The 144179-nt window shown below is 42.5% G+C and overlaps 2 protein-coding genes and 1 long non-coding RNA gene across 7 annotated transcripts; 2 read left to right on the top strand and 1 right to left on the bottom strand.

Moving 5' to 3' along the window:
- Positions 1 to 6223: 6223 nt before the first annotated feature.
- Positions 6224 to 15040, top strand: TTR (transthyretin). The gene is made up of 4 exons (XM_061399675.1): positions 6224 to 6330; positions 7626 to 7756; positions 10973 to 11108; positions 14790 to 15040. The coding sequence occupies exons 1-4, from the start codon at positions 6262 to 6264 to the stop codon at positions 14895 to 14897; spliced, it is 444 nt and encodes a 147-aa protein (XP_061255659.1). The 5' UTR covers positions 6224 to 6261; the 3' UTR covers positions 14898 to 15040.
- Positions 15041 to 30173: 15133 nt separating this feature from the next.
- On the bottom strand, positions 30174 to 99288 carry B4GALT6 (beta-1,4-galactosyltransferase 6). 5 transcript variants are annotated; one of them, XM_061399670.1, is made up of 10 exons: positions 98856 to 98945; positions 97331 to 97810; positions 77433 to 77549; positions 66867 to 66980; positions 50946 to 51070; positions 45353 to 45469; positions 37806 to 37993; positions 35037 to 35159; positions 34694 to 34795; positions 30174 to 33864 (listed from the first exon to the last, which is right to left on the bottom strand). In XM_061399670.1, the coding sequence occupies exons 3-10, from the start codon at positions 77530 to 77532 to the stop codon at positions 33717 to 33719; spliced, it is 1017 nt and encodes a 338-aa protein (XP_061255654.1). In that variant the 5' UTR covers positions 77533 to 77549; positions 97331 to 97810; positions 98856 to 98945; the 3' UTR covers positions 30174 to 33716. The 5 variants fall into 5 exon arrangements, with proteins under 5 accessions (XP_061255654.1, XP_061255653.1, XP_061255657.1 ...); XM_061399669.1 differs by lacking the exon at positions 97331 to 97810 and having other exon boundaries at positions 98856 to 99288; XM_061399673.1 differs by lacking the exons at positions 77433 to 77549; positions 97331 to 97810; positions 98856 to 98945 and adding exons at positions 59879 to 59978; positions 68568 to 68756.
- On the top strand, positions 57701 to 59816 carry LOC133237532 (uncharacterized). The gene is made up of 2 exons (XR_009733234.1): positions 57701 to 57772; positions 58759 to 59816. It is a non-coding gene; the product is annotated as an uncharacterized LOC133237532 (long non-coding RNA).
- Positions 99289 to 144179: the final 44891 nt, after the last annotated feature.

The raw sequence follows: 144179 nt of genomic DNA, 5'->3' as shown, positions 1-144179 counted from the left end.
TTAAATTGGTATTATGGTTTTAAAATGAGTCTTTTATAATTTTCTTACCATTAATGAAATCCTCAGGGTTTAGTCACCTCAAGGGGAGCTGACAAAATTGAATTCTTTAGCCTGCAGCGATCCAGGGCCTCATGTCATTCCCTTCCAGCTCCCTTCCCCTGTGAGATCCAGTCCAAATACCTGGCCAACCAACTCTCGAGCTAATCAGCTTACTCCCAAGAATATTAGTGGGCATTTCAGGTCAACAGATCACTGAAATGCAGTTGCCAGGCACCCTCAGAAAACAAATGAAGAAAGAATTTGTGATTTTTAAAAAATTAATAAATAAGCTTGTCCATTAGAAGGGAGAGGGTAGAAGAATCGTAAACAGAGAGCAGTCCCGACTTGTTCACTAACTATCACATATGTCTGTAGTAAAAGGAGGAATAGGGTCATCAAATTGGTCTTTTCTACCTCAACTAAACATCTAGGTGAAGAGCTGACTCATTGGAAAAGGCCCGATGCTGGGAAAGCTGGGGGCAAGAGGAGAAGTAAGCGACAGAAGACGAGATGGTTGCATGGCATCACTGACTCAATGGACATGAGTTTGAGCAAACTCCAGGAGATAGGGAAGGACAGGGAAGCCGGGTATGCTGCAGTCCATGAGGTCGCGAAGGGTCGGGCATGATTTAGTGACTGAACAACAAACATCTAGGCATCAGCCCCATGCTCAGAATGTGAAGAAAAACAGTACATGGCTAAGACAGGACATATATTTATGGTGGAAATGTTTCACTAATGCACCTTTGTTTTCTGGCACTGGCTCCTATGGCTGCTAATATTCCCTCTAGAAAGCACAGTTGCTACAGCAACCACTTAGGACTCCAGGAACATGGTGACCCTTGACCTTAATTCTTCTCTCCTGTTGGACCCCATGTAACCATCTTTCTAAAAGAGCTTTCACAAACTCAAATAAACACGGAAAGGCAGGCCCTCTTATCTTTGGGAGTTTGTGTTTATCCTTATAACCCTCTTTCATCACAAATTGCCTCTTAGGCAAGAAACACTGGAGTTCTTTTATTTGGCACTGCCATTTGCTCTGTACAAACTTGAGCAAGAATGTACCTCCACTCGCTTCATTTCCTCCTTCCTACTCGGCCTTGCTCTTCTCTCACCAAAAACGCTGTTAGCATCTTCTCCTGGGACTCTCTTTCTTTTAATTCACATTATTTACATTTGCTCTTTAGGTATCTGCCAGAATTTTCCCCTCTTTTTATGTTAAAAATCATCTCCATCTCTGCAAGTTTATGGGTGATTCCACAATCAGATGCAAGATGCTCCCTGTGGTTTCAGTTTCCCTCTATCTCCTTGTGTTGTTCAAACTCAAAACTTATTAATGATTTCCAGGTCAGTGGTGGTTTAGAAGGCAAGCAAGCCAAAGCAGCCAAGAGCATGAGACTTGGAGGGTGTGCTGCTACAACAAATGATGGAATCAATTAGCAGGTGATGAACTAACACGAGGAGATAGATCAGACGTGAACATAGGTTCCTATATTTAGGTTACAGTTCATAAATGGTAACCACAGCAAGATATTGCCTCATGCCTGACAGAATGGCTATCATAAAGAAGATGTGGGTGCGTGCTCAGTCATTCAGTGATGTTTGACTCTTTGAGACCCCATGGACTGTAGCCTGTCAGGCTCTTGTGTCCATGGAATTTTCAGGTGAGAATACTGGAGTGTGTTGTCATTTCCTTCTCCCGGGGATCTTCCCAGGGATCAAACCCATGTCTCCTGCGTCTCTTGCCTTGGCAGGTGGATTCTTTACCACTGAGCCACCCGAGAAGCCCCATAAGGAAGACAGGAGATAATTAGTGCTGGCCAGGATGTAAAGAAAAGGAAAGCACCATAATTCAGTACCATAATTCAAAAGCACACTTTGTGTGCTGCTGATGGAATGTAAATTGGTACAGCAACTATTGAAAACAGTATGGAGGTTCCTCAAAAAATTAAAAATAGAACTAGCATAAAGTCCAGCAACCCCACTTCTCAGTATATATCCAAAGGACACGGAAAAAGGATCTTGAAGAGATAAGTATACTCCCATGTTCATTGCAGCATTATTCACAACAGCCAAGATATGGAAACAACTCAATATCTGTCTATGAATGGATGGATAAATAAGGTGTGGTATGTATACATACAATGAAATATAATCCAGCCATGAGAAAGAAGGGAAAAAATGCCATTTATAACAACATGGATAAACCTTGCGGGCATTATGTTAAGGAAGATAAGCCAGACAGAGAAAGACAAACGTATGATCTCACCCATGTGTAGAGTATAAAAAAATTGAACTCAGAAACAGAGAGTAGAAAAGTGGTTGCCAGGAGCTGGAGGGGTGGAAGAAATAGAAAGGGTTTGGTTAAAGGGTACAAGCTTCCAGCCATAAGATAAATAAAGTCTGAAGATCTAATGTAAAACATGGTGACTGAAGTTTATAATGAGCTTCCCAGGTGGCACTAGCCGTAAAGAATCTGCCCACCAATTCAAGAGATGCAGCAGACCTGGGTGCAATCCCTGGGGCTGGGAAGATCCCCTGGAGTAGGAAATGGCAAACCGCTCCAGTATTTTTGCCTGGAAAATTCCATAGACAGAGGAGCCTGGCTGGCTACAGTCCATGGGGTCACAAAGTCAGACGACTGAGTACTGAGCACACAGGGCTAAGTTGGTAACATTGTTATTATATAATTAAAATTTGCTAAGAGAGTAGAACATAAATGCTCTCACTAAAAAGAAAAAAATACATAAATACATGAGGAGATGGATGTTCATTAATTAGATGGTGGGAATCCTTTCACAATGTATACATGTACAAAACCACCACAATATGCACGTTAAATGTCTTACAACTTCATTTGTCCAATACACCTCAATAAAGGTAAAAACCAAATAAGATTCATAAATGACAAAAGCACAGATGATGGATGATACGTGGTGATTTTAGACCACTGTGACCAAGCAGTCAAATGGGTAGTGTTAGGATGGGGAGATGTGGTCACAGCTGCCACAGTTAAGGATGCGCTCAGGAGGCATCATTCATAGTAGTTGTTGTGGAAGTCATATCCAACTCTTTGCAACCCCATGGACTGCAGCACACCAGGCTTCCTTGTCCCTCAGTATCTCCTGGAGTTTGCTCAAACTCATGTCCATTCAGTCAGTGATGCCATCCAACCATCTCATCCTCTGTTACCCACTTCTCCTCCTGCCTTCAATCTTTCCCAGCATCAGGGTCTTTTCCAATGAGTTGGCTCTTCGCATCAGGTGTCCAAAGTACTGGACCTTCAGCTTCAGCTTCAGCCCTTCCAATGAATATTCAGAGTTGATTTTCTTTAGCGTTGACTGGTTTGATCTCCTTGCAGTCCAAGGGAGTCTCAGGAGTCTTCTTCAGTACCATAACTCAAAAGCATCAATTCTTTGGTGCTCAGCCTTCTTTATGGTCCAACTCTCACATCCATACATGACTAACTGGAAAAACCATGGGACTGACCAAAAGAAGGTTACAGTCTCAAAGTCCTGCACAGTGTCCTGATTCCAGCTGAAGCATGTATCCAGTTCAGAGGGCCCCATTTGAAAAGAAGCCCTGGCCACCAATTGGAATGTATCAGATGAGGAAGTTCTGGGTGGTGAGGATTCTGGGAAGTATGTCTGAAAAGAAATTGTTCAGAGAAGTGGGACTATTTGGCAAATTGAAAACAAGCTGTCACTCGGCTCTCAAGTGGCTGTTAGAAGACCAGCAGTTTCAAACTCAAATTTTCAAGAGGCCAGGCGGGACACATAGATGAGAGAAACAGAACATGTGTAAGGAGAGAAAAATGCTCAAGTGTGAGAGTGGCACTAGAGATGTTACCTAGGCTTGGGGTGGAAGGAGAGGCCTGGGCATTGTAGAATGAAAGCCAGGTGATTATCATCACATGTGCAAACAGACCTAATGCTACATTCTTTTCTGATTTCCCAAGAGAAGCCAGAAATCCACATTTTTAGGCAATGTCTCAATTTTAACAACTGTTTCAAAATTTTTTAAAGACACATTCCTCAGGCCAAACATAATGTGTCAATGGGCTGCAGGCAGCCCAGGGTTGCCAGTTCACAATGTCTAGGTTTTAATTTAGACATTTCTAGGAGATATTTCTAGGCTTTAACAGAAGCAGCACTAAGATGCATTGAAGGAAGATTAACTTGGGATATGAGAGCATATTCAAATGTTTAAGATCCATAGTCAAAAAACAGACTCCCCATCCAAGTTATGAGCACTGAGAAATAGTCCAGAGAATATTAGGTGACAATATATGAAAGATATGAGAAAGGATTTTCTCCTTAGCAGAGATGTTGAACTCTTTTTGTAAACTATACTTTATAACAGAATGAGGCTAACAGTTTACTAGGAGCTTTTGTATTATCTCATGTAAAAAGTTACTAGAATAGTTCTTTGAAGTAGAAAAGTGGGTATTTCAGGGAATCCCCTGGCTGCCCGGTGGTTAGGGCTTAGCATTTTCACTGCCAAGACCCGGGTTCAGTCCCTGATCGGGGAACTAAGATTCCACAAGCTGTGAGAAGCGGCCAAAAAAAAGTAGGTATTTCTGTTTTACAAATGTGTAAGCTTAGTATCTGAGATATTAAATAATTCAAAGAAGGTAATCCTGGGAACTGGACTGAGATTTAGGACTCAGGTCATCGAACTTCAAATTCAACACTCTTTCCTTTGCTACTTCAGAGTCAGATTCTAAGCCTGTGAGATTCCATTTCTAGCTATGCTCTAAACTGGATTTGCTTATTGGTGTTTTCCTGAGGTCAACCAACTCCCCTGCACATTTCCATATTCCTGGAATGCCTTCCTGTCCCTTCTACCACTTTCTAAAAAGCTCTTCATGATCTTTTGTGTAGTTTCTTCCAAGCTGTCAACTAGGGGAATCCTCCCCCAGCTCTCAAGCTTGAAACTGAACTAGCCCTTGACATGTGGTTGTCCAAAATGGTTGTCCATCTTCTCTGCATCTTCTCCATATATGTCTCTATCAGGACAAAACCTGTCTTAATCCATGAACAAAGCCACATCCATATAGATGCACACACATGCACACAAGAGCCGGTACTTGATCAATGAATCATCAAATGAATATAAATGCTGGACTTGGAAGTTGGTCAAGAGAAAGAGAATCTGTTGTCAGCGATGGCTTCTAGCTCTCATGGTCATTTCTATTGCCATCCAGAAATTTTGATTCTGACAAAAGTCAGCTGGGGAAACTTGTTTCTGCACATACAGTGCAGGAGAGGCCATAAAAAAATCTCTGGCTCTCTGTATTTCAGGCTCATGGATGACAGTTTTAAATGTGTCATTATTCCTTGGGTCGAGAATCTTTTCTCAAAAGAATACAACAATTGTGGAGAAATTGCTGACTAAGCCAAACTTCCAAATGACTTTCAGTTTGGCTGAAACATGGGTTTTTAAAATGTAAGCACTGCCAAAGGTTTTTCCCTTGTCGACTCATAGACATAGCTCAAGTGTAATGATGTTTTCTGGTGCACTGTACTTAAGTCTGTGCAGCCAAATGTCATTGGGCTTCCCAGGTGGCTCAGTGGTAAAGAATCCACCTGCCAAAGAGGAGGTACGGGTTCGATCCCTAGGTGGGGAAGATCCCCTGGAGGAGGAAATGGCAACCTACTCCAGTATTCTTGCCTGGAAAATTCCATGGACAGAGGAGGCTGGTGGGCTACAGTCCATGGGGTCACAAGGAGTCAGACACAACTGAGCATAGCCAAATGTCATTCCATGTGAAATAAATCACAACTTGAATCGATCATTTAAAACAAATGATAAAATGTGCAGAAAGTGGAAAAACATGCATAGAAATGTTATGGGATAAAAAAACATTCCAAGAATGTTACTGCATCCAGCCGAGCACAGAGAAGAGTATTTTTGTTTTGTTTTGGTGGTTTTGTTTTGGTGATTTAGCTGGTCAAATGACCTGTTAAGAATATGTCCATAAAGGCTTTTTTTTTTTTAAAGGAATATTTCATAGAGCTAATGTTCTGATGCTCTAATCTCTCTAGGCAAGGTTCATATTTGTGTGGGTTACTTATTCTCCCTTTGTTGACTAAGTCAATAATCAGAATCAGCAGGTTTGGAGTCCGGTTGGCAGGGATCAGCAGCTTGGCTGGGGTGAAGTGAGTATAAAAGCCTGGAGCTGGGGGCAGTCTGCTCAGGGACCCAGCAGTTCTTGGCAGGATGGCTTCCTTCCGTCTGTTCCTCCTTTGTCTCGCTGGACTGGTGTTTGTGTCTGAGGCTGTCTCTGTGGTGAGTGTCTGACTCTCTGATGTTCTTTCATCTGTCTCCTATGGATGAAGTATAAGTGACTTCTTCCTGCTTTGCCAACCCACTTTTGTTACTGGGGCCAGGGCAGCCGGCATCTATTTTTAAATGTCATTGATCCAAACTTCAAAAAGAATGAAGTTCTGCAGATCTTACTAAACTGGGGCTCAGATCCTGGGCGCCCTCCTCTATGACTTTGCAGTGGTGCCTCAGTTCCCTCAGATGAATGGTAGAAATAAAGATCTGATATTCTGGAAGCTGTGACTACTCAATTTTCAGAAGCCTGACCTTTGATAAAGCTAATTTCCCTTTAGCTAATCAAAAAGTATGTACCGATTAATTCTTCAAAGGCTTGGTGCACAACCTTCTAGTCCAATATCTAATTCTTAAATCCCCTAGGACAGTGGACCCCAACCTTTTTGGCACCAGGAACTGGTTTCATGGAAGACAATTTTTCCACAGACTGGAAGATGGGGGTTGGGGGATGGTTGGGGGATGATTTAAGAGTATTATATTTATCGTGCACTTTATTTCTATCATTATAACATCAGCTCCACCTCAGATCATCAGGCATTAGATCCCAGAAGTTGGGGATGCTTGGCTTAGAAGAATAAAACTGTGAAAAGGATCATGAAATCATCTGGCTTTATTTTACAGCAACTAGCAAGAAGGAACTGCTGCAGCAACAGCTGAGTAAAATGTTCTCAGGAAAAGCTATTTGGTCCTGTGCTATACTTAGTCACTCAGTTGTGTCCGACTCTTTGGGACCCCATGGACCATAGCCCACCAGACTCCTCTGTCCATGGGATTCTCCTAGCAAGAATATTGGAGTGGGTTGCCATGCCCTCCTCCAGGGGATCTTCCCGACTCAGGGATCGAACCCAGGTCTCCTGTGCTGCAGGTGGCTTCTTTACCAGTTGAGCTACCAGGGAAGCTCCTATTTGGTCCTGTGGCATATTATATCTTTGCAGTAACTCCACTCAGATGAGGAGGCTTAACAAAACCATTCTTTTCAGAGGGACCATTATCTCCCTTCAAGTTCATAATACACAACCCCAGTAGAGTACAGCATGTCCGGAGGCAGAAACTATTCTTTCTTTGGAGACAATTGTGTCTGTGTTACACTGAGTAAGGGAAGTTCATTAACCGTCAACCCATCTGTCGCTGAAAATGGGATTCTTGCGTCCCTGCTGCCGTGTTCCTGGTCTTACACCACAAAGGATGCAGCCTGTGGCTCTGACCAACTTTATTGACTTGTCACTTGTCTTCTCTCCACCCAGGGCGCTGGTGAACCCAAGTGTCCTCTGATGGTCAAGGTCCTGGATGCTGTCCGGGGCAGTCCTGCTGCAAACGTGGGTGTGAAGGTGTTCAAGAAGGCTGCTGACGAGACCTGGGAGCCATTTGCTTCGGGGTGAGCTGCCTGGGGCTCCCAGACGTGGGGCTTGGTTATATCTTTTCATTCCCCCATCACTGGTTGGTATGCCTTCACATAACCACTCAAGCTGAGAGTCCTTGTCTTGCGATGTTAGCAAACATGAAGCATTTGTGTTAATATATTAATGGAAGGAAAGGAATTGAGGGACAGCATGGACTAGGCAGATGACCATAGTTTATCTGGATCACACTGTTACCTAAAGGGGGACCCCGTCTAGGGCCCGAGAGTGGGCTCTTGTCTAACCCTTGGAAATGAATTGTCAGAGGAGACACATGTGCTGATAAAGCAAAAGACTTTATTGGGAAGGGACACCCGAGTGGAGAGCAGCAGGGGGAGAGAGCCCAGGAGGACCACTCTTACTCCTGGCTCGCAGTCTCAGGGTTTACGGAGGTGGGCTTGGCTTTCTCGGTTGTCTCTGGCCAATCATTTCGCTTGTGCCCATAGATGGTCTGACTCAGGGTCCCAGCTGGTGGCAAGCACACCTCTCAGCCAAGATGGATTCCAGCCCAAGGGTTTCTGGGAGGTTGGCAGGACACATGGTCTGGCATCTCCTCCCTCCTTTTGACCCCTCCTGAATTCCCCTGGTTAGTTTTTGGCAGCAACTCCAGGTTACTTATCAGGACCTCCTATTGTGAGATGGCTCAGGCAAGAAGTTATTATTGTGCCCTGGCCAATGCAGGTGGGTTCAGCCAAAGTGTCCCTCATAACATCATTCACTAAGGAGACCAGCAAGTAGATTGAAAATGTGGGCAGAGGGAACGAGGGCCCTGAGAAGGATGCCCTCTTGCCCGGCCCAGCTGGGAGTGACCAGAACCATGAACAGCTTCCCATTCCCCCACTCCAGTTCACCACCTTCTGAAGTCACAAACCACTCAAAAAGGGTGATGAAAACTGTGAATTCCATGCCAAGAAAATGCACATATACACGCCTACAAAAATGTGTATTAAATTTCAGGAGCTCTAGGTTCCTAGATGCCTTCACATATTACTCAAGCTGACAGTCCTTGATTTGTGCTATTAGGAAAGATGTAGAATTTATGTTAATATATTAATGAAAGAAAAGGAATTGAGGGATAGCATGGACTAGGCAGCTGTCCGTAGTTTATCTGGATCATCCCGAGTCCAGGGCTGTTGTCCAGCAAAGCCTAGTGGAGCATCTGCTCTGTGAGGCTGGGTTGTCAAGCTCCATAAGAAAGGACACAGAAGAGAAAGATACACGACATCAAGCACAGACCCAGACCAGCCTTGCATTCCCCCCGACCAGGAGCCCAAATGATTTCTCCCCTTCACTGGCTGCCTTAGAACTTTCATAGAGTTTCTCCACCTCTACTAGTAACCATTCCAAAGAAAATCCATATTAGTAAATCTAAACCAACCAACTAAAAGAATGAACAATTAAGAAACCCTCAGTAGCAAGCAACACTGCTAAGTGTTTATGTCTCCCAGCAAGAGAGTGTCTGTGGGTTCTAACTGAATCCCAAGAATCACACAATGACGCTTCATCCATCATTGCATGCTAAGTGTCTGACTCTTCATGACCCTGTGGGCCATAGCCCACCAGGCTGCTCAGTCCATGGGATTCTCCAGGCAAGAATACTGGAGTGGGTTGCCATGCCCTCCTCCAGGGGATCTTCCCAACCCAGGGATCAAACCCATGTCTCTTATGTCTTCTGTATTGGCAGGCTGAAGAATGAACAACCAAGAAATCCTCAGTACCAAGCAATACTTCTAAGTGTTTATGTTTCTCAGGAAGAGATTTTCTGTGGGTTTTAGTTGAACCCCAAGAATCACATGATGACTCTTCATCCATCACTGGAAAGACCATTTCCTTTGGTGTGGTTTCAACTGAGTTTCTATTTGTTAATTCATTTATGTTTCTATAAAATGCCAAGCACACCATGGAAAGTAGTTAAGAGAATATTTTAAGCATGAGATAAAATGGATGCCATAAGCATTCAGATGTTTGTGGGAATTTTTTTTTTCTGATGACAAAAAATGGAAAAATCAATGTTTTCTTCCTAGCAAAGAAGAAAGGTGGGAGAGTAATGAACAGAGCCATTCTGTTTTAGTCTGTCCTAGTTTTTGCTGTCTAATTGAGAACGATTTCTAACACCAGCCATCAAGCAGGTTGTCATTTTAGTTGCTAAGTCAGGTCTGACTCTTTGCCACCCCCTGGACTGTGTAGCCCACCAGGCTCTTCTGTCCATGGGACTTCCAAGGAAAGAATACTGGAGTGAGTATTTTCTTTTCTAGGGGATCTTTCCAACCCAGGGGTAGAACCCATGCCTCCTGCGTTGGCAGGTAGATTCTTCACCACTGAGCCATCAAGGAAGCCTATCAAGTGGGCACTTACATGGAAATAGAAGTTGCTTAGTTTAAAAAGAAAAATGAATTGCCTAGTATTTGTTGATGGCACAGAGCTGCCAAGGAGCTTAATTATATAAACAATGAAAGAGTCAGATACAGGTTTCTCCTTGCATTGGGAGTCCCCACCATGTGTACAGATGATACCACCTCTGGAAGACACTCTCACACCACAGGGGAGAGGAGTGAGGCCCTGGGGTCAAAGGAACCACAGTCAGAGCTGCTCGCGGCCACTTCCAGGGTAGTTATGAAACTTCACCCAGACACCAACGGTTAGTTGCAAAGTCTCTTTTGAAGTGAAACCTCATAAGAGAAAAAAAATCTACAATGAGCTTTTGGAAACATTCCTGACAAGTTTTCTGTTAGTTAATTTTAGACAGTCACTAAAATTTTCCCTATCCTGACCTAATTGAGGAAAAATATATATACATATATCTTCACATGGGTTGGTAAGATCCCCTGGAGAAGGGAATGGTTACCTTCTGCAGTATTCTTGGGCTTCCCTGGTGGCTCAGATGGTCAAGAATTTGCCTGCAATGCAGGAGACTCAGGATCAATCCCTGGGTCAGGAAGATCCCCTGGAGAAGGGAATGGTTACACACTCCAGTATTCTGGCCTGGAGAATTCCATGAACAGAGGAGCCTAGTGGGCTACAATTCATGGGGTCACAAAGACTCAGACAAGACTAAGTGACTAATACACACACTCCCATACACAAACTGTTTATAGGAGTGTGTGTGCACATTTGTGTGTCTGTGTGTGGTGTCACCTTGCCATGGCATTTATTCCCTCAATGCCTAACTTAACCTGGGCTTTTGTACCTTTTAGGAAAACCAGTGAATCTGGAGAGCTCCATGGGCTCACCACAGAGGACAAATTTGTAGAGGGACTATACAAAGTGGAATTAGACACCAAATCCTACTGGAAGTCACTTGGCATCTCCCCGTTCCATGAATTTGCAGAGGTGAGTGTAAGGAGGCCAGCATTGTTTTTTATTTTTTGTCGGTTTGTTTGCAATCCCAGGAAATGCGCTGCTTGCACTTTGCACACCACAGAAAAGTCAGAAAGAAAATGTCAGTCTAGTACAGCGGCTTTCCCATTTCTCCAGAAATCCACAAAACTCTGAAAAGCAAACTTTTCCTCTGTTTGACGATAATTCATTCAGTAACAGGACCTGAACTTATGAAATGCTCCTGAGAGATTTCATTTCCTTCCCCTGAATGTGATTATTTGTCTGCTGAAAAAATACTAATAGATTGGATTATTAGGCAATGCTCCAGACCCCAACTTAGGGTGTCCCACAACAAAAATTAGATGCATCATTTTACTTCTCTAAAATCTGACAACTTTTTCATTCTAGAACTCATCTGGCTTCCAGAGGTTTGGATAATTGAATTCGGACAGTACATACAGAAACAGTAAATTCAAAATAATAATAGCCACACAACAGATGAAACTTATCAAGCATAGACTACTCCCATTTTCTATATTTAACCTACTTGATCTTTGTAAACAACGCCTTGCAGTCATTCCTATTATCCCCATTTTACGGGTGAAGAAAGTGAGGCACAGGGAAGTTAAGTAACTTGTCAAGGTCATAGGGCCAGTAACAGAAGAAACAGTAGTATTTGCCACCAGGGCCAAGGCTGGGTTTAGCCTTAGTGTGCTTCAGCTTTCTTCCTGTGAGAAAAGCTAATAATAATAATAAAGACACAATTGTAGCCCCTGGTTCACACTCTGTTCCTCTGCTGATGAGGCAGTGGGAACCTCAAAGTTATCCCTATGTCTTCCTTGTCTGTAATTCCTCAAGTCATGTAAAACAGATGGCTGCCATGGAAATAGAATCCAGACATGCTGGTCAGAGTTAAAGATCAACTAATTGCATCAAAAATAGCTCAGCATGAAAGGGAACCATTCTCTCTGGCTTAGTCATGGATGAGACTTTTCATTGACATAAAACGTTTCTTTTAGTAGACAGTGTTGCCAGGGAAACCTTAGGCCTGTTTGATTTCTGGGGCCCACAGGTCACCGAGGAAGCCCTATCTACCCAGACGCATGTCTCTGGCTACTTCTCAGCCAGGCAACAAGATGCGGAGCTCCTGTCTTGGGTGGTTTCAGGCTTTAGATGTTGCCCAGAACAAGACTTTTGCCCCTAGAGTCCTAGGCCCCACCCTGGAGCACTAGACCAACCCCCTGTAATCCTTATGCCCCCTGATCTCAGCCTGATGAGACCATCTGAGAAGACGCAGCACTGTCCTGCCCATGATCTGCTATTCCTGCCCATCAGATGTTAGCTTCCCAGCCTGCTCTTCACTCTTTCAGTATTCATTAAACAAACATTTGAAAAATGAAAACCTGCTATTGCTAAGAAGGCTGCTAGAAGCTAGAGATTCAGAAGTGAAAACACATCCCTGCCCTTGGGATGGAGGGAAAGTGACTGATGTAAGACATTGCAGGCAGGACCATGAGCCCAACTTGGAGCCTGAATGGATAACAGGGAAGGAGAGAGAGTGTGAGGAGTCATACCTAAGTCCCAGTGCCTCACTTGGGTGACTGGTGGGTGCGTGGTGGGTTCAACTATAAGTTCCTTTTCTGTCAGCTTCTTCTGAGGACCTTCCAAAACACTGCCATCCTTCAGCACTAGTCACCTCTGCCTTGGCCAACGACCCAGGCAGCCATATTAGATTTAACAAGACAAGACATTTCCGTTGGAACTATTAGTCCTCTCGACCTCATGGATTTCTGAATGCAGATCATGCCATTTACAATTTTTAGGGAGAATTAAATGAGTCTGGAAGCCAATGTCATTACAAGAGATCAGCAATACTCCTAACCTGCTCCCAGAAACGTGGCCCTTAAGGAATGCCCTTTCTCCTGCAGAGAGATTCTTTTTTTGGTTTCAGACTTTAAACTTTCTATTTTGTATTGGGGTACAGCCAATTAACAATGTTGTGATAGTTTCAGATAATAGCGAAGGGACTCAGCCACACATATACATGTATCCACTCTCCCTCAACCCCTTTCCCACCCAGGCTGGCACGTGACATTGAATAGAGTTCCATGTGCTACACAGTAGGTCCTTGTTGGTTACCCATTTTCAATACAGTAGTGTGTACACGACCTTCCCAAACTCCCTAACTATCCCTCCCCGCAAGTTTTCTAATTCTGTGGGTCTGTTTTGTACCTTAGTTCACTTGTATCATTTCTTTTTAGGTTCCACATTTAAGGGATGTCATACTATATTTCTCCTTCTTGCACAGAGACTCTTAAGTGATTCTCACCTCCTCCTGCTCTGATATTTTTGTTTTCAGTACAGTTTAATTGGATCTTTTTTTCTCCCATCCCCAAGTCATCAAGGTTTCCTTTGTCCATATTTAAAATAAAAGGTGCTTATATAGGGTGTTGGAGAAAGCGATGGCACCCCACTCCAGTACTCTTGCCTGGAAAATCCCATGGATGGAGGAGCCTGGTAGGCTGCAGTCCATGGGGTCGCTAAGAGTTGGACACGACTGAGCGACTTCACTTTCACTTTTCACTTTCATGCATTGGAGAAGGAAATGGCAACTCACTCCAGTGTTCTTGCCTGGAGAATCCCAGGGACGGGGGAGCCTGCTGGGCTGCCGTCTATGGGGTCGCACAGAGTCTGACACGACTGAAGCGACTTAGCAGCAGCAGCAGCATATAGGGTGTATTCAAAGTTCAATCCATGACCTCTGTATAAAATAAGTAAAACTAAATATCTGCTTGCTGCCCTCCATCTCCCTCCTGAACCAAGTTGTCTCAACTTGCCTCACTCTGGGCACCTAGACTATCCCAGCACTTGGAGTCTCAGCTCTATGAAATTTGCCTGAAGTATATAACTAATGGGAACCATGCTCTCATAGACAATTTGCCCAGTTCCAAAGCTTAGAAGAGCCCCAACATGTGTGCATTGCAGAATTCCAACATGATCTTCCATACTCTGCTTGCACTGTAAATAGAACCCTCCGATGCTTTGACTCCGTATTTCATTGCATGTTATATACACAAAATACACTTATTCTTTTGCATGTTAGGAGATGCAAAGGAATAGTAGGGGAAAAAAATGTCTCGGGTTTGGAGACAGGTGGCTCAACATCTAGCCTGGCTCTGTCACTTCATGAACGTGGGCCAAACACCCTAAGTTGGAGGTCTGGTTCACTCATCTGTGAAATGGGAAGAATGCTATCTTCCGGCTTCAAAATTCTAGGGTCTCTAAGTCTGCGGTGAGCTTGCAACCATCATTCTTAGGCTTTTGGGTCACTAATGGCAGTTTCTACATTCTCTCTTCCTTTTTCCAAAACCAAGAACATGAGACACAAGCAATAAGGAGTTCTGTGATTTCTCTCGGTCAGGTTAGAGCCACCTTGATTATCAGTGTGAATTTGCCCCCCTAAAGAGAGATCTAATTATATGGGTGGGGGTGGGGAGTGAAGAATCTTATTGAAAGGGCTGTGCAAGGTTCCGACAGCTTAGTTGGCCAGTATATTTGGAATTTTGCCTTTTGCACCATTTCAGAAAACAAGAAAATAAAAACAATTTCTTTGGCACTGGACTTCCCTTAGTCTCTGAATGATTTCCGGTTGGGGGCTGTGCTGGAAAGCAATCCTGTCTGTGTTCCCTGCAGGTGGTGTTCACAGCCAACGACTCTGGGCCCCGCCACTACACCATCGCCGCCCTGCTCAGCCCCTACTCCTACTCTACCACCGCCCTGGTCAGCAGTCCCAAGGCGTGAGGGTGCCTGCCTCGGCGGACCTGAAGGATGAAGGACAGGATTTGGTGTAACCGAGAGTATTCCATTTTTATTAAAGCAGTGTTTTCACTTTATAAGCTATGTTAGAAAATAGGCAGAAACAATAAAACATGCCTATTAAAGCACTTCCCATTTCATTTGTCCTTGCTTTTTTTGATTCCCTTGTCATCCTCTCTCTCAAAAAAAAAAAAAAAAAAGAATCTAAATTTGACAGAAATGCAAAGAACTAAAAGACACATCTCTAGAGGCACTCTGGGGAACTCCAAATTTCCATTGTTTTCCAAGCTAAGCACATATTCGTTCTGGTCAGCGGCTATTAAAAACACACATTCTGAAAATGAGAAAGCTATCTTTGCCTCTCACCTTCGGTGAATAGCAAAAGGCAAATTCTAAAGTCCTCTTCTTTATTCTGTGCATTTAAGTGCTTTACTGATTTCAAGAGTAGCCCAGCTCCACTGGGACAGACTAAGAGTGACTCGAGCCCTGTAATCCGACTCAGACTAGGAGATGTAATCAGTGGACCCTCGCACCCCTAATTCACCTGCTGCTGCTGCTAAGTCACTTCAGTCGTGTCCGACTCTGTGCGACAGCAGGCGACCAGTCTCCCCCGTCCCTGGGATTCTCCAGGCAAGAACACTGGAGTGGGTTGCCATTTCCTTCTCCAATGCATGAAAGTGAAAAGTGAAAGTGAAGTCGCTCAGTCATGTCCGACTCTTAGCAACCCCATGGACTGCAGCCTACCAGGCTCCTCCATCCATGGGATTTTCCAGGCAAGAGTACTGGAGTGGAGTACTAGCCATTGCTAATTCACCTAGACTAACCCAAACTTCAGGTACTGAGAGACTGCTGTATGCCAAGCATTACTTTAGATGCTGTGAACCTAAGGATAGATAGAGTGCCTGCAAATGAAGAGCTCACAGCCTTTTAAGAAGATAACTGTGTCATCATGACTTGACAAGGGCTATGGTATGGTCCAAGGCAGGCTTCCCCGATGGCTCAGTGGTAAAGAATCCACCTGCCAGTGCAGCAGACGTGTGTTCAATCCTTGGGTCAGAAGATTCCCACAGAGAAGGAAACGGCAGCCCACTCCAGTATTCTTGCCTGGAGAATCCCATGGACAGAGGAGTTTGGCAGGCTATACAGTCCACAGTGTCTCAAAGAGTTGGACACAACTGAAGCGACTTAGCACACATGCAGGATGATAACACGATTCACCAAATGGAGAGAAGACAGTGTGTCGCTGGACTTACTACTCATCTCAGCAAGAAAGAACATACAATACTCTCACTACGAAAGTATTAGATCCTACAGAAGGATTTTATGCATTGGCCGGGTGACTTGGGGGAGTCTAAGAAAGTGGAACTTCACTCTAGATTGGATGTCATCAGAAAGTGGGGGCAATTCTATGACGGTCTCTGTTTATCTGTAGGGCAGACAGACCAGTGCAGACACAAAGCTGTACTTGGAAAAGAAGACATAGTTAGTCCTTTTAGTGAGAAGGGAGGTTTGAGATCTTGTGAGTTCCACAGTGATTTTTTTTCTGGCTTTATCATGGTCTTAGACCGACACTGTCTGATGTTCCGTGAGATTGTCACACCCAACAGAGCAACAATGGCCCCAACCAGCATGTAATAACTTTGAGGCCAGTTCCCGGAGGTCAGGAGCTGCCTCCCTACCCTCTCCCTCAATGTCTATAGAGCTGCTGATCTGCAAAATATCAGCAAATAGCTGAGATGGCTTTGTTGTGAAAGGGGGAAAGAAAGAGAAATCCATGAAGTCTTGGTGCTAGTGGTAAAGAACCCACCTGCCAATGCAGAAGACTTAAGAAATGCAGGTTTGATCCCTGGGATGGGAAGATCCCCTGGAGGAGAGCATGGCAACCCACTCTAGTTTCTTGCCTGGAGAATCCCCTGGATAGAGGAGCCTGGTGGGCTACAGTCAATGAGGCTGTAAAGAGTTGGACACGACTGAAGTGACTGAGCATGCGTGTACACATGAAAACTTAGGCATCAGTGCTGGCCAGTGGCTTGAATGGACCAGCCAGTAAGTGAGCTTGGAAATAGGGGCAAAGGGCAGATTTGTAGTCAGCAATGGTGAGCTCAATTTTAGTCACACCGAGCTTGAAGTGATCAAGCCAGTTTTCAATCTCACACCTTGGAAATCAGCAGTGAGTATACACATACAGCCAGAAAACAAAACTAATATTAAAATACCTCCTGAAACATTTGGATAGCACCTGCTGAACAAGGAAATTTAGGATACTTATGCTTTATAACCCATATTTTGTTCACAAAGGTGACCCTTCTAAGAACTTTTATTTCTCACCCAAACCCTCAGTATTATAACCAATCCTTTCTTTTAAGTCTTGGTTCACAGAACACCCCACCCCCCTTAGCCCCATGACTACTACTTCCTGCCTTTCAAAATGGAAATGAGCTCAGAATCAATTCCATTTTCCTCATGCTCCATTCTCTGTGGGTTAGAACTGCCCCAGTTAATTTAAAGCCGAGGCAGATGGTAATTCATCTCTGGCAATCAAGGCAAACGCTGAGGTCTGTTCCGGAACCACTGTTGTCATCAGGGAGAGTGGGGTTATATGTAGCTGCTTAAATAAGCCCTGAGATGTGAAGCTGCTTCCGGGGCTCGGCAGTCACCCACTTTCTGCTGCTGCCATTAATGTCGCTCCTGGGGAGGCTGAAGGTTGGGAGACTGGGTCTAAGGCGGGAATGCAGTGGTGGGCTTGGGAGAGGGCACTGGATTGTTGTGTAAGTCCTGGCAGCTGCCCAGATGAAGACTTGCGCTGAGCTGAAAGCACACGACTCAACTGCCTTCCTCAGGAAAGTGTATTTGGAGAATACACAGGAGTGTATTTCCAAGCACATGGAAGACAGTTCCTAGTACATAGTCAGGGCTCGATAATTATTTGCTGAAGGAATGAACAGAAAATTAGCTCCAGGTAGGCAAATAGTTCTCCTCTGAGCCTTTACAAGTCCCTTGGGTTTTACCAGGGCATGTTCCCCTCTCACATAGACAAGTGAGAAATGGCACCATGAAATGGACCGGTTTGTTGGGAAACACTAAAAGGCTATCAGCTCCTGGGAGTAATCTCAAATATTCAGAGCCAAGTTCCGCATCCTTGGATTGACTTCAAGAACGTAAGTCACTGAGAATGTCTACTGTAAAATCAGTTGACTTAAAATGTCCCATTGGGTGCCTGGCTAGCTCAGTCAATAGAGCATGAGACTCTTACAATGTTCCACTGCCTAGGCCCAGAACCAAAAGAAAAAGGACCTTCAATCAAAACCACAACTAAAGCCCACTGGGTGGGTTTTGCCTCATTGTCTTGAAAAGGCAGAGATTCTCTGCCATTCCAGGTCTCCCCAAAGAGAAGCAGGATGGGATGGGGGGCCTGCCTGGGAGCATTGCAGAGGGTCTGAGCCCTGCAAGGAAGATGGGGCTTTGCCAGAGGCAAGAGCCTGTTTGTCTGGGCATCCTCTGTGTGGAGGCAAATACCCAGCAAATTTTGCAAATGCTCTATAATGAATTTGTTGTTGTTCAGTCGCTCTGTCATGTCTGACTTTGCGATCCCATGGACTGCAGCATGCCAGGCTTCCTTGTCCTTCACCGTTTCCTGGAGTTTGCTCAAACTTAGGTCCATTGAGTCGATGATGCCATCCAACCATCTCATCCTGTCATCCCCTTCTCCTCCTGTCTTCAATCTTTCCCAGCAACAGGGTCTTTTCCAATATGTAGGCTCTTCCCATCAAGTGGCCAAAGTATTGGAGCTTCAGCTTCAACATTGAGTCCTTCCAACGAATATTCAGGGTTGATTTCCTTTGACTGGTTTGATCTCCTTGCAGTTCAAGGGACTCTCAAGAATCTTCTCCAGCACCACAGTTTGAAAGCATCAATTCAATTCTATAACGAACATTACAGCTCTATCGCCAGCATCCGTTCCATCCATCTCTTTTCCACTGAGTAACAATGAAAATGCTCTTAGCTCCCAGAGGAGGGGAATGGAAGCTTCTCCGTCTAAGTCAACCAGTGAAATCTCACCATCTTTGCCCTGGTGTTTAGCTTAGGGGCACTTGAGGTCTAAAACGGCCCCATCAGAAGGAAACTCAGGGCTTCTCTTTCCTGATGAGATCAAACGGGATGTTTCCTGGAAGAACACAGCTCTGGGAGGTACTGGCAACCATCTTATGATCACGAAGTGAGTGATCCTCAGGAGAGAGCCAGTTCCAAAAGGTGGCAAGTCAGTCTTGATGACAAGGCAGAGCAGCTGAAGCACTGAATATTTCTCAAATTTTCAGTGGCATTAACCAATAATATCCTTATTTTTCAAGAGCATTTGATTCAGTTTCTGTAAATCAACTTTATTAAAAAACATGACTTTTTAAAATGTTTTATGCTTTTAAAAAAGTTTTTAAGGTAATTTAGAACAGCTTTCAGTTCAGTTCAGTTCAGTCGCTCAGTCGTGTCCAACTCTTTGCGACCCCATGAATTGCAGCACACCAGGCCTCCCTGTCCATCACCATCTCCCAGAGTTCACTCATGTCCATCGAATCCGTGATGCCATCCAGCCATCTCATCCTCTGTCGTCCCCTTCTCCTCCTACCCCCAATCCCTCCCAGTATCAGAATCTTTTCCAATGAGTCAACTCTTCGCATGAGGTGGCCAAAGTACTGGAGTTTCAGCTTTAGCATCATTCCTTCCAAAGAAATCCCAGGGCTGATCTCCTTCAGAATGGACTGGTTGGATCTCCTTGCAGTCCAAGGGACTCTCAAGAATCTTCTCCAACACCACAGTTCAAAAGCATCAATTCTTTGGCACTCAGCTTTCAGATTTACTAATTTAGTTATTTTGTCACTTGTGACTGAAACATCTCAGTTGATATTCACCTTCTCTTGATTAAAAAAAAGTACAAAAAAATCAGGAAGGGTTTGAAAATTGGCTTTCACATGTATATTATTAAATTGAAAGAATTTATCCTTTGTTAAGAATAAAATTGGCAGTTTTCCCAAAGATACTATAATAATGTCCAATAAACTAAAATTATAGTAAACCCTTATTAATAGAATAACCACCATAAAATGTAGCACCATAGAATGTTATTAATAGAATGAGATAAACATATTTAAAGTTGAAACCATAATGTAAATTTTCATGCTCTAATTTCCCATGAACAATTTCTGATATTTCTGTGATCTTTACAATTATAACTTTTAATTTTTGAAAAATGTATCTTATATATTACAGTTTAATTACACCCTGCTCATAATGTGATATAATTAGTCTCAACTTTTTGCACTTGTAGCTAGTGCTGTAATGAACATTTTTAGGAAGCATATAGATTTTTGCTTCTGTTGAATTAAGTGAATGACCTAACATTTCTAGAACTCAGGCTGATGCCTTGGACATCAAGCTGCCTGGAAATGAGTCTTGTCTCCACCATTACAAGCTCTTTGATTTTGGTCAGACTACATAAACTTACTTGCCTTGGTCTCATTTGTAAAATGGGAATAATCATAGCACCACCTCGAGAGTTATTTAAGACCAATTGTCATAAGACACATAAAGGGGTTTAAAGCAATGGACGTGTGTGCTAAGTCAATTCAATCGTGTCCCACTCTTTGCGACTCCATAGACTGTAGCCCACCAGGTTCCTCTGTTCACAGGATTCTCCAGGCAAGAATACTGGAGTGGGTTGCCATGCCCTCCTACAGGGAATCTACCTGACCCAGGGATCAAACCCAAGTCTCTTTACATCTTCTGCATTGGTAGGCAGGTTCTTTACCACCAGCACCACCCGGAAAGCCCAAAACATGCACCATATACATTAAGTTACCAGGGACTGTAACTACAAGTATTATTATTTGGAATACTGTTAGAATATGAACACATTTATGTCATAAGTTCTATGACACTGAAGACTTACAAGTTCTTATTAAAGTTTTTTGCCACTTTAATAGATATATCATTATATCTCACAATTGCTTCACTTTTTACTTGATTTCTAAACATTTCTCCTGTATTTATTTTCCCTGTATTGTTTATTCCCTTTACTAGACATGTTTTTCAAGTGTGTCTAACAATCTAAAATGTATGTGACTTATTAATTCACAGGGCATGTACATCAGTTTCCTCCTGATGATGTAACAAACACCACAAATTCAGTGGGTTAAAACAACCCCAAGTTATTCTCTTACACTTCTAGAGGCCAGAAGTCCAAAATCAAGGTGTTGGCAGAGGTGTGTTCCCTCTGGATACTTGGCCTCACAAAATAGTTCTCCTGGCCTTTTTAAATTTCCGGAGGCCACTTGCCTCCTTGACTCATCACCCCTCCTTATAAGGACACTTGCAATTACACTGGATCTCTCAAATAATCCAGAAAATTTATCCCTCTCAAGAGCCTAATTTAAACACACCTGCAAGGGACTTTGCTGGTGGTCCAGTGGCTAAGACTCCGAGCTCCCAATGCAGGGGGCCCAGGTTCAATCCCTGGTGGGGGAACTAGATCCCACATGCTGTAACTAAAGATCCTGCATGCCACACGAAGATGGACGATCCTGCGTGGACGATCCTGCGTGTTGCAACTAAGACCTGTGCAGCCAAATAAATAAAGCATTGCACCTGCGAAGTTCCTGGCACAGGTTCTGGGAATTAGCATGCGAGTGGCCATTATTCCGTCTATGACATCGTACAGGTATTGATTTATCCAACACACTGATTGAGACCTGGGGCTGGAGCTGTAAGGATGCGTTAAGACAGAGGGTTTGCCTGCAAGGAATTCATGTCTGTTCTTAGCAATGGAGACAGACATGAAAGGGAAAGACAGAGGGAGAGAGGGAGGGAGGAGAAAAGGCAGGAAAGGAAACCAGGAAGGGAAGTCAGCACTGCCACAGAAGAGTAAAATGCTACAGTAACAGAACAGAAAAACTTGTTTTCATTCCTGGGATCCTGGAGGCCTCAACAGAGGAAAGGACAACTAAGCTTGTCCTCCCAAGCTAAGTAGGAGGCAGGCACACAAGTAGGAAAAAGCCATTTCTGGAGAGGAGACTGAATTGCAGAGGGCCAAAGATTTGAGAGTACATTAAATATGCAGAGAAAGGCAAGCAATTTGGTTTAGTTAGTTAGAAGCTAGGAGATTGCAGATCAAAGCAGCAAGAAGAATGAAGGGCTGTGCTACCAGGTTGAAGCCCTGTGGGAAACAGGTAAGTTCAGTTCAGTTCAGTCGCTCAGTAGTGTCCGACTCTTTGCGACGCCATGAATCGAAGCATGCCAGGCCTCCCTGTCCATCACCAACTCCCGGAGTTTACCCAGACTCACATCCATCGAGTCAGTGATGCCATCCAGCCATCTCATCCTCTGTCGTCCCCTTCTCTTCCTGCCCCAATCCCTCCCAGAATCAGTCTTTTCCAATGAGTCAACTCTTCGCATGAGGTGGCCAAAGGACTGGAGTTTCAGCTCTAGCATCAGTCCTTCCAAAGAAATCCCAGGACTGATCTCCTTTAGAATGGACTGGTTGGATCTCCTTGCAGTCCAAGGGACTCTCAAGAGTCTTCTCCAACACCACAGTTCAAAAGCATCAATTCTTCAGTACTCAGCTTTCTTCAGAGTCCAACTCTCACATCCATACATGACCACTGGAAAAACCATAGCTTGACTAGACAGACCTTTGTTGGCAAAGTAATGTCTCTGCTTTTCAATATGCTATCTAGGTTGGTCATAACTTTCCTTCCAAGGAGTAAGCGTCTTTTAATTTCATGGCTACAATCATCATCTGCAGTGATTTTGGAGCCCCAAAAAATAGAGTCTGACTGTTTCCCTATCTATTTGCTATGAAGACATGGGACCAGATGCCATGATCTTAGTTTTCTGAATGTTGAGCTTTAAGCCAACTTTTTCACTCTCCTCTTTCACTTTCATCAAGAGTCCTGTGGGAAACGGGGAAGTTAGTGAAGGTAAATAAATGAGCTGATTTGACCCAGGTTTTCGAGATCCCAGTCTTGAGTCTAGGGTGGACTGACTGAGGGATGCCTGAAGACTGTCACAACTGTCCAGGGGAGGGTAGTAAATTCCATTTATACATATTTTAAATTGATATGTAATAAAAGAAATGGAAACGAAAGAAATAAACTAGTTGATTTCAAAGTTACCTTCCTGATCTAAAGCTCTGTGGTTTCATGATTCCATTTGTTCTCCCAATGGGATTGGGAATTATACTTTAGCTACTAGGCCTAGAATAAAAAATTGTATTTGCTGTACTCCCAGTAAATGACTAAATTCTAATTTCCCCTACAGGAGTCCCAGAGAAGGAAATGGTAACCTTCACCAGTATTCTTGCCTGGAGAATTTCATGGGCAGAGGAGCCGGGCGGGCTACAGTCCACGGGATAGCAGAGAGTTGGACACGACTGAGCAACTAACACTTACTTACAGTAAATGACTCATAAAAGAAGTATTTAGATAAACAGCTACTAAAATTTTTATTACTCCTATTTCCTCCAACATATACTAATAAACCTAGTGTTTTCCCTTACAAAAGCAGACTATAAAAGCAATGCCATACTTTTTTGTAACCTAGAAGCAGCAAAACTCCTCAGAGTGCAGACTTAGAAGAACAAGCAATACTTGCTGTTAAGCTTTTCTTTTTTTTTTTAACTTTAATAAATTATTGGACTTTGAAGTTAAAGTCTATAGAGTCAGGCATTCATTTCTAGAAAGGTTTTTATACGATCTTAACAATGCAAAGTAAATTGTACAAAAAAAGAAAAACGCTCAGTAAAACATAGGAAGAAAACAAGACCCTGCAAAATGCATTGGGGACATTTATATAATGTAGCAAGAACAGTGATCGAACAGGAATCATCATCTTTCTACTTGTTAAGGCTGATCACCAGCTACCGAAAGACAAACTCATTAAACATTTGTTCTGCTTTGTTCTAATAATTTTTAAAATTTGTTTCTGTTGAAGATCTATTTTAGGGTTTGCTTTTTAAACTGGATTTTTTTGATTATATGAAAAACACTGACACAGTTCCAGTTCCTAACTATTTAAAAATGTATTAAAGGCTCAGTCTCACTGCCGGTCCTGTGCCCTCCACCCCCTGCCACTCTCTCCCCACAGGCCATTTTTATTAGTTTCTGGTTTTTTCTGCTAGGTTTTGTAGGAAAAAAACAACACAAACAAGAATGCATATATTTTTATTTCCCCTTCTTTTATACACAAAAAGTAGCATTTTAGATAGTGTGTGAGCTTTATTTTTTCCCACAGGACACTACTAGTCTGGAAATCAGTACATATCAGAATGAAGAGTTTGTGGCTCCTCTCTCATATGGCTAGAGAGGAGCCCACGGAGTGGGTGACCGGTGCCATTCATCCAGCTGTCCCCCTGCAGACATTCGGGTGCTCCCAAACCTTTGCTACTCTCATGCCTCCATGAATAAACTTGTATGTATGTTGTTTCATATCTGTAGAGGTGTGTCTTTAGCAAAGATGCCTAAAGAAGTATTTCTGGGACAAATAGTAAATTCTTTCGTTATTTTGCTGGTTATGGCTAAATTCCCCTCCAGAGGTTGTGAAATTTTGTATATCATGTATGAGAGTCCTTGATTCTCCACAGTCTCACCAACAGTGTTGGTGAAACTTCTGGATTTTTGCCAATCTGATAGGTTAGAATTGATACCTTGATGTGACCTGAATCTGCATCTCTCTTATTGTGAGTGGAGTTGATTATCTTTCATATAGGTAGTGTTAGTTGCTCAGTCGTGTTCGACTTTTTGCGACACCATGGACTGTAGCCTTAGAGGCTCCTCTGTCCGTGGAATTCTCCAGGCAAGAATACTGGAGTGGGTTGCCATTAAAAAAAATTTTTTTTAATTGAAGGATAATTGCTTTACAATATTTTGTTGGTTTCTACCAAAAAACATGATAATTTTTAAATTCTGAAGTCACTGTAGACACTCATGCAGTTCTAAGAAATAATACAGAGAGATCCCTGGACCCGTTACCCAGCTCTCCTCCCTGCGCCCACATGGTGCAAAATTATAGTGCAATGTCACAGCCACCAAACTGACATCCACACCATCAAGTACAGAAGAGTTTCCGATCTTCCTTTTTACATGACGTTTTTTTGTGAGTTGGACAAATTGAGGTAAATACATCCCATTCACTCCTCCCACCAATGACCAAACAACAACAATGAAAGCCTATCGAAAGATTCTGAAAGGTGCGGTAAGGAAGACCAACTCCCCGGGGATCCAGAGAATCAAGTAACTCAGCCATGAATCCTGGGAGTTCTTTACTTGCCTCTTCATTAGATATCCCAGCCTGGGTGCTAAAAAGGTCAGCAACATAACTGACCCATGTATAAAAAGCCCCACAGGAAAAGCTTGCTGTCCTCAGCCTGAGAATCTAGAAGGGTGCAGACCAGCAGGCACCATTCAACCATACTGTCTATTCTTCAGAACAGCACCCCAAGAACAGCCAGGGCACTCCCCAACCCCACTGGGGAGCAGTGGTGGCCAAACCTGTTCCCCACCAGCACCCACCCCCATGCCCTCTGTGGTGAGGAGCCTGTGGGGGGAACTCTGGGGACTCCCCTCCTGTATGTAGCCTAAGACTTCTGCCCCCTTTTCTACTGGGTTTCCAGGTAGGTTATAAAATACACAGGGCTTCCCTGGTGGCTCAGTGGTAAGGAATCCGCCTGCCAATGCAGGAGACACGGGTTCAATCCCTGGTCCAAGGAAGATGCCACATGTGAAGAACAACTAAGCCTGTGTGCCCATAACTATTGAGCCTGTGCTCCAGAGCCTGGGAGCCAAGACGACAGCCCTTGCACGGAAGCTACTGAAGGCCACGCACCCTAGAACCCATGCTCTGCAAAAACAGAAGCCATCGCAATGAGAAGCCCATGCACCGCAACGAGAGAGTAGCCTCCACTCGCTGCAACTAGAGGAAAAGCCTGCACAGCAACAAAGACCCAGCACCGCCAAAAATAAATAAAATGATATAAAGAATAAAGGGATAAGGGGTTGGCCCCTATGAGAAGCCCTTGGCAAGCATCTCCCCTACTTGGCTGTAGTCCCCTCAGGGGAAGGAACCTGGTTTTATTCACTCTCACGCCACCAGCACAGCCCGGTGCCTGGGACAGAGCAGGTGCTTAATAAATGGCCTAAAATATTGGGATCAGAGAGACTAGAGACTAGGCTGCCAGAAGCTGCTACACAGACTGAAAGACTGCAGTTACCCTATGCCAAATGACATTTATACAAGGTCAAGGGATACAGGAATAAAGGGGCGGTCTGGTTACCATAGCAACCCTGTTCTGCCTGAACAAAAGTACTCGGGGGATTTCGTTAAGACTTCAGAGAAACTAACAGCCGCCATCCACAATGATGTTTCCTGATTCTAACAACGATGGTGATGGTGGAAGAAGAGAGAAGAGCAGGTAAAGGAAGGGAAGAAGGGGAGGAAAGACTGTGTAAATGAAGCAAATCCTTGGAAATGAACTAAGTAAACTGGGAATAATGTTCCAGACATATATTAACACCTTCTCTTTGATAAATCAAGCAGGTGTTTTCAGCATCTGCCCTCAAACTCTTTCATCACCATATCTGTGCCTTGAGACATTTATTTTGCAGTGCGGATGACTGTCACTTTCCTTGTTAGATTTTTTAATTTAGCAAAATTATCTTGGCGGTAAATTCTTTGCTGTTTTTTTGGTTTTATAAACTAATCCATTTTAATTTTTTAAAACTTAGTAAATTTTTTTTTAATTTACAAATATATTGGATAAAAAGATGAGCCTCTCTATTCAGGTAAATCTGTAGGTGGAACAAAACACATTCTGACAATGACTTTTACTAATAAGGTACCGATCCTACTTAACAAAGTTCAGTAAGAGGGTGACAGGTGTGCATTAATGAAGCAATCACTGGTAACGCTGCCGTGGGTTCTGCTCTGTTAGATGGTAAACAGTCTCCCCTGACAGAATCACTCATTCACTGAGCATGGACCTAGACGCTGGGAGCACAGAGATGAACTGACACAGACACCTGGGAGTCTCTGCACACACCTGGGGGACCATGTGCTCAGCTTTGCAAATACAAGAGATCATCTGGTGTATGTGGCTATTTATTTACAACTGAACAAAATGAAAAATCCAGTTCCTTACTCATACCTGCCACGTTTCAAGTGCTGAACCGCCATGCGTGGCTAGTGACTGTCATACAGCAATATCACAGAACACTTCCACATCACAGGATATTCTGCTGGGCAGTGCTGGAAAGTGTCCTAGAAAGTGAATTACTGATCAGAGCAAAGAGACGGGAGGCAGAAAGGAAGGCAGAAAAAGAAGGCTCTTCCAAGAAACTGAGAAGAGAATAAGTGAAGAAGCCACACCCAAAGGGTAGGAGAGAAATAGGAGGAGTTCAGGCCCAGGTGGAGGCTGAAATCCTTCAGCTGTAAGAGAGAAAACTACAGAATCCTTTCCATGAGTTCAGTATTGTAACAGGTGCTTGCCATGTCATCTACTTAAGATCAACAACAAAGCCTGATTCTCACTTGCCATACATTTCTCCTCATGACTATTATCGCCAAGTTATAATTGTGTACTTTCGTCAGTCTACTAATTGTTTACATACATTCTCATGCACAGGGTAGTCACTGACTTCATTTCCTAGCAGAATTAAGGAGCATGGTCTCATTCTTACAATATGATCCAAGACAATTTGTATGAAAAGAATTTCACTCTGAAACTGGAAACTGTCTTAATATAAGCCAAGTTTGTGCTCGGAGTCCAGCACCGTGTTACGTTCTCTATTAGAATTACTTTTTTTTTTTAATTTTCTTTCACGTTTACTTTTATTTTTTAACTTTACAATGTTGTATTGGTTTTGCCATATATCAACATGAATCCGCCACAGGTATACACGTGTTCCTCATCCTGGACCCTCCTCCCTCCTCCCTCCCTGTACCATCCCTCTGGGTCATCCCAGTGCACCAGCCCCAAGCATCCAGTATCGTGCATCGAACCTGGACTGGCGACTGATATGATGGTAACAATAACCCTGTATATGAGACAGCAAAAGAGACACTGATGTATAGAATAGAATTAGTTACTTTAATCATTTGAATGACCCTTGGGTAGTTCCCTCATCCTCCATAGAGACCAAGAAATCGAGGGCCACAGTGGTTTAAAATTTTGCTAAAATTTCCCAGGTGGCTCAGTGGTAAAGAGTCTGCCTGCTAATGCAGGACACACAGGAGACATGAGTTGGATCCCTGGGCTGGAAAGATCCCCTGGAGAAGGAAATGACAACCCCCTCCAGTATTCTTGCCTGGGAAATCCCATGGACAGAGGTGCCTGGCAGGCTACAGTCCATAGGGTCACAAGAGTCAAGACACAACTCAGCGACTGAGCACACACAGCTAAAAAAAGTGAATCTGTGAATTCAAACTCAATTCAGCCTGATTCCAGAGTCTTCACTTATAACTACCACCTTTCAACAAAGTTCTGCTAAGAGGTAACTGCAAATCAAGGTCCACAGTTGCAGAAAAGCAATTTTTTCAACTATCCTTCTAACATGTACTGTTTCCAGCAGAGAAATGCTCTATTTTTGACTTTTTTATTTTATATTATTTTATATTTTAGTATTTTAGTATAGCCAATTAACAAGGCTGTGAGTTTCAGGTGCAAGGTAGAGAGACTCAGCCGTATATATAACATGTATCCCTTCTCCCCCAAACCCCCTTCCTATCCAGGCTGCCACATAACATTGAGCAGAGTTCCCTGTGCTCTACAGTATGTCCATGTTAGTTATTCATTGGCTAAGAAATATTCTGCACCTGGAAAAAGGTTGCTCCTTCAAGACACTCCGTTGGCTCTCTAATATTGCATGAGTGAACTATACAACTGATGTCTGCAGAGGGCACAATCGAGCACCTCACTTGACAGGAAGATCCCCTGGAGAAGGGCACAGCAACCCACTCCAGTATTCTTGCCTGGAGAATCCCACGGACAGAGGAGCCTGGCGGGCTACAGTCCATGGGGCTGCAAAGAGTCAGACGTGACTCAGTGACACATAGGTTTTCAAGTGTCCCACTCTGTCAGTTTTACAGAGGACAGTAAACTCCTTGAAAGTAGTTAATGTCTGATGCTTCTTGGAGATCTTCCAGAGCACAGACTTCAGCTGTAGGAGTTGGGAAGATTAAATTAGCAATGGAATTCAGGTCCACCAAAATGTATCTTAGGAATGCGTTAAGAAAGACACAAGTTTTACTTTTCAACCCATATATTTTCTTGTATTAATTTGTGGGTGATACAGGACTATCTTTTCTGAAGTCACTTAAATCAAGTGCACCTTAAGCAGCACCTTTTCTAAAAAAATAACTTTGGTCCAGAATATCTCCACAACCTTAAATCCATACAAGGAAAACCCTTTCTTTTTTCCTTTTCTTTTGCATCTATATGAGATGATGGGTGTTCAACTAAATTTACCGTGGTCATTATTTCATTATGCTGTACAGCATTATTTAGACAGTGCTGTATGTCAATTGTATCTCAATAAAATTGGGGAAAAAATAAAGACAACAAAAAAATAAAACCATTAAATCATCAGAGGACACACTAATACTATAGGTAGGAACCTGGGGCAGACTAAGCAAACTCCATTTTCTGGCTTAGCAGGATTTGAATACCTAAATGATTATGATTTAATGACTGGCTTTGTGATGTTTAGTGACAATATCCCAGTAAGTCACACTATGCATAAAAATTAATAACACTGAGAATTCATTACACAAATAATTCCAATTGACAGAAGTCATGATCTCATGATCTAGTCCCAAATGCAAATCCAGTCTCAAGGTATTTCTGAGATTTGACTGCCTTAAAAGATCTTCAGATTTCTGCCTACAACACACCAGCTTACTGAAGTTGTGCAGGGAGAAGAAAGTTATGCCAAAAATGACTTAACTATTCATATTGATACAGTAGATTACTAATTGTATTGATGAACACTATTTAAATATCACTGTGTGTCCTCTGAGGTCCAAGCTATGAGGTCGTGTCTAAATGTATTTAAGTGACCCTGCTGCAAAGGTAGATGTGATCACCTCATGCTTACAGTGTAAATTCTAGTACAACCACAGCATTCAGCAATAGTCCACCTGAAAATCAGGAACACAAACACAACAAAACCCCAGACAACCCCAAAAACAGGTCCTGAGAAAATAATCACATCATCACACAAGGTCTTTAGAACATTATATTTCATAAAAGACAATGATAAAAAAGTACAAACATTTCCATGAGAAGCAAAAAAAAAAAAAAATGAGAGTACAAGAAATTACTAGCATTTATTTCAGTGCATTTATATAGAAGCCTTTTAGATCTTAATAAATAAAATAATCTTAAGTACACTTCCTTTTTCTGATAAACACTATGACCATTTCAGTTCTCTCATTGGCATATTTGCAAATACAAGATAATACATCTAGAGTACCAGTATTTGTCTGAAAAGTACACAAAGAAATATAACCGAGACAAACAAAGGCCAAATCAAATGACACACAATCTGCTTTGACTTGTACAGAACCTCCAAAATGAAGGAGAATATTGAACTGGTATTTTTCCATTTTGTTTTAAAATGGATATCAATACCTTGGCTAGGAAAGGAGAATAAGCAAGTTTTAACACATAATTTTGTATTTACATAATATTGCAAATAAGGGTTTATTTTTATGGAACACCTTTTCACAAATTACAAACAGAAATTTATATTTAGACTGAAAAAATATTCATTAAACCCCAGTTTTGGCAAAGACTTAAATGACAATCTGAATGAGAATTGAGACATAATGTTACAGCAAATGTGTACACTTTTTCATTTTCTTTTCTACAAACAGGCCCATTAATCATTCCTACTTTCTCTAGTCGAAAGGCACTGTATAACTTTCCCAGCAGTGCTATAGGGAGCTCGGAATTATGTCTATCTATATACATTTCTTGCCTTTGAGACTAAAAAATACAATGCATAAGTTAACAGAAGACGTTTTCATAATTTTAGAAAGGTTTTAATCTGCTTGACTTGATTTGTTTAGAAAGGAAATGTTTTCTTTGACATACCTGGCACTGCACCTAATCGAGTAGGTAATCAACGCATGCGCGCTAACAAAGCCACTGAGCTATAAAGACAGTCTGCATTTGTAACGTATTTGTTAAGTTTTATGGGACAGAGTTACAGGCTGGCGGCTGTAACTGGTGGCTCGGTTGGTAAAGACACCGTCTGCAAGGCAGGAGATGCAAGAGACCAGGGTTCAATCCCTGGGTTGGGAAGATCCCCTGGGGAAGAAAATGGCAACCTATTCCAGTATTCCTGCCTGGAAATCCCATGGACAGAGGAGCCTGAAGGGCTACAGTTCATGGGGTTGCAAACAGTTGGACACAACTTAGGTCCTAAACCACCACCACCACCAGGGGACAGAGTTCTTTTTATACAGGTAATTGGCAAAGCTCTATCACATATATGCAAACATAAAAGTTACTATTTATATGCAAAAATCAATTTGAGGTCTGCACTTAAAAAGCAAAACAAAGGATAAAAAGCAAACTAATGAGATGGTTTTCACAGGATGCCACACTGTATCCAAAACTAAAAAAAGCAAAATAGTCATGGCCCTCACTTAAAACAAAATTACTAGTAGACTTAATCCAAGAAAATAAGGCAAATCTAGTTGAAGGGAATTCTCTTGAAACTATAAAAATGTGTATCAAAATGAGAAGATTCCAAAATGTGGGCAGCTCCATATTAAAGAGAAAAATATGTTTTCCTAATAAGACTCAGAAACAGCCCCAATTTCCCCCATGACTAAAATATTTAAGTGTTATTGGGTTAATTATGCTCCTATGCCCCTACAATCTTGTTAGTGATCAACAAATGTTAACTTTTTCAATCTACTTTCTTTCCTTTCATCAAATTAAAAAACTACATGGGCTTTGAGAGATAGATACACAATTTAAGAACAAATATCTTGCTTTCCAGAAGGTTTGACTTTTCATCAAAAAATGAAAAACAAATATTTTGGAAATATTTCTAAGAAATAAATGTAGAAAATTTGTTTAACAGAGAACTATCAGTTTTCTCAAAGTGTAAGAATTTCAATTATTTTATGGTTTTGTTTGTAGTCATTTGTGTTATCAATATTTGCCACAGAAAATGACAATTTAAAAATTAAACTTACAACCTGAGAGATAAATAACTATATCTGTGTCAGGTGAATAATCCATTTTGTTCCTCGATATTGAAGGTTTATTTCATAGATATATAATTTTTTGTTTTAAATTTGTGAAAATATCTTAAGACATTTTAAAGAATCTTTGGTCAATCATAATTGATAATTTTCAAAGTAAGGATACTGTTTGGTTTTGTTATGAAAATGCCATCCAAATTCAAGATTAAGTAATTGATGTCAGGTAGAGAGACCTGTTTTTAGAGAGGTGTCTTAATAAAGCCAATGCATTTAAATAATTGGTAATGTATCTTAATATAATTTTATTAATTTATGTTTTAGTGAGGAAATTTTAACACCAGAGATGTAATAACTTATAAGTGAAAAAAATACACGCAGTTTGAATGAAACCAGCCAACATTAAAAAGGGTCCCTTCCAAACTTGAAGTTCTATGAGTCTGATAATTAAACTTAAAATCTGCTTTTATCTACTAAGCATTTATTTTCATAAAAATAGAACATTTAATTTTTTATCTAATAGTATAATTCATTTGTATGTTTTAAGTACTACTGGGTTTTCCATAACTCAATCTTTTAAAAAATTGTTTTGCTTTTTTCTTAAATGAAAGTTTTTTTTGGCTCTTCTGAACTGGAAATAATAAAAGTGCTATTCACTGTGAATTAAAAAAGTACAGTGTACAACCACACGCGACCTTGGGAACATTTTTTGAGGCACAAAATCCCTGACACTTACACCAGAGGTACATGAGAGACGGTTAACAAAGAGCTCCTTTATATCGCGTCACATCACAACTTTTAAGATTTTCTTAGTAATACTCATGCAATATGCATAAATAATATGGTTGTGATTTAGCAAAACCTGATGAGATTGCAAGCAAGGAAAAAAAAAAGGTAATTCTGGTAGGAAGAAAAGCTATTTAAGTCCTCTCTTCTTACCCTTAAAAACCCTACGGAAGCTGTGACTTCTTCCACAAAAAGCTGAAGGTCTAAAGCTCAAAACTAGTATAACAGTGTATTTATTAGTTGGTTGTCAATTATTGACAGTTCCTTCATTTCACACAAGGTTAACCTTTGTTTAGTGACATAAATTTACAGGGTTTTATTCCATGCAAATAAAAAAGGTTTATAAAAGTCCCATAAAGGCATCACCCGTTACATGCAAAACTGCAACACATCTTATTTTTCAACAATTTGAACACATTAATTTACACCACATATGTACAAAATATGTTTAAATGGAAATAAAGCATTCTCTTGAATTAAATTATAGATTTTAGTATAAAAATTTTCTCTTCGTAGGGAGCTCCTGTAACTGCCAGACTTAACTGCATCTGGTCTCTGCAGTGCTCGCCAGGGGGTGTGTCTCGGTAAAAGATGGGTGGGTGGAAGAAGGCTGACTGTGTACAATCCCACAAATAAATGCTGAGAACGCAGGCTCTTCTCACCACCCAGAGCACTGTGACACATCCATTCACTGACCTCCGCTAGGGGCGCACTCCCAGTTTCCGATCCAGCATTGCGGTCTTGCCACGAAAGCTACTTCCTTTAATAGTCTTCGATTGGAGCTAACTCTGGCATGAGGTTTACAGATATATTTGTATACAACCTATCAACCAGTACTTTTGGCGTGTATACTAAATTGTTCAACCCATCGATGTACTGGCGCTCTTTTGAGTATCTGAGTAATTTATACCTACAGCATTAAAGAAAAAAATTAAAAGTAACAGAAACATGTTTCAAAAGAAAAACATGAGAATATGCTCAAGGTCATTCTTACCAATAAAGCATTTAAAGCTCTTTACAATTTTGGGTTCTTACACATAATTAAAAATCCTTCTACACCACATTCTAAATTAGCATTTTCACTAGTCTTAAAATGCTATCTGAAAAATAATTATTTTGTACTTGTACAACTTAGATATCCTTAAGAAATAAAATGCATTAGGCTTTATGCTAAGGAAAAACTTTTTATATAAACAATTAACCAGACTCTTTAATATATAGGTGTGTGTGTGTGTGTGTGTGTGTGTGTGTGTGTGTAAGTATACATACATGTGTATGTATCTTTTCAAAACAAGCACAAGGACTTCCCTGGTAGCTCAGTGGTGGAGAATCCACCTGCCAATGCAGGAGACACGGGTTTGACCCCTGGTCTGGGAAGATCCCATGTATCGCAGAGCAACTGAGTCCATGTGCCACACGTGCTGACCCGGCATGCCTCAGAGCCCGCGCTCCGCAGCAGAAGCCACTGCAACTGCAGAGCAGCCCCACTCGCCACGACTAGGAAAAAGCCCACACAGCACCGGAGACTCAGCGCAGCCAAAAATAATAAATAAATAAATAAAACTATTTTTAAAAAAGCAGCACAAGAATGCTTTACTTTTATAAAGAAAAATGATATCAACAGATAATTCCCTTCAAAAGTATTTTTTTTTTTTGTAGGGAGTGTGATGCATTTTTAAAAAGATCTTTCATATGTTAAATAACTTTGAAACCTCGCTATCTAAAGATATTAAACTTACCGTCCTAAGAACTGGACTTCACCTCGATGGTGATGAGGAATAGACTTGTATTTTCCCAGGTCCCCCTCTGGTCTTGTTACATTATATCCAGCATAGTGAACCCTAAGATACAATGTACGGAAAGGAAAATACATTAAGAAATAAAATATAAAAATAATTACTTGAGTTCTGTTTAAAATACAACAGAATGCTCGAGTGTACGTGCTGTCAGTAATTTATGAAAAAACAGAAAAACACAACACAGGATTTAGGAACCACAAAGATTTTCCAAAAGAATCCTTTCCTGGGATAGAAAGGAAATTATTAGAAATTCCAATTTTAAGTAATTTGTACCCCAACATACCTATTCCAAAGGTCATCGTCTTCCCCTCCCCAGCCCCAGAAGGCGTTAGGAAAACCATTGATCTTTCTGAACTGTTCCACTGTCAGTCCACTTACACCACCAAAAAACTCTTTATAAGGAAGACTACAAAAGAAAGCAGAAAACAGCATTCTAAAAATGAAATCAAGACAGTGTGCCATATGAAGTTGACTTTTAGATCTTCTACGTGCTTTGCAAAATATACCTCTATTTCCATATAAACAATCATGCTGATTAAATCACATTTTTGGAAATATAAAGCACACCAAGAAACAAAGCATCTTCATATTCTAGTGAAATAGGTACATCTAACTGTGTTACATAAAACACTTGTGGTAACTGAAATTCACTATTTAGTATTGTTACTTTGTAAGACTCAAAACCTAGGGTTCAAAAAATGGTCTATTTTCACACCAAAAGTAAACTTGATCAAATACATCAATAGCTGCTAATGCAATGTTAGATGTTACCAAGCTACTTTCCTAAATTAATTGATCTTTATTAAATACATTATTAGATAGATGAGGATAAATATAAACTAGTAAAAGCAAGTCTAGCATTTAATTTTGAAAAAACTAGCTGCCTATTCCTGCAATGCTCTTCCAAGATACCCTATGAACCCTGGGATTAGTCTGTATGCTAAGTCGCTTCAGTTGTGTCCGACCCTGTGAAACCCTATGGACTGCAGCCCACCAGGCTCCTCTGTCCATGGGATCCTCCAGTCAAGAATACTAGAGTGGGTTGCCATGCCCTCCTCCAGGGGATCTTCCCCATCCAGGGATTGAAGCCACGTATCTTCTGTCTCCTGCACTGGCTGGTGGTTTTTTTTTTTTTTTTTTTTTTTTTAATTGGAGGCTAATTACATTACACTACTGTAGTGCTTTCTGCCATACGCTGACATGAATCAGCCACGGGTGTACATGAGTCCCACACCCTGAACCCCCTCCCACCTCCCTCCCTCCCCGTCCCGTCCCTCAGGGTCATCCCAGTGCACCAGCTTTGAGTGCCCTGTTTCATGAACTGAACTTGCACTGGTGATCTATTTCACATATGGTAATATACATGTTTCAATGCTATTCTCTCAAATCATCCCACCCTCGGCTTCTCCCACAGAGTCCAAAAGTCTGTTCTTTGTTTCTCTTTTGCTGTCTTGCATATAGGGTCATCGTTACCATCCATTAACGCCACCTGGGAAGTCCTAGGATTAGTCTAGGTAGATAAGATGACTTTATTCATTAGAAATCAATATTTTCAAACAAAAATTGAGAATTCTTCATTTCTATGACACTCATTATCTTTTATCAAAAATCTTTATTAAAGTTTATTAAATTTTAATTTATAAGATTAAATAAAAATCTTTAGTAAAATTTAGTAAAAAAAAAAAAACAGATTTTTTACCAGCTGAGTCACAAAGGAAGCCCAAGAATACTGTAGTGGGTAGCCTATCCCTTCTCCAGCGGATCTTCCCGACCCAGGAATTGAACTGAGGTCTCCTGCATTGCAGGCAGATTCTTTACCAACTGAGCTATCAGGAAAGTCCTAGCAAAAATCAATTCCCCTGAATTTAATGTGACTCTAGCAGATTGACCAAAATTGAGTTTCTAGAAGTGCAAAGAATCAGATCCTGAACCAGGGTGATCTTCCCAAGGTAATGCCAGACTTGGATTTCTGATACCACGGTAAAAAGGAGATTTTCTAATAATGACAATGACCAGTTTTAAAAACAAAAAGCACTCTTCTCATTTCTGAGCTGATTCGCCAGGTCCTTATCACAGAGACTTCCTGCTTCTCGAGCTCTGCAGGTCGGGCAGCAGGTGAAAGTGATGGAGCCGATATCTCCCTGCTCCAAGCTATTTTCTGTCCTCTCCACTTCCGTTAGTCAATAAAATCTGTGATCTCTTTCACAGATCAGGCCTGCTTGCTTAATGTCAATTTAAGTTTACTGTCACAGCTCCAATGATGGTATCATTTCAACATATCTCCCATCACAGAACAAAAAAAATGTCTCTTAATATTAAAGGCAGGTCAAGAAAACACAGCTTCAAAAGAAGAGAAAATGGGCTGCAGAAGAGAGGGCTTTCCCTGCACTGGAACATCCCTGGAGGAGGGGAACACAGGGCAGCCAGCCTGTGCCCTGCTCCTGCCTGCGCAGCTCAGAGCCTGGGAACTCGCAGAACCCATGGGTGGGTTCTCCTGCTTCCTGAACAAGGATACCAGCGTTCAGAAATGCATGTCCTGGGACAACCAAGCCCTCTAACTGCCAAATGTAAAAGCCAGAAACTGGATCCACACTTCCTTGACCATAGAAACCAGGCTTTCTTTCCTACCACCCCACACTGAAACCTGTGTGTGAGGAAGCACCGGGATAACAAGCGACTCTATGTACCAGCTCCCTGTGAAGGTGGGCTGGAGTGACAGGTATTCTCTAGGCTCCTGGGCCCCCTTAGATCCAGGCACATAACGCTGCTTCCACTTTAATGATATAATTTTGCAGGTATGTTGCACTGCATCTGGCTTCCCAGGTGGCTCAGATGGTAAAGAACCTGCCTGTGAAGGCAGGAGATGGCAGGCTCAGTCCCTGGGTCGGGAAGATCTCCTGGAGGAGGGCCTGGCAACACATTCCAGTATTCTTGCCTGGAGAATTTCATGGACAGAAGAACCTGGCGGGCTACAGCCCATGGGATTGCACAGAGTTGGACATGACTGAGCGCGAACATGTTGTACCGTATCAGGAACACTGCCGTTACTCACATATACATGTATTTATCCAGCTTGGCTGCAAAGTGACGTGGCATTTCTCCACATCCGTAATAGTTTCGGTCATTTTCAGGTAGATGATCCACATCGTGGAAGATGACACAGTCCCAGACGCTGTCTTTCATGGCCTCTTTGAAGCCCACATTGAAGAGCATTGCTCGGTTAAAAGGCTGTGTGCCAGTCTACATGGAGAGAAAAACAGAAATGTACTCAGGCTCTGCCATGACTTTTTTCTGTAGCTTTCTAACTTGTTGAATCATGGTCAAATAGCAAAAATAAACACATCCACATCAAATAGATAAATGCTTTAGGATTATAAAACATACTGTTTGAATTATTACTTTATTTTATACTTTGGTAACACACGAGAAAACACTGTTATTATCAAGTCCACTGGGAGATCATCACATTTATATAATGATGTAATTCATGTTTCTGTTTTACTTCAAATACATCAGGATACAAGTTATTTATGACCAGGAAAAAAAAAAAAAGCCACTGAAAATAATACAGGTTGCATTTTTTAGTGAAGCTTTCCATATGGTGTCAAGACTAAAAGAAGTGGGAAACAAAGTGAATCAAGAAGCAGGGACCCTTCTCTTACATAATAAGGCCGGGGGAGGGGGGCTAACTCTGTATTGCTTATAATAGACACAAAGGCATTTGTAGAGACAAAAACAACTGGAACTTACTATACAAAACCCAACTACCTTTCTTAAAACCATTTTCCTTTCAGTTAAGTTGCTCAGTTGTGTCCAACTCTTTGCAACCCCATGAACTGGAGCATGCCAGGCCTCCTTGTCCATCACCAACTTCCAGAGCTTGCTCAAACTCTTATCTTTCAAATGGGTGATGCCATTCAACCATTTCATCCTCCATCGTCCCCTTCTCCTCCTACCTTCAATCTTTCCCAGCATCAGGGTCTTTTCTAATGAGTCAGTTCTTCACATCAGGTGGCCAAAGTATTTACTGGAGCTTCAGCTTCAACATCAGTCCTTCATATGAATATTCAGGACTCATTTCCTTTAGGATGGACTGGTTGAATCTCCTTGCAGTCCAAGGGACTCTCAAGAGTCTTCTCCAACACCACAGTTCAAAGGCATCAATTCTTCAGTGCTCAGCTCTCCCTTACGGTCCAACTCTCACATCCATACATGACTATTAGAAAAACCACAGCTTTGACTATATGGACCTCTGTGGGCAGAGTAATGTCTCTGCTTTCTGCTTTTAAATATGCTGTCTAGGTTGGTCACAGCTTTTCTTTCAAGAAGCATCTTTTAATTTTATGGCTGCAGTTACCATCTGCAGTGATTTGGGAGCCCCAGAAAATAAAGTCTGGCATTGTCTCCACTGTTTCCCCATCTATTTGCCATGAAGTGATGGGACTGGATACCATGATCTTAGTTTTTTGAATGTTGAGTTTTAAGCCAGCCTTTTCACTCTCCTCTTTCACTTTAATCGAGAGGCTCTTTAGTTTCTCTTCACTTTCTACCATAACGGTGGTGTCATCTGCATATCTGAGGTTATTGATATTTCTCCCGGCAATCTTCATTCCAGCTTGAGCTTCAACCAGCCCAACATTTCACATGATGTACTCCGCATATAAGTTAAATAAGCAGGATGACAATATATAGCCTTGACGTACTCCTTTCCCAATTTGGAGCCAGTCTGTTGTTCGATGCTCAGTTCTAATTGTTGCTGCTTGATCTGCATACAGATTTCTCAGGAGGCAGCGAAGGTGGTCTGGTATTCCCATCTCTTTAAGAATTTTCCACAGTTTGTCATGATCCACACAGTAAAAGGCTTTAGCGTGGTCAAAAAGAAGTTGTTGATGTTGTTCTGGAACTTTCATGCTTTTTCGATGATCCAATGGATGTTGGCAATTTGATCTGGTTCCTCTGCCTTTTCTAAATCCAGCTTGAACATCTATCTGGAAGTTCACGGTTCACGTACTGTTGAAGCTTGGCTTGGAAAATTTTGAGCGTTACTTTGCTAGCATATGAGATAAATGCAACTGTGCGGTACTTTGAGCATTCTTTGGTATTGCCTTTCCTTGGGATTGGAATGAAAAAGGACCTTTTCCAGTCCTGTGGCCATTGTTGGGTTTTCCAAATTTGCTGGCATACTGAATACAGCACTTTCACAGCATCATCTTCTAGGATCTGAAATAGCTCAACTGAAATTCCATCACCTCCACTAGCTTTGTTGGTAGTAATGCTTCCTAGGGCCCACTTAACTTTGCATTCCAGGATGTCTGGCTCTAGGTGAGTGATCATATTGTGGTTATCTGGGTCATGAAGATCTTTTTGTACAATTCTTCTGGGTATTTCTGCCCCCTCTTCTTAATATCTTCTACTTCTGTTAGGTCCTCACTGTTTTTGTCCTTTATTGAGCCCATGTTTGCATGAAATGTTCCCTTGGTATCTGTAATTTTCTTGAAGAGATCTCTAGTCTTTCCCATTCTGTTGTTTTCCTCTATTTCTTTGCATTGATCACTTAAGCAGGCCTTCTTATCTCTCCTTGCTATTCTTTGGAACTCTGCATTCAGATGGATATATCTTTCCTTTTCTCCTTTGCCTTTTGCTTCTCTTCTTTTCTCAGCTATTTGTAAGGCCACCTCAGAAAACCATTTTGCCTTTTTGCATTTTTTTTCCTTGAGTCGGTTTTGATCACTGCCTCCTTTACAATGTCACAATCCTCTGTCCATAGTTCTTCAGGCATTCTATCAGATCTAATCCCTTGAATTTATTTGTCACTTCCACTGTATAGTACCCAGGCAAGAGTTTCTATTTTCATTATTCTTGTTTATGATACAGACCAAGAACATTATAAGAGACAAACAAAGTGGGAACTTACCACACAGAATCCAACTTCCTATATTATAACCACTTCCCTTTACTTACGAGGGAAATTATATAAAGGTACATTGACAATAAAAACTTTCATTCTACAGCTAAAGAAAATTAGAGCGAAATTACCTATGCCTTAGCTATATTTGTTAGCAATCATTTCCAAAACTTAAAACAAAAAAAGAATTATGACGGAAGCAAATGAGATACACAATGCAGTCATCACCAGAGTGCTCCCTCAAGAGTGCAAAAGTACTAAGTTTTAGTCCTGAGTCCTGCATTAACTTGAGATAACAGAAATCACTTTATTTTTTAAAGCTTTTCCTCACCAGTAAGATGGAGAGGATAAAAACGAAAGGCAGTTAAACTACAATGTTATTACTGGTACATCCTCGGTTTGAACAAATGACTTTCCTTTAAGATTTTAAAAAATTGTTTTTATTAAACGTAGACCTAATACTTAATGGCTTATAATAAAAATAAGTTCTGTATCTAACCCCCCTTCATCTTTCAAAAGCAATACATTTATATACATCTAGAAGTTTATTCTAGACTCACCTCTATATTTCAAGGTAATGCAAGTTCTGATATCCTCTTGCCTCATTCACTTTTTAGACACTATTGATTTCTTATCATGGTCACTGAGGATTTTTACCTCCACACTCACTGCCCCTCCCTCCACTCTCCCAACAGAGTTATGTCACAAATTTGTGTTTGCATTACTACAACTATGTAAATATTTGTGTAGAATAAATTACGATTCTGTTTTCTTCCTCAAACTGGGATTAATTACTATCTTCACTTTTCTTAACTTAATATATAACTGTTATTATTTTGTACAAAAGCCCCAATAGGCATGCCGTGTTTATTAATAACTGATGCAATCACTCACATACATGAAACCATCTATCACTTCCTCCTCCACCCTCCAAGCTCAGCTCTAGCTCCCAACTGCCCTCACATCTTGCTCCAGTCTGGCCTGGTCTGAGCAGCTGTGGCCATCATCCTGGGCCTCCTCCTGCACCTACATCAGCTGTGTCCTTCACTTGGCTCTGTCAGTTTGTTGAGGAACTTCCTTCAGCAACTTCCTATGTCCGGATCCACAGGGGAAAATTAAATATATATATATATATGCTATGTAAATATAGCAATGTATATATATATGGTGTGTGTGTGTGTGTGTGTGTGTGTGTGTGTGGACAACCCACTCCAGTATTCTTGCCTGGAGAATCCCATGGACAGAGAAGCCTGAGGGCTGCTGTCTATGGGGTCACACAGAGTCGGACATGACTGAAGTAACTTAGCAGCACATATATATATAGATATATATAGACAGAGAGAGAGAGACAAAGAGAGAGAGGGTTTCCTAGGTGGCTCAGTGGTAAGGAATCCACCTGCCAATGCAGGAGATGGAGATTCCATCCCTGGGTTAGGAAGATACCCTGGAGAAGAAAATGCAACCCACTCTGGTGTTCTTGCCTGGGAATTCCCATGGACAGAGGAGCCATGGGCAGGCTACATTCCACTGGGTTGCAGAGAGTCAGACAGGACTAAGTGACTGAGCACACACACACATATATATGTATGTATGTATATATGTATACGTGTGTGTGTGTGTGTGTATTTAGCTAATGAATGAATGAAAATGCCATCAGTCTACTTGCACACTTGATTGATATACTGACTGGGTAAAAAACTTCTAGGTAAAAATTACTTTCCCCTAGAGTTTTAAAGGCATGTGGCTCCACAATCATCTAGGTATCAGCACTGCTGAGAAGGTTCATATGATTCTGACACATAATCACGAGCAATTGTTCCTACAGAATGTTTTTGTTATCTTCTAAGTTGTATTAAACAAATTTTAAAGTAATATGCTTTATAGATCTGTATTTTATTCATGGGTACATGTGAACCCTTTTAATCTGAAGACTCATGTCTTTGCTTCTGGGATATTCTTACATTATGTCTCTGTTGTTTTACCCCTCCCATCCCCATTTTTTTTTGCTGTATTTTTCCAGAACTCTGATTAGGAAATACATTCTCATCAACTGATGTGGAACAAATCGCAGCAAAACCGGTGGTTCATCACACCACAGCACTTACGATGCTCAAAGCACTGTGATAGGAAACTCTGACAAAGATCCCTGATCACTGCTCCGTGATGTCTGGACTTCAGCTGGCAGATCCACTTCCAAAATAGCTAAGTCACATGGCCAGTTAAGGTAACGCTAGCAAGTCAATTTTCTCCATGGGGTTGCCTGAGTATCTTCATGACATGGCAGTTGGCTTCCTCAAGCGCAAGAGATCCAAGAGACCACAGCAGAAGCAGCGATGTCCTTTATGACCCAGCTTCGAGAGTCACACACTGTCACTCCTCAGTGTGCTTCCCACGGTCACTGGGGCAGGAGGCCACACGAGGAGGCGGGGCTAGTCAGGGACCACCTTGGAGATGGTCGCCTCTGTGCTGTACTGGTACCTTCTTTCTTAACTTCTCCTGTCTGATTCTAGTTTAAGAGTTATCTTCTTACGTTTGTCTACTGAAAGCTTTGTTTCACTTATCCCATTTTCTTTTCTAACTTTTTCTGATTCTCTCTCTCTTTTTTTTTAATGAAGTCCTGTTTTCATTTCATGGGCTTATTGTCTTTCCTTTACTCTCTGTGGATAGTGATTATGAATTTGTATTTCTATTAATTTCTTTTTTTCAAAAATGTTCTCTCTTCCTTCCACTGTGTCCATTTTCTATAATCCTTTTTGTTAGATTGGCTTTGTCTCTTCTTGTGGGAACTCTTGGCTATCCATCATGGTTGAGAGTAAGGCACTAAAAAGCTAAGGGGAACCTCCACAGAGGTACATGAGATTGTGGCACAGCACTCAGACTCACACACACACGCATATGCTTGAGCAAATCCCTAAACCAAACTGAAACAAAAACAGAAGCCCCACTTCTCCTCACTAGTATTCTGTGTGCCCAAAGCTCAGAAAATGGCAACACCCTTGTTCAACACAAAAATGTTGCATCCTGGTTGACCATTCTCCATCACTCAAAATGTACATCTGATTCAATAGCAAAAGAAGGAAGGGACAGAAATATGTGTACTATCCTTCATATATAACTGGGGGCTCTGAGCTGCTCCCCAAAGGATTGGCTCTTCTAGGCACCAGTCCAGCAGGAAAATAATTCTTCACATTTCCTACATGGTAAAGATGTTACTAGCTCAAAGCCCCACACTATCAAATATACAAGCCTGAATTAATATTGATCAAGGCTGAGATTCAGACTTAAGAGGTTTAGAAAATAAGGATCTTAGCTGCTTTGCAGATTTTTTCATCACATACACAAAGTGATTCAATTGTGTCAGACTCCCAGACGAAAAGCCTTTAAGACACAGGTAGGTATAGGTAACTCATCGTCCACATTATGAAGACTGATTCAAAAAAGGAAACCAGAAGTTGGTAAAACAGGCCTAGAAGCTTGGCTCAGTTGTGTGCTCAGTTGTGTCAAACTCTTTGCGACCCTGTGGACTGTACCCCACCAGGCTCCTCTGTCCGTGGGATCTTCCAGGCAAGAATACTAGAGTAGGTTGCCCTTTCTTTCTCCAGGGGATCTTTCTGAGCCCAGGACTGAACCTATGTCTCTTATGTGTTCTGCATTGGTAGGCGGATTCTTTACCATCGCACCACCTGGGAAGTCCCACATCTACCAAGAAAGTGGCTAAAATTTTTAATTTGCTATCAGGTGAAAAAAGTTAATTTTGGTAACATAGGTAGTTACATTAAAAAGCACATATGCACAATATATTAATACATCATCATATGAGGAGGAAACAGACCTTAAAAGGGTGACTTACATACAGACCAAGTTTAAGTTATATTAAATACCAAGTATTTCCAGGGTGGGAAATGTAGGCAGAAAAGCTAAGAGTGAAAAATATAAAACAAAAAAAGATGGAGAATCACCCATAAAGAAGCTGGGAAAACACACTAAATGGAACCATCTTAGGAAGAGAATTTGAATATTTACTAATATTTCAAAAACAAAAAATCAGAAGCATCTAATATAAACTAGGTCACTTTCTGTCTACTGATAAATAAGGAAATATGCTTTTAGTCAGATTTAGTGAAAAGAAGGAACAATCAGGATAAAGCCAGGTCAACAATGTTAAAACCAAAAGTATCCAAATTACAATGTATTCAAAACATGAACAAAGTGCACCATTTTAGAAACAGTATATAGAAATCAGTGATAAAATTCAGCAAGGACTCTAGTGTTTGGGAAGTGAGATGAGGGAAAGAACAAGGAAGAAATCCAAGATGACACCTTAAGCACAAAACTAGGTGATGACAGAAGGAGAAAGACACAGACGTACAGAGAATATTTCCAAAAGGTTTAGGACCAAAAGAAACTGTAAACATTTGAATACCCAGACAAAAACATTTACAGAGAAAAAAACGAGCTGATAGTATGAAGAACAGTTACGTGTATATTTCACTTTAATAGGTAAGACTTTAGATTATTAAAAATGATAGAAGCATATCAACTGATAAATGGATTAACCAAATGTGGTATACACAATCCAAAATGGAATCGTATCCAAATATAAAACCAAGGTATTAAGCATCTCTAATCACACAATATCTAAGAGTTTATTAAGTTCTAGTAGACCTAGTTACCATTTTTAAAATTATTCTCACCTGTTCAATGACATAAAAGGCAAATTCCAGCCGCTGTTTTTGGAGCATCGGGATCAGATGCAAGAAAAAAATTGGAAGATGTTCATGGCGATTGCGGAAAGGAATGAGGACTGCCACCTTTAAAACAAAATAGTCACATATATAAATAAATACAGCAATAAGCCCTAGAGGTAAAAGATTAAAAACTGACTCTTGAAATCCTCTTACTTATGAATTTCCTCACCAGAGATTCAACAGTGAACAAAAACAAACATGGCCCCTGCTTGTGCGCCATTTATGCTCCTGTGAACCTGTGGTGGTACAGACGGGCCATCTAAGGATAGCGGTCTTTCTCCCATGAAAACCACAGAAGTCATGGGAAGATTTGAAAGCAGAGATACGACCACCTTTGGTGACAGCAAACACTACTGGAGAGAGCAGACTGGAGAAAACCAAAAACAGACTCAGGGAGCTGGTTAGAAAATAAATGCAAAGTCAAGACAAAAGGTAATGGGAGCTTGAGAAGGACAAGAAGGGTAGCAGCACATGGATTTTTGAAACATTTAAGAGGCAAAGTACCAGGATTTGTTCATGGATTGGATATATAAGCAGTGAGTGAGAGGGATGTGTCAAGACTAATTCTAGGTTTTTAATTAGATCATAAATAATAACTTTATGGATTTGAAACTGAATTTAGAAGAAATTCCACTTGAATATCTAGTATCTAATATGGCTTATCTGGCCTAGAGATATTATTAACAGACATAGCATGGAAATAAATGAAGTTTGATAATTATATTAATATTTTTCATTTAATAAAAAGGCACAAGATATTGTAAATCAATTATAGTTCAATAAAAGGATGCTAAACAAATAATAAATTCCAAAATCATGAGATTTTCAAAGAGTATGAGTCAAAATATGTCTAATAACAATGCTTATGTGTCATTCTATATTCTGAGTTTTTTAATAAAGCCTAATAAACTGGTTAAAGAGAAAATCGGGGATTTATTAAAACTTCAACTATACCAAATACATTTTACTAATGAATGAACAGATGCAAATAATTGACAGTACATAGGTTTAAGATCTAATCCTACTTGCAGAATCATGACATAACATTAGAGTCATAGAAAATGGTAATGTTTACCTGTGCATTTTACATTACCAGGATCATACATGAGATAAAATTTCAGATTATTAAAATAGTTTTATTTTAAAAGAGAACAAAAGATGGTTTCAGAAAATTGAAGACATCTGAACTAAACACTACACCACTAATTTTTCCTTAATGATGACAAAGACAGTGGAAAAAGAAAGAGACTTATGTCTGCTGGAAGCTGACATTTTCATGTCCACACTGTGCCAGGCTTGGTATGTGGCAGGAACTAAAGAGGTTCTGGCCTATCTGCCAGCTGCACGTTGGGCCCCATTCTCCTTTGGTTTGCTCCATAAGGAATCTCTTGGCTTATCAGCCTAAGGACCACGAGGCTGCCAGAGCAACTCAGAACCCAGAGCTAGGGGGTCCCTTCAGTTCCACACACAATGGTCACTGCTCGTACTGGGTGCTCCCTACTGACCCAGGACTTGCTGATGGGCCTCAGGATCGACTGCTAACATATTTACAGAATTCCCAAATCTGCACAACTCACAGAGCAGTTTAGGAGCCCCTAGGTTTACTCCCAGGACAGGAAACTGTTATGAAAGGTAAAAGGAGAAAAAGGAGGTGGATGGTTGAGTACCGACCTCTACCACTGACCTTATCTGATATGTATCAGTGCAGTAACTTCTTTGGGATTTCCTGGTGGCTCAGATGGTAAAGAATCTGCATGTAATGCAGGAGACCCGATTTCTAGCAAATTAGGCTTGAGCTTGCCCTTTTTGGTTTTGAATGTGGCCACAAGTTGGCAGCCTATGATATAAATGGGCTATAAAAGCAGTTAAGGTAAATTACAGATATGGCTGCAGTCCATGAAGTCGCAGAGTCGGACACAACTGAGCGACTGAACTGAACAGATATTTAAGGAAGGAGTAGTGGTGTTAGTCGCTCAGTCGTGTCTGACTCTGCGACCCCACGAACTGTAGCCTGCCAGGCTCCTCTGTCCAGGAGGATGAATTCTCCAGACAAGAATACTGGAGTGGGTTGCCATTCCCTTCTCCAGAGGACCTTTCAAACCCAGGGATCAAACCCAGGGATCGAACCCGGGTCTCCTGTGTTGCAGGCAAATTCTTCACCATCTGAGATACAGGGAAGTCCTATATTTAAGGAAAGAAGCTATTTTAAAAATGTAGAGTCAAATTAAAGACAGCTCGTATTAATTAAGTACAATTAGGCTGAGTAATCAATTGAACGTAAGAATAGACAAAGGTAGTCATGGCCCCTAACACAGTAATTTCTCCAACAGAACATTTAAAATACTGAGTTTTTTTCTTTCTTAATCTTATGTGGAAACTGAGAGTTTATAAGAGGAATAAATGCCCCATTGTCATGGCAAATTCAAAGTTAAACTGACATTTTTATAACAAATACATGCCCGTATTTTAATGAGGCAGATATTAAAGATTTTGAGTATGCCTGAAATTTTTATTAAAACAAAGCTAAACAGCATCTAAAGATTCATTTGGTATGTCCCTTCCTATGGCTTGGAATGACTCTCAATAGTTTATAGCTCACTTTCTAGAAAAAGAAGCTCTCAGTATGCAGCGGTAATTTATTTCGAAGTTTGATAGCCTTTGTTTCAAGAGATTCTTCCTTACATGTGCCCTAATTTGCTGCTGGAGCCACTTTCCTGTTGATGCATCTCCACTGGAGATGGAGAACATCTGATTATCATCTTCAGAAAAACAAGTCATCTTTGTGAATCTCTCCACAACTCTTTAAAACCGCTAAACTTACTGAATTTATGCACCCATTTTTCTTCCCTGCTCATTTTCTCCTACACTCACCATGAAGAGATCATCAAGAAAAATGTTGACTACATACATTGTCCCCACCAAGATTTTGTTCTACTTTCAGACTTTAAGCACACCTCCCGCTACAGGGTCCCTAAATGACTTGGCTTCCGATTTGCCTACCTTAAGGGAGCACTAGCTGTCTGCGACCAACTGAGACGGAACAGAGCAGAAGCTGGCAAGCCTTCACTCAGAATGTCTGAGGAAGGAGCTCAACAATCTTCATTTTTACCAAACACCCCAGGGAGCTCTGGAGCAGGGTCAAGACCCATTTTTGAGGAACCTCAGACTAGAAACACAATTCTAGGCCTCCGACCAGATAAGCCCAACAAGCAGCTGCCTGGTTCTTTAAAGCCTTCAGGTTTTAGACCCGAGTGGTTCGGGCCTCCACCTGGACCCTGAATAAAACACAGGTAACGTCATAGGTAAACACTTTAATGATCTGAAAAGCATTACCTTCCCCCTCTTTCAACCTCCCTTTTAGAAACCACCTTGCCTCCATAAGGCATCTGTCCTATGCTAAACCTTCAGTGGGGACCTGTGGTGTTCAGAATACCTAGGAAGTGCTGAAATCACTAGTTTTAGCAGATCTCAGTTCCAATTAACTGGCCATCAACAAACTGAGTTTTGTTTTTTTTTTTTCCTTAAAGACAACTTAGTTGTTTTCTTTTAAAAAAAAAACAATAAAAGATCCTCAAGTATTAAGAATCAACTTGGCAGCAGATGTTTCACATAAATCTAGTTGCGTCTTCTCTCTCACCTCAGTTCCAAGATTAAACTGGGACATTATCAGAATGTAAACAGGGGGTGGGGTCAGGGGGAAGGTTATTTGATTAAAAATGGCAAGTACAAGTCATCTCTGAGCTATCTCCAAATTTCCTCCCATACCTTGATCTGCATAGCTCAGAAGCTGAGACTAGACATAACTCTAATAAGAGCAACAGTACCATATAGTTCTTGAACAAAAATAAGCTAATTTTTAGAACCCTGAATTAGCTGGCTCCTGAAACTCCACTTTCAATAGTGTTACCTACCCATCCACTGGAGTTTACTAAAATCTGTAAGTAGGAGCTACCTATGTGTGATACATACCTCTCTCCCAGAAAATGAGAAACAAACAAACCCTAAAACACTTTAAAATGCAACATCTGATATAGACCACTAGAGATAGGACAAAATACTCAATTCTTCTGACCCCAAGTCATCCTATGATACCACACAATGCACACCTGTATTAACACATCTGAGGACCAACCTCCACGCTTTCCCACAGCCTCTGTGACTGAGGACACTTTTTCCATTAGCATTCAACATGCATACTCATCACCCAAATAAGAAAAATAATTTATTTTGCCCAGGACATTTTAAAAAGTAGTTATTATGTAAATTGGGCCATATTTTATATACAAACATGATAAAATCAATCATGAAATTAATTTATTATCTGAATCTGCTCTGGAAAACAGCATAAGGCAACTGTAAAACAGAATGTATTGCCAACATTTGTACTGGAATCCATTTCAGCAGTTTTACAACTTTTTTGAGGGAAAAAAAATTATTTAATAATTTATAACAAGGCATTTATCTGTCTCATAAACTCAACTCAGCAAAGCTGGGTTTAGTGCTTACCTTACACAAGAGACTGGTGTCTACATTAGGGAAGCCAACATGAATTACACAGATCCCCAACACCCCCAAACACAAAGGATTCAAGGCCAGTTAAGTCAGACAGCTTTCATCAAAAGCCTAACAGCATACAACTCTCCTTCCCAGGAGTGATTATCATTTTTTGGTACCAAAGGAGAAATATTTTAACAAAATACTAATATTTAAAAGAAGAACTGAAAAATGTTCCCAGATTAAGGCTACATCACAGCCCTTCAGGATATAACATCCAATTTAATCATACATCTGATTTAATCATATGCAGTTTTCACTTGAATTGCATAAATGCTACGTTCTATTCAAACATAACAACATTACATGGGCATGCACTTATTAACCAGTTTCACAGTGTTGAGAGCAATTCCGACTTAAACCACGGTTTTCTTTTTTTTTTTTAAGCAGCAGGGGCAGGCTGACTCCCTCACAGTTTTTCAAACACAACATTAAAAGTAGGATTTTGACATATCAAAAAGATGAAAAGCTTACACTCTGCTTTCTGAAATAGAGGCAGAAAAGGGCCCAAAGTTGTTTTGTGTGTCCTGCAGTGACCGCCAAGCAGTCTCTTTAGAATCCTGGGACTCAGGAACCCCAATGCTAGACCCAACTGGAAACCACTGGCTCCAGGCCTCAGTGGGGATATGCCTGCAGGTGTCAGTAACCATCAGGTGCAGCAGTGGGAGGCAAAGAAATCATTGCCTCTCTTCCAAACAGAACAGAGCAAACATTTGTTTCCCAAGCCAGTCTCAAGTGAGGAACTTATCAGCAGGATCTCTGAGAGACTGAACACAGGAGCCTGGTATTTGCATAAGCACAAATGTAGCTCATCTTCACAGGTAACACAAACTAACCCACATTTGAACTGTCAATACTTAAACACTAAACACAAAATTGTCTTGATTTATCAAGCCAAAGGGATTTCACTATATATTCTGAATTGAAAACACTTTTCTCAAATGCACAGTAATAGTCACATAATTTATGAAAAAATGGACCTCACCTTCCACCTGGCTTTACAGTCTTTAGGCCTCCAGTGACCTCCCGGCTCAATATCTAAATCCTTGGAGAAGAGCTGATGAATTTCATCAAAACTGACTTCACTTACATTGACATTGAGGAATCCCCCTAGAAGGTCAAAAAGGTGAAGAACCACTTAAATATGAAGTCAGACAAACAACAATCAGCAGTACACTGGCACAGCGTACTTGCTGGCATAGTACCCTTTAGTCCTGTTTTCACCATTTAATTGTTAATACCACCTTTCAGTGTTACTGTGGATGATAAATCATACGGTTACCCTACTATCTTTGGCAAATCAGCCAAAGAAAACCAAAGCACTTAAGCTTTTTACTTTTGAAGAGTTGACTCATTGGAAAAGACTCTGATGCTGGGAGGGATTGGGGGCAGGAGGAGAAGGGGACGACAGAGGATGAGATGGCTGGATGGCATTGCCGACTTGATGGACATGAGTTTGAGTGAACTCCGGGAGTTGGTGATGGACAGGGAGGCCTGGCGTGCTGCGATTCATGGGGTCGCAAATAGTCGGACACGACTGAGTGACTGAATTGAATTGAATTGAATATGATGAATATTATAGTATTCTTTAGTAAGTGTTTGCAGTCATGACAGTATAGCTTATCATTTCAATTTATTCAACTATTTAGAAACCATTTTTAATTTCAACATAATCAACATAGAAGACATGAACGCCCAGTATATAAGAATTAATTAAGCAGTTAGTTTGGGAGCTGAATCCTAGCTTCTATGTCTTAGGGAAATTACCTAACTTCTTTGTGCCTCAGTTTTCTTATTTGTAAAAAGAGATCTGCTTCCCACTGTGGTCATATCCCATTAGATGCTGGGCACAAAGGTACACAGGCAGGAAATTTAGCTGTTACTACTGTCATCCAGATTACTGACATTCCTTAAGAGAGAATCTGCAAACACAATTCAACAAATTTATTTTGAGCACCTACCATGCATTACCTTGACATGCAAAATGAAAACTATAAACTTCTAAGATGTTCCTGGTCTGCTAGGCACTCTCTCTTCGAGATAACAAATAAATGATATTCCTGGAGCTATTTTACTAATATTTTTTCTAACATATATCATGGAAAAAGGAATGACTCTTGCATGGAAAACCATTTCCATTAACTCAATCAATACCAACCAAGAACTACGGATGTATACATGTATCTATTCTTCCCCAAATTTCCCTCCCATCCAAACTGCACATAATACTGAACACAGTTTCCTGTGCTATATGGTAGGTCCTTGTTGGTTATCCATTTTAAATACAGCAGTGTGTACATGTCCATTCCAAACTCCCTAACTGTTCTTTCCCTCTATCCTTCCCCCTGGCAACCATGCATGGATGGTTGAGTCCCTTTGCTGTCCACCTGAAATTATCACAACACTGTTAATCAGCTATACCCCCAATACAAAATAAAAAGTTACAAAAAATAAACTTAAAAAAACAAACAATAACTAAGGACTAACGACTACGTTCTTTCACCTCATTGTCTCATAAAACGCAAACCAACAAATATTGAGGCTTCCTATTTCAAGGGATCTGAGCTCAGTGGCCATGATTCCACACATGCAGTCCGCCAGCCCTCTGTATCCATGAGGTTGGCTGAAATCTGTGAATGCAGAACCTAATGTGGAGGGCCGACAGAGTAAGGGAAGGACTTGAGCATCCTCATACTTTGGCCCTTGATCCAATGCCCCTCAGATACCGAGGAACAACTGAAAAACACTCGGTCGCTCTTCAAGAGACCCCCTTTCCTTTCCTCCTGCTACTTTCTATTCTGTAAGATTTCACAGCCGCCCATCTTCCCATCTCCCTCCTCATCCTAACTAGGCAGGAACATAGTCACTACCATTAAGCACTTAGGCATTACTTGTTTCATTTTGTTGTGTGCGTTCTCAGTCATGTCTGATTCTATGCAACCCCATGGACTACAGTCCACCAGGCTCCTCTGTCCATGGGATTTTCCAGGCAAGATACTGGAGTGAATTGCTATTTCCTACTCCAGGGGATCTTCCCCACCCAGGGACTGAACCAGCATCTCTTGCATCTCCTGCATTGGCAGGCATACTAGAGAGAAGTATTTCAAAATGCAAATGGCTTTGCTACATAGAGTAAGCCAGGAAAAAATCTGAGATCTTCTCGTGTCTGTTCCTCTAACCTGTGCTGTCTTTTATAACCAACTACCCACCCTTTCCTGTGACAAGATATGCAAAGTAGCTAATCTTAGAAAGGTCAGATTTACCTAATCTATGAATTTGCAGAGAAAGGACAGATCAAACATAAGATCCATCAGTCGACATGAGCATAGACTCTTATGACTCAGCTGACAGAAACAGAATCTATAACTGTAATCAGATAAAATTCACACAAGTAAATCTGATGCATTTCTTGGTATGCATGATTCCCCAAATGATAGTAATTAGACTAAATAAGCATTCATATAAGGAACCGAAGTTGGTATTCTTTATGCACTGCTAAACCAATTTTTTTGCCTTTTGCCCAGCTTTATAGCTTCAACAGCTGCAATCATCATTATTGTTAGCAGTTTGCTCCAGCATCATTTGTAGTTTAATTTTCATTTTGAACACACATCTGCCAGCAAATTAAGAGGTGGGCCTTATATCTTTATCCTCAATGGGGGAGGGGGCTCCAGTGCCCATCACTTAGCAATCTCTGATGTCTGAGGCACCCGAAGTTCACCTTCTTCCCCCCAGTAGCCCCCCATTCACATTCTTCAGAGACCCTCAGCATCTTTTCTATGTGCTTATTGCTCTTTGCTCTGAAATCTTAATATCTTACGGGCTGAAGGCCAAACATGACCCAGTGGCATGAGGTTGTCATGCCAGGAGTAAAAGCAACCTCACTACTCGGGGGTGGGGATGAAGGGGTGGGGGACAGGCTCCAGGACAGACACCACCACCACTGGGAACAGCAAGAGTGTGATCAGAAAGACAGAAGGAAAAATAAACACTGATTAGTGGAGGTGGGGTGGGGTGGGTTGATGAGAAAAACCAACTTCTGTTTCTCTGAAAACACAGCCATTTCTTTCCGAGTCGCTGCCTGTGCGTTTCACAGTGTGATAACCCTGCTCACACCCGGAGTCTGGACATTTAGATAAGAACTTGAGTGCAGGATGCCCATCACTAAAGCGCCTACTCTGCTTTTCCTGGGGAAGCTTTTCAGATAAACACTCAGAGTTAAGCCTCCACCCCAATCACCTTGTAAGTGATAGGTGTGTGTTGTCCCGCTCCCCATCCGCTGGCTGGTGACCTGGGCGGAGGGCGCCCCCAGCCCCCAGCTCCCTGGGCCCTGGCCCCCCCCTAGAATCTGTGAGTAAATCTTGAGACTCTACTTCCTTCTTGTGGTGTACTGAAACTGCACCTTCCATCAAATGACCCCCGGGCTCTACGTTCCCCAAGTGGGAGCTTGGATGCTAAGGGAGCCACCTGCCAACCAGTATGGGTAGCGGGTGCCCCCTCATTCAGCAGGTCATCATCTGCATGTTATTAATACACCAGCTCCAGCTGCTCAATACACTTGAGAAGGAGGATCGGATGGTGGGTACGGTTGGGGCCCCATACTCCTAGATACCTAGGAGCTGCAAACAGCTCTGTAACTTCCTCCTCCAGGTTGTTCAGTCTCTTGGGGAAGGAACCACTGCTGGCTGGAGGTCGGCTCCGGAGCTCTGAGTTGCTGTGTGTCGCTGATGCCGGGCCTGGCAGAGAAACCCCCTACCCGTGCTGAGCTGCTGGTGCTGTGCCGGGTCAGCTTCCCCAGCAGAGCCCGGCCAGCAGCCCCCAGGCTGAAGCACCTGCTTCCCTTTATTCTCTGAATGAGACCCCACCTGGCGTTGGCTGTGGAGGTGATTGGCTACAACCACCTGTGGAAGTCTGGGCGCTGGATGGTAGGGCTCTGCCTCTCTGTCTCTGGGCAGGGGTGGAGGCATGGGCTCTGAGGCTGTAGGAGCCAAGGAGAGCTCCCTGGAGCCAGAGCGGGGAGCTCTGTGTTGGGGCCAGCTACGGGGCCCCCCGTGTTGGGTCTGGACTGGATGCTGAGCTTGGAGAGCTGCTCTAACCCCTGAGCGGGGTAGCTCTGCCAGGGCCTTCATGGCACCCAGGAGGCAAGTGCATCATTCGTTGTTGAAAGAGGGGCCTCAAGCCCTGGGCACCAGCTCCTCCCAAGCCCCCAGAGGAGGTGAAAAAACTACTAGAGGGACCTCCCTGGCAGTTGGGTGGCTAAGACTCCACGCTCCCATTGTATAGAGGATCCGGGTTCAATCCCTGGTCAGGGAACTAGATCCCACATGCCGCAACTAACACCCGGCACAGTCAAATAAATAAATACTAAAAAAAAAAACTACTGGAAGCTTATAAGAGCCTCATGGTCTGGGCATTACTGGTGGCATATGCACATAGCAAGTTATGAAGGCTACGTACTCGCTGCGTGGAGCTTTCCCAAATGTGTCTGTTAATGCTGTACTGGTCGAGGTGGGTCCCGACCCCTCGGTGGTCAACTGGGACCCCCTGGAATGGGAGGTGGCAGCACAGGAGTTGGGGAAGAGGTGACCCCTACCCCAGGCGTTCCTTGTTACTATGCAGCATATACCAAAACGTCCAGCGATGGCCAGTGTGAGTGAGGAGCGGAGACACCTAGCTGTCCCATGACAGAAACGCAAGGGTTTGTTTTTGTTTTCTTTTTTAGGAAAATTCATTCAAAGCGAGAGGGAGAAGGTCACCAATTGGCTCTTTGAAGTCTTTGGAACTGGTTCTGGGCTCTGTTTATGGAGAAAGTGACCCTTCCAAGCCTATAGAGACAGAAGTAAGCAGCTCGGCCTCCCTCATGAGATGAGTGACAGGCTCCGTACTGGAGCTCCAGAGATCCAGGTCCCTGGTGACTTCACCTCGGGACAGCTGGACACAAGTTAGACGCCTCTGTCCAGGTGCTCTTCAGGAGACGGTGGGCCCGTCCCGGAGGATGCTGCTGTCACGTCTTGCCACGCTACCCCCCAGAAGCAGAACCCGGGATCCCACAGCTGAGCTCTGAGAGTGACAGCCACCAAGACCCCTGCCCCAGGGACCCTGCAGGTCCCTGAACTTGTCCCTTCCTCTGGGGGATGATCACCTGTTCTCTAATTATCCAGTGGGATGTTCTCATTGACACTGGAGGCCAAACTGCACTGCTTCCCTGGAACTGAAGTGAAGGGTACCCTGTTATGAGGCATAACAAGTAGGACCAACAGATGTCACTACTGACACCGTCCTTCTTAACAACCTCCTGGTGGTGGCCATCTACCCCGACCCTTTCCTGGCACAGGTATGGCTGCTCTGACCACACTCATGGAGTCCTAGGTCCCAGACCTGGTCCCAAGGAGTATAATCCCCGCCATCTTGGGTCTCACGGCGCAGACATCCTGGGTCTCGCAGCACAGCCATCTGGGGAGGACCCCTGAATTCTCCTCCTTCCCTCCACTTCCCTGCACCCAGTTTTCATACCAGGGCCCTTCAGTCTCCCTGGGAACACCCGCATCACTGAACAGAACCTCCCAATTCTTTTTCTGCCCCCTCACGTCAAAGCCTGAGACATTCATGCCATTATACTGGGAGTAGGTCAGCTACCTCCCTCAATGGGACTGAGGTGACTCAAGGTGCCACCGCTCTGGGCACAAAACAACACGTCATTACAGCAAACCCCAACCTGTGAGCTGCCTCGGCCGAGCACACCGCACAGGGCCCAGCCTTCAGGCGGCAGTGAGATTCTCCAGCACAAATGGCTCACTCACTGGCCCGGGAAGAAGGTGTGTGCATGTAAGGGGCACCCCGTCTGTGTGTATGTCAGTTATTCCACACAAACTTTAGACGAACGTTCAAAAGATGGCCCAACAGGTACTAGTATTCCACAATCTCGCCTGAGTTTTTAAAATCAAATACCTACCCTAACGTTATCCAAGGGCTTTATTTTTTTGGCTGGACTCCAAATAATGGAGTGGGTGGCTACAGACGGGACTGCAAACTGGCCTTTGTCTACTGATACTGCCAATGGCATTTCTGCTTTGTGTGCTGGGTGACCAACACCCTTGCCAATGGCCTTTAATATCTCCACCATTCACACAGTGTCCGTGATCTGCCCTGAAGATTAATAATGCTGAGGCATCACGGGATCAACTGTGATGAGAAAAACAACCTTTGTTTTCCTGAGCTGCTGCCTCGGCATTTTATGGTATGATAACCCTGCTCACATCCTGAGTCTGGACGTTCAGATAAGGGGTTGAGTTTGGGATTCCTGCCAAAAAACTCCCACTTTGCTTTTCCAGAGACCCCTTTAATAACAACCACTTAGAACTAAGGACAAGAAAACTCATTGACCTCTGCCCCAACCACCTTATCAGCAACAGATCCCTGGTACCTGCTCTCAACCTCCAGGGATGGCAGACCGCCCTTCCACCAGCTCTCTGTGCCCCTGCCAGTTTCTGGGATCCGTGAGTAATAAACCTTGTGACTGCTTCCTGTGTGAAGTGTATTGAAACGGCACCTTGAATCAAAACAATCCTGTGGGTCCCACTTCCCCAGAGCAGAAGCTCAGATGCTGAGGGAGCTCCCCACCAACCACTTGTCAGGGGCTTGTGCCCCTTTATTCAAACAGGTCATAATCTACCTATTACTAACTTCATACACCAGCCCCAGCTACTCAACATGTGGGTATCAGAAAAAAAAAACAAAAACTTATTCCTGTGCACAGAAAGTGAAGGAAAAGGGACATGTTATAGAGAGTGGCCAGGAAGAGGCACAGCGCGGGTGAGTGCGTGGTGACACAGTTTCCAAACTACCCCTGGTGGAAAGAACCTCACAGGTGAGCCTGTGGTGGGACCCCAAGTCCCTCCTCTCACAGTACCCACCAAGGCTACTCTCATCTCCTTACATACTGGGTGCCCCTCCAGGTTTCACTCAACAAAGTGTTCCACCCTGCAACACTATTGGTGGGAATGTCAACTGGTATAATCACCACAGAGAACCGCAGAGTGAAAGTGTTAGTCCCTCAGTCGTGTCCGACTCTCTGAGACCCCCTGGACGGTAGCCTACCAGGCTCCTCTAACCTTGGGCTTTCCCAGACAAGAACACTGGAGTGGGTAGCCATTTCTTCCTCCAGGGGATCTTCCCAACCTAGGGATCAAAGCCACATCTCCTACACTGGCTGAGAAGTTTCCCATATACTGTTCTTCAATGTCTCTTCTAGACTATCACCCCAACTCTTCATTTTAAGTGAAACACTATTCTTCTCAAACCGTGCTCACTGCTTACTCTCTGAGATCCACAAGGTTGGGGTGAGGCAAATAAGAAAGTACACTGCAGATTGATACCTACACTTCATAAAAAATCACTACTTTCTTTTTTCATAAATTGACCTCCTTTGAAGTTTCTGGCTTTTAGCCAAACTACCTTCCAAAATGCAGCCACGTTCACCGACATTCACCTCCTTCCCTGGACATCCTCCTGGCAACACCCAACTCTGAATTCACACCCTGAGCCCCACCGTCAGCTAGAATGCCTGGCAGCGTCAGTGGTGACAGCCAGCCAGTCCTGGCTCTAAGTTCTCTCTGCTGTCTCCCCATTTTTTCTGTCTCCCCAGTCTCCTAAAAAAGCAGTAGCTAATTTTGGTGGAGTGGCTAAGGATCACCAGGCCTGCCTGTTGAGAAAGAAGGTCTTGGGCCCATTCTCAGTTCCTGTGTCAGTAAGTGGGTCACATTTGTGGGCAGCCGGCTTTACACGTCAACACATTTCAGGGCTTGCACCACTGCCCACTGTTGAGTCCTGCCTCCCAGAGGAAGAAGCTAGAACGTCTCTCCCAACCTCTCAGCAGAGAGCAGCAGTCAAGTGATGAGATGCACCTGATGGTGACGCTGGAGCAGATGTGACAGTGACGGCAGAAGCTTCTGGTGTCGGGGGCCCCAGGAGCGGCACTTCTGGGCCCCAGACCTACGCAGGCGTAGCAGGAGCTGCGATCCCAGCCAAGTGGTGGCGGGAGATGCTTCCCAGAGTGGTCTGGGCCTTGCTCTGGCTGTTCAGCCTCTGAACCGAACTCTGCAGCCACTCAGGTTTTCTGCGGCTGCCTGATATCTCTTTATGGATTCCCCTTCCTCTTTAACCAAATCAAGTTACGTCCTGTGGTTGGCAACCCAGAAACCTTTCTTTATGGCTCTGAGCTTTGGCTTAGAGCAGGGGTCCCCAACCTCTGGGATCTAATGCCTGATGATCTGAGGTGGAGCTGATGTAATAATGGAAATAAGTGCACAATAAATGTAGTGCACTTGAATCATCCTGAAACCATCCCCCCACCATTCCATGGAAAAACTGTCTTCCACAAAACCGGCCTCTGGTGCCCAAGGTTGGGGACTGCTGGCTTAGAGGCCTGCATTTTTAACCCTCCTCCTCACTGCTTCTGGCACACACTGACCATCTCTGGACCACACCTGGAGCAACACAGCTCCATGAGTTTCACCCAATCACAGCACACCCGTGGAGAAACGGGCTGAATATTTGTGGTCCCCCCCTCCAAATTCACATGGCAAAATCCTAACCCCAAATGTGACGGTGTTAGGAGGTGGGGCCTTTGGGGAGTGATTACATCATGAGGATGATGCCCTCGTGAATGGGATTAGTGCCCTTATAGAAGAGACCCCAGAGAGACCCCTCACCCCTTCCACCACATGACGACAAGCAAGAAGACAGCCATCGATGAACCAGCAATCAGGCTCTCATCAGATATCAAACCTGCTGACACCCTGAACTCAGATGTCCAACCATCGAAACTGCGAGAAATAAACACCCGCTGTTTAAGTCACCCAGTCTATGGTATTTTTGCTTTAGCAGCCCAAACAGACTAAGACACACCCAGACACTCACAGACACTGTTATTTCCCCTCCCTTCCTGACCTGCCACATCTGATCAACAATTTCCCATGCTCAAATTCATCACTGAAAAACACCACTCAAATTCTTCCCCCTAGAAAATCAAGTAAGCACACAGATTAAACTCATTATTGAGGTAACAGTACCCAATTGATTGCCTTAAACAGAATAAGCTTCCAACAGAAACCAGTCACATTATCTGTAGCTTCTGACCACCCCTGTGGGGGGAGGGCTCTCTTGGCTAACAGGTAAGTCAGCACCTTTTAATGCACGATTTATTGACTCCACTTTGCATTCCCTACAACTACTTTTTAAATATTTACTTCTCACAGTTCAAGCTGCCCGGTCCTTCGTGGCCGCCCCCTCATATGCACGTGGTCTCTACTCTATTGGGAACATAGACGCAACAGGGCTGAGCCCCCTGGACTTTTCTCCCCCTCATCTCCAAATGGGTCTCACTCCTGCTTGGAGGAGGCGGTGTTCCTACTAGTCCCTACCAGCTCTTCCACAGGAGCACATTCTGCCTGTCACTTTCTCCAGGATCTGGGCTCCCTGGACACCTCCCTTCTCCTCCCTTCACTCGCATCTCAGTGTGTCCACAGCGTCCTCCCCCGCAGCGCTTAAAACTCACTTAAGTCCATCTCTTCCTAAATCGTTCTTCCCCTGACACCACCTAATCCACAGACTCCTTCTCCCCAGTCTCCTTCCCTTTCCCACAAAACTTCTTTTTGGTCGTGACCTGAGGCGTGTAAGGATCTTAGTTCCCTGACCAGGGGTTGAACTTGAACCCCGCTGCATGGAAGCGCTGAGTTCTAACCACTGGACAGCCAGGGAAGTCCTGAACTTTGTTTTAAACCAACTCGTTTTTACACGCTTCTGGGTCAGGATATCTGGCCTTCTAAGGACAGGATACCTGGCTTCTCATGTCACCACCCCACTGAAATCATGCTGACTGTGGTCCCATGAGTGTAAGACGTGCCCAGTTCAACAGCCTCTCACAGACACTCCCTTTACTGCTCTGAGATATGGGACAAGGCAGAGCCCTCTCCTTGTCCTTCGGGACACATCCACTGACCCCCCAGTCCCTGGCTTCTTTCCCCTCTTTGCTGACCCTCAGGCTCTGATGCTCTCCAAGCGCCCACTCATATGCAGCCTTCTTCCAGGCTCACTTGCTACCACCTCTAGCCCAGATCTCCCTGAAAAAATTCAGGCCCCAAAGTCTCCTGAGCTTTCAACAGAACAAGCCCAACACCAAACTCATTCACTTCCCCGTTCTCCCAAGTGTGAGGTTTATCCTGCAATCCGCCTTTCAGTTAACCACCACTGAGCCAAAACCTAGAAATCAACCCTGATCCCTCAGTTGGTCACCTCATCGGACCAAAAGCATCTCCTCTTCAGCACCACTGCCCGGCACGTACCGCAGCTGCTCCTCCAGGCCATGCAGGTAGCTCCATGTGGCTCTTCCAGACCCTGGTACTTCCCCACTCTTATTTATTCTCAACTGCTCATCTGAAGCATCTTTCTGAAGTCCTGTCCTAGCCCCACCATGTATCTACTGAAAGCAGGTAAAGGTTACATTTCCCAAAGTGGTGTTTCCCGCTTTGTTTTACCCTTTTCTGTCCCTGGATTCTTGGAAAACCATGCACCTTTAGAGATGCACCCCTGGCTGGAAGTCAACCCTCTGCACACACACTCAGGGCTCTGCTCCCCCAACGCCCACCTCATGGATGCCCAGTGATTCATGGGACCCAGGCAGCCCTCAGACTGGTGAGTCCTTAACACAGTGGCTCAGATGGTAAAGAATCTGCCTGCAATGCAGAAGACCCTGGGTTGGGAAGATCCCCTGGGGAAGGGAATGGCTATCCACTCCAGTATTCTTGCCTGGAGAATTCCATGGACAGAGGAGCCAGGCGGGCTACAGTCCATGGTGTCGTGAAGGGTCAGACACGACTGAGTGACCGACACTATGACTATTTCACCTTGCTGTGCAGCCTTACCTCCTACACGTCCCACAACACACCCACCCCGGTCATAGCCGACCACTCCCCACTCTCAGGATACAGAGCCTCCTGTGCCTGCAAACTGCCCCTTCAGCTATCTGCTAAACCATCCTGCAAGACCCACTTTCAGCGTGCCCCCTCTCTCTGAAGTCTCTCTTTCCTTACAGAAGCAACTGCTGTCTCCCTTTTGTCACAACCCCTTCTCTGGGTGTGTCGCCTGCTCAGCTGGCAGGCACGTCCTCAGCCGTGCTTCTCCCCACCAGCCCCCCTGAACAATAGAGGCCCTGCTGCAGGCGGCTCATGACTCTGCAACGGCTCCCATGGCTTTTGTCTTCGATAAACACAGGCATGACGGTTTGTTACCATAAGCATTACTCGAGCTTGTCTGAAGTTTATTTGCTTATCTTTTCCCTCTCTGCTGATTTTTCATTTGAACTATTTAAACTCATCTCAAAAAGTCCTTGTGGCTTTTGTTGTGGTCCTAAGGCTAGCAACCATAGAAACTATCAACGTTAAACCACAAAGGCAACTATTCCAAAAACACTAGGACGAAATGCATTAAGGGGTCACTATAGAGGCACTGTCTTTGAATAGGAATTGAATGACAGGAAATCCACAGGTAAGTCTGTCTTCATTTTAATGCAGAGTGCACAGCTGACATCTTCCATCACTAACCTCACACAGAAAAATCAAAGCATCCATACTAAGCATTATTTTTCAACTCCAGATAAAGTGAATATTATTAATACGGAGTCCTTGCTCAGGCGCTCAGTCGTGTCTGACTCTGTGACTGCAAGGACTGTAGCCCGCCAGGCTCCCCTCTGTCCATGGGATTTTCCAAGCAAGAGCACTGGAGTGTGTGGCCATTTCCCTCTTCAGGTGAGTACAGCGAGTCTCCCGCAAATTTAATAAAGCTGAAAGTGGATTTGCCCTCTAGAGAATCTATAAACCCTAACAATAAAGAAGGATTCATTCACATTGTATAAATAATATCTAAAATAGATTTCATAATGTAATTGACTGAATGTGAAATAAATGCTGAAACCCATGCAGTCAACTGTACGTGAACTGGAGAAGTTCACTCTTTACCTTTATGGTAATCAGTGCCAGAAAAATCAAAAACGTTACAGCCAGATAATCAAACACCAATTTTAAGCCCTAACCTTATTTTCAGTCATTACAGGGAAATTCAGTATCATTCTTACGTGAATGGTTTTCATCTAAGTAGATCATCTTTTGACACAGCCTCTCCTTAACAAGGCTTCCCTGGTGGCTCAGACGGTAAAGCGTCTGCCTATAATGCAGGAGACCCGGGTTTGATCCCTGGGTCGGGAAGATCCTCTGGAGAAGGAAATGGCACCCCACTCCAGTACTATTGCCTGGAAAATCCCACGGACAGAGGAGCCTAGTAGGCTACAGTCTATGGGGTCGCAAAGAGTTGGACACGACTGAGCAACTTCACTTCACTTCACTTCTCCTTTACTATTATTTGGGGAGGTATGGAATTCAATCACTTTGTGTGACATTATGACAAGATTTTTCTAATTAGGTATTTTCTTTTCTCTGTCATTGATGGGAAAAAAATCTGCTAATTTAAAAAAAATTTAAGGATGCATAGATATATAAAAATAAATGCCTTCACTCTATACATTTCTCCTAGGTTTCTTACTCCCCTGATCATTGTAAAATCTGGCTCCATCATTCAAGGAAATGAGGAAAAGGAGAGGGAATAGCAAATTAACAACCACCAAGCTTCAGGTGCTGTGCTTCTCTTTATCCTCACGAAGTTGACATATGATTTCAGATTTTACAGACAAGCAAACAGGCTCGACTGTGCAGCGGTCACACAGCTAGTGAGGGGGTCTCCGCGGTGGCTCACACCAGCCCTCTTGGCAGAAGCCTCACTGTGGTGGCTGTGCCCGTGGCCCCCTCCTCAGGAGTTTCTGCATGTGACCATATTTCTATTAAACACCCCATCATGCTGGCCACAGCTAACTGGACAAGGGATTGGAGCTGGACCCAAAGCCGGCAGAGCCCTGAGGAGTCCTTCTGTGAAAAGGTGGTTGGACAAATTGATGTGATCCTCTTCTTCAAAAGAATGTAAGACTGATGGAAGCAGAGGGAACGAGCAGGAGAACCAAGACATTCTGCGAAAGGCAGGGAGGGCAGCCGTGACACCATCCTTCAAGCCCGTGACAGGAGCATTCACGAGTTATGGCGCTGGGGGACAGGGCGGGGAGAGGACGGGGGACAGGACGGCCTGGCCGGAAGATGCTCTGAAACAAGACTTCAATTAGCACCCACAAAGCACTAATTAAGAAAGTGGCAGCTAAACCAAGAACAGAAAGACTTCCTAAAACTCTCAACCCCTGAATATGCAAATTATGAAAATGAAATTATTGTAATCAATATTTCAACAGAGCATCACCCAGTAGTTTCAGTACTGCACAGACAGAAACATTCATTTTTAGAAGGCCTAAACTGCAATGACAAAGTTGACAAACATACAGGCACAAAAACCACAGCTTCAGTCCCTACTATGGGGCAGTAAAGGAGGTTACTGGAGAAGGCAACAGCACCCTACTCCAGTTCTCTTGCCTGGAAAATCCCACGGATGGAGGAGCCTAGTAGGCTGCAATCCATGGGGTCACTAAGAGTCGGACACGACTGAGCGACTTCACTTTCACTTTTCTCTTTCATGCACTGGAGAAGGAAATGGCAACCCACTCCAGTATTCTTGCCTGAAGAATCCCAGGGACAGGGGAGTCTGGTGGGCTGCCGTCTATGGGGTTGCACAGAGTCGGAAACCCACCACAACGAGAAGCCCAAGCTCTGCAGCTACAGTAGCCCCCGCTCACCGCAACTTGAGAAAAGCCCTCACAGCAACAAAAACCCAGCACAGCCAAAAATAATTAAAAAAAAAAAAACAAAAAAACACTGAGGCCTCACATCCAATTAATAAAAATCAGAAACTTAGGGGTTGGGCCCAAGAATTACGAAAGCTCCCCAAGCTATAGCACAGCCAAGATTGATTCCAGATCAGTGGGTCTGTGGCCCAAGGATCACCAACATCAACGTGACCTGGCAGCTTGTTAGAAATGAGACTTCTCAGACCCCACTCCACATCTACTGACCAAAACTCTGAAGGTTGGGCACAGAAATGTGCACTTTACAAGACTGTCCAGAGATTCTGATGCACCCTAAAGTGTGAGAACCATGGCCTTAGATGACAATAAAAGGTGACTCTTACTTTTAATTATAGTTATATAATATCTATCAAAAATATACTGAAAAATCCTACAAATACGCCAGGCTAACTTCCTCAATAAAGAAAAGTTATAGAAAGACATAAAAAACACACTTACTTAGGACATTAAAAATAAGCAATTCAAAATAATGTTTACTTAAATTTTAACTATATAAAGATCAAGATACTAACTTATATGTATGAAGTATGCTTAAAATCGGGGCGGGGGGAGGTACAGACACAAACAATGAAAAACTGCAAATAATAGCTCCATGGCTTCTGACTGATTATAGAGCTTTTTTTTTTTAATGATAATGTATTATCTTCGTAATTTTGAAAAAAAGACATATTTAAAATACAGTATCTTGACCTTATATTATACACAAAAATATAAAACAAAATTATTAGAAGTAAATAAGAGAGTATTTGTATGGCTTTTGGGTAACAAGGAAAGCTTTCTTGAGACCAAAAAAAGTGAAAGCCTTAATGTGATTGATACACTTAGAAACATAATTTTAAAATAAATGACTCCATAAACAAAATGAAAAGACAAGCCAATTACAACACAAATAGCAGAGAGTAGGACACCGCTAGAATATATAAAGAACTCCCACGGATCCACACAAAAATCTAACCAACCAATACGGAACCAATAAAGCAGTTACTGAGTCACAGGAGAGAAAACTCAAAACTACTCACAAACACAGGAAAAGTCACCCAAGGCTGCTAGTAATGAAGAAAGTAAACACTTAGACAAGATACCCTTTTAAATTTATCATAATAGCAAAAAGTGTTTTATCCATAAGAAAGGCAAAAATCTTAAAAGTCCATCAGTATCAGAGTAATGCATTCGTGCTTTGCTCCTGGGGATATCAATGGGGATAGCTGCTGGGGAGTGCAACCTTGCCAGCCAGCCCAGCAATTATACTTCTAGGCACATGGAAATGCCTGATGCTGTCCTTACAGTGCTGCTTTGTGATACCAAAATTTTAGAAACAAACTAAATTTTCATCAGCAGAGAGAAAGGTAAGTGAAATATCATACATTTATTCAAAAATATACTATACAGTGGGCTTCCCCAGTGGCTCGGTGGTAAACAATCCACCTGCAAGGCAGGAGACACAGGAGATGCAGGTTTGATCCCGGGGTCAGGAAGATCCACTGAGAAGGACATGGCAACCCACTCCAGTGTTCTTGCCTGGGAAATCCCACAGACAGAGGAATCTGAAGGGCTACAGTCCATGGGGTCGGCCACAAATGAGCATATCCCTACACAGTTCACTTTTTTATACTGCACCATAGTTAATGACAATAAATAGATCTCTATGTATCAACATGGACAGTTCTCAAAAAATAACTAAGAAAGCAAGTTACAGAAAAAAATGCAATTTTAAAACCACTTATATAAATTCTTAAAGCCTTTGAAATATTTTAATTTTCTACCCATATAAAAGATATTAAAATCACTCTAAGAGTAATTTTAAGAATATACATGAAACTCACAACAGAGGTTATTTCTGGGTAAGTGAAAAGCTTTTCTTCAGTTTTTCAATCCTGCTCCCCCCTACAAAAAATTGCTCTGCACCCCTCAAAAGTCAAATATAATAACACGCTACACGATATGAACATGAGCACCCTGATAATGACCTGAGGGTGGTGTCCTCAAACCATGTGAATTTTATTATGTTATTATAATACAAGCACATAGCTGAAGTGAAAACGAGATGAAACTTACGCATGTAAGGCAGTTTTTCTGGGCAGGGGAGGTATGGTGAATATGTGAAGTTTTCCGGAAGATATGTTGTTGTTTGAACAAGATAATCACTTGAATTATTGCCTTCAGGATAATCTTAGAGAGAGAGAGAAAAAAAAAGTTACGACCAAAAAATTGCCTTTTGCTTTGCTCCTAGTAAGAAATATGTCGCTGTCACTGTGTAAACACTACACTCTGCGATCCACAGCAGCACTTAAAAGCCAATTATCTAGAAAGAACTAGGGAAAAGCAAACTACACCCGCCGGGACTGCTCTCCCGTTCACCCTTCACGGCTGCCAGAAGGGACCTCTCAGCATGATTTCCCAGGGGACACTGGGACGAGGCTGGAGCGGAGCGGCCGGATCCGCGCGTGTGCACACACAGCAGACTCATTTGCCACCAGCAGAGAACACCTGCTCCCATCCCTCTCCGAGCTGAGGCAGATGCAAAAGGGGAGTGAAAGTGTACCAGGGGTGCGAGAGCGTGGGCTCAGCAGTGTGGTGCACGGGCTTAGTTGCCCTGTGGCATATGGGATCTTCCCCGACCAGGGATCGAACGGTGTCCCCTGCACTGGTAGGGAGATTCTCAACCCCCTGGCCAAAGAAGCCACCACAATGAGAAGCCTGTGCACCACAAGAGAGAGTAGCCCCTGCCTGCCACAACTAGAGAAAGCCCACGTGCAGCAGTGAAGACCCAGCAGGGCCAAAAATAAAATACAACTGTATATATGTGTATTAACATATATATAAAGAAAGTGCTCCAGGGGGATCATCTCTACTATCAGGCAGCCCAGGGTGCTCTGGACACCCACATGGCCACAGCATGCTGCATTTGCAGCCACAGAGAGCAGACGGTAGGAGTAATGTTTTCTCACTGCCTCACACTTAAGAAACTGAGATTTACCCACTCAACTGACTTCTGCAATACAGCCCAATTAAAAGTCTTAAATTAGTCATACCCAACGCGTGGGCTGCAGTTTCTGGAGCACCCTGGAGCTATTATTACATTAGGTCTATTATTTTTAGAGTCAGCAAATTATGGAACACAGAGGTACTGGTTTAGAGTGCCAAGATCAAGTACTGAGTTCAAATCCTGCACCAACATGCACTAGCTTGGTGGCACAAAGCAAGAGAAGAAAAGTTTCTCTTCTGCACCTGCCTCGTGTCAGATTTCAGAAAGATAAGTGTACAAAGTGCTCAGAACAACCCCAAGTCCATATGCATATTCAGGAACTTCAGCTAGGAGTGACTGCTTTAGAAATGAGCCCCTCAACCTGGAACAATCAAGAGCCTTAGGAATTTTTTAACTTGGAACCGAGGAGATCACATCTCAGTCCCTTTCTGGAACAAAGTTCTGAGAAATTCTGAGAAGCAAATCTGGGAACCATGACCTGATAGCTTCCTGCTATGCAAGAGGAAGCTAGTGTAAGAAAATGAGACCAGCACCCAGTCAATAAGAGACGAGAAATGGAAACGGCTGATTACACCAGTCTGTCTTCTGGATCACAAACTTTGTACCCACAGGAAATGAAGTTCCAGCAGCCACTTTGGAGAAGATGAAGACTTTACTTCAGACCTCAGTAATCTGCTCTAATGAAAAACGCATTCCTATAAGAAGTGGCCAGCAAGAAGAGTTAGGAAAAGGGAAAACGGACGTATGACTTAAAAGGGCGGTCTGCCTACCAGCGACCAGCAAGCACAAGACTGAGGGTCAAAATCACAGGCTTCAGATCACATGAGATCAGTCGCTCAGTCATGTCCGACTCTTTGCGACCCCATGAATCGCAGCACACCAGGCCTCCCTGTCCATCACCAACTCCCGGAGTTCACTCAGACTCACGTCCATCGAGTCAGTGATGCCATCCAGCCATCTCATCCTCTGTCGTCCCCTTCTCCTCCTGCCCCCAATCCCTCCCAGCATCAGAGTCTTTTCCAATGAGTCAACTCTTCACATGAGGTGGCCAAAGTACTGGAGTTTCAGCTTTAGCATCATTCCTTCCAAAGAAATCCCAGGGCTGATCTCCTTCAGAATGGACTGGTTGGATCTCCTTGCAGTCCAAGGGACTCTCAAGAGTCTTCTCCAACACCACAGTTCAAAAGCATCAATTCTTCGGCGCTCAGCCTTCTTCACAGTCCAACTCTCACATCCATATATGACCACAGGAAAAACCATAGCCTTGACTAGACGAATCTTTGTTGGCAAAGTAATGTCTCTGCTTTTGAATATGCTATCTAGGTTGGTCATAACTTTCCTTCCAAGGAGTAAGCATCTTTTAATTTCATGGCTGCAGTCACCATCTGCAGTGATTTTGGAGCCCCCAAAATAAAGTCTGACTGTTTCCACTGTTTCCCCATCTATTTCCCATGAAGTGGTGGGACTGGATGCCATGATCTTCGTTTTCTGAATGTTGAGCTTTAAGCCAACTTTTTCACTCTCCACTTTCACTTTCATCAAGAGGCTTTTTAGCTCCTCTTCACAGGCTTATTGAACTGCAAAAGTTAAACCTCACCGCAGACTCCTGGAAATTGAATGTGAAGCACATGAGAAGAATCAAAGAAACTTAAATACCTCTGGTCCATGTCATGACCTAACAAACATTCATGCATCATCAAAATACAATAGATGAAGGGAATTCCCTGGTGGTCCAGTGGTTAAGATTTCTTGCTTTCACTGCCAAGGGCCTAGGTTCAATCCCTGGTCAGGGAACAAAGATCCTGCAAGCCACAGGTGTGACCAATAAATAAATAACAAAGCAAACTGAAGACATTCTTTAAAAAAAAAAAATACAGTAGATGGAGATGCAGCCTGGGAGCCAGGAAGACACTTTGGAGCAAAGACACACACCCTTCAGGCCTACCTGCTGGAAGGGGCCCTGCAGACCAGAGCCCCTTATAAATAAGTGGCAATTCCTCATGAATTTGCAACTTGTCAGTCAGGTTTGAAGGTAAGTGTATTACCAGAAAACCTCAACGTGACAAATAGGGCCCAGTGACAGTACAGTGGCTAAGACCTATTCCACCAGAAAGTGAGAAAGCCTCAGTAACAAAGTCCTCCCCCACTCATGCCTTTCTCCAAGGAAGCCTGCAGAGCATTTGGTAAGGAAAGCCCTCTAAGACAGAGGGCAGAGGGGTTCAGTGGACATTACCAGTTTTTATGCCAATACATGCAGGGACAGACAAAAACCACAGAAACAAACCCCTCTAGGAGACCACATCTGTGTCTCATCCATAGATACCTGAAAGATTTAAAGATACGAAGTTCCAGATGTTCAAGCTGATTTTAAAAAAGGCAGAGGAACCAGAGATCAAATTGCCAATATCCGCTGGATCCTCGAAAAAGCAAGAGAGTTCCAGAAAAACATCTATTTCTGCTTTATTGACTATGCCAAAGCCTTTGACTGTGTGGATCACAATAAACTGTGGAAAATTCTGAAAGAGATGGGAATACCAGACCACCTGACCTGCCTCTTGAGAAACCTGTATGCAGGTCAGGAAGCAACAGTTAGAACTGGACATGGAACAACAGACTGGTTCCAAATAGGAAAAGGAGTACGTCAAGGCTGTATATTGTTACCCTGCTTATTTAACTTCTATGCAGAGTACATCATGAGAAATGTTGGGCTAGAAGAAGCACAAGCTGGAATCAAGATTGCCAGGAGAAATATCAATAACCTCAGATATGCAGATGACACCACCCTTATGGCAGGAAGTGAAGAGGAACTCAAAAGCCTCTTGATGAAAGTGAAACAGGAGAGTGAAAAAGTTGGGTTAAAGCTCAACATTCAGAAAATGAAGATCATGGCATCTGGTCCCATCACTTCATGGGAAATAGATGGGGAAACAGCAGAAACAGTGTCAGACTTTATTTTGGGGGGCTCCAAAATCACTACAGATGGTGACTGCAGCCATGAAATTAAAAGATGCTTACTCCTTGGAAGGGAAGTTATGACCAACCTAGATAGCATATTCAAAAGCAGAGACATTACTTTGCCAACAAAGGTCTGTCTAGTCAAAGCTATGGTTTTTCCAGTGGTCATGTATGGATGTGAGAGTTGGACTGTGAAGAAAGCTGAGCGGCAAAGAATTGATGCTTTTGAACTGTGGTGTTGGAGAAGACTCTTGAGAGTCCCTTGGACTGCAAGGAGATCCAACCAGTCCATTCTGAAGGAGATCAGTCCTAAGTGTTCTTTGGAAGGACTGATGCTAAAGTTGAAACTCCAGTACTTTGGCCACCTCATGTGAAGAGTTGACTCATTGGAAAAGACTCTGATGCTGGGAGGGATTGGGGGCAGGAGGAGAAGGGGACGACAGAGGATGAGATGGCTGGATGGCATCACTGACTCAATGGACACGAGTCTGGGTGAACTCTGGGAGTTGGTGATGGACAGGGAGGCCTGGTGTGCTGCAATTCATGGGGTCACAAAGAGTCGGACACGACTGAGCGACTGAACTGAACTGAAGCATGACATAAGTGTGAGTGCCAAGTCACTTCAATCATGTCTGTCTTTCTAAGACCCATGGATTGTAGCCTGCCAGGCTCCTCTGTCCATGGGATTCTCCAGGGAACAATTTTAGAATGGGTTGCCATTTCCTTCTCCAGGAGATCTTCCCAACATACAGGGAACAAACTCTCACCTCCTGCAATGGCAGGCAGGTTCTTTACCACTAGCATCACCTGGGAAGCTTCAAAATAAGTGTCAGGAAGTCCAATAAAGTTCTGATTCTTTTCTCAAAATCCTTTAAAAACTATAGATACATGTATCAGATTTCTAGTAAAAACAAACAAACAAACAAACTCTTCTCCTTTTACTGGGGACTCAAACTATAAACTATGCCAGCCACGCATCTACTCTGTACTGTGCATTTGTAGGAGCTGAAAATAGAAGATAAATAAGCTTGTCCCTGGGAGTCCACTGCCTTTCTGTGGTCCAAAGGCCCATTTTCTTATAATCCCGAAGAAGACAAGTATTAACACACAGTCCTAAAGTAATTTCTTAATGTCGTATAAATTTAAATAAGAGCATTTTCTTACTATACATAATTTATTAATTCTTGTCATTAAAGCCTGGGCCCCCTCTCTTAGCCACAGACTCTGATTCTAAATCCACATCCAAGTCACAAAGGTTTAAAGCTCTCCAGACCTCTCTGCAAAACAGACTGTTAACACGGCTCCCTTTGGGGAGTCTCGTGTCAACGGGAGGGCTGGAGGATTGTTTTCACTGTTTATTTTCAGGCTAAAATGACTGAATTTGTCACGAAAGAAACCATGGATCACTTTTATCAGTTTATAAAGAATCAATTTTAAAAAACCCTCAGAGACATGCAGTATCATTATATTTTATCCTTTAAATACAAAGTTTTTTAGCTAAAACATGTGACTCTTGGCAACGTCCTTATAAATGATCACAAGACCTCAACTCATTGTCAGGCTAATAAAAATGTCTGTACCCTTCAGTAATGCATCTAGCGGCAGTTACGTCATCCCAGTGTGTTGTGAATATAAAAACTATGCACCCCCTTGCCATATGTCTATAAATCTCTTTTAATTGAAATCAAATTGCCTTTGATTTCTAGCATCTAACACAGCATCTACAAAACAGAAGATACTCACTACAAAAGAATACTTCACAACTGATAATGTGGCCAACAATGATTTAAACTCTGGGAGACTATGATGTAATAAACCCACAAAACTGTTATTCCTACCAAAGTGCTGAGGCCCATGTAGCACACCCCCAGCTCAAAACCCAGGAGCTTTAAAAGATGACGCATGACAGATGCTCCAGAGGCCGATCTACCACAACCGCTGTAAAATGCAGACATTATTTCATCTAATGAACGGATGAAAACACAGTGAGACTTGGGCCCCTGCCTTCTTCCTCCCTTTCAGAGCTACACCGGAAAAAAAAGGAACCCAGAATGAAAACTGTTAGACAAGCCCCTCCTTGGCTCTCACTGGATCTTAAGAGAACAGGCCAAATGAGCCCTCTCTAGGGCTTTGTTTCCCCTGCGGCTGAAAGCAGGTAACAGAAACCCAGTCAGCGTTCTGGCCTGTTTACTGCTTGCCGGGTCAGGCTGGCCAAGTCCGAGGGCCTCCATCCACGCACCCGCCGAATGAGGAAGTGTGCCGGCTTATTTCTAACAAGCCTACTGGCTCTAACAGCACGTGACCTTTGTCATCTGTTCTGATAACTGCTCACTGAATAATACATTTTGTTTTCTTAATTTGACTGACTCCATGAGCTACAAGGCAAGGTACCATTTGATTATAAAAGTACATGATTTCTTTACAAAAATTTTATATAAATCTCTTTACACTTGATGCTTCAGAATGTCAGGCACATGGTTAAAAAGTCCTATTTGGAATCAAAAGTACTTAGAAATATCACAATTTGCCACTACGTGTTAAATATTATGCTTTTTGCTAACTAGTTTTATTGGCATATAACACTGTATTAGTTTAAGGTGTACCACATAAGGATTTGATACTTGGATATATTGTGAAATGATTACTACCAGGCTAATTAATTAACATCCATCACATGGTTACATATTTTTTTCTTGTGATGAGAATTTTAAAGATCTAATCTAAGTGATAAATTTTCAATGAGTCAATACATATTTCTCAACTCTTCCCTGGAGCCCAATCAGTCCTTTGTACACCTTACTGACCACTGTCTCCTTTGGGGCAGATTTTATCTGTACCTGCACAGAAATAAATCACTGAATTATAAGTAGCTATTTACAGTTCCATCTCTCCCAGAAGCCTAGAGATCTTCCATAAAATGAAGATCTTTTATTCTTTTTTTGGGGGGTGGGAGGTGGGGGAGGTAGGAATGCTTTATTTTTGAATTGTACTATCTGCCTTTTGGGCTTTCCTGGTGACTCAGTGGTAAAGAATCCCCATGCCAATTCAGGAGATTTGGATTCAATCTCTGAGTCAGGAAGATCCCCAGGAGAAGGAAACGGCATCCCACTCCATGATTCTTGCCCAGGATCCCAAGGACAGAGGAACCTAGCAGGCTATAGTCCATAGGGTCGCAAAAGAGTTGGACATGACTTACAATAATATCTGCCTTTTACAGTGAATGCTACATGCCAGATTTTCATTTTAGTCTTATAATTCTATGAAACAAGGTAAATGAAAAAGCTGGGCATAAAGAACTTGCAGAATCTTTTAAATATTCACAGGTTAGTTGGTATAAGAACAAGTACTAGATCCAGAATCCTTTGATCCTTAAACCAGAGAATATCAGCAGTCGGGAAGACAAGCTCTCGCCCTGGTTGACCAGTTACAAGCTGTGCAGCCTTGGGTTGGTCACTTCATCTGGGCTTTGTTGTCTCAGATGTATAATAATGGGGTTGAAGCAAGTGATCTCTAATGGTCCTTCTAGATCTAAAGTTTCAAGATTATTTCCCCTAGAAAAAGTAATGTGGCAATGTGGGAGAAAGACCATGCTGTTGGAAAGCACAGTTTTGAAAGGATGTTTTTCTTCATGTTGTATCTCCAATATCTAGCTGAGTATTAACTATACTAGCTGCTCAATATAAATGAACACGGCAGTGCTTCATAGTTACCTATTCAAACTCCATTTTCCCTTTATTAGTAGGTAAAATGAAAGTGTTAGTTACTCAGTCGTGTCTGAATCTTTGTAATCCCATGGACTGTAGACTGCCAGGCTCCTCTGTCCATGGAATTTTCCAGGCAAAAATACTAGACTGGGTTGCCATTCCCTTCTCCAAGGGATCTTCCCAACCCGCATCTCCTGCATTGCAGGTAGATTCTTTACTGTCTGAGCCACCAGGGACAGAATCCCAATTTCATTCAGAGCACCAGAAGCCCAGCTCAAAGACTATCATCCCCAGTCGCCCTCACAATTAAGTATGTCACTTTGCTGACAAAGGTCTATATAGTAAAAACTATGGTTTTTCCAGTGGTCATGTACAGATGTGAGAGTTGGACCATAAAGAAGGCTGGGCACTGAAGACTCGATGCTTTTGAACTGTGGTGTTGGAGAAGACTCCTTAGAGTTTCTTGCTTGGACTGCAACAAGATCAGACAAGTCAATCCTAAAGGAAATCAACCCTGAATATTCACTGAAAGGACTGAAGCTGATGCTGAAGCTCCAATACTTAGGCTACCTGATGCAAAGAGCCAATTCATTGGGAAAGACTCTAATGCTGGGAAAGACTGAAGGCAAGAGGAGAAGAGGGAGGCAGAGGATGAGACAGTTAGATAGCACCACTGACTCAGTGGACATGAATCAGAAAATTCCAGGAGATAGTAAAGGACAGGGAAGCCTGGCATGCTGCAGTCCATGGGGTCGCAGAGTCAGACACGACTAAGCAACTGAACAATGAGACATGAGTGGAATTACCATGTGGGACTTCTGGGAAGGATCTTTACCAAGGGGGAACTCTGTTTCTTTTCCCTTTCTTCCACTGCTCCTTCTAATGACCCAAGAGCAAACATGAAGCCTGGAGACCCCCAGTGCCTTAGCCTGTGAAACATGACAGAGCAGAAGGGGGAAAGTGTGTGAAGAGTTTCTCAACAAAAGGAAGTTATCCAACCTCCAGATCTGATTTACACAAGAACATAAGCCTCGTGTTTAAACCACTGCAGTCAGCTTTCTTTTACAACCAAACCCAATTCCTAACTGACAATGACAGTCTCCCGAGAAGAGCTGCACCATCAGTAAAGGAACCAACTGAAAGGCTTCCAAAGGTTCATAAAAAGCAAACTTTAACCAAAGGACACATTGGTTGTTTGGTCTTCACTGAAACTCTGATTCAGTGAGGGGAGGAGGGAATTTCTTTTCAGTTGTGACGTATTGCAGTTGGGGTTGGAGGTGGGGTTCATCTTGCTGAAATAACTAATTCTCCTAATGAAGCACAATATTCACACATGTAACTTATTCACACCCTGGGAAAAGAACCTGATTATACACAGATTTTATAAGCACTCACTTACACAAATACAGTAACCTAAAGATGCTTAATACTTCTGTTCAGTTGAACGAACTTCTAATGAACACTTTAACAACCAACTTATTCAACCAGGACAAATCCCAGTGAAGCTTTTAAAATGTTTCAACTTCTCTAAGATTGACCTATTATTCAGAAGACTAATTCAGGCAGAAGACCAGTTCATGAGACTTTCGCTGTACTATTAAAATACCAACTCAGATGAGACCATCCTTCTGAAGGAAATTTCTTTAAAGTTAAAAGAAGAAAATTAAGAGTGATTAAAAAACATTGATTGGTGGCATCATAACACAAATTAGGCAAATAACTAGAATAGATTTTGTAGAAGCATGTGTGACACTGAAATTAAGAATCAATATGCAACAGTCTTGAGATCTGCCGCTGCTAAGTCACTTCAGTCGTATTCGACTCTGTGTGACCCCATAGACGTCAACCCACCAGGCTCTCCTGCCCCTGGGATTCTCCAGGCAAGAACACTGGAGTGGATTGCCATTTCCTTCTCCAATGCATGAAAGTGAAAAAGTGAAAGTGAAGTCACTCAGTCGTGTCCGACTCTTAGCGACCCCATGGACTACAGCCTACCAGGCTCCTCCATCCATGGGATTTTCCAGGCAAGAGTACTGGAGTGGGGTGCCATTGCCTTCTCCGCTTGAGATCTGAGACGGGTCTAAATCTATTACCCACCTTAACATACATTTTAAGAAAATGTACCTATGACTGGGAGGGACAGGGACTTCCTATTAGCAAGTTAGGTGTGTGTGTGTGATTTATAGTGACACAACGAATGAAGAACTGATGACATAAGTTGAATCTTGAATTTTAACTGCTTAAAATAAGAATACAGTGGATGCAACAACTGACAATCAGCCGCATCTAATACAGCTTCCAGAGACAATGTGGAAAACACTGCTACAAGGAGCACACGCATTCTTCCACAACAGTTGAACCTACTCACATTAGCTCTACCATCATTAAATCATGAGTTGCGCCTATTACTTAGGCTTTAACTTCCTGTGATTCTGATGGAGACCCTTCTTCTAAGTTATATTTTAAAAAGGCAAGAGCGGCTACTGATTTCCAATGTTATATGATTTCTTCCTTTCGCTCCTAAAAAGGCCACACAATGATCAACACTCTTCTGTAACTGAAACAAGTATTTTCTACACAAAGTTGGCAAATCATCTTAGGAATTAAAATGGGCATGAAAAAAGATGGCAGCATGGCTAAGATGCATAAATGACTCTCTTTGTGATTAATTTGTCTTTACTATGGAAGGTGAATTGAAAAATACAAGTTATCTTTCATATTTTGCTTATGCTTTCAAGAATTAACCTAAGTGTCTTTATACAAAACCCCAGCACCTCGGCGATCACACCTCTGATGTCCTAGAATACTGGACAGTCCTGATAGTGAAGGAGCCTCCTGGAGCACTCTGGAGACCTTCCTCATTAACAGGAAGTTACTTGGAGGCAGGACAAAGATGAAGAGATTAGGTTTACTAGTTTATGATGACAAGGCTAAGAAGCAGAAGTGAAGCAACATTAAAACCGGAAGCAGCCTTACCTGTGCCGTTGAGCGTGGTGTTTTTGTTTGTGTACAGCCTGATCATATGTCCTATTGTCTTCACATTTTCTCTTAACATTATTCCTCGAGCTTGTACCATAAAGAGATATGTGTTGGCTATAAAAGATGAAAAAAAAAAAAAGAAAGATGACATGACTCAATTAGCTTTTTTAAATTAAAAAAATAATTTTCAGAATTGAGGAACTGCTCAATAGACCCGAACTGATTCAATTAGTACATCGAATGGGCAAACAAATATAAAATTACTATTGCCCATTATCGAAAACTCACAAAAACAAACTCCTTTTAAAAAACAATAAAATGAAAAATTAAAAGTAGTAATATCCATCCGTCAACTAGAATGAGACTAAATGGAACAATCCAAAATATCATAATTCCTTTATCCACATATGATTTTCTACTACAAAATATACTCAGGAATTTCAGAAAGGCATTCTTTACCACATTCAACCACATAATCCTAAAATTCATTTTCTCTAATTTTATATTAATACCCTTGAACCAAGGACTCCACAGAGATAAGAATTCCCTCATGAATCATAAACATATGTCACAAATCACTATGTCTAGTCTGGATACAGATCTTTCAAATTCTCAGTGTTGGGGGCACACGCAGGATGATCTAGAATCACAATCTCTTTTGGCAATTTCTCTTGATTACTTGAAATTTTACACTCTCAATCAAAAACCTACCTACCAGGATTGTAAAAGCAGACAGAATCAAAATCAACGTGGCAGTGCTATTTACAATAGCCAGAACATGGAAGCAACCTAGATGTCCAATGATAGAGGTACAGCTAAAGAAGATATGGTACCTATACACAGTGGAATAGAACTCAACCATCCAAAGGAACACATGTGAGTCGGCTGTAGTGAGGTGGATGAACCTAGAACCTGTTACACAGAGTGAAGGCAGTCACAAAAACAAGTCATCTATTATCATCTATAATATCATCTATTAAAGCATTCATATGGAATCTAATGGAGAAGGAAATGGAAACCCACTCCAGTATTCTTGCCTGGAAAATTCCATGGACAGAGGAACCTGGCGGGCTACAATCCATGGGGTTGCAAAGAGTTGGCCACGACTAGCACATCAGCATGCAATCTAGAAACAGTACAGATGAACCTATTTACAGAGAAGAAATGGAGACACAGATGTGGAGAGTGGACTGTGGACACAGCGGGAGAAGAGGTGGGACAAATGGAGAGAGCAGCACTGACACGTGCACATCACCACGTGGAAAAGACAACTAGCCTGGCGCTCGATGACGACCGAGAAGGGCGGGATGGTACATACATAATCACAACTGATTCACATTCATGTATAGCAGAGACCTCCACAATGCTGTAAAGCAATTGTCCTTCAATAGAAAAAAAAAATTTAAGTACATCATTAGTGGTCTCATTTTAATTAAAAAAAAAATCAATGTGGCATTTTCAAGTTGTTAATTTCAATCTCCAAGGTAAGTGCTTTAACCTCTGGGAGAAACTGGTAATTGGACAAAGATTACAAGAGTCATTGCCTTTTGAGATGCCAGGCCTCCTCAGAAAAGCACGGAAGTCGAAGGACCCTTTCTTCCTTGGTCCTGGTTCTGCTAGTGCTGGGTGTAACTCTGGACAGCACACCAGATCTCAGTTCCCTCACCTAAAAATGGCAGTACACACCAGGTTTCTCGGAAGCCCCTTCTACACTAAATGCTCCAGGCATAAAGCTAAAAATCATAAGCTCCATTCAGACAACAGGAGGCGGCTCATTTTCACAGCAAAACCAAGAAACTGCAAGGCTTGGTTAATGACTCTTTCAATTTTAAGATAAGCTGTCTCTCAACACACTAATGGCACTCTCAAAAAATGAATGCTGAGTGAAAAGATAAAAAATGCCAACTCATTTTCTGGGCCCAGTTCTGCTTCTTTGAGATGGCACAGGGAGATGAGCAAAATGTTTGCTACCTCCTTTCTCCTTTTATTGAAATTTGAACTTGCTCGAAGTACAAATGAGCAGAGAATAAATAGAACAGAGAAGTGGAGTAAAATCACACTTTTTTTTTCACCTTTAACCCATAAGAGAGAAATGCAGGTTTCACATAAGCTCCAGCTCAATCGTTTTTAGGCGCCTGTCCAGAACCTGCCTGCCAATGCAGGACATGTAAGACATGGGTTCGATCCTTGCGTCAGGAAGATCCCATGGAGAAGGGCATGGCAACCCACTCCAGTATTCTTGCCTGGAGAATCCCATGGACACAGTCCACGGGGTTGCCAAGAGTCAGACATAACTGAGCAACTTAGCACACACGCACCACACCCTCTCTGGAGATCAGTCCTATAATTAGATCTAACTTGTTTAGGCTTGAGTTTATTAAACCAGGCTTATAAACCCCACAAGTTTCTATTAATTTTTGTTTTTTTAGTGGACTTTCAAAGACAGATGAGACAAAGTGAAAAATGAAACTAAAGAGAACAGCCAACCAAAAATGTGGGAAAATGTTCAAGAAAAGCCAAAGTAACATTAGCAATTCTACCTAAACCAAGATTTCAACTGAAACGACACAGAGAAAAAAAATGAAATGGATTATGAGTACCTACTGTACAATTATCTTGGATCATTTAATCCTAAAATTATATATGAAATTTGTTATCAGTGGTGTAAATAGCCTATACTATTTGTTATGCACCAAACTTGGCGGAGGGGAGACCTGGAGAAGGAGGACTGAGTCAAGAGTAATTAGGCCAAGACCAGTACTGGGAGAAACAATACTGCCCCAAACAAGGATACACAAAGTAAGAATACGTGTGTGTCCTGGAAACAGAATTTCCACAAACTACAGTTTTTTCTTTTAATTAACAAACCTACTCTAACAGAGAAAACTGCTTGAATCTTGTGTGCTTAGTCGCTCAGTCGTGTCCAACTCTTTGCAACCCCATGGACTATTGCCCGCCAGGCTCCTCTGTCCATGGGATTCTCCAGGCAAGAATACTGGAGTGTGTTGCCATGCCTTCCTCCAGGGGATCTTCCCCACCCAGGAATCAAATCCGAATCCTGAAACCAAGTCAAATTTAAGAAACAAGGACAATAACCAGCATAGAAAAGGACAATCAAAGTCAACTTTTCCTAAAAGCTTTCAAAATATCAGGTAACCAAACTGTTAAAAAAAAAAATGATTACTGACGGCACCTGCGACAAGGGTGATTTACCAACATCATGTATTTACTCTGCGTTAGACAGATGGAGAAAAAATAAAGGTGAGACACCAAGCTCTCCAAACGGAAAACATATTAGTTTATTTTCAATCATTCACAGCTAATTGAGTTACATTCCTTAGGTTAATGGTCCTCATGGGTTTAATCCCTAAAGATCAAAACCCATTAAGGAATGAAGCTGTATTTAAATAGAGGCATTGTTAACAGGAGGAAGGCCATGTGTCAAAGTGTTTCAAGGCATAAGAAACCAGCATGGAATAATCCAGACTGACTACCAAACATCATAAAACTATAGTAACCCACACTCAGGTAATTCTACATGCCTGCTAATAATCATTATTGTAAAATAGAATGTCTTATTGGCAAGCCAGGAAATACTTGTCTAAAATTTCTATTCCAGGGACTACCCTGGTGGTCAGGTAGTGAAGACTCTGTGCTTCCACTCCAGGGGGCTATGGGTTCAAACCCTGGTAGGGGAATAAAGAAGCCCAAATGCTGCAAAAAATAGTTTTTTTTTAAAAAAAGAGATTTTTCTATTCCATCTTACAAGCAACTACATTTCAGAAAATAGGGAATTTTTTCCCATGCTTGCCCTTTGGTCTCAAGACAACTCAAAAGAACACTAAAAACCAGTACTGCTTCATTAAAATGATGTTACGTTCTCTAATTTAGTTCATTTGCTATTTGCCTCTGCATTGTGAGACATAAATTTCACTTATTTACCTAGTCTGTCTTCCAGGGGTTGGAGAGGAAGCTATACCCTAAGGGGAAAAAAACTTCAAAAATCAACAGTTTACAATAGCTTGTAGGCATCTTACCCTGGGTTTATGAGGAAAGAGATTTATGAACATGCCTCATTCTCAACTTGAGAAAACTAGGGAATGTATCTGCTATAAAGTTGTGTCTCCACACCCTTTTCCACATGCAGCTTCGCTCCTTCAAAGCACAGAACAGATTCAAGTCCAGGAGCTCTGTAGTCTGCAGTAATCTGGCAAAGGCTTCCTAGGCTTTGAAGGACTCAAATACAACATCCCTCTGATCTCAACATCCTTGTTCCTGACTGCCACAATCTCCAGGTCCTTTAACAAACCAGAAGTCAACTGCACAGCTGATTCTGAGAGGGAGACTGTGTTGTTAGACATTCTCACACACAGTGCTAGAGCTAAGAAGCGGAGAAGGCAATGGCACCCCACTCCAGTACTCTTGCCTGGAAAACCCCATGGACGGAGGAGCCTGGTAGACTGCAGTCCATGGGGTCACGAAGAGTCAGACATGACTGAGCGACTTCACTTTCACTTTTCACTTTCATGCATTGGAGAAGGAAATGGCAACCCACTCCAGTGTTTTTGCCTGGAGAATCCCAGGGACAGAGGAGCCTGGTGGGCTGCCGTCTATGGGGTCGCACAGAGTCGGACACGACTGAAGCGACTTAGCAGAAGCAGCAGCAGAGCTAAGAAGAGTGGGGTACAAATACAATTGGGAGAAACGTTCATACAAAAGTAAAAGTGGGAACCATGGCGATGAATTACCACAGGAAAAATTATCTAGAAAGGAGATAAGAAGGTGGAGTTCAGACCGCAAATAGAAGATATAAAACTAAAAGACCTCAAGATGAATGAATCTGAGCTGAAACATGGTGAAGAAGCCACTGGACAAACGAAAAAGGGAATGGTCAACCATGACAAATGTCAATACAGAGGAGAAGAAGACAGACAATAAGGAAAAAAGAAAAAAGCTTAAAAATGAAAAGCTAATACCTAGCACTTACTCTAATGGGTAGCTTTGCTGCTGCTGCTGCTAGGTCACTTCAGTCGTGTCCGACTCTGTACGACCCCATAGACGGCAGCCCACCAGGCTCCCCCATCCCCAGGATTCTCCAGGCAAGAACACTGGAGTGGGTGGCCATTTCCTTCTCCAATGCATGAAAGTGAAAAGTGAAAGTGAAGTCGCTCAGTCACGTCTGACTCTTCTCGACCCCATGGACTGCAGCCCACCAGGCTCCTCCATCCATGGGATTTTCTAGAAGTTCTTTATATAAACTAATTGACAACCCTGTAAGGTAGGTACTAATATTCCCATTTTACAGATAAGGAAAATGGAGTTAAGTGATTTGCTCAAGGTCATACAGTAATTTATTAGCAAGTGGTGGAAGTCGGATTCACCCCCAGCAGATAGCTCCAGCAACCCAACTCTTCATCACCATCCCAGTCAGCCCTTTAAAATAATATTAGAGGGACTTCCCTGGTGGTCCAGTACTAAGATTCTGCTCTCCCAATGCAGGGGCGCCTGGGTTCAATCCCTGGTCAAGGAACTAGTTCCTACACGCGGCAACAAAGATTGAGGATCCCAGATGCCACAACTAAGACCCGATGCAGCCAAATAAACAAATGTTTTTTAAAACAAATAAACAAAAGTGCTATTAGATCCTGGTCAACCTTCAAGAGAGCAGTTTCACCCAAATAATGGGGAAAAAAAGAAATTAGTAGAGAGTTGAGTGGACAGAGTGAAAGCAGTCCGGTGTCAGAACAGGGAAGTGAGAGCAGGTCAAGGGGCGTTTCCTTGGGCAGGAGGGACCTCAGCATGACCTGAGTAGAGCAAGGAAAGAAGGACTTTAAAGTGAAGGCTCTAAGTGAGTAAGAGGAAAGAGGGAGAAGAACGTCTCCACCGATGGGACGGCACAAGCAGAGGCTCTGGGAGGCACAGCTGCAGAGGACACTCGGGATAAGCCATCCAACCTGAGGGCGCCGGCAGCAATGGACAGTAAGTTGTAACGGTCCCAGTAGGAAAACGGTGTGAAGAAACAGAAAGGCGAGGAGAGGACAGATGAGAAGTAACATTAATGGGGACTTCTCTGGTGGGCCAGTGGCTAAGACTCTGTGTTTCCAATGCAGGGGACCTGGGTTTGATCCCTGGCCAGGGAACTAGTTCCCACATGCCACAACCGAGAGTTCACATGCAACAACTAAAATAAATAATTTTTTAAAGTACTTCCCTAAGACCAGTTAACTACATCATTCTCAACATTAAAAAAAGAAGTAGTAGTAACTCAGAAATCATCCCAGGGTGTGGAATGTTGGAGGGCGTGGGTTTCTAAAGAGAAGGGAAATGAATTAACATGAATTGAGTACCTCCATTCATCAGGCACTGAGCTAAATGCTATGTATTACACTTCATTTAATTCTTCTGTAGCAGGTTGAACAGAGACCCCCCAAAAGATGTGTGCACATCCTAATTCCCAGAACCTGCAAAGGTTATCTTATTTGGAAAAGGAGTCTTTGTAGATGTGATTAAGTTAAGGATCTCGAGATGAGGAGATCATCCTGGATTATCTGGGTTGGGCCTAAATCCAATGAAAGTGCACACACAAGAGAAAGGCAGAGTGAGACTTCTATACACACACACACACACACGCACGAGAAAGTGAGGACGAAGGCAGATTAGAGTGGCCAGCAAGCAGCCTAGGAAGCCAAGGACTGCCAACAGGTACCCAAAGCTAGAGACAGCGGAGGGTCTTTCAGAGCCTTCAGAGGCTGCACAGCTCTGCCGACTCCTTGATTTTGAACTTCTGGCCAACGAACCTGAGGGAATGCATTCCTGCTTTAAGCCACTCAGACTGCAGTAATTTGTATCTCAGCCCTAGGAAACAAATATACCATCTCAGGATACAGGCACAACTTTCCGCATTGTAAGACCAGAAAACTGACTTACCTGGTGGTCAAGTGGTTAAGAATTCACCCTCCAATGCAGGGACATGGGTTCAATCCCTGGTCTGGGAAGATCCCACATGCCTCAGAGTAACTAAGCCCGTGCACCATAACCACTGAGCCCGCATGCAGCAGCTACTGAATTGCACTACAAGCCACAACTGGCTCAGATGGTAAAGCATCTGCCTGCAATGCAGGAGACCCAGGTTCGATCCCTGGGCCGGGAAGATCCCTGGAGAAGGAAATGGCAACCCACTCAAATACTCTTGCCTGGAAAATGCCATGGAAGGAGGGGCCTGGTGGGCTACAGTCCATGGGGTCGCTAAGAGTTGGAGATGACTAAGCGGCTTATCTTTCACTGTCACCACATTGCACTGCAATGAAAGATCTCACATGATGCAAAGACCCCACATGCTGCAACCAAGACCTGACGCAGGCAGATAAATATTTTTAAAAAGAGATCAAAAAACAACAGAAGTTACACAAGTAGAATTTTAAAAACTCAAGATTCAAGGACTGCTCTAAGTGACTCTGAGGCAGCAATCTGGTAGAAGCAATGATTGGAAGTCCTACAGGAGAGAGAGAGACTAAGAAAAAGAAAACTTTTCAATGCAAAAAGTTATGAGGGAAGTGACAACAGAGGGGGTTAACAGACTGCAACCAATGCAAGGAGGATATCAGGAGCAATACTTCAAAGTCACAGGAGAGAAAATGGTTTCCCATATAATCTACAGAACAACATAATGAAATAAACAACATGGAAAAAAGCAAACCACTTCATATTTTTGTTGTTGTTCAGTCGCTAAGTCATGTCCAACTCTTGGTGACCCCATGGACTGCAGCCCACCACACTCCCCATCCTTCACTATCTCCCCGTTTGCTCAAATTCATGTCTGTTGAGTCAAAGATGCTGTCTAAGCATCTCAACCTCTGCTACCCTCTTCTCCTTTTGCCTTCAATCTTTCCCAGTATCAGGGTTTCTTCCGGTGAGTTGACTCTTCACATCAAGTAGCCAAAGCATTGGAACTTCATCAGTTCTTCCAATGAATATTCAGGGTTGATTTCCCTTAGGATTGATTGGTTTGATCTCCTTGCTGTCCAAGAGACTCTCAAGAGTCTTCTCCAGCACCACAATTTGAAAGCATCAGTTCTCTGGCGTTCAGCCTTTAGAGCCCAGCTACATATATACATCCCTTGACAGTAACCACAGACACTTGAATCATGTATTCTATGAACTTCTAAGAACTCACAATAACCTTTCAAACATCTATTTCACATGCCTGTAAGTTTTCTTCCTTCCACATCTAGCCCCTTGTTCAACAAGTTCCCAGAAATTACTCGTCTGAGTCTGTAAGAGCTAAATATATTATTTCTAATAATAATGCCATAAACTCCAGGATGAGGCCATATGACATATGAAAAAGAGTTCATTCTTTGCCTAGAACCAAAGCATTGCTTAAGTTAAAAACAAAACATAACAGACTTCTAGGCTTTGCCAGGCTGCAAAACAAATGATTCCCTTTATGTCAAAGCACTATTTAAACAGACTCTTCTACCATGGTGATAATAATTCAAAGTCAAGTATGGGCTCAAGAAAATCTGCAGAGCAAGTAATTACTAGCCTATAATATCCTCCTCCCCATCCTTCCAGTAAATCACAGACTAATAAGTAGAATGAAAGAATTCTGTGCTCAGAATCCCATTTTATCAAGCAATCATGAATACACTGATCACATACAGCCCAGATCTATTTCAGATCTTAGCCAACAGCTCAAGCTTTGCTGATGTACGCACCAAAAAGTAACAAGAAAATTCTTTCCAACAGGTGTTTTTTACCACTTCCACTCTGCAGTTTAACAGCTTTGAGTTATTTAAGGATGACTTTTTCTAACAGTCTTATTAAAGATGTTCAAGGTGGAGACGTGTTTATTTACAATAAATATGTGTTGAATAACCAACTGCCAAGCAGTATCAGCAACTACGGAGCCATGGGACCCCTCTGTAAAAACCAAAATCCTAAGAAAGGGCAAATGGCCTAAAACATTGGAATTACTTCTACAACAACCAGATGACCAGCTCAGCCTGGTTTAAACTTAGCTGAAAATTCAAAAACTAGACTTTGAACACATGACCTAACACATGACAGCTTTCAGCACTGTCCTTTGTTAATTCATTGTTACTCACTTAAACATATGGCTTCTTTAAAGCGTGACTGAAGCCTAAAGAGTCAAGAGTCATAAACCACATGGGAGAAAAGTAGAATCGGGCGGAAATGAGGGAACCAGGAAAGGAAAAATGCAGGCAATTACATTTTTAATCTAATCAGTAAGGAAACTTACCTAATGAAATTACAGACTAAAGGACGAACCCATAAATAAACACACCCAGGAAACATTGTAAATCTGCTGAAAATAAATGATTTCAGAATGCATTTAAAGTGAATGAAATGAACCACTACCAACTTGAGAATGCTATTGTAATGAAGAGGACATAAAAGGGAGACCTATGTGAACTATATGCTTTATAATTATCCACAATTTCCCTGTGTTTTCAAAATTAAAATACCGTTCATAATCTCAACTTACTTATTCATGAAAGGAGAATGACTCTAAAACAAGCAGGAGAGAAGGGAACACAGCATGGAAAATCAATTTCAATGATTTCCAAAGCCAGAGCATACTTTCAAATTAAAAAACAAGGCATCTTTTAATTCTCTACCACCGGTCCTCTTGAGACAAATGAAAATGAAGTCTGAGTTCTCTTCCTCCAAGTCAAGCTGGACATTGCACTATGATTAGAAGTCATAATATCTGAGCCATTGACTTAATTACCAAGAAGGCAATACATAAAACATGATTTCAGTAAAGAATTGTTAACACTAGCAAGCCTCAAATACTTAAAAAGAGATAATATTTCAATCAAGGTGTGATGTACAGTGACAAACTTCACAGAGCTGCTTAACTATGAACATGTTATAAAGAGATTTTTATAAGTCTTTTGTTTTGAAATTATTTCCACTGGCTAACATGTAGGGCCATCAGTTCAGTTCAGTTGCTCAGTCGTGTCCGACTCTTTGCAACCCCATGGACTGCAGCACCCCTGGCCTCCCTGTCCATCACCAACTCCTGGAGTTCGGTGATGTCCATGGAATCGGTGATGTAATCCAACCATCTCATCCTCTGTCGTCCCCTTCTCCCACCTTCAATCTTTCCCAGCATCAGGGTCTTTTCAAATGAGTCAGCTCTTCACATCAGGTGGCCAAAGTATTGGAGTTTCAGTTTTAGTCCTTCCAATGAATATTCAGGACTGATTTCCTTTAGGATGGACTGGTTGGATCTCCTTGCAGTCCAAAGGACTCTCAAGAGTCTTCTCCAACACCACAGTTCAAAAGCATCAATTCTTGGTGCTCAGCTTTCTTTATAGTCCAACTCTCACATCCATACATGACTACTGGAAAAACCATAGCCTTGACTAGACGGACCTTTGTTGGCAAAGTAATGTCTCTGCTTTTTAATATGCTGTCTAGGTTGGTCATAACTTTTCTTCCAAGGAGCAAGTGTCTTTTAATTTCAAGGCTGCAGTCACCATCTGCAGTGATTTTGGAGCCCAAAAAATAGTCTCTCACTGTTTCCCCATCTATTTGCCATGAAGTGATGGGACCAGATGCTATGATCTTCATTTTCTGAATGTTGAGCTTTAAGCCAACTTTTTCACTCTCCTCTTTCACTTTCATCAAGAGGCTCTTTAGTTCTTCTTCACTTTCTGCCATAAGGGTGGTGTCATCTGCAGATTTGAGGTTATTGATATTTCTCCCAGCAATCTTGATTCCAGCTTGTGCTTCTTCTAGCCCAGCATTTCTCATGATGTAGTATTTATATTGATCCTATTAAGTGAATTACAATGTATCTAATAATTAAAAACAGTAACAAATTCAGGATCAACCTATAGCTCAATCACACAGTGGGTTCATAAAGAAACAATGGGGTCGCACAGAATCAGACACAACTGAAGCGACTTAGCAGTAGCAGCAGCAGCACACAACTAAGATCTAATGCAGCCAAATAAATAATTTTTTAAAAAATCAATCAGGATCCCAATTAGATTCTCTAATGATAAGACCTGGGTTGCCTTAAATAAGGCTTGAGCACCTTCATGTTTGAAAACCACTGCTTGTAGTAATTCTCTAAACATTACTAACATTTATAACAAGTAAAAAAATAGAAGTCTCCTTTCACAGTTTAACTTGTATAAGTACATCTTCTTTTACACAGCTTCCTAATTTATGCGCAATTCATTCAGACAATGAAAAATCTATGTTTCATCCTTAAAGAATATACAACATAAAGACTGCATTGAGAGCCAAAGACATTTACTAACTTGACTATTTAATCATGAAAACCAAAATGTAAGTAAAAAGTCATATCTATTAACCCTCTGGAGGAAAAAAAATTAATTACAATTTAGATTTAAAAGCACTAAGTTATGTTTTCCTCAACATTTTGCCATGCCACATAGCCAAAAATAAAACATTTCATAATTTCAATTTACTTATTCATGAAAGGAAAATGCCTCTAAAACAAGGAAAGAAGGGGACAGAGCATAGAAAATGAATTTCAAAGATTTCCACAGCCAGAGCATACTTTCAAACCAACAAAGATAAACATCCTTTCTTGCCTACTTTTAACTGAGGAGGGTTTTTGCTGTGGCTTAAACCAAACACCATTAAGTTCTGCTACAACCAAAAACAAGTATGCCCATGAAACACAACAAATCAAGTCGGTCCAATGTAGGACATACACGCTACAGAAAAATAAAATTGGAATGCTACCTGAAATTCTCCGATGGGTCTAAGACATGAGGAAAAAATACCTAATAATAACTGGAGTAAAACTCTTGATTTCCCAGTGGCATGTTAATGGCCTTGTAGGTATTCTCAGCAAACCTACTTTTAACCTTCAACTGACCCAATCTTCAACTCTTCAACTAATCACAATATTACCCATATATTATTCTGTTATTATCCTGAGAAAAGGCAGAAACAGAAAGATCTTTTATATACTCAATCACTGGGTCTTTCGGGAATTAAGAAAAAAATGATTCAGAAGGAAAAGGAGAAAGGAGAGGAGGGAGAAGGGGCTGGGGGCAGGCTGCTCTGATGGAACTGGCCAAGGGCAGTCCAAGAGCACTCAGTTTGGTCTCAAGTGGCGAGGGAAATGGGCCAGAGGGAGAAAACTGGAAATACACAAGGTCTGCGGGGCTCTCCACTGGCCAGGAATGCCCAAGCAGGACCTAGGAAATCCAAGTTCTAGAACAATCTCTCAGAAATGGATACAGCAGGGGAAGGAAAGGTGGGATGAACTGAAAGAGCAGCACTGAAACAAATACATTACCACACGTAAAACAGACAGGAGTGGAAAGTTGCTGTGTGACAGGGAGCTCAACCTGGTGCTCTGCGACAACCAGGAGGGGTGGGACCGGGCGGGAGGAGGGGGAGAGGTTCAAGAGGGAGGGGACGCATGTACACTTACGGCTGACTCACACTGCTGTAGGGCAGAAACCAACACAACATTGTAAAGCAATTATCTGCCAATTACAAAAGAAAACTTACTCATAAAACACTAACATGGAGAATGGTGTGAAGCACTGTCAGACTTCAATAAATTCATTTTCCCTTTAAAACTACCTGATTCCTCACAAGGTCATAGAATTGAGGTTCACTTCTGCTGCAACAATACAGCTGAGTTAACATATAGGCTCAAGAATGGTGGCCAGAAAATAAAAAAAAAATAATAAAAGAATGGCAACCTGATGGAGGTAAGCAATTTCTGAGACGGCTCCCCAGCCGATGACTGTGCACTGGCCCAAGATGACTCTTTTCTGACAAAGACAATATGGCCAAAGTGATGGGGTTGTAAATACCCAGTGGAGAGGCTCCGGGGCAAGGAACTGAGTGAGGTCTCCAGCCAACTACCTGCAAAGAGCCGAGGTCCTCAGTGCAACCACCCTCAGGGGGCAGAATCCTGCCCGAATGCACACGCCTGAACCTGGAAGTGGATGCTTCCCCAGTGGAGCCTCCAACCACAGCCCTGACCTACGCTCTGTAGGCTGAACCAGAGCCATCCAGCCAAATCACACCCAGATTCCTGGCCACAGAAACTAGGAGATAACACGTTTGTTTTTTTAAGCCCCTAAATATGGAAGTGATTCCCTGGTGGCTCAGTGATAAAGAATCCGCCTGCCAATTCAGGAGACGTGGGTTCAGTCCCTGAGTTGGGAAGATCTCCTGGAGAAAGAAATGGAAACTCACTCCAGTATTCTTTCCTGGAGAATCCCATGGACAGATGAGCCTCCACGGAGTCACGGAGGAGTCAGACACGACTCACAGCGACCAAACAACAGACAACACACTGACGGACCCTGGCATCTTCACTCTTCCTCATCTCCTGCCAGCCCCTCCATATTCTCCCGAGGGGTCTAACATCCAACACCAGGATGATACTGATGGGTGGGCTGGGGAGAGAAGGAACTAGAGCAGCCACACCAAGAGAAGTGATTAATTGGAAAGACTCAGTCACTCAACAGCTCTTCACTAAGCCTCCAGTATGTGCCAGGGCAGAAAACAAATCTCTGAAGCTGGCTGAGCAAACACGTTACTCTATACTAAGATTTGTTCACAAGAACAGAGCCCCTCTAAGCAGCTCAGACACCCACCTTATCAGATATGAATGTCCTCGGCCTCCCTCTCTATATGCATCCAAATTTTGCTATCAAGAGCATCTTTATCTACTCTCCTACCTCTAAAATTAATTCCCTTATACACTTGACCCTACTCCCTCTACTTGGTATCCCTCATTCCAGAACTGCTGTCTTAATCCATCCACACCAACATAGCATAAGTATTCCTATAAAATGCAAAGCTGATCACGTCACTCTATTTAAAATCTAAACTCAATGGTTTGACATTGTTCTCAGGCTAAAGCCCAAGTTCTCAAATCGAGCTTACAGGTGTCTGTATTTATGTCTCTGGCTTTGACCCATGCTCCCCTAAAATTTTTATGCCTTAGCCTCTACCTTTTTGGTTATTTTTTAAATAACTTCCACTTTAAATAACTTTTAAAGAACTTCCACTTCTCTCCCACTTCTTAACCTTCAACTATACTATTCCTACCTGAAGCACTTTTCCCCAGGCCTTTAATTACCTAACCCATGAAATTAAAAGATTCTTTATTCCTTGGAAGGAAAGTTATAAGCAACCTAGATAGCATATTCAAAAGCAGAGACATTACTTTGCCAACAAAGTCCATCTAGTCAAGGCTATGGTTTTTCCAGTGGTCATGTATGGATGTGAAAGCTGGACTATGAAGAAGGCTGAGCGCCGAAGAATTGATGCTTTTAAACTGTGGTGTTGGAGAAGACTCTTGAGAGTCCCTTGGACTGCAAGGAGATCCAACCAGTCCATTCTAAAGGAGATCAGCCCTGGGATTTCTTTGGAAGGAATGATGCTAAAGCTGAAACTCTAGTACTTTGGCCACCTCATGCAAAGAGTTGACTCATTGGAAAAGACTCTGATGGGGGAGGGGTTGGGGGCAGGAGGAGAAGGGGATGACAGAGGATGAGATGGCTGGATGGCATCACTGACTCGATGGACAAGAGTTTGGGTGAACTCTGGGAGTTGGTGGACAGGGAGGCCTGGCGTGCTGCAATTCATGGGGTGGCAAAGAGTCGGACACAACTAAGTGACTGAACTGAATCAGCCTTTAATTACCTATAACCTAAGCTTCTGGCCTTAGGTTCTCCCTGATGCCTAGACTAGTTTAGTGCCCTACCCATCCACCCAGCCAGTGCCTCCACAGCAAACTCGCATGATCTCCTAGAATAGTTACTCTGCCAACTGTGTGAATTTCCCACTGGCTATGAGCTCTATGAGGGGCTTTCCAGGTGGCACTAATGGGAAAGAACTGCCTGCCAATGCAGAAGACATAAGAGCCTTGGATTCAATTTTTGCATCGGGAAGATCCCCTGGAGAAAGGCATGGCAACCAACTCCAATACTCTTGCCTGGAGAATCCCATGGACAGAGGAGCCTGGTGGGCTGCAGTCCATGGGATTGCAAAGAGTCGGACACAACTGAAGCAACTTAGCATGCATGCTTCAGCTCTATGAAAACAGGGACCATGTGGATCCTATTCAGTGCAGAACCAGACAAACATGTATGGAAGAGTAAATTGATGCTTTCAAACTGCGGTCCTGGAGAAGATGCTTGAGAGTCCCTTGGACGGCAAGATAAAATCAGTCAATTCTAAAGGCAATCAACCCTGAATATTCACTGCAAGGACTGATGCTGAAGCTGAAGCTCCAATACTTCAGCCACCTGATGCAAAGAGCCAACTCACTGAAAAAAGACTCTAAGGCTGGGAAAGAGTGAAGGCAGAAGGCAACGACAGAGGATGAGAGGACTGGATGGTATCACCGACTTACTGAACATTATCTTGAGCAAACTCCAGGAGATACTGATAGACAGGAAAGTCTGGTGTGCTGCAGTCCATAGGGTCGCAAAGAGTCAGACACAACTGAGCGACTGAACAAGATCACGTCATAATTTGTTCCCTTCTTCAAATCTTTAAAGCATGTCCTCACTCCCTGAACATCCATATAAGCTCAGGTCTTCCCATCTTATAAGATCCCTTTGATCCCACTTTCCTGGAAATCAGCCATTTCATCTGACTTTATTAATACTATCCAACCTCAGGCAGTCTTACTGGTGCCCTCTAACAGCACAAAAACAAGTCCCTTAGTGGCCATCACAGAGTTCCTACTTACCAAATCCATGATTCTCCTTCCAGACTTTACCCTACTGAATTATAGCCCACTGCAATGCTTATCTTGTTGATCATCATTTTTACTTATTGACGGATCCATTTTTGCAAAGGCCTCTAACTCTCTTCACTTTCATGGTACCTCTCTCCCTTCATTTTCCTGTTTCTATTTCTTCACTCACCCTAAGCTGATGGATTTCATCCCTGGCTACCTTGTCTTCAGCCTCCATAAGCTCTCCTTGGGTGGCCACTGGAACTTTTACAGTGTCAATCACACAACCCCCTTTTGGGGCCAGGGAGTGAAAAAGGTAACAAAGCCTCACGGGAAATCCTTCAAACTACACTTGTTTAGTCACTCAGTGGTGTCTGACTCTTTCAAGACCCTGTGGACTACAGCCTGCCAGGCTCCTCTGTCCATGTAAGTTTCCAGGAGTGGTTGTCACTTCCTCCTCCAGATGACCTGCATCTCCTGCATTGCAGGCAGATTCTTTACTGCTGAGCCACGAGAGAAGCCCTCAAACTACACTCGAGCCTCCATCATATTCCCATTTGACACCTATTGTTCCATATTTACGAGTAACTAACTTAGTGAGTCACTTGCATGAGTTAGTTTTATTAACTCAGGTGTGTAGGGGGAAAACGTACATATCATTCACCTATACACTGATGACATCTCTCTCTCCTGTTAGACCTCTGTCGTGGGCTCTAAGCCCTTTTTCCCATCTGCCCACCTGCTGACAAGTTCTTCCTCGCTATCCTACAAGCATCCCAACTCAATTTCTCTAAAAGCAAAATGACCCCTTCAAAGCACCTGCCTTTCTACAGCCCCTTGACCCCACTAGAATACAAGTGTCTAGGCCGCAATACAAGCATTGTCTTAAAGCATCTCCCTTTCCTTCAATTCCATTGTCCACATTTTTCAAGTCTGCCTTGATTAGGTTCAAGTCTTCTATCACCTTAGCCACTGAAATAACTTCCCGCCTGGTACTTCTGTCCTGTATAAACCGTACTCCAGGCTAGAAGAACTGCTCTAAACAAAGGATTCCAGCATTCCCAGTTTCAGAATGTCTGATGTCTCCTGCTACTCACAAGACAAAAACATTAGCCTGGGAAGCCTGACCAGTAAGAGAGGCCCACAAAAAAGAAATGCCCAACATGTGGCCCAACCAAAAGAATCCTCAAAAGGAGTCACAGTGACCAGAGAACTTGGTGAGGAAAATAAGAGGAACTGTGAAATACCAAGCAAAGTATAACAGCTAAAAAAAAAAAAAACACAATCAGGCTCACCCCCAGGAGGGTGAAAGGCTGTGATGAGAAACCTACAGGGCAACAAACAAGCTACTCTCTGAGCAAAGTGACAGAAACCAGCCAGAAATGTCAGGGAGGCTCTGAGCAAGGCCCTACTAAGCCACACCCTCCCACAACACACCCTCCATGCCTGGCCCACCCATCAACAACTCCACCTGTCCCAGCCAGGCATCCACCCACTTGAGACCCCACAAGTGAGGCACAGAGCCCAGAAATTCCTCGAAGGGCCCACAGGAATTCACACCAAAGTGATCCAACCAGATTCTTCCTCTGCTTAAAGAATGAAAGAGCCTATCAGCAAGTCAAGCAAAGGTCAGGATGGCTGGTGAGTCAAATGGACAGCGAAATCCCCACTCCCAGGGCAGCTGAACAATCTTCCCCACAATACTGCCCCACTGAGTCAAGGCACATCAACTTCTTTCTTTCAACCGCTTTCATAAACCTGTGCAAACCGAGGCCAGTCACTCTCAGCCAGGAAGTTTAGGGACCTAAAGAGCCAGAACACCAGGCTGAGCAGGGGAGATCTGGCCAATCCACCACCCCACACCTTAAGTGGTATCAGACAGAAATATTCCTACTTTCTGGAACCTACCTTTGTTCCTGCTGTTCCCTCTGACTAGAATCCCTCTGCTCAGTCCAGATAAATCCCATCTGTCACCTCCTCAGGAAACCCTTCACCAGCCTGCACACTCCATTGCGTGCTTTCTGAGGACTGGCTGCAGCCCTTGCAGGGTACTCACCCCATCACATGAGGGAAGGTGGCCTGTCTTAGTCATCTGTCTTCCTCAAAGTCTAGCCCATCCAAGGTGCTCTATTCATGTTAGGTGAATGAATCTAAGTCACTTCACCTACTCCTCTGATGGCAGGAAAATGACAATGCTCTGTTATATTGGAAACATTTCCATGCTAAATGGAATTCCAGTTTCAATTCAGCCAAGGCAAGACCTTTGAGGGAAACTTTGCTCATCATTGTGCAATCACAAAGGAAGAAGGGGCTTCCCAGGTGGCTCAGTGGTGAAGAATCTGCTGCCAACGCAGCAACACTCGTTTGATCCCTGGATCAGGAAGATCCCCTGGAGAAGGAAATGACAACCCACTCCAGTACTCTTGCCTGGGAAATCCTATAGACAGAACAGCCTGGTGGGCTACAGTCCACAGAATCGCAAAGGGTCGGACACAACTGAGCAAATGAGCACGCGTGCACTAATATCTGGTACTAGAGAGGGAGGGAGGAACACAGGGGATGGAGACTAACAAGAGTCAGTAAAATGACAGGATTGTCTGGGGGAACGCACACAAGAAAAATGAGTCTCTGGGCAGAAAACTGAGGAAAATACAACTGATGGCTACTGAACAGGTTGATGTGGATACAGCTCATACAGATTTTTTTAACAAAAGAGATTTGAAACATTTCAGATCAATTAAAAAATGCTCTCTTATACAACATGTATTTTAGTCATAAGAAAATTCTGCTCCAAGATGTTAACCCAGGCTACAATGGGAATTATTTCCAAAAGAGTCTATGGACAGCTAATGTAAACTAGCTATAAGAAACTACTTAGTTTGGGGTATATCTCATTAATAAGATATCTGTGATGCAGAAGTAGGAAATCAAACTTATGGTTATCAAGAGGGAAGGGGGAGGGATAAATTGGGAGATGGGGATTGACATATATACACGACTGTCTGTTGGGTTGGCCAAAAAGTTCCTTCAGGTTTGCCCCAACGACCGTTTTGGCCAACCCAATATCAACTAGATAACTAATAAGGACCTACTGTGAAGCACAGGGAACTTGACTCAATACTCTGTAATGACCTGTATGGGAAAAGACTCTAAAAAAGAGTGGACATATGTGTATGTGTAACTTATGCACTTTGCTGTACAGCAGAAACTAACACAACATTGTAAATCAACTATACTCTAATAAAAATTAATTAAAAACAAAAGAAATCTCTGATGAAATGGGAAGCACGCGTAAGGCATTTCAGCAGCATACCAAAGGACCGTGGTTATCTTGAAAATCAAACCGTGTAATAGATCATTGCACTGTGAGCTGAACTAGCCACATTTTTCTCGTGGAACATCATTTTTACTCAAAGGTACAACTGAAGAGTCTACCTGATGGCTCAGTGGTAAAGAATCCACTTATCAACGCAGGAGACATGGGTTTGATCCCTTGTTCAATAAGATCCCACGTTTTGGAGCAACTAAGCCCATGGGTCACAACTATTGAGCCTGTGTTCTAGAGCCCAGGAACCACAACTACCAAAACCCACACACCCTAGAGCCCATGTTCCAAAACAAGAGAAGCCACCGCAATGAGAAGCTCGTGTACCACAGTGAAAAGTAGCCTCCAATCGCCTCAACTAGAGAAAAGCCAGAAGAGCAACGAAGATCCAACACAGCCAAAAATAAACTAAAAAGAAATTTAATGTGACATTGCTGTTTTTTTTTTTAAAGATATGACTGCAAAACTATGGTGATTTAGATTTCTGTATTTGACCTACATTTTCCCAAAGAGCAAGCAAAATGAGCTTGACACTGTCAGAAAAACTGATAGTATGTGTTACCAATGACAAAATCCGAGCTTTCAAACAAAAATTTGAATTTTGGAAAACTGCTTCTCAATGATTAAAAGATAAGCGGGTTTTTTTTTTTTTTTTTTTCCGCTGCTAATTAATACTAGTTTGAGAAACAGAGTCAGTTTAACAAATCGTTAACATTAAGTTTTGGTTTTCATTCTTCTTACTGGTTTCAATCAATCTTTTTAAGAATAAATTAGAAGACCCACAAGAATAATTTCAATCTAGTTGCCTAGAAGACAAGTGCCAAAATTTTCACGACTTACCAGCAGCTGTTCTACGGTCAACATTCAGCACGCAAATAAGGAAAACGTCTAAGTATTTCACACCAACAGAACTTTAAGAATATATACATGACACATTAATACAATAACCAAAACTGGCTGATTATGAAGTGAAAAATGGAATTCTGAGTGCCTTTGGTTAGCTTTTTGAGTAACATAATTGTAATGTTACTCAAAATACCAAGAAAGTAACAAAACTGTTAGCTCACTACAAAAAAAAACCTTTTTTCTCCAAAATCTCTCAAAGCTGAAATATCTGATAACATCCCCCAATGATGTCCAATCTTTAAAGAGCTACAAGTAAAAAAAACTGCTGTAGAATGAGTAGTTAATTGATAAGATTTCCAAAATGGCAGAGGATCTTAAGAAAAAGCCTGCTGAGTATTTTGGCTAACAACTCTGGAATCCACTGAGCTACCACTGTCATTTCTGCTACAGGCTTCAGGAGGTGTCTGATTTAGCCTAAAGCAAAAAAAAAAAAAAAAAAAAAAACTGCATTAAAAGAAAATACTATGTTAAAATATTCACTTTTTTTTTTTTCAAACTTTTAACCTCAAACTTCTATCTTGGGTTATCAAGGTTTCAACAATTTATGCCTTCTCAAGTATCATTCTGAGCCTATACATCTTACTTGAACCTGAAATTTTAATCAAGAAATGTCACAGTGATTTTTAGGAAATTCAATAGTCCTGATGAGGTCTGGTGATGGTCTATTTCTTATGAGAATGCCACATTGGTACCTTTTCAATCAAAGGTGCTGAGAAACTAGGATATTTAATAAAGAGGTAATTCAAGCAGATTATACAAAAGTGTGTTTTGGACCAGAAACAAACAAACAAAAAACTAAATAGTTAACATTTTAAGCTATTTTGCATAATCGTTCTTTTAATTAATAATGTATTTCAGAATTCATCCTGACAGGTAGCAGAAGCTACCTACGCTTGAAAAACAACCCAAGCAGACGAAATAATGGAGCATTGTTTTTAATAGACAGCTCATCGCCTAAAAATTCCTGAAGTGAGGCACAAATGTTCATTGACCCCATTCTAAAAAAGTGACCTGGAACACTACACCAGTACATTCTTGAACTCACATTCCTTACTGTGGGTTTCTCCATCGTATTTACAACCAGTTAACACAGCTGAGAGTATTTGAATAAAATTACAATTAAGCACTAATTTTAAGCTTAAAAACAATATTAAATGGATAAAAGTGTCAGGAATACTCAACAAAGCGTCCAGGGGTATCTCAGGTCCATCAAAATGAGGTCCATCATACCTCATTTTGCTCTGTCCATTTAACGCAGTCTTTTAAGTTAGTTAAACGTTCATTAACAAAACTCACGTGCCAAAACCATGCCCCAAAGCGGGTTATGTGACACGTCTCATTTGAAATAAAATGCTTTCTGCCGGGCCCCGGTCCTACCATACAGCTTCCCAATCCCATAAGTAACATGCTACACTTCCTTTACCGCTACCGTGGGAAGGGAGGGTGCCTCGGTGCTTACCGATGCCCGGAGCCACATAGATGAAGTAGAGGCAAGACGAGGACAGGGAGAAGAAGAAGATGAAGGCGAGGAGCGAGCGATTGGAGACCCGCATCATCCGCTTAAGCACAGGCATCTTCCTCTTACCGGCCGGCAGCTCGGGCTGCACTCTCAGGCCGGACTTGGGGCACCGTCCAGGCCCTAAACTTCCATGAATGTGCTAAAAAAACACCACCACCCCGAGACTGCAGCGGGGCCGCGCGGGGAGGCTCTGGGGAAGCGGGGAGGAGGAGAGAGGAAGGAGTGGACGGAATGAATGAGAGGCCGGGAGGATGCGGGGCGGGGGAAGGGAGCAGACGCGGGGCCCGGGTCCGGGGACCAAAGGACCCGAGGAGGCCGTGGAAGGGCGAGGAGCGGCGTTCTACGCGCCCGGTGGCGGCGGGAGGAGGGGCTGCAGGTGGGGAGAGGCGCCGGCTGCGCGCCGCGGCGCCCCTGCGGAGAGGGCGGCCGACTGCAGCACGCGCTGCTCCCCCACGGCTCCGGCTGCCTGCGCCCGCCGGGGTCCAGGTCGCGAAGCCCCCGCGCTCGGGGTCCGGGCCGCCCGCGCCAGGCAGGCCTGCGCCGCCTCCTCCTCCTCCTCGGGGCCGCGGCGTCTCGTGCCTGCGCGGGGCTAGCGTGGGCGCCGGGGCCGCAGCCGGCGCGCGCGACGCGCGGGGGCCCGCAGGGGCCCTGGGGGCCGAGGAGCTGGGCGCTCGCCGGCGCACAGCCTCCTCCTCATGCCGCGCGGGGCCCCGGCGTCCCCCGGCGGCCGCGGGAGCCGAGCACAGGCGAGGGCGGCGTCCCGGCCAGCGACGAGCGCGCTCCGACTCCGGCTCCTGCCTCCGCCCGCTGTCCGCCCGGCCGCAAGGGCGGCAACCGCAGCAGCATTACCGCCGCCGGCCCGGGGTGAAGCGCCCCCGCCGGCGCCGCCCCCGCACGGCCCGCGGACACCAGTCGGAGAGCCGCGGGGCGACTTGCGCTGCAGGCAGGGCCGAGGAGCCCAAAGAGACTGGGGGGCCGGAGCCGTCGGAGCCGCGTCCGGGTCGCTGAAGAGGCGAACTCCAGAGGGCGGGGGGAGCCGCGGAGGAAATCGGGCCCGGCGACCCGTCCGGAGACCCCTGGGGGCTCCGCGCGCTCGCTCGGAACTGCAGGCGGCGCTGCGCCGGCCGCGAGGAAACCTGGCGGCCCCCGCCCACCCTTCCCCTCCCCTCGCCCGAAACACCGCGCCTCCTGATTGGCCCACGCCGCCACCCCCGCTCCCCGCGCGAGGACCCGCGCCCAGACCGCGTCCTGCGTCACCGCGGCCCCTGCCCGCGCGCGGGGTCCCCGGCGCTCGCCGCGCTCCCGGGGGCTGAGGGACCGCTGTTGAGCCTCGGATACGTTCCACCCTGGGGATCGATAATGAACGATGCTGTGCTTGTATCTCAACGAGGAGGCTTCAGTGATGTTCGTTCCTCCCGAAATATACTCTCCGGAAACAAGGTGTTTTCTGATCCTGGATTAATGAAACCTCCCATCCCGCACTAACTATAGAAATATTATCGTCGGGATGTGATAACGATCTACTTATATCTCTCATAATAGAACTTGCCTTCTGCTCTGAAGGTGAGCCCTGGGTAGCCCTGCTTTAGCTGTATCCGTACAGGCGGCACAGAAAAGACTTCTGTGCAACCAGTATGCCCTTAAATGCTGCAGCACCAGCCAGCTTCAACGGGCAAACTGCTTTACTGCACCTCCAAGGTCGTGGTCTACCCTTTGTTCAAAAGCTACTTTTTTCCTACTAGCTCGTCCTTAGCTATATCAGATTTTTCCAAAGTGTGTTTGTGGGTGTTTCTTTTGCGACTAGTCACGTAGGAGGTGGCTGGATGCCCCCTGCTGCCATTACTTGCTCAGTATTTCTAGATGCAGTGGTATTGAATTACCACTTGATTGCCAGCAGATTTAGTACCTTCTTAGCAAGAGGCCCATGCCTTCCATCGACTCTGATATAGCTCTATGCTCTGTGGAGCCCGAAACACCTGAGTTTATAATTCTGCCAAGGCCTTTTATTAACTGTAAAACTTATGCTAAGCCACTACCCTCTCCAAGCCTCTCTTCTCAAGTCTTCAAATGGTGGGTGTGATACCAGCTTGCAGGTTATGGGATTAAACCTGATAACTGTGCAAAAAGCTAAACATGAGTTCTGGCACCTAAGGGCTTTCCTTACATCTCTTTAGAAGGCCGGCTGGATAAATCAGCAAATTCATCTTCATTTTGCTTTTTGGAGTACTTACAAGTTATTCAACTTCTCTGGCTAATTTGATATTTAATGTAAAAGTAAATGACGTTTGTAACAGTTTTGTAACATTTTGTAACATCTGAAATACAAAATGGAGCAATATATAAAATAGATAAAAATCTCTTGTAAAAAAATAACCTATACAAGTGAGAAAGAAATCCATGATTAGTGAGAAAGCAAAATTGTCTTGTTTGCCTCTCTCACTCTGCTGACTTTTATCTGTCTTTATTTTCACCAGGTCAACTACTGTTTACAGTGCTTAATACCACTAAAACCAGCTGGCTTGGCCATGGATAATTCTCAGGGAAGATTGGGTTTTTGAAAGGGAAGTTTACTATAAAACTGAATGAGAAGATTAACATCTTAGAAATTAATGATTAATCTTATTTTAAGAACTCTGAAGTCTCTGTACAGATGGGCTTGGCTGGCATAGGCGACTGCCATTGCTATCTCTCCCAGGTTCATCGCAGTACTTGTTAGAACTGATTAGCTCTTCCCTGGATTTGAGCAAGTACTAGAAAACCAGTTTAGTCGGTGTGCTCTTTAGCACCTTTGGTCACCAGCCACACAGAGAGGTAACCATGCCTCTTGCCAAGCAGCCTGGGGTTGAATCTCAGTCATTCTGGTCAAGTGACCTCAAAGGTTACTTAAAACTCCCTGTGCTTCCACTTTCTCATCAGCTAAAGAAAATAACCATAGTACCTGTTAGGATTGTCGTCAGGATTAAATTGAGTGAGTCAGTGCTTTAAAAAGCTTGAGAGAACCTGGTACCTAGTAAGCACTATTTGAATATTTGTTTAAAAAATTTTTTTTTAGTCTTTCCTTTAGATCACTCTGTCCCAACAGTAACAAGTTGTGCTGGTCTATTCCTGTTTAAAAACACCTACTGAGTCAGCCTTGAAGTCTCAGTCTCTAATAGTCTGAAGTATGCCTCAAGGTCTCAGCTTATTTATAAAGCAAAGAGCAATGAAATACTCAGAACCAAATCTTTTCAGCCCAGATTATCACCAGATCCTTTCTCAGGAGCCCCATAAGGCCCACAGCAGAAGAGTGAGCTACTCAGTTTCATTTTATGATACCAAAGAGACCTTAAACTTAAGGTGGTAAGACATAGTAGCAAGACCCAGTAAATTTCATGTTAGCTGTTTTGAGCTGAAGTGAAATGAAAGTCGCTCAGTTGTGTCTGACTCTTTGCAACCCTATGGACTATACAGTCCTTGGAATTCTCCAGGCCAGAATACTGGAGTGGGTAGCTGTTCCCTTCTCCAGGAGATCTTCCCAACCCAGGGATTGAACCCAGGTCTCCTGCATTGCAGGCGGCTTCTTTACCAGCTGAGCCACCAGGGAAGCCCAAGAATATTGGAGTGGGTAGCCTATCCTTTTTGCAGCGGCTCTTCCCGACCCAGAAATTGAACCAGGGTCTCCTGTGTTGCAGGCAGATTCTTTACCAGCTGAGATACTGAGCTGAGGAGAGAACCAACTTAATTAAGTTATAACTAATGGTTTTCTATTTATATTAATCAAAAATATGTTACTGAGGTTGTAATTACCATGAAAAAAGGGAAAATGTACTTGTTTAATGAGATGGGTGACATTTCACTTGGTTTGTGCTAGGATAAATAATATCCATTAAGTGTTTTGGCCTTGCTCATAACCTTGGTTAAGTAAAAATCAGTAAGTTTTTTTTTCTTGTGAATTGGGGGAAAAAGAGAATGAAAGAGCACATAGAATCTCACTTCTGATTGCTTAGGGTTCAGACCCCCATATTACAATCACTGATTAAGTATAGTAATTTTATATGTTTAAGTACATGGTCTCAGCATCTAAGATTCAGTTCAAGAAAATTGTTAGGTTGATAAAGTGTGCTTAGACACTTGAATTTTTTTACTTACATAATTGGAATGTAGATTGTATGAGTTAGATATTGGCTTGATTTATAAAATGGAGTACATATTCCAAAATATTACAGAAAGTTCCCTTAAATAAAGCCCATTTTCCCACTGATTTCCATTATAAATGTAGTCAGAGTTCTGCTGAGAAAAAAATATTAGTCCGTGTCTTTAAGTTATGTTACATTTGAGATCAAACATAATCCCCTTAAAGCCAAATTTTAAAAGTTGTGTATATAATTTTATTATTACATTATATTGTACTTAAATTTGAAAAAGAAAACCACCATAGTGGCAACAATCCCTAATTCAGCATTTGATCCAAATTTCGTACTCACCTTACATTGCCTTAATCTTTTCATCCTGAATCCAAGATCATTTTTCCACATCATAAGAATGCCCTGTAGCATTTTCAAGTATTCAAATCACTCTCCTATCATTTTCATAACATCCCTTTGGGGTGGGCATGGCAAGTATTATTAGTATGTCATTTGGGCATGGGAAAACTAAAGCTCAGTGAGGTACAATATCTGGCCTTGGGTCACGTGGTGATCAGTGGTAACAGAACTGAGTAGAGAGCCAGAATGTTAACAGCTTCATTCAGTGCCCTTTCCACAAACTACACTGGCTCGCATTTTCACACATATTTCTTTGCCTATCTGGGCAAATGTTTGATTTGGTGCATATTTTCAATTTTTCTAGATATGAATATATGCAATCCATTTTTTTCAAACTTTCTCTACCAATTTTGTCTCAGACATCTGTTTCAGGAACTATATTCATTGGATTGGAACCCACTCTAGTATTCTTGGCAAGAGAATCCCATGGACAGAGCAGTCTGAGACGCTACAACCCATGGGCTCTCAAAGAGTCAGACACAACTGAGTGTCTGAGCATAACAAGATGGTGCATAAAGTTAGGGCCCAATCGTTTAGTGCTTGCCTGTCATCAGTTGTTAAGTCAGAATGAGAAAATGAATTAATCCTGTTGGCTCCATCCATTCTTCTTCTCAGTTTCATGCTAGGCTTAGTCCACAGATGGCTGCTGCTACTGCTGCTGCTAAGTCGCTTCAGTCGTGTTCGACTCTGCGACCCCACAGACGGCAGCCCACCAGGCTCCCCCATCCCTGGGATGCTCCAGGCAAGAACACTGGAGTGGGGTGCCATTTCCTTCTCCAATGCATGAACATGAAAAGTGAAAGTGAAGTCGCTCAGTCGTATCCGACTCTTAGCGACCGCATGGACTTCAGCCTACCAGGCTCCTCCGTCCATGGGATTTTCCAGGCAAGAGTACTGGAGTGGGGTGCCATTGCCTTCTCTGCCACAGATGGCTAGTTTTGCCTTAAAGGGAATCTGAGCAGCCACTGATTTGCCCCCTGAGAAAGAAGCCTACCAACGGCAATGGGATTAGAGTCTGTTTGGAAAACTTGGAGGGTAGAGACAGATGACAGACAACAAAAAGCAAAGATAGGAGATTGAAAAAGTAGGCAAGTCACATACCAGGCAGTGCCCTGCGCCTTACGTGGAGAGGACACTATTCTGGCTTCTTCCAGGGTAAACACAGAGGCTGTCTCTGGACCTGCTTGAGGCTTCCTCTGAAAGCTGAGGAAAATCAGAGTCCTGGCACACGTGTAACCCAGATACACAGGCACCTCTGGTGCTGTGTACACCAGCTGGGCAACTCACCCCTAGAGAGAAGACCCATAAACTTGGCTACCTAACAGACAGAACAAATATACACATTCCTAGGACAGCCTAGAATTCTGAACAGCAGTTAGTCCTGGGTAACTCTGAGAAAGACCTTTCTTGTTAATATACATATCCATAATATAAAGGCTTCCCTGGTAGCTCAGCTGGTAAAGAATCTGCCTGCAGTGCAGGAGATCTGGGTTTGATCCCTGGGTTGGGAAGATACCCTGGAGAAGAGAACAGCTGCCCACGCCAGTATTCTGGCCTGGAGAATTCCATGGCCTGTATGGTCCACGGGGTTGCAAAGAGTCAGACATGACTGAGCGACTTTCACTTCACTTCATAATATAAAGAAGGAAAAAACAAGCCTATTGCTTGATGCAGTTAAAAGAATCTACTCATTAGAGTCAAAAGAGCCTACCCTCAGTCACTTGATTTTTTTAAAAAGTCACTTCCTGAACACGATTCTATTTTGATGATTTATAGTTATTTCCCAGGACTCAGTACAAAAGCAAGGCAGTAGATAATTAGTGAATGAATGAATGAACACAGTCTTAACTTTTACACAGTTATGTATATTCTTTTCAGTTTAGCATAACAAGGAGTACAAGTTAGTTCACCTTGTCTCTTCCAGAGGTTTTTTATCAGAAGAGCCATCTTTATAGGTGAATGACCAAGAAAAGTAGAGGATAAAATAAATAGGCGCAAGATGTATGCTATGAAGGTGTTCTATCATATCAACAATCTTAATAGCTATGGCAGACGAAAGCTTTTTAAAAAATGAAATTATGACATAGAATAGCTTTTAATGAAGGACAGTGATAGACCACTTTCTATCCATTTATTTTCATGTTTAACATATGCCTCACAGGATTTTCTGTCTGTGACTAAATCATTCTGGGAAAAATACTGGTTTCAGAGCTTAACTGGGTAAATGTTGAAGTGATAAATAGGTCTCAGGTAAATTCAATAGAGGATTTGTGTCTCTGTGTCTGGAAAGGGAATTTTGGAATACTGAGGTCCTAGCACGCTGAAATCCCTGAGTTCATATTCACATGCTTGATGTAAGTTATTGTAACAAGACGTGAAAAAGGAAGAACTTGAGATACATCAGAGCTTACTAAAAGGAAGAAAGAGACCAAAATATATTCATCCTAAAAAGTATGAAAAATACTAGCTTACCATGACCAATAAGGAATGCCTCCGAAATGCAACAACCTGGCAACATTAAACAAATTACTGACAGGTTAGAGAAAAAAACACAGTGTCTTTTTTCAATAGGTGAATGTATAAATATAGCACAATTTATTTACCTACCGGTGTGTTAGTCACTTTGTGACACCATGGACTGTAGCCTGCCAGGCTCCTCTGTCCATGGAATTCTCCAGGCAAGAATACTGGAGTGGGTTGCCATTTCCTTCTCCAGGGGATCTTCCTGACCCAGGGGTAAAACCCGGGTTTCCTGCATTGCAGGCAGATTCTTTACATCTGAACTACCAGGGAAGGCTATTAATTGTTAAAGGACATGGCTTTTCAGTTTGACTCAATTATGAATAAAAATATATTAACATATACACATACTATTGCATTTCATTTTGGTTATATACCTAGTAGTCAAAATTCTAGATTTTATGATATGTGAATGATCAGATTTCAGAGACAATGGCAGACAATTTCCCAAGATGATTACACCAGTTCACAATCTTATCAGCAGCATTTGAGTTCAGGTTGCTCACCTCACCAACACTTAATATATTCAACCCTATTAACATTAGCATTTCAGGTAGAATGTGATGAGTGTCTCATTTTGGTTTTAATTTGCACTTTTCCTGAGGGCTAGTGGGATTGAATAATTTTTCAGAAATTTATTGATGTACAATGTCTCCTGAAGCTTGAAAAGCATTGGATACAATGAAACAATTTCTGATGTTGAAACTCTTCATAAAATAAGGATGAAGATATGTTCTAGTTTGTAAAGAGCTATTGCGAGCAAATTGCATCAGTATGATTAATGTAGAATCATACTCATTCGAGTCACAAAAAGATTTGGATTGGAAAGAATTATCCAATGCACTTGGATAATAAAATCAAGTGCTAAAAATAGAAAGAATGTGATAAAAATTAAAAGGAAAGATATTCACATCTGAATGCAGAGTTCCAAAGAATAGCAAGAAGAGATAAGAAAGCCTTCTTCAGCGATCAATGCAAAGAAATAGAGGAAAACAACAGAATGGGAAAGACTAGGGATCTCTTCAAGAAAATCAGAGATACCAAAGGAACATTTCATGCAAAGATGAGCTCGATAAAGGACAGAAATGGTATGGACCTAACAGAAGCAGAAGATATTAAGAAGAGATGGCAAGAACACACAGAAGAACTGTACAAAAAAGATCTTCATGACCCAGATAATCATGATGGTGTGATCACTGACCTAGAGCCAGACATCCTGGAATGTGAAGTCAAGTGGGCCTTAGAAAGCATCACTACGAACAAAGCTAGTGGAGGTGATGGAATTCCAGTTGAGCTATTTCAAATCCTGAAAGATGATGCTGTGAAAGTGCTGCACTCAATATGCCAGCAAATTTGGAAAACTTAGCAGTGGCCACAGGACTGGAAAAGGTCAGTTTTCATTCCAATCCCAAAGAAAGAAAATGCCAAAGAATGCTCAAACTACCGCACAATTGCACTCATCTCACACGCTAGTAAAGTAATGCTCTAAATTCTCCAAGCCAGTCTTCAGCAATACATGAACCGTGAACTTCCTGATGTTCAAGCTGGTTTTAGAAAAGGCAGAGGAACCAGAGATCAAATTGCCAACATCCGCTGGATCATGGAAAAAGCAAGAGAGTTCCAGAAAAACATCTATTTCTGCTTTACTGACTATGCCAAAGCCTTTGACTGTGTGGATCACAATAAACTGTGGAAAATTCTGAAAGAGATGGGAATACCAGACCACCTGATCTGCCTCTTGAGAAATTTGTATGCAGGTCAGGAAGCAACAGTTAGAACTGGACCTGGAACAACAGACTGGTTCCAAATAGGAAAAGGAGTTCGTCAAGGATGTATATTGTCACCCTGTTTATTTAACTTCTATGCAGAGTACATCATGAGAAACGCTGGACTGGAAGAAACACAAGCTGGAATCAAGATTGCCGGGAGAAATACCAATAACCTCAGATATGCAGATGACACCACCCTTATGGCAGAAAGTGAAGAGGAACTCAAAAGCCTCTTGATGAAAGTGAAAGTGGAGAGTGGAAAAGTTGGCTTAAAGCTCAACATTCAGAAAACAAAGATCATGGCATCCAGTCCCACCACTTCATGGGAAATAGATGGGGAAATAGTGGAAACAATGTCAGACTTTATTTTTCTGGGCTCCAAAATCACTGCAGATGGTGACTGCAGCCATGAAATTAAAAGACGCTTACTCCTTGGAAGGAAAGTTATGACCAACCTGGATAGCATGTTCAAAAGCAGAGACAGTACTTTGCCAACAAAGGTTCGTCTAGTCAAGGCTATGGTTTTTCCTGTGGTCATGTATGGATGTGAGAGTTGGACTGTGAAGAAGGCTGAGCACTGAAGAATTGATGCTTTTGAACTGTGGTGTTGGAGAAGACTCTTGAGAGTCCCTTGGACTGCAAGGAGATCCAACCAGTCCATTCTGAAGGAGATCAGCCCTGGGATTTCTTTGGAAGGAATGATGCTAAAGCCGAAACTCCAATACTTTGGCCACCTCATGCGAAGAGTTGACTCATTGGAAAAGACTCTGATGCTGGGAGGGATTGGGGGCAGGAGGAGAAGGGGACGACAGAGGATGAGAGGGCTGGATGGCATCACTGACTCGATGGACATGAGTCTGAGTGAACTCCGGGAGTTGGTGATGGACAGGGAGGCCTGGCGTGCTGCGGTTCATGGGGTCGAAAAGAGTTGGACATGACTGAGCGACTAATTTGATCTGATAGGTTAATGATTACCATAAAAAGTATTAACTGGAAAACATATTAGATCTAATAGAGATTAATAAAGAGCCACTCAAGAAGTAAGTCAGAAGGAGAAAAACAAATATATATTAATGCATATACATGGAATCTAGAAAAATGGTACTGATAAACCGATTTGCAGGCCTAGAATAGCAATACAGACTTGGAGAACAGACTTTGGACATGGCAGGGGAAGGAGAGGGCGAGACAAACGGGGAGAGTAGCATTGACATGTATACCCTACCATGTGTAAAACAGAGAGCTAGAGGGAAGCCGCAGCGTAGCACGGAGAGCCCAGCTTGGTGCTCTGTGGTGACTTAGAGGGCTGACATTGCGGGGTAGAGGGAGGCTCAAGAGGGAGAGGATACATATGTATAACTATGGCCGATTCCCATTGTTGTGCCGCAGAAACCGACACAATATTGTAAAACAATATCCTCCAATTAAAAATAAACGTTAAAAATTTTAAAAAAAAATACAGTTGAAAAAATAAACAGCCACATATATATATATATACATATATATATACACACACACACACACATATACACACACACACACACACATATACACACACAGTTCAGCATGGGGATACATCCCTAAATATTAGAGCTCTAACTCGGCTTGATTATACAGAGTCCTGTAGTTCCTATGGAGAAGTATTTTAAGCATTATATGTAAGCAATTGCCCAGTCATCTCAGCTTTGCTTGTTTAGGATGTCCTTCAAAATGTCAAAAGATTTCTACCAGTCTCCTAATTATCTTTATCCTCTGCTTCCTGAAGCATTTCCTTAAATCATCATATGCCTAGTCCTTCACCCTTTTCCTTTTTAGTACGTAGAGTACTATGGTCCCATAAATTTGGAAGTCAGTTCGTGTCAGAATTATTTACCAGAACTCAAAATAAATCCCTGGAGAGGACAGAGCAGAGAAAACAACATATACAATAGAATTATTCATCTCAAGACAGCTAGGACATCCCTCACTGTTTATGTTTAGCAGCAGTGTATTCCGCTGGTACCTCATAGGGCTAACATATGACGGCACTCAGAGCACAGAGAAAGCCTTAGTAACAGGATGATATGATGGATTATTCTATATCCAAATGCACTGTGTATATATATATAGCCTATGTATAACATATGCTTTTAAAATGTAAAGACAGGGAATTAATTCCCTGGTGGTCCAGTGGTTAGGACTCAGAGCTTTCACTGCCAGGGCCCTGGCTCAATCCCTGGTAGAGGAACAAAGATTTCTCAAGCCATGTGGCACAGCCAAATAAATAAATAAAAATATAAAGATGAATAGCAAATGGAAGCTATAAAGTACCTGATTATATTACCAAAATAGATAAAATTGAATCAAATTACCTGGCACAAACATCAACCTTTGAAATTATATAATAAATACACAACAACAAAAAGAACTCAAGAACAGCAGCAAATACATGTAAGTAATATTTATAAATGGACTTCCCTGGTGGCTCAGGTGGTAAAGAATCCACCTATAATGCAGGATACCTGGGTTTGATCCCTGGGGCAGGAAGATCGCCTGGAAAAGGAACTGGCAACCCACTTCAGTATTCTTGCCTGAAGAAATCCATGGACAGAGGAGCCTGGCGGGCTACAGTCCATGAGGTTGCAAAGAGTCAAACATGACTGAGCAACTAACACACATACACACACAATACTTATGAATAAACTGTAAAGGAAATGCATAAAACTAACATGAAGAAAAAAAATGGAGACTAGACTTAAAGAGCTTAGAAATCACTATTCTGTCCCACCAACGAGCAAAACACTGAACGCACTGAAAAAAATAAACAACTTTTCTTGGATTCTTAAGAGAGATGAGGATACACGACAAGCTACTATCCCCAAGTTTGGAGAAACAAGCAAATACAGGGAGTTAGGACTTCCGGAGGCAGAAAGTGATAAGCAGAAACCATCAAGGGAATCAGTGCTGGTGTAGGAAAACCTGATGGTAACTATTAATAGCAAATTGCTAGCAGCTCTGTGGGCTTCCCTGGTGTCTCAGATGGTAAAGAAATCTGCCTGCAGTGCAGGAGACCTGGGTTCAATCCCTGGGTCAGGAAGATCCTCTGGAGAAGGGAACGGCTACCAACTCCAGGATTCTTGCCTGGAGAATTCCATGGACAGAGGAGCCTGACAGTGGGCTACAATCCAGAGGGTCACAAAGAGTCAGACAGGACTGAGCGACTAGCTCACACACACACATACACACAAACACAGGCTCAGTATGAACAAACCTGAGGGTTAAAACCTCTAGGGGACCAGTCATGGAGGACTCCACACTTTTGTGACTGTTGTCTCCAGGAGCTCAAACATGTTCCCATAATAAATATCAGCAAAAAATCTCCTCATGATTACAGGAAGGCATTATGTTCTTAACAAGGCATGCCCCTAGGAGAAACTAGCTAACCGAAGTCTGACTGATTGAGGCATTATCAGAGCCTAACTGTCCTGGGAAAGGGAACTGTCCAACTCCAATCAGTTCCAGTCATCTGGTCCCACCTAAAGGGGAGGAAAAAAGCTGAGAAACACTTGTGAAGTTCACAGCCCAGAGGCATCAGATCAGATCAGATCAGTCGCTCAGTCGTGTCCAACTCTTTGCAACCCCATGAATCGCAGCACACCAGGCCTCCCTGTCCATCACCAACTCCCGGAGTTCACTCAGACTCACGTCCATCGAGTCAGTGATGCCATCCAGCCATCTCATCCTCTGTCATCCCCTTCTCCTCCTGCCCCCAATCCCTCCCAGCATCAGAGTCTTTTCCAATGAGTCAACTCTTCACATGAGGTGGCCAAAGTACTGGAGTTTCAGCTTTAGAATCATTCCTTCCAAAGAAATCCCAGGACTGATCTCCTTCAGAATGGACTGGTTGGATCTCCTTGCAGTCCCAGGGACTCTCAAGAGTCTTCTCCAACACCACAGTTCAAAAGCATCAATTCTTCGGTGCTCGGCCTTCTTCACAGTTCAACTCTCACATCCATACATGACCACAGGAAAAACCATAGCCTTGACTAGACGAACCTTTGTTGGCAAAGTAATGTCTCTGCTTTTGAATATGCTATCTAGGTTGGTCATAACTTTCCTTCCAAGGAGTAAGCGTCTTTTAATTTCATGGCTGCAGTCACCATCTGCAGTGATTTTGGAGCCCAGAAAAATAAAGTCTGACACTGTTTCCACTGTTTCCCCATCTATTTCCCATAGACTCCCTAAAAGACTGAGACCTAACCATAGGGCTACAGAACACTTTCCCTTCCCCCACACCGCTGCATTACTACAGACCTGTTTATAGTAGCTCCTTTTATGTAATACATCATGTCCAACTATCAAGAAAAAAACACTAGGCATATTAAAAGTTAAAAAATGTAACTTGAAGAGACAGAGCAAGCATCAGAATCAGACATGGCGGGATATTGGAATTATCAGACAGGGAATTTAAAACAACTATAATTAATAGGCTAAGGGCTCTAATGAATAAAGTAGACAACATGCAAGAACAAATAGGCAATGCAAATCCTAAGAAGTAAGCAGAAATGCTAGTGACAAAAAATACTTTGAGAAAAATGAAGAAAGTCTCTCATGGTCTTTTTACTACAATAGACACAGCTGAGGAAAGAATCTATAGTCTTGAAAATATATCAATAGAAACCCTTCCCCCCAAACTGAAAAGTGAAGAAAACTAAGACTGGAAAAAAAAAAAAAACGAAACAGAATATCCAAGGACTGTGGGACAACATACACATAATGAGAAAACCAGGAAAAGGAGAAGAAATATTTGAAACAATAGTGTCTGAGAATTTCTCCCAAATTAATGCCAGATATCAAACCACAGATCCAGGAAGCTCAGAGAACACCAAGCAAGATAAATGCCTAAGGAAACTAACCTGGAGATATCATTTTCAAACTGCAGAAAATCAAAGGAAAAAAATCTTAAAAGAGCCAGAGGGAAAAAGTACCTTAACTACAGATGAACAAAGATAAGAATCATCTTTGATTTCTGCTCAGAAATCAAGAAGAGAGTGGAGTGATATAGTTCTTGAAAGATACTAGCTACCAAAACGCACACAAGAAGAAATAGAGCATCTGAATAAGCTTATATCTATTAAATAAATTAAATCAATAATTAATAACCTTCCAAAACAAAAAGTACGAGGCCCAGATAGGTTCACTGGTGAATTATGCCAAACTTCTAAGGGAGAAATTGCACCAATTTTGTACATTTTCGTCCAAGAGGTAGAAGCATAGGAAATACTTCTTAATCCATACAATGTGCCCAGCATTATCCTAACTCCAAAACCAAAGACATTACAAGACAAGAAAATTACAGACCAATATCTTTCATGTCCATAGATGCAAAAATCCTCAACAAAGTATTACCAAATCAAATCCAACAATGTCTAAAATGAATCATGTGCTATGACCAAGATAGATTTATCCCAGGTATGCAAAACTAGTTCAATATTTATAACTAATGTAATCCATCACATCAATGGGCTAAAAAATCAAAATTACAGATTATATCAATAGATACAGAAAAAACATTTGACAAAATCCAACACTAACACCCACTAATGGTAAAAATTAATTAAAAAAAAAAAAAAACACCTCTCAGTAAACTAAGAATAGAGGAAAACTTCCTCAACTTGATAAAGGTTAGCTACATAAAAAAAAAAAAACCCCCTACATCTAGCATCACATCTAATGTTGAGAAACTCAAAGCTTCCCACTAAGATCAGAAGCAAGGCAAGGGTGTTCCTTCTCACCACGCATTTTCAGCATCATACTGGAAGTTCTAACTAATGCAACAAGGCGGAAAAAAAATGATATAAACGATATACAGATTGGGAAGGAAGAAATATAACTGTCTTTTACAGATGACATGATCAATGTAAAAAAAATCCAAAAGAATCTACAAAAAGCAAGCAAACAAACATTTGAAACTAATCAGCAATTATAACAAGTTTATGAGGTACAGGGTTCATATAAAAAAGCCAATTACTGGACTTTCCTGGCGGTAAATCTGCCTGCCAAAGAAAAGGACACAGGTTAGATCCCTGCTCCAGGAAGATTCCACTTGCCATGGAGCAACTAAAACCCATGAGCCACAACTACTGAACCTGTGTGCTACAACTACGAAGCCCGTGTGCCCTTGTGCTCTGCTACAAGAGAAGCCACCACAATGAAAAGCCCATGCACCACAGTGAAGAATAACCCTTGCTCACCACAACTAGAGAAAGTCCATGCACAGCAACAAAGACTCACATAACCAAAAATAAAAATAAATTCTTTTTTAAAATCACTTTCCTGTATACCAACAATGAGCAAGTGGGATTTGCAATTAAATACATAATACCATTTACATTAGCATCTCAAAAATTTAAACACTTAGGTATAAAATTTAACAAACAACGTACAAGGTCTATATGAGGAAGACTACAAAACACTGATGAATGAAATATAAAAGCTAAATGGAGAGATATTTCTTCTTCATGGATTGGAAAACTCAATATCGTGAAGATATCAGTTATTCCCAAATTGACATACAGACTCAATGTAACACCAATTAAAATCCCAGCAGGTTATTTTGTAGATATCAACAAACTGACTCTCAAATGAAAAGGCAAAAGACCCAGAATTGCAAACACAATATGGAAGGAGAAGAACAAAGTTAGAGAACTGATACTCCCCTACTTCAAAACTTATTATAAAGCTGTGATAATCAAGCTAGTTTGAAATTGCCAAAGAACAGACAAGTAGGCTCATATAAATTTAATCAACTGAAATTTGAAAAGGAGCAAAGCAATAAAATAAAGCAAAGACAGTCTTTCCAACAAATGATACTGGAATAACTAGACATCCACATGAAAAAAAATTAAGCTTATACTCTTCACAAAAATTAACTCAAAATGGACCAGAGACCTAAATGTAATATGCAAAACTATGAAACTCCTAGAAGAAAACATATGAGAAAAACTAGGATCCCTTGAATTTGGTGATGACTTTTTAGATACAACACCAAAAGTATGACCCATAAAAGACATAATAAGCTAGACTTAAAAAAAAATCTTCTCTGCAAAAGACAATGTCAAAAGGATGAGAAAACAAGCCACAGTCTGTGAGGAAATATTTGCCAAAAATACATCTATAAGATGTATAATGACCATTATACAAAATATGCAAGGAACACTTGGTGCTTACCTGGTGGTCCCTTGACTGAGAATCCAATTTCCAATGCAGAGGACACGGGTTTGATCCCTAGTTAGGGAACTGAGATCCCACATGCTTCAGGGCAACTAAGCCCGTGAGCTGCAGCAAGACACAGTGCAGCCAAGAAAACAAAACAGAATATACAAGGGACTCTTAGAGCTCAATGCTAAGAAAACAAACAACTCAATTAAAAATAGGGCAAAGACCTTAATGGACATCTCTCCAAAGATTATAGATAGCAAATAAGGATATGCAAAGATGCTCTACATCAGGTATCATTAGGAAATGCAAATTGAAAAACAAAAAGCAACAAGATACTACTACAAACCTATCAGTCAGTTCAGTTCAGTCACTCAGTCATGTCCGACTCTTCTCGACCCCATGAATCGCAGCACGCCAGGCCTCCCTGTCCATCACCAACTCCCGGAGTTCACTCAGACTCACGTCCATCGAGTCAGTGATGCCATCCAGCCATCTCATCCTCTGTCATCCCCTTCTCCTCCTGCCCCCAATCCCTCCCAGCATCAGGGTCTTTTCCAATGAGTCAACACTTCACATGAGGTGGCCAAAGTACTGGAGTTTCAGCCTTAGCATCATTCCTTCCAAAGTAATCCCAGGACTGATCTCCTTCAGAATGGACTGGTAGGATCTCCTTGCAGTCCAAGCTCAGGAGTCTTCTCCAACACCACAGTTCAAAAGCATCAATTCTTCGGCACTCAGCCTTCTTCACAGTTCAACTCTCACATCCGTTCATGACCACAGGAAAAACCATAGCCTTGACTAGACGGACTTTTGTTGGCAAAGTAATGTCTCTGCTTCTGAATATGCTATCTAGGTTGGTCATAACTCTACAAACCTATAAGAATGTCCAAAATCCAGAACACTGACAATGCCAAATGCTGATGAAGATATGGAGCAACTGGAACTCAAATTCACTGTTGGCGAGAATGCAAAATGGTCCAGCCTCTTTGGAAGGCAGTTGGGCAGTTTCTTGCAAAACTAAACACACTTTAACCATATGACACAGCAATCACACTCCTTGATATTTACCCAAAGAAGCTGAAAACTTAGGTCAACACAAAAATCAGCACACAGCTACTTACAGCAGCTTTCTATTTATAACTGTCAAAACTTAGAGGCAACCAAGATGTCCTTCAGTAGGTGAATGGATACATAAGCTGTGATCCATCCAGACAATGGAATATTATTCTAGGCTAAAAGGAAGTGAGTTATCAAACCATGAAAAGGCATGGAAGAAACTTAAGTGCATATTACTAGATGAAAGAAGTCAATCTGAAAAGGCTACATACTGTATGATTCCAAAACTCTGAAGACAGTGAAAAGCCCAGTGCTTGCCAGGGTTGAAGAGAGGCGAATGAATGAATAGGCAGAGCACAGAGGGTTTTTAAGGCAGTGAAAAATACTCTATTATACTGCAGTGATGAATGAGTGTGTGTGTGTGCATGCTCGCTCAGTCGTGTCCAACTCTTTGGAACCCCGTGGACTGTAGCCCATTCAAATCCTCTGTCCATGGGATTTCCCAGGCAAGAATACTGGACTTGGTTGCTATTTCCTTCTCCAGTAATGATGAATATATGTCATTATGCATGCCTGCTAAGTTCCTTCAGTCGTGTCCCACTCTTTTCAACCCTAAGGACTGTAGCATGCCAGGCTCCTCTGTCCATGGGATTCTCCAGGCAAGATACTGGAGTGGGTTGCCATGCCCTCCTCCAGGGGATCTTCCCAATCCAGAGATTGAACCCGTGTCTCTTTATGTCTCTACATTGGCAAGTGGGTTCTTTACCACTAGGGCCATCTGGGAAGCCCACATGTTATTATACATTTGTTCAAACCAATAGACTGTACAACACCAAGAGTAAACCCTAATATAAACGATGGACTTTGGGTGATAATGATGTGTCATTGGGGGTTCATCGATTGTAGCAAATGCACCACTTCTGGTGGAGGATGTTGATGATGGAGGAGGTTGGGGAGACATGAATAAGTGGAAGCTGAGAGTACATGGAGAAATCTTTGTACCTCCCTCTCAACTTGTCTGCAATCCTGAAACTGCACTTGAAAAGCAATTTAAAAAGGCCAATCTCTTAAAATAAGGGGCCAATTTAAAAATCAGTTTAGGGACTTCCCTGGTGGTCCCATGACTGAGACTTTGCACTTCTAATGCAGGGGATCCCTGATCAGGGAACTGGAGCCCACGTGCTGCAATGAAGGTCAAAGATCCCTCATGCTACAGCTAAGAAGTGGCACAGCCAAATAAATAAAAATAAGTTTAATTCATGTTGAAATCAGATTTTTTTAAGTTAATTTGCTTCCCCCCAAATGGAGATCAAATATAAGGTTTGAAAATGGAAAGGGTGGGAAATTCAATATGATAAAGATATGGATCTCCTTAAATGTGACGATGAATGTTAGAGAATAACCAGGTTAGAGAGTTACAGTCACTTCTCCCAAAATAGATGCTTTAAGATAGGACACACAGAAATAAGCAGGCCTCCAAATCAATAGACAACTCTCAAGATGTAATGTAACAATATTCATGCATTCATGCATGCGAGCATGCTAAGTTGCTTCAGTCATGTCCGACTATTTGCAATCCCATGGACTGCAGCCCACCAGGCTCCTCTGTCCATGGGATTCTCCAGGCAAGAATACTGGAGTGGGTTGCCATCCCTCCTCCGTGGGATTTTCCTGACCCAGGGATTGAACCCACATCTCTTCTGTCTGCTGCATTGGTAGGTGGGTTCTTTAGCACTAGCGCCACCTGGGAAGCCCAACAATATTCATAATCACGACCAATTATGTTTCTTGTGTTATTCATCTGACAAGACAGGAATGATATGGTTATTGTGAGGGTGAGAAAGAGGATTGATCTATCTTTAAATAAGTGGAGTTGCTCCTTCAGGAAGCTGTAAGGTGAAGAGGATGGAAAAGGCGATGGCACCCCACTCCAGTACTCTTGCCTGGAAAATCCCATGGAGAGCAGAGCCTGGTAGGCTGTAGTCCATGGGGTCACTAAGAGTTGGACACGACTGAGCGACTTCCCTTTCACTTTTCACTTTCATGCATTGGAGAAGGAAATGGCAACCCATTCCAGTATTCTTGCCTGGAGAATCCCAGGGATGGGGGAGCCTGGTGGGCTGCCATCTATGGGGTCGCACAGAGTCTGACACGACTGAAGCGACTTAGCAGCAGCAAGGTGAAGAGGAAGCATTTCCCAGCTAATCAGCTCAGGTGTCTGAGATGGAGAAGGTCAGCACTTGTAAACAACACTTTGCCTTTCTAGGTGGAAGCATTATTGCTTGCACTAAACATAATACCCCTTTGCTCATTATCCAGAGCGCAGATACATCCCCAGCAAGACTGGACATCTTTAAACACATCAACCTTTTCAGGAGGCCAGAGGATAGAGAATGATTGCTCATAGTCTCTCCAGACTTTCCAGTGGCTTAAAAGAGACAAAGTACCAAGGAAAGTACCTACGTGAGTTCAGAGTCCTTTACTGTAAGATCTTCCCTAGGCAAATAAGCATCCATAGCGTTTTGTTTTGTTTTTTAAGATATTTTTGATGTGGACCCATTTTTAAAGTCTTTATTGAATTTGTTGCCAAATAACTTCTGTTTTATGTTTTGGGTTTTTTAGCCATGAGGCATGTGGGATCTTAGTTCCCTGACCAGGGATCAAACCTGCACCCCCTGCATTGGAAGGCAAAGTCTTAACCATTGCACTTCCAGGGAAGTCATCATCTGCAGGGTTTTTGTTCACATGGATATTCACAACAACCGGCCATTATTACTGAGTTATTGTTGATTTAGGTTCTGGTCCTGATATAAGTTTTTTTTTAGAATAACTTGTTTCAGTGGAAAGAAAAACTCCCTATTTTGGCTTAACCCCAAATCCCACATTACCACAATAATATGCAGAACTGTGAAACTGATAGGATGACATGAAAGAACTGAAATGTACCTTTCCACATTTCACATCCAGGCATCCCCACACCTCACATATCTTTAAACTGTAAATGGTAGAAGAATTTTATCAATATGAATTTCATGGCGGTTAATAAAGACACTTAATTTTAAACACTCTCATTGAATTCCTGACTCAATCCTATTTAAAATAACATTAAAATCCCCTAGGAGCCTTTATTGTGTACGGCAAGTCTCAAGAACCGTGCAGTATGTGGAGAGGGAATATCAATACCATGAAATTTAAATTTCATTAAAATAAGATGGCCTTGACTTTTTTCCTATCTTTGAGAAAAAAATTCTGGTCAACCCTTCTCCACTGCCACAGAGAAAAGGGGCTGAAGCAATAAAAATATTATACATGTAGCAGAAAGAAAGCTTGTTATTAAAGGCCAGGCTGGCAGAAAGAAGTTTCCAGTGTAAACCAATAAAATGAAAACAGTCTGCCACCTCTCCAGCCTGAAATCAACCAAAAATAACAAGGAGTACAAGAAAAATCTTCACTGATGCTGGAAAAACACCTAAAACTCTGAACAAGCCTATAGGAAGAAAGTCTGGGAAGACGATGCCCCATCAGAGAGAATGCTGGCAAAGGCTTCCTGCTCGGAACGTTTGAGACAGAGGTGTCAGAGCTCGGAGTTGTCTGAGGCGTGGAGCCCTGAGAGGCAAAACCAACACTGCATCCGTGGAAGGCAAGCTGGTGCCAGGACACAGACACAGTCTCTCTGACCTCTTCTCACAACATGGCAGGGGAAGTGTTCAACAGCAAAGTACAGCCACACCATTTCTCTAAGAAGCAGGCTGTCGGTGTGGCCTGTGGAGACAAAACCTTGGATGACTTGTCATCCTGAGCTGCCAATATTTTATAATCTGAAGAGTTCAGTTCAGTTCAGTCACTCAGTCGTGTCCGACTCTTTGCAGCCCCATGGACTGCAGCACGCCAGGCTTTCCTGTCCATCACCAACTCCCAGAGCCTACTCAAACTCATGTCCATCAAGTCCGTCATGCCATCCAACCATCTCATCCTCTGTAATCCCCTTATCCTCCTGCCTTCAATCTTTCCTAGCATCAGGGTCTTTTCCAGTGGGTCAGCTCTTCACATCAGGTGGCCAAACTATTGGAGCTTCAGCTTCAGCATCAGTCCTTCCAATGAATATTCTGATTTCCTTTAGGATTGAATTGTATGATCTCCTTGAAGTCCAAGGGACTCTCAAGAGTCTTCTCCAACACCACAATTCAAAAGCATCAATTCTTCGGCGCTCAGCTTTCTTTATAACCCAACTTTCACATCCATACATGACTACTGGAAAAAACATAGCTTTGACTAGATGGACATTTGTTGGCTGTAATATCTCTGCTTTTTAATATGCTGTCTAGGTTGGTCATAGCTTTTCTTCCAAGGAGCAAGTGTCTTATAATTTCATGGCTGCAGTCACCATCTGCAGTGATTTTGGAGCCCCAAAAAATAAAGTCTGTCACTGTTTCCATTGTTTCCCCATCTATTTGCCATTAATTGATGGGACTGGATGCCATGATCTTCATTTCCTGAATGCTGAGTTTTAAGCCAACTTTCTCACTCTCTTCTTTCACTTTCATCCAGAGGCTCTTTAGCTCTTCTTCACTTTCTGCCATAAGGGTGGTGTTATCTGCATATCTGAGGTTGTTGGTATTTCTCCTGGCAATCTTGAGTTCAGCTTGTGTTTCATCCAGCCCAGCATTTCACATGATATAGTCCACATATAAGTTAAATAAGTAGAGTGACAATATACAACCTTGACGTACTCCTTTCCCAATTTGGAACCAGTCTGTTGTTCCATATCCAGTTCTAACTGTTGCTTCTTGACCTGCATACAGATTTCTCAGGAGGCAGGTCAGGTGGTCTGGTATTCCCATTTCTTGAAGAGTTTTCCACAGTTTGTTATGATCCACACAGTCAAAGTCAAAGGCAATCTGAAGATTGGTAAACGTTAAGCTACACGTAAGCATACTAGGAACTTAGATTATACAGAAATTCATGAAAAAGCAATGCAACATCTCCTAACCTGGGTTAGAATCATGCCACAGGGCAAAATGCCTCATGAAAGTTTTTGTAGGGAACACCTGGTCATGTAGCTCCTCCTCAGGTGCACTCCTTGACCCTCACCCCTACTAGGCTGAGAGTGTGTGCCTACTAAGTCCCCTCAGTCGTGTCCTGCTCTCTGCAATCGTATGGACTGTAACCCACCAGGCTCCTCTGTCCATGGGATTCTCCAGGAAAGACTACTGGAATGGGTTGCCATGCCTTCCACAGACTTGGAGTAACTCCAGACAAAAGAGGATTGATCAAGAATGGGCCAGTATAAAACACAAGAAAAACAGGAAGGGGGGAAAAAAAACAGAAGTGTGCAAGATTATATCATAAAAGATTATACTGTGAATGAGAACATCATAGATTTTTTTTTAATTAAAAAGAATGTTCATACACACATCTGGAATATAAATAGAGAAAGAAATAAGAGTCCAAAGAATGATTCCAGGCTTCTCCATAGGGACACTGACCTCTTCAATAATTTTCAGAAGTCACCAGGGAAAGAAAATACCCTGCACTAATTTTATACCCAGAGAGTTTAAAGTTTTAAACACAGAAATATAAAAAGTGAGAAGGTAAAAATACTGGAAGAAAGAAAGGTGAATCTTTGTTATAGAATGAGCAAGGTCTTTGTAACTGAGACATTAAAAGAGATGATTAAGAAGTGTTACTAAACAAAATTTCAAATATCCCTTAAGCAAAGATAAAAATCAAGGACAGGGCTTTCCTGGTGGCTCAGTGGTAAAGAATTCGCCTGCCAGTGCAGGAGACACAGGTTTGATCCCCAATCTGGGATGATTCCACATGCCTCAGAGCAACTGAGCCTGTGCACCACAACCATTGAGCCTGTGGGCTGTGGAGCCCTGGAGTTGCAACTGCTGAGCTCATGTGCCGCAGCTACTGAAGCCCACGAGCCCTAGAGCCTGTGCTCTGCAACAAGAGAAGCCACTGCAAGGAGGAGCCTGCACACCGCAACTAGAGAGCAGCCCTTGCTCACAGTAATGAAGACCTGGCACAGCCAAAGAGAAATAAATGAAATAAAGAATTTTTAAAACTCAAGGACAATCTGAAAATAAATATTTGAAACACATAAAAGAGATAAAGTATTAATTAGTGTATTAAAAAATCACTTACATATCAATAACCGATATAAGGAAAGGAAGTTCTCACGGGAAAAAAAAAGTTTTAAATAACCAGAAAGTTGTTGTCTTTTACTCAAAATTTTAAAAATGCAAATTAAAATGGCAATGAGATACCATATTCTAATTACTAGTTTGAGAAAGAATCAACCGTATTAGCAAGTGGCAATATAAACTAGTACAAACCTCTACAGGGCAAATGTCAGCATTATATTAATGTCTTAAATGCATATAGTTTTTGGTACAGCAATTACTAATTTTGAAAAGTATCCTCCAATCCTACTTGTACATATGTGCAAAGAAATGAACACAAGGATATATATTTGCAGCAACGTCATAAGCGTAGGATGACTGCAAATAACCTAACTGCCAACAATAATGGATTGGGTGGACAAATTATATCAGTGCAATTGAAAATTACGCTTGTAAAGGCCTAAGATCAATTTCATATGAGTCAATACAGCCTGACATCAAAGCTCCTAAAACTCATGCATTTGGTGCTCCCATTTACATCTTCAGGATTCTAGCAGGCAACACTCAAACTGAATATCTAAGGAGTTTTCAAAGGAAACTGCTTATACATTCTGGATGGGGGGTTCTCTAGAAACCCCTAGAGGTAGTACTACAAGGCACAGTATGACCACAAAATAGGCCTGAAGAGGGGAAGGAAAGGCCCAGTTGCGTGAACTGGAAGGAGAGAGTGGTTGGAGAGAGCCACCAGGGGACCAGAGGTGAGGAAGTCTGAGGATGAATCCATTACAGAGCTCTAATGAGTGAACGAAAAGTCCAGAGTAGATCTGGAGGGGGAAATGGGAGATACGCAGAGCTCTGTTTTCTGGAAACTAGAGTTATACACATACTTAAGCACCCAAAACTCTGGCATGAGGGGCCAGAGGTGAGGAAGTCTGAGGATGAATCCATTACAGAGCTCTAATGAGTGAACGAAAAGTCCAGAGTAGATCTGGAGGGGGAAATGGGAGATACGCAGAGCTCTGTTTTCTGGAAAGTAGAGTTATACACATACTTAAGCACCCAAAAATCTGGCATAAGGGGCCTTTGGGAAGGAGAATCATATAAAAATAAGAGTCTTTGGTCTTCCTTAGTGGTTGAGCGGTTAAGAAGGCACCTGCCAGTACAGGGGAACAGGTTTGATCCCTGGTCTGGGAAGATCCCACATGCCAAGGAGCAACTAAGGCCTGCTCATCACAACGACTGAGCCTGTACACCCTAGAGACTGTACTCCACAGCAAGAGAAGCCACTGCAATGAGAAGTCCTGGCACCACAACTAGAGAAATCCTACAAACAGCTACGGAGTGCCAGCTCAGCCAAACATAAAAATAAACAAATAAAAATTTAAAAAAGAATAGGAGCTGTTGAAGTATAAAAGAAAATCATACTTTTTCTGCATTCTTATTTTCATTTTTATGTATTTTTTTATTTATGGGTGTACCTATGGCTAATTCTTGGCAAAACTCTATTAGTCTTTGCCCTGCTTCATTCCGTATTCCAAGGCCAAATTTGCCTGTTACTCCAGGTGTTTCTTGACTTCCTACTTTTGCATTCCAGTTCCCTATAATGAAAAGGACATCTTTTTTGGGTGTTAGTTCTAAAAGGTCTTGGAGGTCTTCATAGAACCGTTCAACTTCAGCTTCTTCAGCGTTACTGGTTGAGACATAGGCTTGGATTACTGTGATATTGAATGGTTTGCCTTGGAAACGAACAGAGATCATTCTGTCGTTTTTGAGATTGCATCCAAGTACTGCATTTCAGACTCTTTTGTTGACCATGATGGCCACTTCATTTCTTCTGAGGGATTCCTGCCTGCAGTAGTAGATATAATGGTCATCTGAGTTAAATTCACCCATTCCAGTCCATTTGAGTTCGCTGATTCCTAGAATGTCGACATTCACTCTTGCCATCTCTTGTTTGACCACTTCCAATTTGCCTTGATTCATGGACCTGACATTCCAGCTTCCTATGCAATATTGCTCTTTACAGCATCGGACCTTGCTTCTATCACCAGTCACATCCACAGCTGGGTATTGTTTTTGCTTTGGCTCCATCCCTTCATTCTTTCTGGAGTTATTTCTCCACTGATCTCCAGTAGCATATTGGGCACCTACTGACCTGGGGAGTTTCTCTTTCAGTATCCTATCATTTTGCCTTTGCATACTGTTCATGGGGTTCTCAAGGCAAGAATACTGAAGTGGTTTGCCATTCCCTTCTCCAGTGGACCACAATCTGTCAAATCTCTCCACAATGACCCGCCCATCTTGGGTTGCCCCACGGGCATGGCTTAGTTTCACTGAGTTAGACAAGGCTGTGGTCCTAGTGTGATTAGATTGACTAGTTTTCTGTGAGTATGGTTTCAGTGTGTCTGCCCTCTGATGCCCTCGTGCAACACCTACCGTCTTACTTGGGTTTCTCTTACCTTGGGCGTCGGGTATTTCTTCACAGCTGCTCCAGCAAAGCGCAGCCATTGCTCCTTACCTTGGACGAGGGGTATCTCCTCACCGCCGCCCTTCCTGACCTTCAATGTGGGATAGCGCCTCTAGGCCCTCCTGCGCCCGTGCAGCCACGGCTCCGGGTAACTCCTCTTGTCGCCCCCACTGGCCTTGGGCATGGCAATTGCACTCATCTCACACGCTAGTAAAGTAATGCTCAAAATTCTCCAAGCCAGGCTTCAGCAATATGTGAACTGTGAACTTCCTGATGTTCAAGCTGGTTTTAGAAAAAGCAGAGGAACCAGAGATCAAATTGCCAACATCCTCTGGATCATGGAAAAAGCAAGAGAGTTCCAGAAAAACATCTATTTCTGCTTTATTGACTATGCCAAAGTCTTTGACTGTGTGGATCACAATCAACTGCGGAAAATTCTGAAAGAGATGGGAATACCAGACCACCTGATCTGCCTCTTGAGAAATTTGTATGCAGGTCAGGAAGCAACAGTTAGAACTGGACCTGGAACAACAGACTGGTTCCAAATAGGAAAAGGAGTACGTCAAGGCTGTATATTGTCACCCTGCTTATTTAACTTCTATGCAGAGTACATCATGAGAAACGCTGGGCTGGAAGAAGCACAAGCTGGAATCAAGATTGCCGGGAGAAATATCAATAACCTCAGATATGCAGATGACACCACCCTTATGGCAGAAAGTGAAGAGGAACTCAAAAGCCTCTTGATGAAAGTGAAAGTGGAGAGTGAAAAAGTTGGCTTAAAGCTCAACATTCAGAAAACGAAGATCATGGCATCTGGTCCCACCACTTCATGGGAAATAGATGGGGAAACAGTGGAAACAGTGTCAGACTTTATTTTTGGGGGCTCCAAAATCACTGCAGATGGTGACTGCAGCCATGAAATTAAAAGACGCTTACTCCTTGGAAGGAAAGTTATGACCAACCTAGATAGCATATTCAAAAGCAGAGACATTACTTTGCCAACAAAGGTTCGTCTGGTCAAGGCTATGGTTTTTCCTGTGGTCATGTATGGATGTGAGAGTTGGACTGTGAAGAAGGCTGAGCACTGAAGAATTGATGCTTTTGAACTGTGGTGTTGGAGAAGACTCTTGAGAGTCCCTTGGACTGCAAGGAGATCCAACAAGTCCATTCTGAAGGAGATCAGCCCTGGGATTTCTTTGGAAGGAATGATGCTAAAGCTGAAACTCCAGTACTTTAGCCACCTCATGCGAAGAGTTGACTCATTGGAAAAGACTCTGATGCTGGGAGGGATTGGGGGCAGGAGGAGAAGGGGACGACAGAAGATGAGATGGCTGGGTGGCATCACTGACTCGATGGACGTGAGTCTGAGTGAACCCCAGGAGTTGGTGATGGACAGGGAGGCCTGGGGTGCTGCAATTCATGGGGTCGAAAAGAGTCGGACACAACTGAGCAACTGATCTGATCTGATCTGATGGCTAATTCTTATTGGTATATGACAGAAAACCACAAAATTCTATAAAGCAATTATCCTTCAATTAAAAAATTAAAAAAAAAGAAAACCATACTTTCTCTGCATTCTTTTTATTTTCATTTTCATGTATTCTATTTTTATTTATTATTTTTATTTATAAACTCATTTTATTTATAATTTTATATTTATTTATTGTTGAATTTCTGGTAACTATATGTATACATATATATGTGTGTGTGTGTGTATATATATAAAACTGTTGGTAGGTTATCCTGGCTGAAGAAAAGGGTATCAGGAAGGCAAAAAAGAAAGACAAAAAATTAAAAACAAAAGAAAGATTATTTTCATAACAAAATAAGAATCATTTGGAGAGGGCAAGGGAATCCAAAAATAGGTAGACAATAGGGAGAAGTGAAAAATTCGAAGAGAAATACAGGGGCCCAGAAAACGCTGGGTGGCTGAGCCCAAGGAGAAAGAAGACCAGGACGAACCAGAATTAAAGAACGGGATCTGTACACGCCATTTTGTGTTACCCCAATCCTTCAGAAAAACCCTGTGTTTATGCTGTGTGGATAGGGTAGGTGGGAGAGATTAAAGGAACGGGAATTCTGTTTGCTGTTCTGGCTGCTTTAGGATAAGAGTGAAAAAGAATTACATATGGACAGACAGTAAAAACAAATTTCATCCTAAACCAGATACAGGACGAGACTTTGAAAAACATAAGCCCCTAAAAAGTCTTCATCAGTATCACATTTAAGGTCAGAGATCACACCAGTATTAAGAGGGAGCCTATACAGCTGGAGCTCTGAGAACACCTGGGGAAGCTGTGTGATATAAATAGAATCAGGTGAGAGCCAAATAAGTGTATTCAAGGACAGACCTGACTCGGGTGTATTTCGTAAATGTCTAAGAATCCATATGGAGAAATATGTAAAGCTCTGAGCAGCTAATTTGCACTGGCTCTTTTGCATATTGGGCTTCCCTGGTGGCTCAGACTGTAAAGAATCCATCTGCAATGCAGGAGACCTGAGCTTGATCCCTGGGTCGGGAAGATTCCCCTGGAGAAGGGAATGGCAACCCCACTCCAGTGTTCTTGCCCAGAGAAATCCACGGACAGAGGAGCCTGCTGGGCTACAGTCCATGGGGTCACAAAGAGTCAGACATAACTGAGAGACTAATACACTTTTTTTTTTGCATAGCAGTAGGGTTAAGAGATTTAAATATTATTCTGGGGGCTGAGAGTCAGTGCTTCATGACTCAAGATAACGAACTACCAAAACTTTTCTGTCATAATGAATCATGTACTCAGGCCCTGGGACTTTAATCCTTTTTTGTTATCTTTATTTTCAACAAAAATGATGATGTTAATGACAATGACAAAAACTGAATGTGAAAAACTAGCCCTACAAGTTTTGCAGTAAATGATAAATCAGAACATCAAATACAAAACATTAATAATAATTTTACAATTAGTTAATAATCCGTAGAACTTAGAGGACTTTAAGATACATAGAAAAAATAGGACTGGATTAGCAAAACCAAGATAACTTATAAAGGGGAATAAAAGAGCTTTTTCATATCAAAAAGGCCTTCATCCTTCCTTACTGAAGTTTTTTACATGACTTGTCCCAAATATATAAAATCTGATAAAATCAAGTATTTGGACTTAATTTTCTAAGAGTGATGATGGATTGCATCTTTAGAGGACATAATATGTAGGTTTTTGCTCTCTCCTCACCACTTATACATATTTGTGAATTAACCAATTGGTTTAGGAATGCAGACAATGGTTATTGAAGAGTTTTTTATATTAGAGTCAAGCAACCCATATTGACCTCATTTGCTGACAATACATACAATAATCAGCTGGGCTAAGTGTCTCTGGGTTTTGACAAAGAGAAAAGCGTCATGTGATTAGTAATTAATTTACAATAGGCATACAAAGTTAAATCTTTATAGATAAAACTCTATATTAAAATTCTGTTTACCCATCAAAAGAATTTGGCATAGCCTGTCATTTAAAAATCACAGATACAACAATGCCAAATCACTCAAATAAGACAAAAGCTAGGTAATAAATATGAAACTCTATGGATTTGGTTATTCTCTATTTATAGATATTAATGGTAATAATAGCTATTTTCTATTTATAGATGGGAATGTAGAGTGGAATAGATCTGCTCTAACTCAGATCATTTCATTACCTTATAAAATATATGTGAATTTGCTTATTTGAATCTGATTTATCTCTACCAAATTAATGAGGATAATAAAATTACTTACACAATTTTTTTGTTGTTTTAGTTGCTAAGTCATGTCCAGCTCTTTTGCAACCCCACAGACTGTAGCTGGCCAGACTCCTCTGTCCATGGGATTTCCTTTGAAGAATACTGGAGTGAGTTACCATTTCCTTCTCCAGGTGGTCTTCCTGACTCAGGGATCAAACCCACATCTTCTGCATTAGCAGGTGGATTCTTTACCACTGGGTCACACCAAGGAGGCCCCCACTTACACGACAGGGTGTGTTAAAAGATATGATCTAAAACTTGACTATAAAGCAACAAAGGAACACGGGTTTAGTTGTCCCTCAGCATGTGGGATCTTAGTTCCCAGACCAGGGATCAAACCCACGTCCCCTGCCTTACCACTACGGAAGTCCCAGCGTGAGTTTTCAGTGTCATACGGGGACACTGTTTAATCAGCCCACTCATGGATTATTTTATTATCTGGTGTAACTTTCCTTTGTTTGACATTTGTACAGAAGTTTTGGTATGAGTACATGAATTAAGATCTTAGACTCTTTGGAGATAAGTGCTAACTTGAAGGTAGCTACAGTGGAACCACAAGTAATTTCTGTTGGGTAGAAAAGATAGCCCCAAAAGTAATTTTTTAAATTGCTCTACTGATCAATCTTATATTAACATTTCTCTCTTGTTGACATTTAGTCACTAAGGCATGTCCTCTTCAATGCCTATAAAAACCTACTTCTTGAACAGCTTTTTTATCCTGCTGATTCTCTCACTAATGAGTTAATAAACATTTTAGCATGTGTTCATACAATTTTGAAATGATAATCATGTTTTTAGCTTCTTGAAAATTTTATTTAGACAGGTAGTTATGATGGTTATATAAAATAATATACCTAGAACATAGTAAATGCTCAATCAATATTAGATTTTATTAAGTTTCATGCTCTATAAAAGAAAAATGTAACACTATTCACAGAGGGAATAAATATATAAACATATGGTATATAAAACTGTTTAATATGTATATATACATACATACTATATCTATTATACTGTTATAGGTATCATATACATAAAACATTTACTATAGGAATCTTAGATAATTTCTAAGAAACCTCCATATTTGCATATTCCTACAATTGACTTTAATATTTTATAGAAAATATTAATATTAATAACCATACTGATACACTCAAGTCTGATTTTGGCTTTATATCTCTGAGCTGAAAGTGCTTAAACAGATCAAAGCAGAAAAAATAGCAGTACCATAAAGTTAACTCTGAGAACTGTACTAATTCAATAAGAGGCACTTACAGACTTCTTGTGGAGAAGGCAATGGCACCCCACTCCAGTACTCTTGCCTGGAAAACCCCATGGACAGAGGAGCCTGGTAGGCTGCAGTCCATGAGGTCGCTAAGAGTCGGACGCGACTGAGCGACTTCACTTTCACTTTTCACTTTCATGCACTGGAGAAGGAAATGGCAACCCACTCCAGTGTTCTTGCCTGGAGAATCCCAGGGATGGGGGAGCCAAGTGGGCTGCCATCTATGGGGTCGCACAGAGTCGGACACAACTGAAGTGACTTACAGTTACAGACTTCTTGAGAAATGCTAACCACGTGACATGCCTAAATCACAAGAATCACTCATTTATGAACATCCATCTTGAACAGACACTCATGTGGCCAAGGTGTGTGTAGGGGAGGTGGGTAAAAGGCAGGAGGAAACAGCACAAAAAAAGATAAATAAGCACTACTTGTCTGTACTTCTCTCTTGGTAAAAGTGACCACAGAGTGTCTGGGAAACTATTTATTGGGTTGGCCAAAAAGCTCGTTTGGGTCCTCATAGCATCTTAGGACTGAATGAACATTTCGGCCAACCCAGTGCCTTGCAAATAAAAACATGAAGGAAGACTTATCCTAAAACTTTTTACTCAGGGAGGGACCCAAAATGATTAACTATACCTCTAACTATGAGAAACAGTCAATCAATTTATTTTAAAAAATTTGTTAGACATTTAATCTCACCTAGGGAAACAGAGGAGCTTCCCTGGTGGCTCAGTGGTAAAGAATCCACCTGCAAGGCAGGAGACATGGGTTCCATCCCTGGGTCGTGAAGATCCCCTGGAGAAGGAAATGGCAACACACCACTGTATTCTTGCCTGGGAGATTCCATGCACGGGGGAGCCTGGAGGGGTCCGTGGAGTAGCAAAGAGATGCAACCTGGTGACGGAGCAACAAACAACAAGAGGAAAACAGAATCTGTTTCTTCCTCGTCAATAAAGTAGTCGCCTGGCAGAAACCACCCAACCTTGTAAAACAATTATCCTCCAATTAAAAAAAAATTTTTTTTAATAGCCACTTATATTCCAAGATTCTGTAGCGTTCAGGTCAGTTCAGTTGCTCAGCCCTGTCTGACTCTTTGCAGCCCCATGGACTTAGTACATGGTAAAATGTTTCAGTAGTGCCTGTGACCCAATGTATCTGCCTTGAAAGATGATCATGTTATTGCTTCTTCACTCACGGAAGTTAATCAACTGACGTCATTAAGAGTTTTCACTTTCACCACAATGAATAAGGTGGGAGGGAAATTTTGTATTCTTCCCTGTTCTAGTTGAAAAGGTTAATTTACAGGACAAGTTAAACACGCGCTATCTGTAATTTAGAACATTTGTAAAGAGTAAGGTCAGGAAAGAGATGAATAAAACATTTTTCACAGTAGTAAATTATTTAAATGGTATTAACTAACTTAATCCTCTGAAGAAGCTTCCCTGGCATTGTCGTTTAAGGACAATGGCTTCTAGGCAGTTACTGATTTTAATATTTCCCCCCAATTATACATGGTTCATAATAGACTCATTACAAAAACGTGAAAACAGAGATACATTGAACAAGAGCAAAACTGTATTAATACCTCTATAGAATCCATCTGTATTTTCTTTTTATATTATGCTTCTTGTAGTTGTTTTAATCACTAAGTCGTGACTGACTCTTTTGTGACCCCCTGGACTGTAGCCTGCCAGGCTCTCCGTCCACGGGATTTCCCAGGCAAGAATACTGGAGTGGGTTGCCATTTCCTTCTCCAGGGGATCTTCCCAGCCCACCAATTGAACCCGCACCTCCTGCATTGCAGGCAGATTCTTTACCACTGAGCCACAACAATATCACCTAATATACTATGTATTGCATGTATTATACATATGATATATATTACAAAAATAAATGCTGCTGCTGCAAAGTCACTTCAGTTGTGTCCAACTCTATGCGATCCCATAGAGGGCAGCCCACCAGGCTCCCCCGTCCCTGGGATTCTCCAGGCAAGAACAGTGGAGTGGGTTGCCATTTCCTTCTCCAATGTGTGAAAGTGAAAAGTGAAAGTGAAGTCGCTCAGTCGTGTCCGACTCTAGCGACCCCATGGACTGCAGCCTACCAGGCTCCTCTGTCCATGGGATTTTCCAGGCAAGAGTACTGGAGTGGGGTGCCATTGCCTTCTCCGAAAAATAAATGAAATCATCTTAAATCTATTATTCTTTAACCTGATCTTTTCACTCACTATAGACATTTATCAGTGTCAATTCATATGGACCTACACTGTCCTTTTTGGTGGCTGCATAGTATTCCTTTGTATGACTGTATCATGAAGTAATTTAATGTACTAATTAATAAATTGCAATTTACATTAGATCACCTATGAGGTTTGGTGATTATCATGCTGCCAGTGTCCAAACTTATACATATTTAGATTCAGAAGGTCTAGTGTTTGGCTCAAATATCCACATTTTTAAGAGTGTTCAGAAGAGATTCTAATACAGGCCAAAATTTGTGAACCACTTGGTTAACAACTATCTTGTTGGTGGATATTTAGTTTCTATTTTTTTTTAATTTACAATACTGTAAGAATATTGACATCTGAAAACAGAAGCAGAAAATTGTTTTTCAGTAACCCCTCTTTGTAACCCCAAGCATTGCAGCACACCAGGCTTCCCTATCCTTTACCATCTCCCAGAGCTTGCTCAAATGCATGTCTATTGAGTCAATGATGCCATCCAACCATCTCATCCTCTGTTGCCCTCTTCTCCTTTCCTCAATCTTTACCAGCATCAGGGTCGTTTCTAGTGAGTCAGCTCTTTACATCAGGTAGCCAAAATATTGGAGCTTCAGTTTCAGCATCAGTCCTTCCAGTGAATATTCAGGATTGATTTCCTTTAGGATTGACTGGTTTGATCTCCTTGGTGTCCAAGGGACTCTCAGGAGTCTTCTCCAACACCACAATTCTAAAGCATCAGTTTTTTGGTGCTTAGCCTTCTTCACAGTGCAACTCTCACATCCATACATGACTACTGGAAAAACCACAGCTTTGACTAGATGGACTTTTGTTGGCAAAGTAATGTCTCTGCTTTTTAATATGCTTGGAAGTAGAAAGTTAGGAAGAATCTAGTTTCTCTCTCCCTCCCTTTATTCCTTTCCAGCTTTCCTCCTTGTTTCTGCCCTACCCCTTGTCTCTGACTTTCCCACTTTCTCCATAGTGAAAGATTAGATAGATTTAGGAGAAACAAAGTGCTAAAGGAAGCTTGGACCAAAAAAGGAGTTCAACAGATAATAGTGGGAGATACTGGTAGAAGGGAAGAAAATAATGTTGTCAAAAAGGCAAAGCATTCATTAATTTAACTGACGCATTTAAATAGAAAGATGCAAAATGGTGATGTAATGAGGGAGAGAGGCTATCCTCAGGTTTTGGAATTAAGTGACTGAAGAAACATGAGACCAGGTGGGTTATTTTAGATGTTTCCTTGTGAAATAGAAATTCTCGTTTCAAGCCAGTTTTCGTTTCATCAGGACATCCACCTCATGCATTTAATTTTCACAACTGTTGCAAATGTAAGCAGTAAAAGCAAGTGAGTTCTCTTTCACTTGCTAGCTGTGTAATGTTCAGCAAGCCCATCTCTCTTGCATCAGTTTCTCTGTCAAATGTGTGAGCTAGATTAATCTACAAGCATCATTTGCCTCCAATATTCTTTAATTCTATGAGACAGCAATTTATTTTATTTTGTAATTAACCCCATTTCAGAAAAAAATAGCCTTTTCTTAATAGAGATGCAGTTATACAGAACAGACTTGACACAGTGGGATGAATGAAGAAAGCAGCACTGACATATATATACACTACCATGCATACAATAGGGAGCAGGTGAGAAGTTAGTGTATAGCACAGGGAGGCCAGCCTGGCCCTCTGCAATGACCTACAGGAGATGGAGATGGAACGAGGGGAGAGAGGTTCAAGAGGGAGGTGACATATGTATAATTATGACGGATTTGCCTTGTTGTACGGCAGAAACCAATACAACATTGTAAGGCACTTTTCCTCTAATTAAGAAAAGAAAGAAAAAGAGCCTTTTCCTTTTCTTTATTCTAATTTTAAAACCCATGGGCCTTGGGGTATGTGACTATGAACATTCTGCAGCCATAAAGGTACATCCTTCTGTAACCTTTCTCATTCAAGAGGCATCAGATACCGTACGTTATTCTGCAACACAGAGGCCCAAAGAGAACTCCTCGACTGTGGCAAGGTTTTAATAGTTCAGTGGAAATCAATCCACAAAGAGTTACAAGTGGCGAAATGAGATCTCTAGGACAGGAACAATTTGAAACAAATTCTAGGCAAATGGAAACTTTAGGCTCAAACTCGAAGATTACCAAGTGACAACTCTGGGACTTTTCATCTTTCAGCAATAAGAAACGCACCAATGAAAACTGTGCTTTTCTTAAAAAAGTAATTATTTTGGGCTGTGCTGGGTCTTCATTGCTGCATGGGCTTTTCTCTAGTTGCAGCAAGCTGGGGCTATGCTCTAGTTGTGGGGTAAGGGCTTCTCGTTGGGGTGGCTTCACTTGTTGTAGAGCATGGGCTCTATGGTGTTAAGGCTTGAGCAGTTGTGGCACACAGGCTCAGCAGTTGTGGCTCCTGGGCTCCAGAGCACAAGCTCAATAGTTGTGGCGCACGGGCTTAGTTGCTCCACAGCATATGGGATCTTCCCAGATCAGGAATCAAACCCATTTCTCCTTCATTGCCAAATGGATTCTTTACCACTGAGCCACTAGGGAAGTCCAAAACTTAACTTTTCTGATTAAAGCAATTGCCTTGTCAGGATAAGACCAAATCTACACAGTATAAAATGAAGAAAGAGTGCTTAGGCTGAAACAAACACCAAGTAAGTGACAAATAGTTCAGCATCAGTGAACCATAAGCCAATACCATATGTTGATCACACAGTATCAGACTGGAGGTTCCTGCTTGCTTGTTGGCCCAATGGATACCATGACTCCTCTTGTGGTGGATTGAATCAGATCAGATCAGTCGCTCAGTGGTGTCTGACTCTTTGCGACCCCATGAATCGCAGCACCCCAGGCCTCCCTGTCCATCACCAACTCCCGGAGTTCACCGAGACTCATGTCCATTGAGTCAGTGATGCCATTCTGCCATCTCATCCTCTGTCGTCCCCTTCTCCTCCTGCCCCCAATCCCTCCCAGCATCAGAGTCTTTTCCAGTGAGTCAACTCTTTGCATGAGGTGGCCAAAGTACTGGAGTTTCAGCTTTAGCATCATTCCCTCCAAAGAAATCCCAGTGCCAATCTCCTTCAGAATGGACTGGTTGGATCTCCTTGCAGTCCAGGGGACTCTCAAGAGTCTTCTCCAACACCACAGTTCAAAAGCATCAATTCTTCGGCACTCAGCCTTCTTCACAGTCCAACTCTCACATCCATACATGACTACAGGAAAAACCATAGCCTTGACCAGACGAACCTTTGTTGGCAAAGTGATGTCTCTGCTTTTGAATATGCTATCTAGGTTGGTCATAACTTTCCTTCCAAGGAGTAAGCGTCTTTTAATTTCATGGCTGCAGTCACCATCTGCAGTGATTTTGGAGCCCAGAAAAATAAAGTCTGACACTGTTTCCACTGTTTCCCCATCTATTTCCCATGAAGTGGTGGGACCAGATGCCATGATCTTCGTTTTCTGAATGTTGAGCTTTAAGCCAACTTTTTCACTCTCCACTTTCACTTTCATCAAGAGGCTTTTGAGTTCCTCTTCACTTTCTGCCATAAGGGTGGTGTCATCTGCATATCTGAGGTTATTGATATTTCTCCCGGCAATCTTGATTCTAGTTTGTGTTTCTTCTAGTCCAGCGTTTCTCATGATGTACTCTGCATAGAAGTTAAATAAGCAGGGTGACAATATACAGCCTTGACGTACTCCTTTTCCTATTTGGAACCAGTCTGTTGTTCCAGGTCCAGTTCTAACTGTTGCTTCCTGACCTGCATACAAATTTCTCAAGAGGCAGATCAGGTGGTCTGGTATTCCCATCTCTTTCAGAATTTTCCACAGTTGATTGTGATCCACACAGTCAAAGGCTTTGGCATAGTCAATAAAGCAGAAATAGATGTTTTTCTGGAACTCTCTTGCTTTTTCCATGATCCAGCGGATGTTGGCAATTTGATCTCTGGTTCCTCTGCCTTTTCTAAAACCAGCTTGAACATCAGGAAGTTCACGGTTCACATATTGCTGAAGCCTGGCTTGGAGAATTTTGAGCATTACTTTACTAGTGTGTGAGATGAGTGCAATTGTGCGGTAGTTTGAGCATTCTTTGGCATTGCCTTCCTTTGGGATTGGAATGAAAACTGACCTTTTCCAGTCCTGTGGCCACTGCTGAGATTTCCAAATTTGAATATTGAGTGCAGCACTTTCATAGCATCATCTTTCAGGATTTGGAATAGCTCAACTGGAATTCCATCACCTCCACTAGCTTTGTTTGTAGTGATGCTTTTCAAGGCCCACTTGACTTCACATTCCAGGATGTCTGGCTCTAGGTCAGTGATCACACCATCATGATTATCTGGGTCGTGAAGATCTTTTTTGTACAGTTCCTCTGTGTATTCTTGCCATCTCTTCTTAATATCTTCTGCTTCTGTTAGGTCCATACCATTTCTGTCCTTTATCGAGCTCATCTTTGCATGAAATGTTCCTTTGGTATCTCTGATTTTCTTGAAGAGATCCCTAGTCTTTCCCATTCTGTTGTTTTCCTCTATTTCTTTGCATTGATCGCTGAAGAAGGCTTTCTTATCTCTTCTGAATGGTGGCCCCCAAAAGATATGTCCACCCAGGACTTATGGTGGACTAACTTGCTATAAGGTCTTTGCAAATGTAATATGTGCTGCTGTGCTGTGCTCAGTCATTCAGTCGTGTCCAACTCTTTGCGACCCCATGGAATGTAGCCCACCAGGCTCCTCTGTCCACGGGACTTTCCAGGTGAGAATACCAGAGTGGGTTGCTATTTCCTTCTCCAGGGGATCTTCCCAACCCAGGGATGAATCCCACTTCTCCTGCATTGCAGGCAGATTCTTTACCACTGCTAAGTCGCTTCAGTTGTGTAGGACTCTGTGTGACCCCGTAGATGGCAGCCCACTAGGCTCCACCGTCACTGGGACTCTCCAGGCAAGAACACTGGAGTGGGTTGCCATTTCCTTCTCCAATGCATGAAAGTGAGAAGTGAAACTGAAGTTGCTCAGTCATGTCCGACTCTTAGCGACCCCATGGGCTGCAGCCTACCAGGCTCCTCCACCCATGGGATTTTCCAGGCAAGAGTACTGGAGTGGGGTGCCATTGCCTTCTCCGTCTTTACCACTGAGCCACCCTAAATCCCGTGATAAGTGTGCTCATAAAAGAGGAAGAGATGATGTGAAGACAGAGACAGAGATTCAGTGGTGTCTAGAAGCCAAGGATTGCCTACGGCCACCAGAGCCAGGAGAGAGATGTAAGATGAAAACCCCGTCTAGAGCCACAGGAGTAACCAACCCTGCTGATAACCTTGATTTCAGACTTCTGGATTTCTGGCCTCCATAACAGCGACAGAATTCATTTTTGCTATTTTAAACCATCCAGGCTGTACTAATATGTCACAGCAGCCCTAGGAAACAAACACACTCCCTTAGAAATATAGTTTCCAAAAATACTGATCTGCTCAGAGTTCTCTGAACACACTGTACACAGGCACATGAGATATAATCTCTGAGTCCTTTAGGGATAAGTGATGCTGGCCTAAACGCCACTTCCGTGACCTCTCATGGTCCCAGACCCTCCTCCGCGCATACTTTCTCGCCATTGAGGGTTTGCCACATCGGGTTGCTCAGGCTGTGCACTGCAGAAGGGTGTGCAGCCAGTGGGGTGAGAGTACTTTGCCCTCAAAGCTGTGCCTTTACTGTACGGCTGCAAATGACTCTTTCTGGCACAAAGCCGCCACCCAGTCCCAAAGAGGTTTCTTTGTAAAATTTGTACAAAAATGACGTAACATCAGCCGTGGTCTTGGTGGTTTTTATGTCTGTCCTCTTGCCCCTGGTCTCATGATCGTAGCTCTTTCCCAAGACTGGTACCCACAAATAATTCCCAAACATCAAGCATCTCTTGAGACTATTAGAATTACCCAGTTGGGTGGGGGTAGCATAGAGGAAAACAAATCACATACCGTACAATTTCAACATCGTGCTCAGCTTTCCCCTCATGTTACCCTCTCCTTTCCAAAATCCCAAAATCCTTACACACACTTCTGCTCCTAGTATAAGCCATCCCACCAATCTTCTCTGTGCACTATACTCTGGAGGATAAAATTTTCTCCATCTTTTATTCACTATTTTACATCTCTGAGCCTTTAAACATGCTGGTTCCTATGCTTGGAATCACTTTCTCCCCTTGTCCACCAACTCTTATTTACCTATTCATCTTTCAAACCCCATTTATAAATGAAAGAAATGGGATGAATAAAAAGTGAAGATTAGGCAATGCCTCTCTGAATTCACCAGTCATCATCTATCTTTTACATATTATCCTCTCTTCACTCCTACCTCTCTCAGCTTGATGATAATTCTTTGACAGCGGAGCCCTGACTGGTTGCTCCCATTTCCCTGCACTTAGTTTATGCTCAAATATTTGTTTCCTGAACATTCTGTCATTACCGAATATCTTAGAAGGATTATAGTCACTCCAGTTTAGACTCTCGGCATTTTTCAAGCTTGACAAGTTTTCCTGCCATCCCTTCTCCTGGTGATGAGAAGTCTATAACATAAAGTCCTTTTCTTATTTACCATTGGGTTTCTGCAACAGTTTGTGGTTGCCACTGCTTTTTGCTCCTCCATTGATACATAGTCTTTAATTTTGCTTTCCTCACATAGTATCTTTCAGGAAGAATGTTTTTACTCCTTCCTTTGTAATTTGCTTTGTTGTGCTCACATTTATATTTATTGCCCCCTGTTTAAGGGCTTTTGGTGATGTTGAATTCCATCTGAATTTTATTTCTTTTTCAACTTTTGGTTTCCTTCAAATCCCAAAATTAGCAATGCCACTAAGCAAGGAAAAGTATGTTCATGAGCTAATTTCATCTTGACAGGCTCAAAATGCAGTTACTTTTTGTGGGGTATATTAGATTATGGCAGTGAGTTTAACCCAGGAAACATACGAAAACAACCTTTTCTAAAAATTTCCTCTATGTGGTTGCAGCACTTTATTTCTTCCTTTATTAATGAAGAAAGTTTTTTCCAGGCACTTAGTTCTCACCAGTTTCTTTCAAAATTGATGTTATTGAAATATAAAAACTATGACAAATGAAAATGTTACTTTCTAAATTTTAAGCTTATTATCGAGCATGGCTATAAAGTTCTTTATATACCTCACTGTAGAACAACCTCGTAACAACACCAAGAGGTAGCTACCATTATTGGCTTCATTTTATAGGTGGAGAAACTGAGTTTCTGAGAGGCAAAAGGACTGTTCCGAAGTTGTCCACATGGGACATGAGTCACCCAGCTTTCTATCCTGCTCTGACAGAGCTTGCTGCTGCTCCTTTCCTGTACATAGGTCCCCTTTTTTAGTCAGTGTGAGAGAGGCAGCTTCTAATTGATATTTATAAAAAGCACCTCAAAGTTAGTCTTTAATTCACTTGTTTCATAAAGGTGAAACCAAAATGTTGCTCCTTAAACAGGGATCCCCAAATCAATGCCCATGGCAGCCAGGCAGATAAAATAAATGAGGAAAGCAGGCGGGGTGTAAAATAAATCAAAAGCAAAACAACTGCATATAAAGTCAAGGTAATGGGTACCTTGGAGGACTGTTGGTTTAGTGTTGCCAGACATTTTCCAAAGAAGCCAGAAATTCAAATTGTCATTGGAAATAATCCAATTATTAAATGTTAGCAACTAAAATCAGGTTAGTTTTTCTAACTGTGCAAACTAAGTGTGACTACAACAACCCACAAGCTGCCAGCCAGCCAGTGACTCTGGTGGAGACTGATGTTGGCCCATAAACCACATATCCAATATGGTAGCCACTAAGGTCCATCAAGTCAAGGCTATGGTTTTTCCAGTGGTCATGTATGGATGTGAGAGTTGGACTGTGAAGAAAGCTGAGCACTGAAGAACTGATGCTTTTGAATTGTGGTGTTGGAGAAGACTCTTGAGAGTCCCTTGGACTGCAAGGAGATCCAACCAGTCCATTCTAAAGGAGATCAGTCCTGGGTGTTCATTGGAAGGGCTGATGCTGAAGCTGAAACTCCAATACTTGGTCCACCTCATGCAAAGAGTTGACTCATTGGAAAAGACTCTGATGCTGGGAGGGATTGGGGGCAGGAGGAGAAGGGGGTGACAGAGGATGAGATGGCTGGATGGCATCACCGACTTGATGGACATGAGTTTGGGTGAGCTCCGGGAGTTGGTGATGGACAGGGAGGCCTGGCGTGCTGCGATTCATGGGGTCGCAAAGAGTTGGACACGACTGAGCGACTGAACTGAACTGAACTGAGCCACCTATTTTAATGGTAATGAGTGACTATTTTAATGGTAATGAAATAAAGTTTGAAATCCAGTTCTTTAGTGACACTAGTGACATTTTGGTGATTGGTAGCAACCTGTGGCTTGTGGCTATGGTAATGGGCAGTGCAGAACATTTCTGTCATTGCAGAAAGCTTTGTTGGACAGCTCTGAACTAGAGCAACAAGAAAACCCGGGCTGTTTTTGTGTCTTCTGTGAGAATCTTCCCACTCTTTTGTTATTTTTGTTGTTACACAGTTGCTCAGTTGTGTTCAACTCTTTGCAACCCCATGAACTATAGCCTGCCAGGTTCCTCTGTCAGTGGGATTTCCCAGGCAAGAATACTGGAGTGGGGTGTCATTTACTTCCCACTGGTACTACAGTGCTTAAGATACGACTCCTCCAAGCCCATTCCTGCCACTTCTCTTCCACCTGAACAGAGGTCAGAAGGTCACCTGCCAGCCTGGGCTTCACTGTAACTGAGAACAAGTCAGATCCAGGGCAGGAGACTCTCCTGGCAGTCCAGTGGTTAAGACTCTGAGCTCCCACTGTCAGGGAACTAACATTCTGCCGGCTGCTTGGGGCAGCCTGAAAAACAGACAGACACACAAACAGATCCAGGGCAAGCCTGGAGAGCAGCAATGTGAGTCTTTAGTCTTTCCCATATCCTAGCTCTGGGATTAAAAGTCAGGCCACCATTCTCCCCTTTCTATAGAGATTCAGGGCCTCATAATTCTTTCAAAGTGTCAAAGTGTTAGTGGCTCAGTCCTGTCTGACTCTTTGCGATTCCACAGACTGTAGCCCACCTGGCTCCTCTGTCCATGGGATTTCCCAGGCAAGAATACTGCTGTGGGTTGCCATTCCCTGACCCGGGGATCAAACCTGCATGTCCTGCATTGCAGGCAGATTCTTGACTGCCGGAACCACCAGGGAAGCCTTCATATTCTTTATTTACTCTCAAAAACTTATTTTTTAGAGAAACAGACACAGAAAACAAATGTATAGACACCAAGGAGGGAAAAGGAGGATGGGATGGTTGGGGAGATTGGGACTGACACATATACACTATTGATACTGTGTATAAAATAGATCACTAACGAGAACCTACTATATAGCCCAGGGAACTCTACTCAGCACTCTGTGGTGACCTAAATGGGAAGGAAATCCAAGGAAGAGGGGATATGTGTATACATATAGCTGATCCACTGTGTCATACAGCAGAAATTAACACAATATTATAAAGCAATTGCACTCCAATAAAAAAAATTTTTAACTTATTTCTAGGTTGTCTGAGTACAGTCAAATGTAAATAATGGATACTTGCCTGACGCTTCTCTATCTTTCCCTTGGATATTTACATTTGCAGTATATACAATTCTAAGAAGAAAATGTCACACCTGCGGGTGGTGAGGCAGGACTTTCTATTCTCATAGGAAGACATCATGATCTCCTCACCTCGGCATCTGAAGTCCTGTCGCAGAGTCAGTCACCCCATTTCCCTGGCTCTCAATCAGGCCCTACTCAGGATCCAGGTCAGAAGTTTCAAAAGCAGCTCACTCGTGAGGATACCTGTGTAGGATCACCAGCTTGAGCAAGTAAAATACAAGATTCCCAGGCAGATTCTTTACCAGCTGAGCCACAAGGGAAGCCCAAGAATACTGGAGTGGGTAGCCTATCCCTTGTCCCAGGCCCTTCTCCAGCGAATCTTCCCGACCCAGGAATTGAACTGGGGTCTCCTGCATTGCAGGCAGATTCTTTACCAACTGAGCTATCAGGGAAACCCAGGTTAAATTGAGTTTCAGCTAAATAATGAGTAACTTTTTAGTATAAAGAGGCTCCACATGCTGTGCAAAATGTGTTTGATCTGGAAATCCTGTGGTGCTTTTATAAAAATACTGTTTTTCTGACCCTACTAATTCTAAGTCACTCAGATTTAGGCATGATGGACCATAGTCAATTCACACGCCTTTCAGCCACGTTTCATTTCTTAGCCAAATCTCTATCACATTTAGAGTTGTCTTTTTCATGGAATCACAGTCTCCTATGGTGCAATATGAAGCTAAACATGTCTGTGGCCTTTATGATCTTCACAACAACCCTGTAAAGTAAGAAAGGCAACAGTCTCTCCATGTTGTCAATGCGAAAACTGAGGCTCAGAGAATTAAAGAAATTTCCCAGGCACAACCACTAGTAAGTAGCAAATCTAGGACTCACACCCAAGTCTTCTGGGTTCCAATTCCAGTGCTCATTCAACTCATCAGGATGAAAGTGAAAGGGGATCAGATTAATATCAGGAAAGAGAGAAACTGAATTAGAGAAAGTTTCATCAAAAGTTTGACGAACTAACCAATTCTTGTTGTTGCTGTTCAGTCACTAAGTTGTGTTCGACACTTTGGTGACCCCATGGACTGTAGCCCGCCAGGCTCCTTTGTCCATGGGATTCTCCAGACAAGAATACTGGAGGGGGTTGGCATTTCCCTCTCTGGATCTTCTGGACCCAGGGATCAAACCTGCGTCTCCTACTTGGCAGGCGGGTTCTTTCCATTCTGTTAACTCACAGTTCTTGCTCTCTCTTTTCTAAATTTATTTGACTGCTGAGTCTTAGTTGCTGCATGTGGGATCTAGTTCTCTGACCAGGGATTGAACCCAGACCCCCGGCATTGGGAGTGCAGAATCTTAGCCACTGGGCCAGTAGGGAAGTCCAAACTCACAGCTCTCTTACCCACCAGTGAACTAAGAGTCTGAAGGGGCAGACTAGGGACCCAGAATTCAAAAGGTCCCAAGTCCCCAGGAATCTCGGGGTCTCAGAGAAAACTCAGGACTAGGTAATACAAAAACAGTCTAGAAATTGGCTTTGGGACTAGTAATGAGAATGATGACAGAGAATACCTGAAAGAATGTTTTGTGCTCAGAACAGTTGTTAAACTGAGTAATGAGATACTCTGCCTGTAATTTACCTCAACCACCTCGTTCATACCCTGGAATTTCCTCGCAGGAACATAATGAATAGCTCTGCACCTGAACTGACCCTCTGGGCTGCCTTGCCGTAAACAGGGTCAGAGAGGGGTTACCACTGGGAAGAAGGGGAAATAGAGAGACCTGGTAAACTGCTTTTAGGCATCAGAGGAGAGAAAACGGCTTCAAACAAATGAATGCCCAGAGGGGATGTCAGAAGCGGAGCTGCCTCCAGAACTCATATCCTTGAGCTCTTTGCTGTTGAGAGCAATTTACTGGAGGTGCCTCAAGTCATCACACATCCACAATGATATTGAACATTAATGTGCTACCAGAAGAGATCTATTCAGTTCCAAGAAATACAATTAGTAAAGTGAATTTCCAAAAGAATTAGAGGAGTTGAAGCAGCATCTATCCATTTTAGTACATCTCTTGTTTAACCTTTTCTCTGAGCTATTAATATACCGAATCTTGGGCATGTGTGCATGCTAAGTCTATTTGGTCGTGTCTGACTCTTTGAAACTCTATGGGCTATAGCCCACCAGGCTCCTCTGTCCATGAGGATTCTCCAGGCAAGAATACTGGAGTGGGATGCCATGCCCTCTTCCAGGAGATCCTCCTGACCCAGGGATTGAACCCACATCTCCCGTGGCTCCTGTACTGCAGGCAGATTCTTTACCACTGAGCACCGCTGGGGAAGCCCACTGAATCTTGAAATATCCCTGAATTCTGACACTTGATTGAGAGGTCCCCACTACAGACACGTAAGCCTGGATGTCATGCTCCACCAGCACATCAAGCATGGGAGGAGAACACACACTCAGCATCCTGTTGTTCCTCATTAATGTTCTTAATAACTAAACAATGCACCCTTATTAGGTTGTAGCAGAGTGAACGAGTTATTATGATAGACATGTGACCCTCATGAGAAAAGCTCAGACATAGAATCATTTTGGAAGTCTCTTTCTCTATTAACCTCCAAAGCACTCAAATAGTGCTCCTGAATAATACATAATACTATCGGTACTTCGCACGCAAAATGCACCAAATACTTAGATTTGCAGTCAGCTTTCTCCTTCACT

This window comes from Bos javanicus, chromosome 24 (assembly GCF_032452875.1).
Source record: "Bos javanicus breed banteng chromosome 24, ARS-OSU_banteng_1.0, whole genome shotgun sequence".
NCBI classification, from domain to species: domain Eukaryota; kingdom Metazoa; phylum Chordata; class Mammalia; order Artiodactyla; family Bovidae; genus Bos; species Bos javanicus.
The sequence above is the reverse complement of the archived record's forward strand: the minus strand, read 5'-3'. Positions and strand labels throughout refer to the sequence as shown.

What these genes read in the sequence shown, in the direction of transcription:
- TTR (XM_061399675.1), top strand. Translation starts at nt 6,262, where the DNA reads ATGGCTTCCTTCCGTCTGTTCCTCCTTTGTCTCGCTGGACTGGTGTTT. An exon ending in TGGGAGCCATTTGCTTCGGG is followed by an intron (nt 7,757 to 10,972) that starts GTGAGCTGCCTG and finishes TGTACCTTTTAG; the next exon opens with GAAAACCAGTGAATCTGGAG. An exon ending in CGTTCCATGAATTTGCAGAG is followed by an intron (nt 11,109 to 14,789) that starts GTGAGTGTAAGG and finishes TGTTCCCTGCAG; the next exon opens with GTGGTGTTCACAGCCAACGA.
- B4GALT6 (XM_061399669.1), bottom strand. Translation starts at nt 98,970, where the DNA reads ATGCCTGTGCTTAAGCGGATGATGCGGGTCTCCAATCGCTCGCTCCTC. An exon ending in CTATGTGGCTCCGGGCATCG is followed by an intron (nt 77,550 to 98,855) that starts GTAAGCACCGAG and finishes CATCTTTTATAG; the next exon opens with CCAACACATATCTCTTTATG. An exon ending in ACTGTAAAGCCAGGTGGAAG is followed by an intron (nt 45,470 to 50,945) that starts GTGAGGTCCATT and finishes TTTGTTTTAAAG; the next exon opens with GTGGCAGTCCTCATTCCTTT.